Consider the following 121,896-nt stretch of genomic DNA (forward strand, 5'->3'; position numbering starts at 1 on the left):
CAGCGGTCTATCTTTCAAATCGGAATGATTAAGAACATCAAATGCCCACTGGAATAATTCCCCTTTAAACAAAATATAACTTAGTTGGAGTGCCCAGGTTGAAACAGGAGTCGCTTGGAGATCAGGATTGGTCAGGAACCTGGCACATTCAGAGAAAAACTCATTTTCTGTTTCAGAGCTAAGTTCTTCAAATTTTTTAAAGGAACAGGAACCATAATTAACAGTGTCATACTTTCTGGGAATCCCCCCCACAATGGGGATTGGTAATGGGGTTTTCATAATGTAAAGCTTGGTGGTGTATTCTCCACAGTCAGCATGCAACGCATGAGCTGGCGTGGAGGAGGTACACACACTAGCACTAGGAAACAGGCTATCCCTAGTATAGTGGAGGGGAGGACTGACTCCAATAGGAGATTGTGGCGCACAGAGCCGGTGCAGATCTGACAGCCACAAACAATGCTTTCGTATAACGTCTCAGCGCAAAGTAGCGCTGAGCGCACAAACCAGAACTGAGGAGATCAGGACAGGTAGACAGAATGAACGCTTGCTAGCTAGCGGCTACTTAGCGACAGCAAGCGTCCAAAACCAGACAGACTGGAATGAGGCAGCCAATGCGATGCGGCGATGGCGTGCCTCACAAAGACAGGACAGGACAGTCAGAAAACAGCAGGATTAAGATAGATGAACGTAACACAGATAAATATACAATAAGTATGTTTTCCTAGCGTATTACAATTACAGCTATCAATGAAACTATTTGTAACGTCTGACTAACATATGTATATATCGGCAATGAACCGATATATGACATAAGCAGGAACGCTGACTAGGAATGGAGTAACACAGGGAACAGGACTCAGAAGGATTCGCTATCTCTTCGCAGAGATGAACGCAATCCACAAACGGTAACAGAACAGGATTCAGAAGGATTCGTTATCTCTTCGCAGAGATGAACGCAATCCACAAACGGTAACAGAACAGGATTCAGAAGGATTCGTTATCTCTTCGCAGAGATGAACGCAATCCACAAACGGTAACAGAACAGGATTCAGAAGGATTCGTTATCTCTTCGCAGAGATGAACGCAATCCACAAACAGAACCAGGAGCAGGGTAACTACCTCAGCACGGGTGGTCACGGTACGCGCAACCTACCAAAACGTGCTGGAAAGCTGACTAACTGCACACAGGATATAAACAGTTTGTGTACGTATACATCAGCGACACTGATGTATTAACGTAACACAAATACAAGGAAAATAATAAACGTGCTGGTATGCATATATATTGGCAATGAACCAATATATGATGCAAAGACCAGCAAAGTATCTTTAACAAGAAACACGATCGGGGGCTAAAGCGACAGCAAGGCAGGCTTAAGCTGAAGCTATGAAAACCCAAGGAAACCCTGCAGGAAGCAGATCTTTATACTGAGGTCATCCAATGGGAGCAGACATGCAGATTCCCACACAGGTGAATGATAATCAGTCACAAGCTGACAGCAGGGAAAGACAGACAAAGCTATGCAACTTGCATGGAAATAGATCAGAACTGCCTGAGCTGCAGCACTAATACTTCCAGTAATAGCTGCTGCAGCAGCGATCATTACACGATTGTTCTTGATTATTTCAGATGAAAGTTTAATAATCTCTGTACATACACACTGCTGGGCTGTCCTATGAGTAGATTTGGGATTGATTCACTAAAGCGTGCTAACACAGTTAGCACGCCTAAAAGCTTTGCACGTGCAAATTAGGGTGCTAAGTAGTTTGCATGGGCAAAGCTGTTACTGATCGCGCGCTATTTGGTGCACGCAAAACGTCACACCGGTGCATGCGAAAATATTGCACCGTCCGCGTGCAAAGTAAGGTTATCAGGCTATTTTGCACGCAGACAGTGCGACATTTTGCATGCACCGGTGCGACAATTCGCGCGCACCGTGCAGCGCTACACTTTGCGCACGGAAACTTTGCACGTGCTAAGTGGCTTTTCACTGGCGTGCTAACACTTAGCATGCTTTAGTGAATCAAGCCCTGTCTCTGAAGAGGAAACTATCTAATGAGCAAAATGTCTGGAGATGAAAAGGGTGTACATTGCTGTACCAAAATGAATGGAGTTATACATGTACATTACATAATTGTATAATATTACTTGTATAGTTTATTGTGTTTATTTTTTTAGTGTATAATATTACTTCTACTGTGAGGTCAATTACCATGACAAGTTATTTTGTAAGTAAGTACTTATAACTAAATGTGCTTAAAATACCTTCAGATATGGCCTGATCCATAATGCAAAATACAAACAAAATACAAACAAAATCAGTAATATACATATATATGGCATTGTTGATCAGAGCTTCATTTTATATTATTTTAAGCATACTTAGCTATAAGCACATGTACACACATTATATAAATGTTTTCCAAAACAGGCAATAACAGCTGCTTTGACAACTGCTCATTTGCCTATCTAGTGTGTGTGCAGCATACGCCTGTGTTTGCTCAAGGATCTAACATGTTGGATCTCTAACAACTCCTGTTGCCCGAGCATACCCAATTGCAGTGTTATTTTTTCTACCCCTGCGTGCTCTGTAATTTGCCAATCGCGATCTCTCTGCTACATCCCTCTGCCATAGCTACAGAATGCATCACTTAAGGCTAGCAATGCGTCTGTACAGCACAGGTCCCAGATTTGTTGTTCGAGGGATCATTTCCTGATTTCTGATGGGTGACAATCATTGCATCTGTGTACTTAGCTTTACACTTGAATTGTTTATTTTCTATTTGGTACAGGCTACAGTTGGCTGGTTAGTAATGGTATTATGTACCATTGCATGCACACAAAGTTAGTGCAATCTCCCTGTAGTATGCAAGATTGTTTTATCTTGTAACCCAGTAGATTGTGTGTGTGTGTGTGTGTGTGTGTGTGTGTGTGTGTGTGTGTGTGTGTATGTGTTTGTGTCTTTAATGGTAGCTACATAGCAAATGAGTTACTGTAGTTAGATGTGACAATGTGGTAATCAAGGTACCTACAAGCTGGTGTTTGGAACTGCTACTATCCTAACAGTGCTACCAAGTAAGTAGTAAGTCACTATTGGTATGTGTATTTGTGTTGTTTGTGTGTGACTCTAACCCATTAAAATGGTCATAATCAAGGGAATGTAGGAAGGGAGAAAATTATTTTGAAAGGTATTGGGTGTTTGCTGGAAAACGAGCTAGACTGGATAATTCTTAATTAAATAAACTTCATAGTGAAGGAGTCATGTGGTCTTACTATGTTTTATGAAATTACATTTACTATACAGAGACATAATCATAAATGAATTAACAGTTCCAACTTCCAAGAGCCATCTCATACAGACAGATCTGTCTCCTAGTTTATGTAGTAGGGTTTATGACTGTGCTAGTAGTGGTAGCTGGAAATACACCTTTGGTGAAGGCACAAAGCTCACTGTTCTCCCTCGTAAGTGGTATTTCATTTTTAAAACACCTTCTCCATTTTGTACATACTTATCTACATACTTACATACACTATTGGCATTGTGTATACTATAAAAGGGTTCACTGAAATAGCATACCCTGTAGGACTCAATTCACTTTAATGTAACAAAATCTTTACACAATTTTTGAACAAGTAAAGTATATTCATAATATGATTCTTTGTAATAATACTATTCATAAAATGTTTTTGTTATTGACAGTTCAGGCTTTGTTTCTATAGTTCTTATAGGAATCTAGTGTTTGTCTATACATGGATGCACATGGATAAAACATTAATATATGGTTAGTGGTACTTATCTGTACTTATAAGTTTAGCTCTGAAGGTTTTTGATATGAGGTGACACACAGTGTGAATGGAAACAACTTCAATGTTGTGTTTGGAAGTGGAACTCAATTAACAGTGATTACCAGTAAGTGTCCCGCATTCAGATTTTACAGGAACTGCACTTTACAATAGTATAGCTACTACATTTGGGAATCTAAGTAGTTAGTGTAAAGCCATGTGCCTGAGTGCAAATAGTGGAGGCAGTTATGGGAAACTATTGTTTGGACAGGGGACAAAGTTAAATGTTAATCCAAGTAAGTTTTTGCAACTTAATTTTACCAAACTCTCTAAATTTAACCAACATTTATACAAATAAGTATTTTATATGAATAGCATCCATGCAAAAGAGCACCGTTTATGTTTTTCATTTGTTATTTTTGGAGAAAATAAATAACAAATCACAAATAAAATACGTAGATTTTATACAATTTATTTATGGTGTAAAACTCAGCATAGGAAATATAAAACATAATCAATGTAAGTCCTGTATATGATGTGATGAAATGTCAGCTTTTCATTCCAAAAAAAAACTGAATTTGCAGGGCTGAAATGAAACTTTACAGGGGCCTAATCAGATTCAGGGACAGTTGATAAATTAACTTGGTCAGCTTGGTTATCTAATTAAGTTGTCAGTTAAGTCATCATCAAAATCTGATTAGCTCAAAGAAAAGTTTCAATTTCACCCTTAAAATTCTGATTTTTGTTAAACCATGAACAGTGCAATTTCCTGATCGTCTATTTGATAAAATAATCCCAGAATTGCGGCCACAGAGTGGCTCTCCGGGGAGCGCCTAACACAGGACTGTGACAGCTCGCAATGCGCGAGATTTGCAGGGAATGAGCGCTCCCTCTGCGCCCATTCCCTGCAGGGGTAGAGAGGCTGCTAGCCCACGATTGTGGATAGCAGACTGTTAACAAACAAAAAATACATTTATTTATATGTACAGTGCTGTGATCTACTGCAGCGCTGGACGGAGGACAGCTGTCCCCGGGAGAGCCGTGGAAACAGATCCCTCTCATAGGCTGATGCCTATGAGCGGTGATCTCTATGGTTGGATGTCGGGGGGGGGGAGGGAGGAAGGGGGAGACATACATTTAAATAAAATAGACATTTTTATTAAAAAAGACAAATTAATAAAAAAGTCACAGCAAACAGATGCCACCAACAGAAAGCTCTGTTGGTGGCAAGAAAAGGGGGGGGGGTCATTTGTGTGCCAAGTTGTATGGCTCTACAGCGAGCTTTTACAACTGCAGAGTACTGAATTGTGAAAAATGGCCTGGTCACTTCCATCACTTTCAATCAATGTATAGTTTATATGACATTTTGATATGTTTTCGTTAGATACGTGATTCAATGTGTACTAATAAGTTGTACCATGTACTCAATGAATGGGTGATAATTTAAAAAAAGTTGTAACATCAACTGATCTTACTATATCTCAGATATAGAAAGCTGAGGCTTGCACATCATGGAGATGGATATGCAGAAGGATAATATTTCCAGGGATTTCCTGGGATTGTTAAATGATGTGTTGTTTGCTAAACGATTAGCTATTTTTTCATGCATATGACCTTCTATTATTATTAAAGTTGCATGTTAGCTGCCACTATATGGCACAATGCCTCAATTTTCAGAGCTGAAATCTATGTAACATTTGCATTTGCAGATTGTTGTTGGTTGATGGCTGCCTTATACAGTATGTAATTTGCTCATGGCTATGGATTTTATTCTGGCATGTGCTTGAGAGCAATGTCATCTATTGACTAACCTTGGAGATATAACAGAGTTTAAAAATAGATAGTGAATATTCTGTATATGAATAGTATGAGCATGATAATGACAGCTCATTACAATATGCAAATATTTAGTCTTACCACACACGTGAGATTGTGATAGAGTGTTAATATAGCTGCAATCAGGGATTCAGAAAGTTTTATCATCACAAATGCTTAGGTAAACAAAGCCTTTGTGTTTATATCTTTGTGGAGGAAAAATGTACCTCTTGATTTGAACAATCATTTTTTGTAAATATTTTCTAACGCCCTGATTGCTCAATACCCAAATAATGGTAATTTGATGGCCGTCTGTTTTACCCATACAGAAGATGACCATTGGAATAATCATCTCATATCTGTAGGTATCCTAAAAAGTTGCTTCTGTCAGAAAGAGGTGCAAGGTCTGAATGCACGCATAATACCTGTAAGCTCTGACTCATTGGCATAATTGGGTTTTCTGTAAAGGGAGAACGTGATGTGTGAATAGTGGTTCTGGCTGGGGAAAGTTAATCTTTGGATCTGGAACACAAATGAATGTCATTCCAAGTAAGTCATTATGCTTCTCATGTGACCTACAAATATGTCTATTACATAACATCCCCTCTAATTCTGAAGCCTAACTTTTTTGCTAAATTAATTTAATTACATAATAAAGATTGACATTTTTTTTCCAGAGGACTTTGAGGAAGATTAATATGAGAACAGGGTGATCAGTTTTTACACACTGTGAAGTTTGGGGGCAGAATTTATGCATTAGATATGGCCATTTATTTATTCAGCAGCCTCTCGATGAAACTCACCTACATCAGCTTTGCTGACCCAAAATCTAATAACAAAAAGATCATGAATGAGAAGTGTGCCAGCACTTAAAACACATCACAGTGGTATACAGATGTTTTATGCTTTAGTATGAATATGCTTGTTAGAGTCTAGAGATGCCTATAGGCCAGTGGCATTGAATCCTCTGGAACACAGTGGCCTCAATTCACTAAGCTTTATCAAACACTTTATCAAACGTTTGATAATTTACCTCATGGGTAAAAACTAATTTTGAATTCACTAAGGTGTTATATTATGTTATATATTTATTGAACATTATCAATAAAATATTTAATACATATTTAACACTTTAGTGAATTCAAAATTAGATTTTACGCATGAGGTAAATTATCAAAAGTTTGATAAAGTGTTTGAAAAATCTTAGTGAATTGAGGCCAGTGTGTCTTGCACCTTGACTAACAAACAGATGTGACATATGTGTGGCCAAGTATCTTCATTTCCATTTTAAAAGAGAAACGTGAATAAACATCGTGCAGGAAATATTTCTGTGTTTGCTATGAATGGAAGTGTTTGCTTAGCTGTGCCTAGGGCTGTCCTGTTCAGCTCAATCCTTGCCTGGTCAGTCCATCCTATTTTCAATTCAGGTTCTCTATGGGAATTCAATAGTGGCCATGTGTAATAGTAATTTGCTAATAAGATTATTTACTGCTCAAGGAGACAATGCTTAAAATTCTGTAGATTTTTGGTGGTTTAGATCACAATGAAATGTCATAAACTAAATGAAACAGTATTGATGATGATGACATGCTTAGCTTGAAAATATGTTGTCATTATACAATAAAACATGGACACATATGTACCTATCATTTTGCATTGTATCCCTGGCTGGATACATGTTAACTAAAAATACAAAACCTTTATGAACCGACAGTAGACTGAATGGTGACCATGTTTGTGCAGGTGTGCCTAAACACAATTATTCCTCGCAAACATTTAGTGAGTCAGTTTACATTACGATTAAGAAATATTAAAATAATGAAAAACAGGCAAAAGGGGGCAGGTCAGAGCAGAATACTGTGACTGCCAAAAACAAATATGGCTTTTATGTTCATCCTATAGCTTCTAATAATTAATTACAGTTACTGACCCAAAATATATATGAGGCCTGAAAAACCTTGCAAGCTTGCTATAGGTCACAGAGTCTGATATTGTTAAAGGTGCACTGAGGTGAGCTTGTATTCACTAAATAAACATTTTACAAATGTCCTGGTTTTTAATCCTCTGTACATGATTGGGAGTTTGATGTATAAAACTTAACTATATGGGAAGGCAAAGATTAAAACTTTGTACACACTCAATGGTTTGTGGACAGTTGGGTCTTTCTCTACTTGGAATCTAGCATGCTTGCATTGCCTAAAGATCCAGAGTGTCTCAGCTGAGCTCTGTCAGGGTCCGTTGTTCCTCTAATCACCCTGTCCTCTTGTTACTTCATTGGGTTTCACTCCATCATCCATTTCCCACTCTCCAAAAAAATGCATCACAAGCCTTTAGTCTATCTGCACATTGTACAGCTCTCTGCCCCAAACTGTCACCTGAGGGTTAGTGTCCCAACACCTGTGAGCAACAGTAATTGTGCATGTGCACCAATGAGAATTAGGAGCCTCCTAAAATCTGCAAATATAAAAAAAGATCTTGCCAATTCAGGTCAATTTTAACTTCCTGTTAAATGACCATAAATGGAGCCTCTCATTTCTCACACTGAACATAACTATTATTCATTATATATTGTTGTTATGTTTTTTTATCCCTGTATTGGGAGAGCCTAGTACTTTGAAGTGCTAGGAATGTACTAGCACAAGACACTGATGTTATTGTAAACAGGTATAGCACTGTGTGGTACTGGCATGAAAGTCATCTTTGGAAGTGGAACAAAACTAGTAATTAAACCAAGTGAGTATTTTACTTTAAACAAATTTATTCCGGTTCTGATTGAAGTTACCTTTGCTTTATTTTTATTCTTATATTGAAGGAAATTTGATTCTGGATTCAGAGGACAACAATGCAGTTTTGATGAAATAAATATTACAGAAAGCACTTGTTTTGCTTCATTTTAGTCAGCAACATCTTTAACCACTTGAGGACCTAGGGCTTTACCCCCCTTAAGGACCGGCCACTTTTTTTCCATTCAGACCACTGCAGCTTTCACGGTTTATTGCTCGCTCATACAACCTACCACCTAAATGAATTTTGGCTCCTTTTCTTGTCACTAATAAAGCTTTCTTTTGATGCTATTTGATTGCTCCTGCGATTTTTACTTTTTATTATATTCATCAAAAAAGACATGAATTTTGGCAAAAAAATGATTTTTTTAACTTTCTGTGCTGACAGTTTTCAAATAAAGTAAAATTTCTGTATACATGCAGCGCGAAAAATGTGGACAAACATGTTTTTGATAAAAAAAAAACCATTCAGTGTATATTTATTGGTTTGGGTAAAAGTTATAGCGTTTACAAACTATGGTGCCAAAAGTGAATTTTCCCATTTTCAAGCATCTCTGACTTTTCTGACCCCCTGTCATGTTTCATGAGGGGCTAGAATTCCAGGATAGTATAAATACCCCCCAAATGACCCCATTTTGGAAAGAAGACATCCCAAAGTATTCACTGAGAGGCATAGTGAGTTCATAGAAGATATTATTTTTTGTCACAAGTAAGCGGAAAATGACACTTTGTGAGGAAAAAAAAAAAAAAAAAGTTTCCATTTCTTCTAACTTGCGACAAAAAAAAATGAAATCTGCCACGGACTCACCATGCCCCTCTCTGAATACCTTGAAGGGTCTACTTTCCAAAATGGGATCATTTGTGGGGTGTGTTTACTGTCCTGACATTTTGGGGGGTGCTAAATTGTAAGCACCCCTGTAAAGCCTAAAGGTGCTCATTGGACTTTGGACCCCTTAGCGCAGTTAGGCTGCAAAAAAGTGCCACACATGTGGTATTGCCGTACTCAGGAGAAGTAGTATAATGTGTTTTGGGGTGTATTTTTACACATACCCATGCTGGGTGGGAGAAATATCTCTGTAAATGACAATTTGTTAATTTTTTTTACACACAATTGTCCATTTACAGAGATATTTCTCCCACTCAGCATGGGTATGTGTAAAAATACACCACAAAACACATTATACTACTTCTCCTGAGTACGGCGATACCACATGTGTGGCACTTTTTTGCACCCTAACTGCGCTAAAGGGCCCAAAGTCCAATGAGTACCTTTAGGATTTCACAGGTCATTTTGAGAAATTTCGTTTCAAGACTACTCCTCACGGTTTAGGGCCCCTAAAATGCCAGGGCAGTATAGGAACCCCACAAATGACCCCATTTTAGAAAGAAGACACCCCAAGGTATTCCGTTAGTAGTATGGCGAGTTCATAGAAGATTTTATTTTTTGTCACAAGTTAGCGGAAAATGACACTTTGTGAAAAAACACAATTAAAATCAATTTCCGCTAACTTTTGACAAAAAATAAAATCTTCTATGAACTCACCATACTCCTAACGGAATACCTTGGGGTGTCTTCTTTCTAAAATGGGGTCATTTGTGGGGTTCCTATACTGCCCTGGCATTTTAGGGGCCCTAAACCGTGAGGAGTAGTCTTGAAACCAAATGTCGCAAAATGACCTGTGAAATCCTAAAGGTACTCATTGGACTTTGGGCCCTTTAGCGCAGTTAGGGTGCAAAAAAGTGCCACACATGTGGTATCGCCATACTCGGGAGAAGTAGTACAATGTGTTTTGGGGTGTATTTTTACACATACCCATGCTGGGTGGGAGAAATACCTCTGTAAATGGACAATTGTGTGTAAAAAAATCAAAAGATTGTCATTTACAGAGGTATTTCTCCCACCCAGCATGGGTATGTGTAAAAATACACCCCAAAACACATTGTACTACTTCTCCCGAGTACGGCGATACCACATGTGTGGCACTTTTTTGCACCCTAACTGCACTAAGGGGCCCAAAGTCCAATGAGTACCTTTAGGATTTCACAGGTCATTTTTGTTTCAAGACTACTCCTCACGGTTTAGGGCCCCTAAAATGCCAGGGCAGTATAGGAACCCCACTAATGACCCCATTTTAGAAAGAAGACACCCCAAGGTATTCCGTTAGGAGTATGGTGAGTTCATAGAAGTTTTTATTTTTTTGTCACAAGTTAGCGGAAATTGATTTTAATAGTTTTTTTTCACAAAGTGTCATTTTCCGCTAACTTGTGACAAAAAATAAAAACTTCTATGAACTCACCATACTCCTAACGGAATACCTTGGGGTGTCTTCTTTCTAAAATGGGGTCATTTGTGGGGTTCCTATACTGCCCTGGCATTTTAGGGGCCCTAAACCGTGAGGAGTAGTCTTGAAACCAAATGTCGCAAAATGACCTGTGAAATCCTAAAGGTACTCATTGGACTTTGGGCCCCTTAGCGTACTTAGGGTGTAAAAAAGTGCCACACATGTGGTACCGCTGTACTCAGGAGAAGTAGTATAATGCGTTTTGGGGTGTATTTTTACACATACCCATGCTAAGTGGGAGAAATATCTCTGTAAATGACAATTGTTTGATTTTTTTACACACAATTGTCCATTTACATAGAAATTTCTCCCACCCAGCATGGGTATGTGTAAAAATACACCCCAAAACACATTATACTACTTTTCCTGAGTACGGCGGTACCACATGTGTGACACTTTTTTGCAGCCTAGGTGCGCTAAGGGGCCCAACGTCCTATTCACAGGTCATTTTGAAGCATTTGTTTTCTAGACTACTCCTCGCGGTTTAGGGCCCCTAAAATGCCAGGGCAGTATAGGAACCCCACAAGTGACCCCATTTTAGAAAGAAGACACCCCAAGGTATTCCGTTAGGTGTATGGCGAGTTCATAGAAGATTTTATTTTTTGTCACAAGTTAGTGAAAAATGACACTTTGTGAAAAAAAACCAATAAAAATTAATTTCCGCTAACTTTTGACAAAAAATTAAATCTTCTATGAACTCGTCATACACCTAACATAATACCTTGGGGTGTCTTTTTTTTTCTAAAATGGGGTCACTTGTGGGGTTCCTATACCGCCCTGGCATTTTACAGGCCCAAAACCGTGAGTAGTCTGGAAACCAAATGTCTCAAAATGACTGTTCAGGGGTATAAGCATCTGCAAATTTTGATGACAGGTGGTCTATGAGGGGGCGAATTTTGTGGAACCGGTCATAAGCAGGGTGGCCTTTTAGATGACAGGTTGTATTGGGCCTGATCTGATGGATAGGAGTGCTAGGGGGGTGACAGGAGGTGATTGATGGGTGTCTCAGGGGGTGGTTAGAGGGGAAAATAGATGCAATCCATGCACTGGGGAGGTGATCGGAAGGGGGTCTGAGGGTTTGGCCGAGTGATCAGGAGCCCACACGGGGCAAATTGGGGCCTGATCTGATGGGTAGGTGTGCTAGGGGGTGACAGGAGGTGATTGATGGGTGTCTCAAGGTGTGATTAGAGGGGGGAATGGATGCAAGCAATGCACTGGCGAGGTGATCAGGGCTGGGGTCTGAGGGCATTCTGAGGGTGTGGGCGGGTGATTGAGTGCCCTAGGGGCAGATAGGGGTCTAATCTGATAGGTAGCAGTGACAGGGGGTGATTGATGGGTAATTAGTGGGTGTTTAGGGTAGAGAATAGATGGAAACACTGCGCTTGGGTGGTGATCTGATGTCGGATCTGCGGGCGATCTATTGGTGTGGGTGGGTGATCAGTTTGCCCGCAAGGGGCAGGTTAGGGGCTGATTGATGGGTGGCAGTGACAGCGGGTGATTGATGGGTGGCAGTGACAGGGGGTGATTGATGGGTGGCAGTGACAGGGGGTGATTGATGGGTGATTGATAGGTGATTGACAGGTAATCAGTGGGTTATTACAGGGGAGAACAGATGTAAATATTGCACTGGCGAATTGATAAGGGGGGGTCTGAGGGCAATCTGAGCGTGTAGGCGGGCGATTGGGTGCCCGCAAGGGGCAGATTAGGGTCTGATCTGATAGGTAACAGTGACAGGTGGTGATAGGGAGTGATTGATGGGTGATTGATGGGTAATTAGTGGGTGTTTAGAGGAGAGAATAGATGGAAACACTGCGCTTGGGTGGTGATCTGATGTCGGATCTGCGGGCGATCTATTGGTGTGGGTGGGTGATCAGATTGCCCGCAAGGGGCAGGTTAGGGGCTGATTGTTGGGTGGCAGTGACAGGGGGTGATTGATGGGTGATAGGTGATTGGCAGGTGATTGACAGGTGATCAGTGGGTTATTACAGGGAAGGACAGATGTAATTAATGCACTGGCGAATTGATAAGGGAGGGGGGGGGGTCTGAGGGCAATCTGAGCGTGTGGGCGGGTGATTGGGTGCCCGCAAGGGGCAGATTAGGGTCTGATCTGATAGGTAACAGTGACAGGTGGTGATAGGGGGTGATTGATGGGTAATTAGTGGGTGTTTAGAGAAGATAACAGATGTAAACGATACATTTGGGAGGTAATCTGACGGCGGGTTTGCGGGCGATCTAATGGTGTGGGTGGGTGATCAGATTGCCCGCAAGGGGCAGGTTAGGGGCTGATTGATGGGTGGCAGTGACAGGGGGTGACAGGGGGTGATTGATGGGTGATAGGTGATTGGCAGGTGATTGACAGGTGATCAGTGGGTTATTACAGGGAAGAACAGATGTAATTAATGCACTGGTGAATTGATAAGGGGGGGTCAGAGGGCAATCTGAGCGTGTGGGCGGGTGATTGGGTGCCCGCAAGGGGCAGATTAGGGTCTGATCTGATAGGTAACAGTGACAGGTGGTGATAGGGGGTGATTGATGGGTAATTAGTGGGTGTTTAGAGAAGATAACAGATGTAAACGATACATTTGGGAGGTAATCTGACGGCGGGTTTGCGGGCGATCTAATGGTGTGGGTGGGTGATCAGATTGCCCGCAAGGGGCAGGTTAGGGGCTGATTGATGGGTGGCAGTGACAGGGGGTGATTGATGGGTGATAGGTGATTGGCAGGTGATTGACAGGTGATCAGTGGGTTATTACAGGGAAGAACAGATGTAATTAATGCACTGGTGAATTGATAAGGGGGGGTCAGAGGGCAATCTGAGCGTGTGGGCGGGTGATTGGGTGCCCGCAAGGGGCAGATTAGGGTCTGATCTGATAGGTAAAAGTGACAAGTGGTGATAGGGGGTGATTGATGGGTGATTGATGGGTAATTAGTGGGTGTTTAGAGGAGAGAATAGATGTAAACAATTGATTTGGGTGGTGATCTGATGTCGGATCTGTGGGCGATCTATTGGTGTGGGGGGGTGATCAGATTGCCCGCAAGGGGCAGGTTAGGGGCTGATTGATGGGTGGCAGTGACAGGGGGTGATTGACGGGTGATTGATGGGTGATTGACGGGTGATTGACAGGTGATTGACAGGTGATTGACAGGTGATCAGGGGGATAGATGCATACAGTAAACAGGGGGGGGTGGTCTGGGGGGGGGGTCTGGGGAGAATCTGAGGGGTGGGGGGTGATCAGGAGGGGGCAGGGAGCAGGGGGGGGGATAAAAAAAAAATAGCGTTGACAGATAGTGACAGGGAGTGATTGATGGGTGATTAGGGGGGTGATTGGGTGCAAACAGGGGTCTGGGGGGTGGGCAGGGGGGGGTCTGATGGGTGCTGTGGGCGATCTGGGGCAGGGGGGGGAGAAATCAGTGTGCTTGGGTGCAGACTAGGGTGGCTGCAGCCTGCCCTGGTGGTCCCTCGGACACTGGGACCACCAGGGCAGGAGGCAGCATGTATAATACACTTTGTAAACATTACAAAGTGTATTATACACTTTGTATGCGGCGATCGCGGGGTTAACATCCCGCCGGCGCTTCCGTATAGCCGGCGGGATGTTGCGGCGAGCGAGCGGTGACAGGCGCCGGCGGAGGATCGCGTCACGGATGACGCGATCGCTCCGCCCATGCCCTTAAATGGACCGCCGCCTCTGTGGGTGAGGCCGTCCTGCAGGGCTCCACTTCCCCGCCGCCCCTGTGTAGTGGGCGGTCGGGAAGTGGTTAAACTAACATCTTAATATCATTATTGAAATATTCTACAGTTCTGCAGAGTAAAATGTCATTTCTAATCTAGTAGTTTTCAAAATGAACGAACAAAATACAGCCAATCATGCTTCCATTAAAAAACACACACAAAAAAACCCAAATGTTTCCGAGTGTAACAAACTGCAACAAGTATGATATAATTTGTGTTTTTTTTTTTTTTTTTGTAGACTGGAGAATAGTTAGGCTCATTAAAAGACAACTGAAGCAAAAGGGATATGGAGGCTGCCATATTTATTTCCTTTTAAGCAATATCAGTTGCCTGGCTATCCTGCTGATCCTCTGCCTCTAATACTTTTAGCTTTAGACCCTGCACAAGCATGCAGCAGATCAGGTGTTTCTGACATTATTGTCAAATCTGACAAGATTCGCTGCATGCTTGTTTCTGGTGTTATTCAGACACTACTGCAGCCAAGTAGTTCAGCAGGGCAGCAAGCCAACTGGTATTGTCTAAAAGGAAATAAATATAGCAGCCTACATATTTCTCTCACTACAGTTGTACTTTAATTTCCAAACCAGTTATTATTGTTGTCCTTGTCTCTTGTATCACCAGTCTTTATATTAAAGCAAAATTGCTCTATTGAGAAAATGAGAGAAAATCTTTCCAATGAGCATACAGGCAGCAATAAAAAAAAGCAAAACTTTCCATCCCTTTTTCACACAATCCAAAAAACAAACAAACCAGAATTGAATTTTTATATACTCTAATAATTTTGCTTGGATTGAAGAGTGTGTGAGATATTAAATTGGGGGATTATATAGCAAATGTATACATTGTATTGTATTATCTTAGTGGGCTCAGTTAGGAAGTGCAGTATTTGCCATGCGGTGGATCACTGTGTGATGGTAGTGGAGCCAGGAAGCTAATCTTTGGACAAGGAACAGTGCTTACTGTTAATGCCAGTAAGTATGTTTTATGGTACAGCAAGTCCATTAAAGATATTGCTATAATAAATGCTACCGTTATTTCATTATCAAATCTTCTAATTATGGATAATGTATTATGCTAGGTACACATGATGATTGATGAGATATTCTGGCAGATTTCCTGCCAGATCGATTATTTCCAGCATGTCCAATCTGTTTTCCGATTTTCTGATTTTCCATATAAGTGATCGAAAAATCGACCGTAAATCCGATCGGACATGCTGGAAATAATCAATCTGGCAGGAAATCTGCCAGAAAATATCATTGTGTATATCTAGCATTAGACACTAGGTTTTGTGCAGTATTTGGTATGTGGTGTATCACTGTGTGATTATAGTACTAGTGCAAATAGGCTTATCTTTGGAAAAGGGACAGTGTTGACTATAAGTTCTAGTAAGTATGTCACCTATTATGACCCATACTTCAATAATAAGCATGTGTATTATGAATATTCTATTGCCCCCTTAGATTCATTTAGATAAAGATCAGTGGCACTGATGCACTAAGCTCTTGTAAAGTTGCTGTATGCGCATCACCATAGCAATGCACACGTTACTGCAGTAATGCACTTGGCACTAACGGGTTACCGGCCTGTGCTGCCCCTGTGCAAGTAACAGTAACATTTCTGTGCGCTTCCTGCACATGGCAGCTTTACTGGAGTTTAGTGCATCGAGCCCAGTATTTGCTATGGCATGATTCATTGTGTGATTATAGTAGTGGAGCTGATAAACTTATCTTTGGTCAAGGGACACTGATGACTGTCAGTCCCAGTAAGTATGTCTTATTTTCTGACACAAAGAAGTGAACAAATTACAAATAAAAAAAATATTACATTATTTCTGCTAGTTCAGCAACAATTGTTATTATTATTGTATTGGACCATTAGATTTAGTTAGGAAGTATGGTATTTACGTGGTATTTCACGTGGCTACATGGTTGATCACTGTGTGATTATGGTAGTGGAGGGCATACGCTAACCTATGGACTGCATACAGTGCTGACTTTCAGTCCTAGATAGTCTGTCTTTCATGACACAAAGTAGAGGATAAATTACAAAAACAGCGCAATAAATGATCACTACTTTCGTGTTTATTTTGGATCTTGCATATCCCAATGGATTTAGTAAGGAAATATAGGTATTTGCTATGTGGTTGATCACAGTGTGATTATAGTAGTGGTGGAGGATATAAGCTTATATTTGGACAAGGGACAATGCTAGCTGTCAATCTCAGTAAGTATGTCTTATTGTATTACACAAAGTAAAATCCAAATAATATTCAACAAGTGATTAGTAGTCTTTTGTGAATAAGTGTATATATTAGAAATATATTTTCCAATTTGATTTAGTCACAGTGCTGTATATGCTATTTAGTGGTTCACTATGGTCAGTCCCAGTAAGTATAACATTTTACATAGAATGAAACAGCATTGGTTCTGAACTAATTTGCTGTGTCTTAAATAGATTATGGGCCAAAGATTATGGACATATTAGTTTGGTCACAGTGAAAAAAATATGTCTCTGCTTGTTATTGTTCCATTTCGTATCTAGTAATCTAGTAATGAGTGAGCAATGTCTGGCTGCGTCTGCATGTACACCTATATTATCTAAATTTCAGTCTGGATTGTGAGCAATGTAGATTCATATACAATGTCACAGAGATGCAGATTATACTGTTATGCTAAAATAGAATTTTAATAAAATATGATTAACTGCCATCTTTGGAAGAGCACTGAGTCACCTTTATGTGTCATGTATTGACCCTGCTATTCCCTTAATATAGCTTAATATATATTTGTCAAATAATACTGAAAACAGCTTTGAGGTTAACCGGTTCCAAGACTTAACATTACTGTCTATTATTAGAAGAAGAGCTAATGTAACAGGTTATTGTAGTGAGATATGTTGTTGTGCTAATGCGGGTGGTGACAGGAGACTGATATTTGGCCAAGGCACAAAGCTTGCAGTTTATCAAAGTAAGTAGTGTTTTTCATAAAATCCAATATAACATTAGTACAATACATTTACTGCTTGATAGAGGCACCCATAATAAATATAGCTTTTAAAAACAAATTAATATGAATGGTAATGGTTGGCTTACCTCTCAACAGATTCAGCCAATTTATCACCACAACAAACACTGTACTGTTTGTAGAGCCAATAGTAAATAATAAAAAAAAAAAGTATACAAATTGTACTTCAAATTTATCAACATTATTGCAGTTTTCGATTAAAGGCATAAAAGTTCAGAGTAGTAAATAAAGGGCCATCAATTAGTCTCTTGTGGATTTAAATGATTTAAACTCTCTAAGGGAACCTGAAGTAAGAGGAATATAGTGGCTGACAAATGTATTTAATGTTAAGCATTGCCATTGCCTGGCTGTCCTGCTCATCCTCTGCCTCTATTACTTGTGCCAAAGACTCTGAATAAGCAAGCATAATAATTGTTCCTGACAGAAACTGACAAGATTATCCACATGCTTGTTTCAGGTGAGTGAGTCAGACACTATTGCTGCCAGTACGATCAGCAAAACTGCCAGGCAACTGGTATCATTTAAAAGGAAATAAATATGGCAGCCTCCATATCGCTCTCACTTCATGTTCCCTTTAAATACGGCTTCAGATTGTATGATAATTTTATTTAGTATAATATAGAGCATTACTGAGAATACCCAATAAAGAGGTGGCAGTCACTAATTTTCATATAAGGAACAATCTAACAAATGTTACCGGCAGCTACAAGTATTAAATGACTAATTAACTATGGTATAAACATTTTTTAATAAAAAAAATAGTTTTTCAGCTCAGGCAAAGCAGCATTCCTTTAAACATAATGGGCTTGATTTACTAAACCATGATAACTCATATCACGGCCGTTTTCACACGCATTTTCGCATTTGCACGCAATCACAAATTTGCACGCGCAATCGGGAATTATCACACGCAATCGCGAATTATCGTGCAAAGAAGATATTGGTTTCGCGTGATAATTCACGATTGTGCGTGCAAATTCATGTTTGCCCACGCAATTTCACGATCGCCCGCAAACACAAAAATGCGCAAGAAAACAGCCGTGATATGAGTTATCACGGTTTAGTGAATCAAGCCCAATGAGTTCTTAAATATTAGATGATTACCAGAGTTGAGTTGAGTGGAGTTAAATGAACACAAGGCTGGTTTATGTACTGGCATTTGGGACTGTGCATATACTGGGAACAGCTTAAAGCTGATATTTGGAGGGGGAACTCAATTGATAGTAAAGCCAAGTAAGTATCATCATTTAAATGTTCTGAGTGCACAAAGATATACATATGAGAATATGATTATTGATGTGAAATATTTGTCTTTATCATGACATTATTCAGAATGACATTGAAGTCTACAAATAGAATGCTGACAGCATGTGAAAGCCAAGGCACATTTTTTAGAGGGGAAATTAATTGCTCATCCACCTTTACTTTCCCTGCACTTTCACTTCTTCTTGCTTAGCTTATTCAATGAATTTATTAACTCGTGGAACTTTAGTGGTTGTTTTAAGAGATTTGTGCAAATCCCATTTGTGCTGTGTGGTGCTACAGTAAGATGCAGATTCGGGACTTGGCTGGCCACATTTAGTGATGTTGCATTTAGTCCTGGCTAAAGTCTGGAAAAAAAGTTAGTTTTTTGTGTATTGGCCGCATCAGCTGGCCATTTCCTATATTGGCCTGTCACAACCCCAAAGTGGCCAAACTTCGGGTTTTCGGTGGCCACACTGGCAATCACAAATGCAGAATCTATAAATGGACGTGGCCACCATTATTTTACAAGCAATATATGGTTTGCTAAGACACGAAATTAAAGAGAGCATTAATTAATATTTAACCCCCCTCCCCCCATAAAAGTAAAGTAAGGAGTGTTTGGAGTGGTTTACATACTGGTGTGTGTCACTGTGCTTATAGTAGGAACGATTATAAACTAATTTTTGGCAGTGGAACAAAGCTAATAATTCTGCCAAGTAAGTAAGAGAAGTATTTTCCCTGAACGTCCATGAATGTTTATATTAATGGGATGTATGCCAGAAAAGAAGCCTTTTCAATAAAAATGTAACTTTTTACAGGAGTGCCTCTTACTAGGTTTATTGTTATGATCATTAACCACCTGAGCGGTCTGGACGAGCTCAGCTCGTCCAACACCGCCGGAGGTCGCCGCTCAGGCCCTGCTGGGCCGATTTTTATCAAATAAAGTGCAGCACACGCAGCCGGAACTTTGCCAGCCGCGTGTGCTGCCTGATCGCCGCCGCTCTGCGGCGATTCGCCGCGAGCAGCGGCGAAAGAGGGCCCCCCTAGCCGCCTGAGCCCTGCGCAGCCGGAACAAAAAGTTCCGGCCAGCGCTAAGGGCTGGATCGGAGGCGGCTGACGTCAGGACGTCGGCTGACGTCGATGACGTCACTCCGCTCGTCGCTATGGCGACGATATAAGCAAAACAAGGAAGGCCGCTCATTGCGGCCTTCCTTGTTTATTATGGGCGCCGGAGGCGATCGGAAGATCGCCTCCGGAGCGCCCTCTAGTGGGCTTTCATGCAGCCAACTTTCAGTTGGCTGCATGAAATAGTTTTTTTTTTATTTAAAAAAAACCCTCCCGCAGCCACCCTGGCGATTTAATCAGAACGCCAGGGTGGTTAAATCTAATGGTCAATGTTTAAGGGGTTACTATTGCAAAAAAAAATGTTAACTTTAAAATGCATGTGTATGCATACTTATAAAATACACATTAAAGTTATTTTTTCCTATGTTGCTGTTACAATAGATTGTAAAATTCTGACAGAACTGACAGGTTTTGAACTATTCCATCTCCTCATAGGGGATTCTCAGGGGTTTCTTTTATTCTAAAAGCACTTTCTGAATGGCAGTTGCCCAGTTCCATTGTCAAAATAGAGTGCAATCGAGAATGGAGGCTGGTATGTATTTTTGTATAGCTTTTTTTTTTTTCCAGGAAGTGCTTTAGTAAAGAATAAAGGGAATACTGAGAATCCCCCATGAGGAGATGGACTAGTCCAAAATCTAGATGTCAGATTTTAAATGCTTACTGTAAGTAACAGCACATAGGAGAAAAGTTGTTTATAGTGCATTTTACTCTGAGAGAACTGCACTTCTTATACATGTGTATTTTACATTGTACTATTTTGGTGGTCCTTGTGCTTTGACTGTTAATAGAGCTGCACATGGCTTTGCAGTTGTTATCATTATCATAAATAGCACCACATAGTAACATTCCCAACTAATGCATACAATCCAAGAGATGGTATAATACGTGTAGAAAAGACATTGGAGATGGCAACAGTAAGGGTCCTTTTACACTTAATCAGTTGCTCTCAGTTAAAACGGAAAGAAAACTGATTTTCAAAGTAAGTCCCATGTTTTCCTATGGCACCTTTCACACTTAACGCGTTTTAACTGAAATCTTCTTCCCAATACACTGCTATGGAAAAAACGCGTACCAACACACACTAACGCGTACTAACGCACACCAACTGATTAAGTGTAAAAGGGCCCTTAGAGTTGATAGGAACAGATGAGTGATAATAGAATAAGACAGATAAACATGTAAAAGCTATTAAGAAGTAGTTTTAACCACCCTGGCGTTCTGATTAAATCGCCAGGGTGGCTGCGGGAGGGTTTTTTTAAAATAAAAAAAAAACTATTTCATGCAGCCAACTGAAAGTTGGCTGCATGAAAGCCCACTAGAGGGCGCTCCGGAGGCGTTCTTCCGATCGCCTCCGGCACCCAGAATAAACAATGAAGGCCGCAATGAGCGGCCTTCCTTGTTTTGCTTACATCGTCGCCATAGCGACGAGCGGAGTGACGTCATCGACGTCAGCCGACGTCCTGACGTCAGCCGCCTCCGATCCAGCCCTTAGCGCTGGCCGGAACTTTTTGTTCCGGCTACGCTGGGCTCAGGCGGCTGGGGGGACCCTCTTTCGCCGCTGCTCGCGGCGAATCGCCGCAGAGCGGCGGCGATCAGGCAGCACACGCGGCTGGCAAAGTGCCGGCTGCGTGTGCTGCTTTTTATTTCACGAAAATCGAGCGGCAGCCTCTGGCGGTGTTGGACGAGCTGAGCTCGTCCAGACCGCTCAGCAGGTTAACTTGCCAAAAATGAGTGCAAAGAACATTAGAAGGTGAGAACAAAACAGCATCTTAACTTTCCTCATGTGCAAAACTGCAGAATATGCATATATCCTTGTAAACAAAATGTGGATATATTTCATAAGGGAATATGCTTAGTAATAAATCTGCAAAATAATATGACTTGTAATATATGTAAAGCTGATCATTTTCAAGTTGCCACCAGCAAATTCATTTTACAGAACCCATCAGAAACAGCTGTGGTTTATGTAATGAGATACTTAACTGTGCTAATGCTGGCGGGACCTGGAAATTATTGTTTGGCAAAGGGACCAAATTGACAGTTTTATGTAGTAAGTAAACTATTCTCTGACAACCTTGTGAGTATTGACAACATATTGGCCCTTATTCATTTAACTTTTTCTCCTAGGAGATATTTTTTCCTCTCCTGCGCTTTGCAATGGAAAAAGTACCAAAAGGCATATATAAAAGTACTATCAAAATTATTTTGAGTATCTGCTTGCTTGCTTGTTAGTTAAAAGGCATATCAGTGACAAGGTGTGAAAATATCCCCTAGGCCAAAAAGTTAATTGCATATGGGGCATAGATTCCATTTTGTGTTTTTGAAGATAAACAGCTTTTTTATTTTGTATCAATGTTAATATTACATTATGTTGCAGGAGCAGTGCAGCAATATTCAATGCAAGGGGGTAAGAGGTAGTACAGAGCAGTGATCTCTGCTTAATGCTGCTTTAGCGTGAACAGGTCCGAAGAACCTGTCCACACTCATGTGTTTAAAAAAAATGGCATTAAAATGCATAGACAGAAACCCAAACAAAAATGTATGCTTTTAAGTTGTTTTATATTAGTATCAGTATTTATATAGCACCAACATCTTCTGCAGTGCTGTACAGAGTATATTGTCTTGTCACTTAACTGTCAGTCTGCCTCAGAGGGGCTCACAATCTAATCCCTACCATAGTTATATGTCTATGTATGTATAGTGTAGTGTATGTATCAGAGCTTAGGGACAATTTGGTGGTAGCAAATTAACCTATCTGTATGTTTTTGGGATGTGGGAGGAAACCCGAGTGCCCAGAATAAACCCACTCAGACACAGGGAGAGCATACAAACTCCATGCAAATAGTGTCCCAGCTGGGATTCCAACCACGGACCCAGCACTGAAGGGCGAGAGCACTATGCCACCATGCTGACCAAGCATTTTAAGTTGTGTTTGTTCCAATACCTGGGAGAGAAGTCTAGTGCATTGTGGGAGAAAAAAACTTTTGGTGCATTGCTTGCAATGCATTAATTGACTCTCATTGACAAAAAATTCACACTTCAATGCGTGATTTAAACTCAGTGTTACTCAAACTCAGGTTACTTTAAAATCAAAGTTTACAAGATAAAGCAAAAGTAAATAATAAGGAAACACATAATTTTGCTTTAGCCCTAAATATGTGCTGGTATAAAGATATATTTTTGGGATTTAGCACATATTGTATAGGCTTGTATCACTGTGATACTGGAAATTACAACAAACTCAACTTTGGACATGGGACAAAACTGGTTGTTAGACCTGGTAAGGGGTTCCATAGCTAAACTATTAAATATGGGAATATTTCAATCTATTGTGACATAAATATCAGATAAGAGCTAACTATACTCATTTAGCACACAATTGCAATATGGTTGCTGAAATGACTTATTTTGCAATATGATGCTCTAATCAATCAGCTATACCATTGAGTATGTAGCCATGAAATTGAAATCTACTTTTGTAACAGAGCATCAGAACTCTTTTGCTTTTGTTTGGTGCCCATAGAAACCTTTAGTATAAAGGCATTGATCACTGTGCACATACTGATGGGTGGAAGATGATTTTTGGAGTAGGGACTAACTTACATGTCAAACCTAGTAAGTCGATTTGTAAAATGTTATACCTTTATCTACAGTACATTCCTGATTTGGAGAAATGTTTGCAGCTGGATCAACTGAACTTCCAGCCTAATATACCCTAGGCTGATGATTGTAGCCTTAGTCAGTATTAGAAAATAGAGCCACAACAGTGAATGCATATTTATTTTCTCAAAATTCACCACAAGTTTTAATTAAAGTACTGAAAAACTTTTTTCCCCAAAAGTTATATGTTATTAGAATGTGACATTTATATAGAGTATTTATATATATATGTGCCCTGGTTACAACCTCAGATTTTAAGCCCATTAGAAATGACCTATTTTTGCATAGCTGTAAATCACTGTGATACTTGGGGATCTGGGAACAAACTTATTTTTGGAACTGGAACACGACTATCAATGAAAAGTAAGAAAATAATTCTCCATGAGGCAAGAGCATGCTTTTAGTGTGATTTTTAGTCAAAGATCACATACATAGGGAGGATTATGTATCCCAGTAATGCCTTGGAATATTCCCAAGTAATATGAACACCTTACATTCTCAACAAGCTATTTACTACAGTGCTAGTAATTATAACAAGCTTATATTTGGTCATGGAACAAAAGTATTGGTACTATCTGGTGAGTCTTCCTTTGAGCTAAAATAGACTGTAAACGTTATTTTTCACACCACACCAGCACTGGTGTTTGCATTTGACTGCCTATCGTATAAACATACTTAGTCAACTCATGAAATATATATGTGTGTGTGTGTGTGTGTACGTGTGTGTGTACGTGTGTGTGTACGTGTGTGTGTGTGTACGTGTGTGTGTGTGTGTGCGTGTGCGTGTTTGTGTGTGTGTGTGTGTGTGTGTGTGTGTGTGGTGTGTGTGTGCGTGTGTGTGTGTGTTTGTGTGTGTGTGTGTGTGTGTGTGTGTGTGGTGTGTGTGTGCGTGTGCGTGTTTGTGTGTGTGTGTGTGTGTGTGTGTGTGTGTGTGTGTGTGTGTTTGTGTGTGTGTGTGTGTGTGTGTGTGTGTGTGGTGTGTGTGTGCGTGTGCGTGTGTGTGTGTGTGTGTGTGTGTGTGTGATTGCTTGCCTGTGGTAACTGTTTAATATCTAGAGACTGTACTGCCCATGTTTATAAAAGTAACTAGTAAGTAACTTCAGTTGGCAGAATTTCTAATGAGATTATCTTCCTATGAGAGTTTATAAACAATCACTGTAATTACTGTATGAGTGTACAGCACTGTGTGCTTATGGAAGTTCTGACAAACTCATTTTTGGTTCAGGGACAAGCATGAGGGTAAAACCTGGTATGTATTTAACGTTGCTTGGTTGTTTCTGTGTGGGTTGAAGCAATTTATCAATATATTTCCAAACTCAGCCCTCTTCATTTTTCTAGGGATTGCACTATTTCCCAAGGAAAACAGTCATATATAACAAATTATACAAAATCATAGAAGACACAGTGGCAACTTGTGGTTGATATGTCTTATTTTTTTTTTTGAGATTAATGTTTTTTAATGAATACAGCATCTTTCAGTTGATTAATTAAATCTAGCACAGTCTGCAAACAATAATCCAAATACCATGTATCTACAAATATAATAATACTCTTTAGCATACATAATTTGCAAGTGTGTATGCTTTAGTATTATGTAATTGTTATATTTAAAAAGAGTAGAAAAAAAGTTCATGTGTGATAGATTTATACCGCCTAAACAGTAACAAGCATGACATCAAACTGAAAGAGTACTTCTGGCCACCAAAGCATGTCCAATATCAATTAGATGACATCCAGTTTTATGCTAACTTCTGCTTTTAAAAATGACTTAAATAAAGATAACTATACAGTAGAAAAGGCTTAAGGTGGCCACTAACAGTCCAATTGTTAGCGAAAAATCGTTTGAGCAATCAGAAATTCTGATCCGAAAGTGAAATATTGTAATACATCATTCACTACACCATCAACGAACCAATCTTTGCTTCCTATCTATCACAACCAACAAGAAAATCCAAATTTTGGTTTGGCGAAAATTCATTCGGGCCACATTTTTTATCACTCATTCATAATCGATTGTGTCCACCAATGGAGATTATTTACAACCAATCCAATCAGAATTTCTGATCGCTCGAATGATTTTTCGCTAGAAATTGGACCGTTAGTGGCCACCTTTACTCACTAAATGCTGTACAGCTTTGTAGATAATTCGTTATTTATTGTACCACTGCACTGATAACTTCAAACAAAATAATTTGATTTAAATCCTTTATTCTTATTCACAGAAACCACACAGGACATCACTTCTGTATATAAACTGGAGTCTTCAAAGGAAGTTGAAAACATCCCAAACTCTGTGTGTCTTATCACAGATTTCCCAAGTCCTAACAAAACTCTGAAAGTAGACGGAAAAGACAAGGATATTACTGGCACTGCTGTGCTGGACAAGTCTGAGGATGGGAAGTGGAGATACAGCACAATTGTATTGGGTAATAAAGGCCAATCTGATGATCTTCGCTGCAAAGTGAAATATAATGACAAAGATGTAGAACCAGAAACTGGCACAGGTAAATCCTTTTCTTTTTCTTAACTCCTTCCAAATTAGAATTCATGTAATTAAACTATTTACTGTTTTTAGAATCCATGGAAATTATTAACTGCTGATGGCTTTCTTTGCAAACACACAAATCATTTTAAAGGCTCTCATTCCATAAGTCCCCACCATCACCATGTCTTTATAAACTGTGTTTTTTTTAAATCATGTACCTCTAAGAAAACCATTAAAAAAACGATTTTCAAGCTCCATGAATGTACTGTTTTGGCTGAGATTAAGACTTGGCACTGTTATGCAGCAAGAAGTACTAGCCCCTTACCCAACATATTAAATTTGATAGAACCATAAAGATTTTTTCACGAACCTAAATCACAAATGAGTCCTAGACCCTGATTCACCAAACAGTGGCAAGATTGCCATTTGCAGGAAGTTTATGGCAATAACACCGGGGAACACCACCATTAACCTACTTACCGGGATAACGTGCTTTGCTATGCATATGGCATTTATAGGTTAATAGATGGTGCTCCCCGGACAGTGGTAGCAGTAAAATTGCAAGAAATCTTAGTGAAGACTGGTGAATCAGGGCCTGAAAATCATAATCTTTATTCATGTTCACAATTTAAAAACACATAATTAAAATTACTCCATCCAACATCAAATATTAATAATTGTTCATGCCAAAAACATTATCTTAGAAAAGGTAATAATGATTAGCTTCATTCTAATAATGCATTGTAACTTTACTGAGGTTACAAATTATATACACACCTAACAGTCTGTATCACAGTTTCTTAACTGTGGTTGTTAATAAAACCGTTATTTCAAAGCAAATGATAAATTCATCAAATTAAATCCTATCCACTTCTTAAAATCCCATTTTTTTCTACTGGAGTTTATATATATACATAGCTGTAATTACACATACAGTATATAGCCTGTCATTACTTGGTTATCTAACTACTGTTTGTTTTTTCCTTCCAGTTGAAACTGCTGAGACTTGTGATTCAACCTCCAGCCATCAAAATTTCCAAACAAGTAAGTTTAATTTTTTACCATTCTGTGTTTCTTATAATTATGTTGTATGTGATGTTTTATATTTGTGCAATGCATACATTTTTTTTAAATCAAATCAAGTAAATTTTTGCAACCAAGGCAACGCTTTGTTGTTATTTAAATATTATTTAGGCTAACTGTAATTACAAATATAAGTAAGGTCATCCACCTGTCCCTGTAGTGCTGGCTAATGATAAGTGGGGCATTTAACTTTGACGAAGCAATATCTAGTGGTAAGCAGGGCCGGTCCTGGACTTTCTGCTGCCTGAGGCAAAGATCGTAAAGGCGCCTCCCCCCCCCCCCCCCAATATTTCTACATAACATTACATCCCCCACACAACCGACCGTGTCCGTGAAGGAAAGCCTGAGTGACGCAGCAAAGTGAGTGACTGACTCACCAGGGATTGGGTCTCCCTCTGGGTCTGGCGGCGGCGAAGGGCGGGCATCCGCATCCAGCATGCATCCTGCACTGGCAAGGGACAGACGGCTGCGGTCTGCGGCGGGCATGCTCCATCTCGGATCTGAGGGATCTCGCGCTGGGCCAGTGAACGGCGGCAGCCAGCCAACCTCATCATCATCATCATCATCGTTACGGTCACGTCGGCGGTGCTCGCTGCTCAGTGACTGACCATGACAATCAGCCGCAGCCAGGGCAGCAGAGCGGGCGGCAGCCGCCGCCATCAAATCAGCAGGCTTAGGCACTAGGCAGCGTCACCAGCGTGCAGCCTTGGAGGAGACAGGAGAGGCTGCAGAGCTCGGAGTCGTCGGACTCGGAGGCCGGCGGCAACAGTGCAGTTTCTAGGCTAAAATGCACCCAGGGCGAGGGTGTAAAAATTGCGCCCCCTTCCCCCCCCCCCCCCCGGTATAGGTAGCAGGCTATAGGTCCCCCCCGAGTATAGGTGGCCAGGCATGGGTGAGCCAGTAAAGTTGCCCCCAGTATAGGTTAGCCAGGTAGTTGCCTCCAGTATAGGTAGCCAGTATAGTTGCCCCCAGTATATGTTAGATAGGCAGGCACCCCCCCCGCCCCGGTATAAGTTAGATAAGTAGGTGCCCCCAGTACCGGTTAGCTAGGTAGGTGCCTCCAATATAGGTAGCCAGTAGAGTTGCCCCCAGCATAGGTTAGATAGGTAGGTACCCCCAGTATAGGTTAGTTAGGTAGGTGCCCCCAGTATAGGTAGCCAGTATAGTTGCCACCTGTATAGGCTAGCTAGGTAGGTAGGTGCCCCCAATACAGGTTAGATAGGTGCCCCCAGTATAGGTTAGATAGGTAGCTTCCCCTCAGTATAGGTTAGATTAGGTCACTGCCCTTCAGTATAGGTTAGATTAGGTAGGTGCCCCAGTACAGGTTAGATTAGGTAGGTGCCCCCAGCATAGGTTAGACAGGTAGCTACCCCCTAGTATAGGTTAGATAGGTAGCTGACCCCCAGTATAGGTTAGATAGGTAGCTGCCCCCCAGTACAGGTTAGATTAGGTAGGTGCCCCCCAGTACAGGTTAGATAGGTAGCTGCCCCCAGTACAGGTTAGATTAGGTAGGTGCCCCCCAGTATAGGTTAGATAGGTAGCTGCCCCCAGTATAGGTTAGATAGGTAGCTGCCCCCCAGTATAGGTTAGATAGGTAGCTGCCCCCCAGTATAGGTTAGATAGGTAGCTGCCCCCCAGTATAGGTTAGATAGGTAGCTGCCCCCCAGTATAGGTTAGATAGGTAGCTGCCCCCCAGTATAGGTTAGATAGGTAGCTGGCCCCCAGTACAGGTTAGATTAGGTAGGTGCCCGCCAGTATAGGATAGATAGGTAGCTGCCCCCAGTACAGGTTAGATAGGTAGCTGCCCCCCAGTATAGGTTAGATAGGTAGCTGCCCCCCAGTAGCGCTTTGAGTCCGCAAGGAGAAAAGCGCAATATAAATGTTGTTTGTCTTGTCTTGTCTTATAGGTAGCTGCCCCCCAGTATAGGATAGATAGGTAGCTGGCCCCCAGCATAGGTTAGATTAGGTAGGTGCCCCCCAGTATAGGATAGATGGGTACCTGCCCCCAGTACAGGTTAGATTAGGTAGGTGCCCCCCAGTATAGGATAGATAGGTAGGTGCCCCCTCATAATGGCGGAGGGGGGGAGCCGGAGCCGCGGTGAGGGCAGCCCTCCCTCTCCCTCCCTCTCCCCGGGCCGCTCTCCATGCTCCCCCCTCGGACTTTAGGCAGCAGAGTTAGCGTGCAGGGAAGCGCTGCTGTACACAGCTGTTACTCACCTCCCTGGATCCGATCGCCGCTTCCGCCCTGCTGGTCTCCTCTCTGCAATGTAGCAGCTGCTGATACACACGCTGCTTCCTGTTTACACAGGAAGCAGCCGCGTGTGTATCAGCCGGCTAGGCAGAGAGGAGACCAGCAGGGCGGGAGCGGCGATCGGATCCAGGGAGGTGAGTAACAGCTGTGTACAGCAGCGCTTCCCTGCACGCTAACTCTGCTGCCTACAGACCGAGGGGGGAGCATGGAGAGCGGCCCGGGGAGAGGGAGGGAGAGGTCGGGCTGCCCTCACCACGGCTCTGGCTCCCCCCCCGCTATCACAGCCACGTCATCTGGTGCCGCCCCTCCACTTCCTGCCGCCTGAGGAACCCGCCTCACCCCGCCTCATGGGCGGGCCGGCCCTGGTGGTAAGGCCCAGTCTCAAAAGGGCATATGTCATTTATGAAGAAATGGCAATCCCACTCTCAAATTCTATGCAAGATTGGGGGGGGGGGAGGGCACATCACATCAGCTTACTTTTTTAGTACCAAAAAATATAACACAGCTGTGGTAATATGAAAACAAACTCAGCATTGCTTAGTCTACATCTACCTGATGATGTTGATCATATTTAATGCCTTCTAAAGAAATAGAGACTTATTTTATGTGAAAACTTAAGTTTCTAAACTTTGACCAGACCAGGGATGGGTTAGAAATCTCTCATAGATACAAGACTATTTCTATGTATGACCCCATATGGGAAACGTGAAATAAAATCTTCAACTGGGATCTATGTCGGCATCAGATAACACATTGTAGTTTCTAACTCTGTCTTACTATGCTAAAAATGTTTTACTGCTATCTGTGTTCCATTTTAGATGTTGCTTCACTTACTTTTGCCTGTAATGCAACAAGAACTAAGGGAACATCCTCACACAAGGCTGGGGCATGCACCATTTTAAAAAAAAAAAACAAGAGCAACCTTCAAATAATTTACTGCTCATTAATATACTAAGCTAAAAAGCATGGTCAGTCTGCTACAAGGTGATTTTTTCAGTTATGAGTGGAATCTGAAGGAAGGATCACCAGCTAGTTTCTTTTGTCAGATGGGTGCTTGGGGACATCTTGCTTAGCCAATGCTAAACGCTTCTCTGCAAATGAGCAGAGAAGCATTTGGCATTGGTTTCCATCATTAAGTCATTGTTTTTTTAGTCCCATAGCAGGATATGGAAGTGCTGAATGTAGCCAATCCATGGGATGAAGCACAGTGTTTATGCAAATGACTGGAAAAGCCGTCTTTGAATGGACAGTGCTTAAGCAACGAACACCCAAACTGCCACAAGCAATGGGGCAATTGCCAGTGTGAACATGGCCTTAAGCTCACATTACCCTTGTTAAAATAATGTGTAAACCAGGAAGCTCAAGTACTGAAATAATGCCACCAAGTTCCCTTAGAGCTATAAGCAGATATCATGTGTTTTTAACTGTCTAGCTTCTATTAAAACCTGAAAGATATGGGTGAAATTACTGTTTAAAACTGAAGTATAAAGAACAGGGTAGAACAGTGAATCATTATGATTTCCCCCTTTCTTACAGATCCAGCCATCAACACACTGTCCCAAAAAGCACTTGGTTTAAGGATTCTCACAGCCAAATTCATTGTATTTAATGTAATAGCAACACTGCGACTTTGGTCATCTTAAGGTGAGTGGCACTGTAACTACTTTATTACTAATATTATTTTACTTCCAATAATGGTCCCAAGCCAAGCACATCCTCCTCTAGGTGCTCTGCAAGGCAAACTGTGTTTGTAAAGAAGCCTACAAACCCCAAGTATGCACAGGTAGTAGGACACAAATGAAAATGCAGAAGTCCTGGTGCAGAAAATAAGTAATATTGGAAGAATATCTGCATGGCACAAGGAGCTTCAGATATGCAGAGACCAGTATTAAAATACTGTAGTAATGTACATTTGTGTCTTATACATGTACATTTGTTAACGACACTGATAACCTTGTACCGAGTCTTGACTAGTTCAAGAGAGTTGAGTTGCTAGCACAACCTTGAAATCTTTATTTTTAATACTTCCCTTTGACCTACCATACCCTGCCCTGACCCATGCCACCTACCTCTCAGCCAAAATCTTTACACTACTCTAAAATAATAACAATAACTATAAACTATTCCTTCCTGCTATTTCCCAACAGTGCTATATTTCCTATAATCCCCAATGTTATCCCTTTGTCTCCAAATATCTTAATATATCCTACCCATTAACCAAGCTTAAACCTAAACTATGCCCTCTGAACAATAGGCTATGTATCTATGCTCCCTGCTATTGTCTGTTTTCCAATCTGTACAGCAATATTGTAGATTCTGTTGCTCAGATTTTAAAAAAAATAGTAATACCTGACTTTCACTTACATCCCAGTCTTGTGTAATTTTATTCATACCCAAAACTTTCCACTAACTTTATCCATTAATTATGGACTAACCCAGACCTAACCCTAACTTAAGCTAGAACATAATGCTATAATCATTTATTAGTTTTGTAGGACCATGTCAAGTGGGTTACTGAATCACTGGTTACTAGTAGGTATTAGATTGTCTCTCTGAGGGACAGTTACTGACAAAACTATATACTTTGTAAAGTACTGCAAAAGATGTCAGCACTATGTAAATACTAATATATTAATAATAATAACAATGCATAATACTGAAATCTTGTTAGAGCTATGTCTGCAATAGTTGCTTGTGCGACATGACAATAATTCCCTGATGCTAAGAATATTTAGGGCAGTGAACAGACCTGTGTATGTGTTTGTTGTTGTTTTTTTGGGGGGTGTCCTGCTTTTTATTACAGTTGAAGAGTTTAGCCATCAAGTTGTTATTTTATCCTGCTACAAAGTTGCTGGAGTTTTTGGATATTTCCTCCACTACTCACAGTTAACACAGGACATAAACTCTAAACAACTTTTATACAGATGGCTGTAAAAATCTTCATTTTTGTAACTCATAGTTACTGCCACATATGTCCTTGCTTGTTGTTAAGAAATCTCAAGGGAAATAAATATGGAGGCAACCATACTTATTTTTTTAAATACCTCTTGCCTGGCTGTCATACTAATCTTCTGACTTCAGTAATCACTACAAGCATTCAGCAAGTGGAATTGGGACACCTGATCTGCATACTGGGCCAGGGACACAGGAGATATTAGGCAGGGGACACACACACAGTGCTCATTTTCTGCACAGAAAAACTGATTTAAACTGAAAACTCATGTTACTGAATGGGCTAGCTCAAACTGCTTTTTTTCACGCACAGCAAAAAAAAAAACTTGAAATCCTACAGGATAATACTACACATTTTGTCAGTTTTCTTTATCAATTACTTTAACTGTTGTGAAAAAAATGTGCGCTATTTTCTGCATACAAACACACATGGGGCTTGATTCACTAAACCTGTGATAACTGAAATATCACACCTTATGAAAAGATATCACACCTTATGAAAAGATATCACATCTTACCAAAGTTAACATGCCTTATCAGAGTAGCATAGCGAGCACTACAAACTTATGCCTGCTTTGGGAAATGGCACTCGCCCTGCCCTGAGCCCATGCGGGTTCGTAGCGCTTGCTATGCTACTCTTATAAGGCATGTTACACCTGATAAGGTGTGATATCTTTGATAAGTTGTGATAGCATTGATAAGGTGTGATATTTGAGTTATCAGGGTTTAGTGAATCAAGCCCCTGGTGTAAGAAAAAATGAATGCAGGAAAACGCGCACAGAAAACTGAAAGTCAAGTGTGTCCCCAGCCTTACAGACTTACTGATCAGTACCACAGCTAGGCAACTATTTTTTTTTTTTTTTAAGTAAAAAATAAAGTCTCCATTAGGAGATCTATTGATCTATCTTTTTGCATTATATTAAGCACTAGTGACCTTAGTCCATTTAAAAACAGGCTAGGTCTGTCTCCACGCGCCTGCCACGCACATGCGCGCACCCGCCACACACCCGGCCGCCCGCTCACATGCCCGCCTGGCTCCCTGGCCCCGTCTCTGTCCTCCTGTCTGTGTGAGGCTGGGTCCCTGCTTCACACATGCGCAGTAGCAAAAAGCACGGACTCAGCTACACAGAGACAACTGTCCCTGCTGTACGCAGGTACAGTTCCCTATTATTGTATAGGATATTTTGATTTGTTTGACTGATAATTAATTCATAGGAAATCTGATTCTTAGCAAATTGTATCATTTGTATTTAGTAATCTTTAGTGTCCATTCATTCTTTTCAACTATTATTGTAATGACAGCAGTACCATTTGTGTATTTGTGTATTTGTGTATGGTACCATTGTTATAATCATATGTTTTTCTTTACTAACAGGAGTTTATCTTCTGGAAAATAACTATATTACATATAAGTGGACCTTCAGCTCTACTGTTCTCTGAACACAGCATTGATCCTATATCCGCTTTAAATGCAAGAACTACAAGATGTCTATACAAACCTTCAGTTCCTGCAAGACCATCTGCTGTACACACTTACAATTTTTTTTCTAAATAGAGACTTTACTTTCACTATATCGCAGTTTGATTCTTCACATGACTTTTATGAATGTTTTGTATATATTTGTACTATTATATGTGTTAAATTTCTAGAATTTAACCACAAATGTCAGTGGTTTATGAAAATGTGCTTATGTAAAATATAAATAATAAATGTTTTATTCTAAAGACAAGTTTTTATCTTTGTGTGTTATTGATTTTAATCTTATTATATTATCAAATGACTATAGAATTGCTATTGAATGACATTAACTATAATAACGGAAAATTTCTCTTGTGCTGGACACAGACATGGCAATCTGAATGAGCAATCTCGGTCATGAATACTTACAACTGTGTAGTTGAAACTTGTTGGAAGCAATTGGATATGTTGTTAAGTAGCACTATACAGGTGTATGTAGTATATTTACCCAAATATTGATTGCTTGGCTGTGTGGGAATGTCTGTGGCTAGCACACTAAGAAGTACAATTTCAACTTTGACAGTAATTTGAATATTGCAAATGCATCCCAAACTTGTGTTACAGTGACTGCTGACACTTATTGGACTATACTTCCCTTTTTTACCATGCTGTCAGGACAAATAGGAATGTAAGAGGAAAATTAGGTAAAATTTTCCAAATGGGTCAACAGTAAAAAAGCCAATAGATTTTGTTAGTCTTCTTTGCGCTCACCAAAACTTCACCTTTGCCATTACCATGACTTAATTAACATAAATACAGGTAGTGGATCTGAATTCTGTAATTCTGTGTTTGCACACCTTAGTTCAGGCCTCAGTGCACCATAAATGGAACAGGATTACCTGAAAAAAAGACTATGTGCTCTGCTGGATGGCTTTGGCCTATATATATATATATATATATATATATATATATATATATATATATATATATATATATATATATATATATATATATACCTGCTCTGTTTCATGTCCTTAAACTTTCTAAATTGAGTCCTAGTGAGTCCTAGTCTAGTACACCTTCAGACTTTTCATATACATACTCCATATACTTTCACAAGTTGTGTGCTGATTCTAAGTATGTGAATATAAATGTCTAACATAATGCACACATATTTAATGAAAGCATACATGTGTTAAGCACCTGCATGACCAATTGTGGCAAATGCTGCAGTCTGAACTCCAGTCCTTTTAACAAAAAGTTTCACAAAGCACTATTAGAGTTTTGAAACCAACATTTATATGCATTGACAAAGGTGGATGAATACACAAAAGTGCATTGATAAAAGCTCAGGACTCTATATATAGTTGGAGGAATATGTATTTCTTAAATAATTAGAAACCTTAAGGGCCTGTTTCCACTGGAGCGGAAACTGCTCCGAATACACAGAGTTTCCCCACAGGCAAATCGCGTTGGGAAACTCTGCCATAGGAACCTATGGCGCCTCCGGACGAATCGCTTGCACTAGCGATTGGGACGAAACTGGCCACAGATTTTGTGCGGGAGGCTGCAAATCCCATAGCCGTGCATGGCTCGGCTTCTGGGATTCACCTGCGATCCCGCACACCTGGAAGTGCCGCCGCGCGTCTCAATGACGTGTGCGTCGGCTAGTGGAAACAAGCCTTAATGGAGGCAACACATAGTCAGATTTGGTTTGTCAGATAAGCAAAAGTCAACAGCTATGTAGTTTAGGATCTGTCTAACAATCTGTTTAAATTACAGATTAAATTATTATGAAATTGTATTGAACTGTATCAAACTGTGGTCTAACCTATATGTGTTGGTAGTATCCCTTTGGTGATCTGCCTGGTCAGATTGCTGTCTCTGATGCCTATTATTTCTGATGGGAACAACAACAAAAAGTTCCTGCATCATGTGGTCAGTTGTATATCTCCTCCATTTCTCCTTCTCTCTTTATTGACCAGTAATCATGCAGCGTGTTTGTGCAGTGAGCAAAGTGATTCCAGAAACTGATGGCTTGGTATGGCCCTTTCACAATTCAATACAAGTTAGAATATTTTCCCATTGCAGACCAGGTAGTAAATAACAGTTGAAGATTATCTCTATTTTCCTTTGTCTTATCAAATGAAAACATCTATTACACTTGATCACTAGTGATGGTGATGTTTGTTTTCCTCATTTAGATTCCATATGCTGAACGGATATAAAGTTATAGAGCTGAAGAAGGTAGAAGCTAACTGGCTTTTAAATTATGGCTTTACATTATTTCACACAGGATTTCAGTCATCTGAGATACAACTTTCTTTAATCTCTCTCTCTCTTTTTTTTGTTACTGGTTTACTGTAATGATCAGAATGTACTCTTTAATTCAGACAAATCATTACTTGGCATAGATTTCCGTAAACCAATAGCTATTGCAATCTGTAAACTGTAATCACTTATTTCTGCAGCTTATATATTTTTGTGCTTATGATTCTTTTAGCTTGCAGCAAATGGGCAAATGAGTTCTTGTAATGAGATGTAACAGTGTGCTGATGCTACCGACAAGCTGGTATTTGGAGCTGGTACAATGCTAACTGTTCAGCCAAGTAAGTACATATTTTATATGCATCTAATAATATGTATGTTTTTCTCCAAACCTGCCTTAACTTCTTTTCAGTGAGACATACACATTAATGGTTTGCTTCGTAAAACACTTATTCACTAAACTTGTATTCACAGCTAGTACCAAGTAGTGATAAGTGAAAATGCCAATATTCTTTTCGCATTAATTTTCAATTTTTGAGCAAAAATGCCATTGAAAATTAGTTTTGTTATTCTCCAGGGTTTTTTCACTTTCCACAAATTATCATGGTAAATTATAGATTTTTTTAAGGTTTTTTTTTAAAAAGAAAACTTGAAAATACAAAAATATAAGCTAGTTTTGTGAAAATTGTCTTGAAATAGAACATAGCATTTTTGATGCGAAAATTACTTTGGCAAAAATTTAAAAGGAAGACTGGTATCAAGCTATAATTATATGAAAAAAATAGCAGATCCTTGATATAAGGTAAAAAAAATACTTAAAAGTAACAATAATCATAATATCTGATGATAAGAATTTGTACACAAACATAAACATAACTGAATGATCAACTCCAGCAGCCCGTTTAGTAATGTTATGCTGACTGGTTTATGTAGGGGGGTTTCTGTCTGTGGTAATAGTGGTAACGTGAAATATGTCTTTGGTGAAGGTACAAAGCTCACCGTTCTATCTAGTAAGTGCCTGTTTATTTTTACATGTTATAACTGCATATATTATAGACTGCTATATAAAGAATATAGATGGCATAACATACAGAGATTAATTTACCTAAAACGTTTTTTTAAAAAAGAAACAGCAACAAAATGACAAACTGCCAAAGCACAGATTCTCAGGAACTACACACATATAATGCTTATCTCATTCTTTTTATTTCTAATTTTACCATCACCATTTACTTATGCTGAGTGCTAATGCTTAAATGTGTTAAACATGTTCATAGATTTCACTCTGGCATTCTTTATTCATGCATATCTACTTATGCACATCAGCTACCATAGACACAGCTGAGACCCATACTTTGTACACAGTTTAGACTTAAGATGTGCTATATAGAGGAAAATTGCTAACAGCATTCACTGTATTTCCTTTATGCCTCTGTACACTGTACGATCAGCTGTGAAAGTTTTTGCTGTGAGGTTACACAGTGTGTGAATAGAAACAACTACAATCTTGAGTTTGGCAGTGGAACACGCTTAACAGTGACACCTAGTAAGTACTTTCATTGTAGATAACGTGTAAACTGCATGTTACATCCCTAATGCTACAATGTTATGCAATACAGACCTATACAGCTGTGGTATTGTGAGAGTACTTAAGAGTACATGCATATTAATAGAGTACATAGGAGCACATACATATTAATAGAGACAGCTAGTAAAGCAACAAAGCATTACAGAGTGTGCACTGTATATCATGTAAAATATGGTACTGGGTTAGTGTAAAGCCATGAGTTACAGTGCAAATACGGGATCCGGATTAAGTAAACTAATCTTTGGACAGGGGACAAAACTAAACGTTATTCCAGGTAACTTTGTCTATGTTTATCTTATAGTTCTTACTATATACCATGCTATAATGAGTAGCTTATGTGCAAATTGACTTTTTCAAACTAAAACAAGTGAATACCAAAAACTTAAAAAATATGCCAATACAATAATACAGCGTCATGCTGATTATAGTAAATCTTAATCTGTATCTTAATCTGTAAAAGCAAACCTTTCATTTGTCTCTGCAAAAAATTAAAAGTAGAAAAGGAAGGCTGTACCATGCACCAATAGAGTGTGCAGTGGTCACAAAATATATACCACCATATGAGTAAAATAATGACAAAAGATAGCACCATTCTATAGAAAATACTTCATTCATCACAACTGAATGAAACTGCACAAATAATGAATCTGAACAAGTATGTGATTGATTCAGGCCTCACACATTTTAGGACTATGAAAGCATGACAAAATAATCCGTTTCATTAACACATTAATCACATCTGGACAAAATAAAACAGTATTTTCAGTTAAGTGTGATTATTATATCAGATGGCAGAAAAGGACATTTTAATTCGATCAAATCAAATTGATTGTTGTCAAAGCAACTGAGAAATTGTTTTTTTTTCCTCCAATGATTCTTAAATAAATAGGCTAAGGCTGGTTTACTCAACATTTCCCAAATTATCACATCTGTTTTTTTTATGTAGCTTGGTTACTGGGGACCAGACCATCCAAAACTCATGCTACAGTCCGAGGTGGCTGCGTTTTAACTGACACAAAGCTGATTTTAATATCACTAAACTGATTTTAATATTATCACCAGAAATTCCAGCTTTAGTTCACTATGTGCATAGTCTCACTCCATCTGCTGCTAAAAATCTGCAAGCATTAAACAATATTGTCTGAAATGAGCCCATGACAATGTCTCCTTTATGAAATAAATGTTGAAAATATATTTTATATTACACTCAATGTAATTAGCCTACAATGTCAACTTGCACTGTACATTTACTGTGCTGTTGCTGTGACAAGCCTGAATTTCTTATGAAGGGCCATATAAAAGGTATACACCAGTGAGGGCAGTTTTTGTAATGCACTCCAACACTGTGATAATGTTGGAGCCACCAAGCTTATATTTGGGAAGGGGACAAAGCTTGATGTAAAACCAAGTAAGTGAAAGTGTTTCTAACAATCTTTACATTGTTAAATAATAAAAACAATGTCATAAGTGTGTACATAGTGTATAGGGTTCATGAAGCAGTTGCTCAGTGTATGAAACACACTGAGTAGGTCCTGGATTTTGTAGTTATCATGTACAGCATCAGTTCATCTCCAATGTGATTCACTAAGCTTTGCTTTGGTGTGGATGAGGATGATGTTAAAGAGGGAGAATGGAGTTGATTTGCTAAGGGTGGGCAACAGTGGAGAACACAGGAAAGCACAGATTATCCAACTAAACTAATCCTTCTATTAGGTGCCATGAGTTTACAACTCATGGCTGGGTCATATCTGAATAGAGTGCTGCAATGTCAGTGAATAAGTATTGTGATATTGCAGTTGCATGCACATATCCACAACATACACATACATACATTGTATCATATGTTTGCAATTCTAGGATGTGTTTGCAACCATACAATCAATACTTTATTAACCTATCACCAATTAATCTATTTTCAGACAGATCCCAGGTGAGGACTGCATGTTTTTTCCATACAATAGTAAACATTTTTTTTTAGAAAAGGATTCAGTCCTGATTTGCAGGATCATATATATTCTTCAGTACATTGTACATTATTACGCCATTAGTATATCAGCTGCATTATTTTCAGTTATTATGAACTGTTTTAGGTTATGCTGAGGAAAAAAACCCTGCCTTTACTGTACAGAGAATTGTGCTATTATAAATCCGATGCCTATCTGTACAGGTTTTGCTTAAGTTCATGGCTTACTTAATTCAAAGATGCATGCTTACAGATAATAACAACAAATGTTTTGGCAGCTTATCTGGATTTAATAGAGTTAGGCTGTTTAAATACTAGTAATGTGTTTTTATACTGAGGGGTCAGGATATAATTCATACATAGTCCTTGGAAAATCTGTCCTAGTTCTGTGTGTTTTTATGTAAAGGGTGCAGTTGATGTGTAAATAGTGGCTCTAACTGGGGAAAGTTTATATTTGGTCCTGGAACTCAACTGAATGTGATACCAAGTAAGTCATTATAAGGTTTTTGTGACCTGCAGACATATTAATAAACAAGTTTTCTTCTTAAAAATATTCTTTTGTAATTATGGTTGTCTGTAGCCAGACTGCATTTCATCCCACAGGCAGCTATGTTCAAACTGTCTAACACGGTCCTAAGTCTTTATGAATAATAAATGTAGGACAACTGGCTACATATGTGTCAATGATTTTTTTGCCTTTGAGGTTTGGTGAATTTTGTGGGCTTCTCTTACTTATAGAGCTTATACTAGGTCATTTACTATTTCAATAAACTCTCAGTTAAATAGGTATAGCTGGTTTGCAGACCACGTATAACAGTATGACTCAAATCTCATAACTGAGAACCTTGACCAGTACAGTCATATTTAAACATATGACATCATTATGTAGATCGTATGTGACTGTCTATGTGTACATTTACAAAGTTTGAGGATAGCTTTATATGGGCCAGTGTGTCAACAGTGATAGCCAGAGAGACATCTACCTGTCCTTTAAAGCTTTGGAATATAGTGCATTGTAGGGCTACCCTGAATATTCCATTGGAGTGTCAATACTAGGTAATGGCATGATACAGTGAGTTAGCTTATAAATTGTAAACGCTGAATATTTGGTGTTGAGAGTATTACAATTACAATAGAAGGCTTTCAATACACATTGTTTAATGAAAATGTGTTTAGTAAGCATGTATGCTGTGATTGTATGATAAACAGTGGACACATTCACTGCTAACTATTGCTACCTTTGTTTTGTTTTTTGTTTTTACAATGTAGCTAATACCATGGCAGCCAGGTTCTGCTTAAAATAAGCCCAAGGTGAAAAAAAAAATGAATGAGATAAACAATTGTATATCTTCCCCTTCTCTTAAAAATGGCATTTTCTTTTAGCTATCCCATGGTTTTATTACAGTTACAATGTAGATTTAATGTTTTATTGTCTCTGCTCAATGGCAGTCTATTAAGCTTCCCAGAGCTAAAATACATGAACTATTAACCTTTTTTATCTATTGCCATCTCTCAGAAGTTATATTCTGCCAGGAAAAGCTTATGGCTGTAATTCCTTATCATGGAGTGTTGCTATAATCTGACAAGGGTCCGACAAGAGAGAAGCTGACACATGCACACCTGAAGATTGACTCTTTCAGGCAGTAAAAGAAAACAAAAAACACAGCCTGGTTATTATTAATATTTTTGCACTGTGCATACACATCACATCATATTACATGTTGCCTCAGGTACACATGCTCATGATTTACTACTCCACTACTACTTCCACTAAGTAATCTCACTTTGGTGTTACATAGCAGCTTCATAAAAAAAAGTTAGAATTTGGTTCTCCCATACACCCAATCAATAATTCCCTTTACATCCACCGTGTTAAAAATCACAACAAGGTCCTTGTCTTATATTTTGTTTTTCTAAAGAGCACTGTTAACACTTTATTCCTGTGTTAAGCTGTGGAAGATATATACAGCTCAGAGTAGAATGGATTGAGTAGAAATCACAAAGCACTGGAGTTATTGTACACATGTGTAGCACTGTGTACTACTGGCTTTAAGTTCTTCTTTGGAAGTGGAACAAAGTTAGTGGTTAAACCAAGTGAGTACCTTATTTCCAGTAATGATATATCTTTTCAAAGATAACTGTGATGACTTTATTTTGCCCTTTTTACATTTACAAGACACTCAGCTTCTGGTGTCAGAGAACAGCAATGCAATGATGAGTCAAACAAAAACAGCAGATAGAACTGAAGCACAAGAAATTAAAATGTTTACTGTACGATTACCTATGACACAATGCACTCAATCAATATTCATGGTATAGCCTTAAAAATATTGTAATGGGATTTATTTTTGGCCTTCACCATTACAACTACACAGATTTAAAAAACATATTTCCAGTATAATGACTTTGAGACTGTAAGTCAAGTTCTTACATATATATTTTTTAAACTAAGACAATAAAATTGATTCTAAACCACAAGATTATTTATAGAACATTACTTAAACCCCCAGATAATTCTGCTTGCAGTGCATGTTTGAGTGAGAGCTTTTGAGTCAAAAAGAAAAAAAATGCTAAATAATTTGCATTTAATGAATTAAATTACATTATCCTACTGCATTCATTTAGGAAGTGACGTATTTGCTATGCGATGACTCACTGTGTGCTTATGGTAGTGGAGTTAACAAACTTATCTTTGGACAAGGGACAGTGTTGAAAATCAGTCCCAGTAAGTATGTCTTAAATTATAGCAAAGAGAACAAAATACATTTGTAGCAAAAAAAAATAAAAATCAGGTGTCATTTATAAGTTTGCATATGATATATCCTTATTATCACTTTTGTGTTCAGTTAGGTTGTATTGTATTTGATATATTCAGATCACTATGTGATTATACTGGTGCAGGAAATAAGCTTATCTTTGAGACAAAGGACACTGCTGACTGTCAGTCCCGATTAGTATGCTTTATTGTATGGCAAATAACACTAAATATATTATTAATAATAGGAAATAAAGTCTTATTGTCTTTTTATGAGTACTTATGCTATGCTATTCTGCTGAGTTGAGCTATAGCGCAGTATTTGCTATGCACTGGCTCACTGTGCTTATGGCAGTGCAGCTAACAAACTTGTCTTTGGACGGGGAACTGTGTTGAGTGTCAATCCCAGTGAGTATGTTTTATTTTACACAATAAAAGCATAAACTAATGTTTTTGTTTCTAAATGAACTAATGGGTTATACTAAAGCTGTGTTTACTGGAGGATGTTTAATTGTTTGAGGGATAACAGTGAAAAATGTGCCTCTAAATTGTTTGATAATTTATATAAGGACTTTAGAGTTACCCAGTATATACCTATGTTTTTATTTTTAATTGATATAGGTAGCGGAAAGCTATCACTAATTACAGTCAGCCAATGTCCACATATCAGGCAGTGACTACTATGTGGGGGGACTGCTACACACATTTCTCCATATCAGCTAAATGTATGGCTGGCTGGATGTTTAGCAGCACTAATGCTCTTGCAAAGGTATGGGGAAAAATATTTATTTAATACACATATGTATTGTCAATATTGCATTACACCACTGGGCTCAGTTAGAAAATTCAGAATTTGCTATGTGATCATTCACTGTGTGATTATGGTAGTGGAACATATAAGCTTAACTTTGGACAAGGGACAATGCTGACTGTCAATCCCAGTAAGTATGCATTTAATTATAATATAGAGCGGTGAACAAATTCAAAAATAATGGAACAAATTGTTTTTTGAGTTTAATTATAGGAGCACTATGATGAGAGCTGTATTATTTAAGACACATATGCACATACGTAGAAGATGTGCGTTTGTCCAAAAGTGAAATGTGTCGTAAATAAATTATTTCCTGTGTTGTTGTCAATTAAAGCAGGTATTATTCATTTGACAACTCTGAACATCTTACCAAAAAGTTTTACACTAGTCCATCTCCTCATGGGTGATTCTGAATGTTCAAAGTACTCCATGGCAAGGATTTATACAAAGATGACAGCCAGCCTGCCTTCTTGCATGCCACTGTTCTAGCAGCTCTGTATGTGCTGTTGAAAAGAAAAGAAAAACCAGGAATCCTCCATGAGGAAATGTATTAGTCTGAATTAGTCTGAATGAAGCCATAGCCAGTAGATTATTAAGACCTACAATAAGTGATAGCTATATAGGAAAAAAAGTGATCTGCAGTGCATTTTAATCTGAAACAAATGTACAATTTATAAGTATGTGTACATATGCATTTTAAATTGTGCAACTTTTCATAATATTGCCCCTTTGATACAGAAGCTTATGATGAATATTGGATTTGGTTAGGAAGTGCAGTATTTGCTATTCGGGGGTTCACTGTGGGATTATAATAGTGCAAGAAGTAAGCTAATCTTTAGCCAGGGTACACTGCTGACTATCAATCCCAGTAAGTATGTCTTGTGTAATGGCACGAAGAAATAAATCAATTATCAACCTCATTATAAAGTATTGCACCATTCTGCTAGATTTCAATAGAGTGTTCAGAGTTTGCAATGTGATGATTCATAGCTTGATTCAGAAGTGGCAAACTTAAGCTCATCTTTGATTAAGGCATGGTGCTGATGGACTACCCTAGTAAGTACAACTTATGTTATAAAACAGCGGAGTGCATAAGTTAATAATCATTTCTACTGATACTTTACTTATAACTTGTTATACGTATTTCCCTATGCCATTGGATGTAGTTGGCTAGTATTTAGTATGAGGTTGATCACAGTGTGATTATGGTGCTGGAGGATATAAGATAGCATTTGGACAAGGGACAGTGCTGACTGTCAGTCCCAGTAAGTATATCTTATGTAATAATGTGGGAAATTAACATCTTATTAAAAATATTATGATGACGTTTGGTTCAATAATAGATACTTGTTGTATTATGAATATTGCACATTACCCCTCGTTTCATGTTGGAAGTGTAGTATTTGCTATGTGGTTGCACACTGTGTGATTATGGTGTAGGAAATAGACTAATCTTTGGACAAGGAACTAAGCTGGCTGTCAGTCCCAGTAAGTACATTACTGTTCCTAACAAAATCAAATTGTGCTATATCATAACAGATATTTATGATATTGATAATGGCTTTTACTTTGTTTTCTGGTTTAACTCAATGGACGTATGTCTTTTTTTCAACCCAAATTACTATGTAGATGCTGACTGGGTGGCGGTCTAGAATTCATGCTGGTTGTAAAAATGTAAAATAACTGATCACATTCTCTTACTGCCATACAAGAAAATGAACCAATGCCCTCATGTCAGCCAATGACTACTGTGTGGGGTCAATGGCTGGACAAACATATCTACACGAGTTACATGTTTGGCATGATGGTAAGCAGCAGTGACTCTCCCCAAATGGTGTAGAGACACAGGCTGCAGTCCTAGCATGGTCCATGACCCCTGTGGAGGGTAAAATTGACATTAAGCTTTGTAACAGAATCTGAATCCAACAAATGTATTATTATGGGGTCTTTTTTGGATGGGCTTTTTTTGCCTCAGTCATGTATTATACTGTGTGGAGTATTTATAAGTATGTTCAATTACAGATCAAAAGATATTTTGTGGGGATGCATATCATGCATTGCATTAGAACACCATGCATGGCATCTGCAATACCGAAATGCATAACATTTAGTTCTCTCCGGCCCTGTGGTATTTTTCATTATCATATTGGGTTTTGACGGCCAATCAGTATTTATGATATGAATTACTCAGAAGGCACCTATGTCATTGGTATAATGTATTTCTTAAATATGATGATGATGATGATTATTATTATTAGTTGGGTTAGTAAAGTAGCTAACTTGAAAAAAAAAGTTGTTAAAGGTTTTCACTGTACGCCCATTTTACAAAAATTTCCATAACAAAGAGCATGGTTATAATAATAATAATAATAATAATAATAGTTATTGTAATGACAAATGCCAGTGACAGGTTAATGTTTGAGAAAAGGACAAAGTTGACTGTTAACCAATGTAAGTATTGGCCAGCCTGGAATTTTTAGAGCTTATAAGTTAGGGGTCAATGGCTAGTGTCTGCTAAAACAGAATGTTTTCTAATATTTAAAAGATTATTGACTTGACTTAGATTATGCAGTTGGCCTATTTAGCATATACTACTATAGCATTATGCACATCTAATAATGGAGAGGTACTATTGTTATCATTGTCATTAGAAGAAATTCAAGATACACTCTCACACATTTGATGCTGCTAGAGCAACCTAATCTACATTTTACAGTAAACATGCTTACACAAATTGTAAGTATATATATATATATATATATATATATATATATATATATATATATACATACACACATACAGTGGGTTGCAAAAGTATTCGGCCCCCTTGAAGTTTTCCACATTTTGTCATATTACTGCCACAAACATGAATCAATTTTATTGGAATTCCATATGAAAGACCAACACAAAGTGGTGTACACATGAGAAGTGGAACGAAAATCATACATGATTCCAAACATTTTTTACAGATCAATAACTGCAAAGTGGTGTGTGCATAATTATTCGGCCCCCTTTGATCTGAGTGCAGTCAGTTGCCTATAGACATTGCCTGATAAGTGCTAATGACTAAATAGAGCGCACCTGTGTGTAATCTAATGTCGGTACAAATACAGCTGCTCTGTGAGGGCCTCAGAGGTTGTCTAAGAGAATATTGGGAGCAACAACACCGTGAAGTCCAAAGAACACACAAGACAGGTCAGGGATCAAGTTATTGAGAAATTTAAAGCAGGCTTAGGCTACAAAAAGATTTCCAAAGCCTTGAACATCCCACGGAGCACTGTTCAAGCAATCATTCAGAAATGGAAGGAGTATGGCACAACTGTAAACCTACCAAGACAAGGCCATCCACCTAAACTCACAGGCCAAACAAGGAGAGCGCTGATCAGAAATGCAGTCAAGAGGCCCATGGTGACTCTGGACGAGCTGCAGAGATCTACAGCTCAGGTGGGAGACTCTGTCCATAGGACAACTATTAGTCATGCACTGTCCAAAGTTGGCCTTTATGGAAGAGTGGCAAGAAGAAAGGCATTGTTAACAGAAAGCATAAGAAGTCCCGTTTGCAGTTGGCCACAAGCCATGTGGGGGACACAGCAACCATGCGGAAGAAGGTGCTCTGGTCAGATGAGACCAAAATATAATATTTTTTGGCCAAAATGCAAAACGCTATCTGTGGCGGAAAACTAACACTGCACATCACTCTGAACACACCATCCCCACTGTCAAATATGGTGGTGGCAGCATCGTGCTTGGGGGGTGCATCTCTTCAGCAGGGACAGGGAAGCTGGTCAGAGTTGATGGGAAGATGGATGGAGCCAAATACAGGGCAAACTTGGAAGAAAACCTCTTGGAGACTGCAAAAGACTTGAGACTGGGGCGGAGGTTCACCTTCCAGCAGGACAATGACCCTAAACATAAAGCCAGGGCAACAATGGAATGGTTTAAAACAAAACATATCTATGTGTTAGAATGGCCCAGTCAAAGTCCAGATCTAAATCCAATCGAGAATCTGTGGCAAGATCTGAAAAGTGCTGTTCACAAACGCTGTCCATCTAATCTGACTGAGCTGGAGCTGTTTTGCAAAGAAGAATGGGCAAGGATTTCAGTCTCTAGATGTGCAAAGCTGGTAGAGAGACATACCCTAAAAGACTGGCAGCTGTAATTGCAGCAAAAGGTGGTTCTACAAAGTGTTGACTCAGGGGGCCGAATAATTATGCACACCCCACTTTGCAGTTATTGATTTGTAAAAAATGTTTGGAATGATGTATGACTTTCGATCCACTTCTCACGTGTACACCACTTTGTATTGGTCTTTCACGTGGAATTCCAATAAAATTGATGCATGTTTGTGGCAGTAATGTGACAAAATGTGGAAAACTTCAAGGGGGCCGAATACTTTTGCAACCCACTGTATATGTGTATGTATATATATATATATATATATATATATATATATATATATATATATATATATATATATATATATATATATATATATATATATATATACATGTATATGGCAAAGAGGCATGTAGAGGCAAAGATGCCTTAGTTAAAGGATTTATAGATTTTATTTAGAAAATAGACAACATAAACAGTCTAGATATAGTTGCATGCATATAAGACATGTTTGTGTAGTAGCATGTATTACTGTGCTTATAGTGGGACTGGATGGAAGTTGCTATTTGGCGGGGGAACTCAGTTGACTGTGATGCCAAGTAAGACCCATTGTTAAAATTTTACAAATATACTTCTGAAAATGTATATGTATGGCTATAGCTTCTGAAGTTAACTACTAGTCTTGGTAATGAGAGTAATTACACATATTGAAGTGGCAAATATTTTTTCTCATATTAGACATAATCTAATTAGCATGTAAAATATATCCCCGTCAATAGAAATGTTAGCATTGTTATTTTTTTAGCACAAATATTGTGCTGATTTCAATGCCTTGCATATGGAAACTTTACCAATGTTCTCTTTAATAAATAGTAATTTCAAATTCAGTAGCTGAATTTAAAAGGGAAATTATAATTTTATTACTTTGAAGGGCATACAGAATCTTCAAAAGCTGTACTTCATGGTTAAGTCTTTTTTTCAACTAGTTAGCCTTGTAACATGTTAAACCAAATATCTTATAAAATATCATTGCTCATATTGTCAGCTTTAGAACTGGTGGTTTAGTGGATAACATGGTAGTGTAGTGGATATTACGTTTAACATTTAGCCCTAAGGTCCTTAATTGAAAACTGTGACAATATACGATCTGCATGGAGTTTGTATATTCTCAGCACTCCGGTTTCCTCCCACATCACAAAACCATACAGGTACATTAATTGGTGCCCCTGAAGATTGGCCTTAGTCTATGATAGGGGCATAGGACTATGGTAGTGATAAGATTCTGAGCTCCTCAGATAGTTAGTGGGTCTCTAAAGGAGGAAGATGCCAGTGCTGTATAAATAAATATTAATGTTATATATATATATATATATATATATATATATATATATATATATATATATATATATGTGTGTGTACTGTGAGCTACTATGGTCTCTGAATACAATTTTACTGAAGTTAAACTTTTAAATGCATTTCAATTTAGCATCATTATCATTTAATAATAATTCCCATGGCAAAAAAAGAGTCAGTGTCAGCATGTTATTGTAGTGACATATTTTGCTGTGCTAATGTTGGTGGCAGAAAGCTGATCTTTGGCCAAGGCACAAAGTTGACTATTTATAAGAGTAAGTAATACCCTGTTTTCAATATGACACGGGAACAGTTAAATAAACACTGATTCTAGAAAAAAAAGAAAATGTATAAATATTTAATTATAGAAGTGCTGTTCTAATAATGTGTCCTCTTTGGTAGAAGGCATGCAGCGATAGAAAAAAATAGACTAATAATTATCACATTTTTAAACATTTTTACAGACTGTTAGGGCTAGTTCACAGTGCTCACTGCTTAGTTGTGTTGTAGAATAATTTTGCATGTCAACTCCCTGTCCATACAATTCTATGTACTGCCCATACAATTCACAGTACTGCGCTGTAACTGATTGTGCTATACTAACTCGTTGCATGCAGGCTTTGTATTCAAGTCTATGTCCTCTCTCCATTGCAATTTACACTTATTGTAACGAATGCATTTTGCAACAGACCACTGTGAATCCAGTCTCAAACCGAATTTTACTTTTCTATATTATAGAGTTACATAACTCTGAGAACATCTAGTAAGTGGAAGTAGAAGGTCACTATTTCTTTATACTTACAATGCTGATCATTTTAAGGCTAACTATAAATACTTACTGTACATCTTTAATGAAACTATTACCGTATATATATAATATACTATTTCGGTGCTGTAAAATAGCTTATTTTACAATTTCTTTTTATATTTCTAGAATAATATTTGAACAATAGCGCTGGGAAAAAAAAACAAAGCACTGCACAGCAGCACTTATTAAAAACATATTTATGTCCTCGAAACAGACAACTAACAAATCTGAAGCACTTATTTGTAAAAGAGATATGATAAACAGGGGATAAGTCACCCGCACTTAGGGCTGGTTTATGTATAGGCATTTGTGACTGTGTTTATACTGGAAACAACTGGAAGCTAACATTTGGTGGGGGGACAAAGCTAACAGTGGGGCCAAGTAAGTGCTGCTGTTTATATTTTCTGAGTGCAGACAAAATTGGTATGGAAATTAAACATTTGTCCTGGTCATGATCTGAATAACTTGTTCTAATCTACAAATATATTTTTCATACCGATTTATCATAAAGAAAATGAGCTTTTTGGGAGCTCCTTTATCTTACACTTACACAATGTTTTCTCTTTTATTAGGCCCCATCATTAAATTTTGAACTCATAAGATTTTGTTAAACAACAGCGAATTTACCAAATTAGAGCTAGCTCAATCTATTTTTTAGGACCAAGCCTGTACTCGTAATTACATTTTTATGACTGCCAGGATTTTATTTTTTTTTAGGGCAAATTCACAGTGCTCAGTTGCATTGCAGAATAATTCTGCAGGTCAACTCACTGCCCATACAGTTCTATGGGCCTCTTCCCAGTACTGCATTGTAACTGATCTCGTTATCCTAACCTGCTGCATGCATGAAGGAAAGTCTGTGTCCAGTCTCCATTGCAGTTCACACTCATCAGAACACATTGAAATGCATGCGTCACACAACTGACCACTGTGAACCTAGCCTCAGGGTATTGATAAAAGGTTTGAACAGTAGTAAAATGTACTGTGTGGTCATTAAGTACCCCCCCCAAAAAAAAAATGTAATTGTTTATATGAATAAATATAAACTAGGATGCTTTACTATATATAAAACAATCTCTAGTGCTGTAATTATGGAGTTGCAAAGGAAACATACTGGCATGTACCAGAATCCTTTGTAACAATTATAATAAATGATTGGCATTACAAACAACTATTTATACCACTAATTATTACATTGTACGTAATGTGATCAATTAACAGATACAGTGGGTAATAAAACAACTTACTCTATAATTCCCCATTAACTAGACATCTTTCTAGATGTACTCACTTAATATGCTGACTATGATGTAAAGATTAATTGTACAAAAAAATTTGCTTAGCGATAAAAGGAGTAATAGTAATCATTCAACTGTTATGGGTGTTAAGTAAAACCAGAAGGAACAGAGATCAGCTGGAAGAGTTTATGTACTGGTGTGTGTGACTGTGCTTATACTGGGGGCAACTATAAACTGATATTTGGTAGTGGGACAAAGCTGGCTGTCCTGACAAGTAAGTAAAATACTGTTTTATTCACAATTTCATTTTTCCTATAAATGTTCATTACAGTTTACATTGAGGTGTTTTGCTTTCGGTTCTCTGTAATAAACAGAGCATGTTGTTTGAATTTTACTTTTGGTGATTTCCAATTTTTGCTTGTGAAGGGCAAGCACCCGATTTGGGAGACAGAGATGGATAAATGAAAATGTCTATTTAATAAATGTATCCTGTCTTGCTTTAAAATAACTTCATAGAAAGTACCCTCTGCATTTTACTACTGCTTTTCTTAGCCTGATAATTCCATTTAACAATCAAAGTTTATGTTCTATATCTCTCCGGCTTAAATAGAATATAATAAACAAAAGAGGATGGTTATTAATTGCCATACATGTAATACTATGAAATCCTTGCAAATTAATTGCCCCTTAAAAATGTAATTTAGCTTTAAATTTGCTGACAGAATAAAATAGCCAGTAAAAGTAAAGATGATCATTTGGTAGTTGAGAACAGTAAATGCAGCTACAAATAAACTCATAAACAGATCTGGTTTATGTAAAGATATGGCTGACTGTGATAATACAGGCGGTAGCTGGAAACTGATTTTTGGCACAGGGACCAAACTGATGGTTTTGCATAGTAAGTGTGTTTTTTAAAACCTGTTTTGTCATAATGTTGTAAGATTCTTAAACACAAAAGCATTACATTTCCAAATGAGGATAAATAATTTGGAATTTTTTTTAAAATTTGATATTATAATGCTGTACACAATAATGACAAATGCAACTTAAAGTAATGCCAGTTAAACTCAAATACAATGCCAGTGTCTGTATAAAATGTATTTTGATCCCATGGAGAAAGAAATGTCAGAGCGGTTATTGATGAATTGCAATACACTTGTAAGTGCCGACATCCTGATTATAATTCCTCTACCTAGTGTTGTAGACTGATGTAGTATAAGCATGGAACTCAGACACAGGCCCAGATTTCACTGGCAGCCAACTTGTTCCAAGTTAGTACCTACTATTTAGGTAAGCAAGGACAAAGAAAACAGGCCTGGAGCTTTTATACTTACAAAACAAATTAGCAATAGTATCTGTCATCCGTAATGTGACCCTGTACTGAGAGGCATGTTAAGAATGCTAGGTTATTTTATGTTAAACAATGCTAGTGTCCTGGCTGTCTTGTTTATCTGCCTAGCCTCAGTGGTGTCTGAATCACACACAAACATGCTTAATGCTAGGAACACACCATACAATTTTGTGTTAGATAGATGGTTCGATAGATAATTTCCGTCATGTCAGCTCTTATTTTCGATCATTTTTCTAGTTGATTTCTCACAGAAGTGAATGGAAATTGATAAGAAAAGATAAGAGAATTGAGTGAGAAATCAAATGGAAAAACGAATTGAAAATTGATCAAACGGAAAATCAACCAAAGAAACGCATTGTGTTTTCCTAGCATAGCCCACTCTGCATACTCAATCTGGGTCTGTGGCTTTAAAAAAGTAGACACAATAGATTAGCTGGACAGACAGTTTATTAAAATTATTTAAATAAACATGAATGCCTCTATATCCCTCTCTCTGCAATTTAAAGGATAACTTTACATGTTTTAAGTTAGCCTAGATTATTTTAATGGATGCAGTAAAATAAGTCTGTGTCTGTTCTGGGAGGTAGGGGGGTTATTTAAAATAATCCTGTCAATAACATATGTACATCCGTTTCTGGACCTAGTAAAAAAAATGTAGCTTCCAGAACAGTCTTTTGGTATCCCTGACCCAGGATATTTACTAAATAGTCATAAAGTATACAAATAAAATATACTAATGTAACTGTATTCAACTTCTGGCTTTAGCACATATTGTACAAGCATGTATCACTGTGCTTCTGGAAGTTATACCAAACTCACCTTTGGATCTGGAACAAATCTAGTGGTTAGACCTGGTAAGTTTGTTTTCATAAGGAAACTAAAAAATAATAAGTTAATATGGACAGGTAAATGATCTATTTACATTTCAATACTGAATGAAACTTAACTTTATTCATTCGGTATAAGCTTTCATAATGATCCATTGATTCAGTTATTTCCATGTTTCCATAGAAACATATTCTCTTTGCTTGCATTGATTATTTTTTTATCTTACTACTGATGTGTAATGTTTGTGTCATATAAATTCTTTTCAGAGTGGAAAACAAGTAGTTCATTGACTGTCAGAAATAACTGGATTGTGTTAGTGATCATTGGACAGCTGACCCATATGACAGTGAACAAAAGTCCGAGGTTATCCATACACGCACTATCTGAAGCAAAGTTTTAGTTAATAGCATCATCATAAAAAAGTTTTTGATTATTCAATGGCTGGTCTATTTTGCATTGTTAGAGCAGTCACTGTAACATCTATATCATTTAAAAAAACATTAAGTTTTAATAAATTCCAGATTTGGCAGGTACATAGTGATGAATGGAGATGTGTATTGAGAATATTTTCTTTTCTCATTTTATCAATCTGAGAGATTATTGGGAGAGCAGAATAATCATATACATTAGTAAAACCTAGTTGGCCACACTTGAAATGCATGCAAAAATGATTTGCTTAGAACAATAGACAGTTATATATTTATTGTGATCACATCTATGACCACAAACAATGTCACAGTTTTCCAACTATTTTTGTGGATAGCATTGACTGTAACATTGTAAATGGCTAAAGTGAAAATTTGAGTCTGAGTTTATGAACTTTCATCCAAGAAAGCACTTACTCAATCAGATGCAGGCACTTCAAGGGTAACTACCCTTAATATCACCAAAGTTGCTGCTCCAAGATACTTGTGGGAGAAAAGCATAACTGCCAGGAATAAAGGTGAAAGATGGAGTGCTCTATGGCGCATTAAACATTTTAATAGGAATCACAATAGTTAAAAATTGCTCTTACAAGATAGAAGTGGAATACAAGAATATAGCACAAATGTGCAGCGTCCCAATCTCCCCAGATATTTATAGTAATTTGCTCCTCTCCACTGTTGCAAGCACTGTAGGTTGCTGTTCCTGCATCGAAATCTATATTGCTGGCCACAGTGGAGAGGAAAGAATTGCTGTATCCATCCAAGAGAGATCAGGACATTGTACATTTCTGAGATATGCTTGTATTACATTTCTATCTTGTAAGTGCAATTTTTAACTTTTGTGATTTCTGTTAAAATGATTAAAGCACTGTTATGAACTATTATGTTTGACTGTATTTGCATACACAGCTTAAATAGAATACACTACAAGGAAGCATAGCTACTAAAGTTAAAGGAATACTATCGATTGAAACGACTTTTTTTTAATACTCTATATTAGTGTACACATTACCACTAGTGCTAGGGGCACTTTATTTATTCACCCAGGTCTCTCCCCCTCTATCCCTGCTTAAAAATTCATTTCTCACACAGCTCACAAATATATTTCACTGTGTCACTAATAGCATGCAGGAGACATGAGGAGAAATAGGCTGATCTGAGGTGGTAACAGGTAACTAAATGAGCTGTAATATTGCTGGAATATAACTAGCTATAACACTAGTCTGTGTTTACACTCAGACTGGCTGCCTGCTTGTGATGATTCACTCCAGGCTGCATCCACTTTACAAGCTGCTGATAGGGGCAGACCACTGTTTACAATTAGCATTATTAGTATCTTTATCAGTCAAGAGAAGCAAAGATAATAAACACACATTGCTAGAATCTTTAACCCCTTACCATATATCAATACGATTCTTTCAGCAAGGTGATAATTAAACTATAAACTGAGGAGTTGATAGCAACTCCCCTGTGCAGAGACATGGTCTAGCCCTCTGGGAGCCATCAGTATTTAGATACATTTTGTACCCAACACTGACACCAAAACTGACGGAGGATTTTACAGCTGAGAGGAACAGCTGTGTGAGGAATCAAATTGCTCCCAGTACTTTTCCTAATGTGTGCTACAACATACAGCATTTAAAAATAAATGCATACATCGATAGTATTCCTTTAAATATCCTATGGGAGAAAAGCGCTATAGAAATGTTATTGTTATTGTTGTTGTCATGGTCATAACAATTTGAAAGTATTGTGCGAATACAAAAATATTTTTCTACAGACTGTGTGAGAGCGCATGTTCACAGAACAGGAATAAGCTTCCAGTGTACAATGTTTGACTGTATAAAGAATAAAATAAAAATAGTCTCGCCATAATTATATGCTATGACATATGCCCATGAAATAGGCCTAGCCTCTGTGAGAGCAGAGATTAACATATACAGTGAATTCTCAGTTTTGTCATTAATGATGCTCTGACTGCGATATTATGGCTTGAAAATACAATAATGAAAATACATTAAAGGGTGGAAAAATATCTAGGATGTTTGAAACAATAGAATGGGAAGTATTGTGTGTAGGGTTTGTGTAGTGGTGTTTGTGACTGTGCTTATACTGGAAGCACTTATAAACTGATCTTTGGTAGTGGGACAAGACTGTCTGTCCTGCCAAGTAAGTGAAGTAAAATAGTATTCAGTATTATAAATTAGAATGTCATGTGGTCAAAATGTATAGTATCCTACATATTGACTTTACAAATGTGGATTCCTAAATTTGTAATCCAGTCTAAGAGTCCTGGTACATGAATGCTTCTTTATGCTGGTCTACATAGAATTTAGTATACTTAAAGATAGATACTGATAATTAAGAGGTATATATGTGTACATGTGTGCACAAATATATCCTTTGTAAAATGTATATTGCATAAAATATGAAAATGATAATTTTCAAGTTGCCAGCAGTAAATCCAGTTAAAGGTATCCTCATAACCAGGTCATGTTTATGTAATGGGATGCCTGACTGTGCTACTACTAGTGGTGGCTGGAAACTGACATTTGGCACAGGGACCAAACTGACTGTTTTGCCTAGTAAGTAAAATGCTTTTTTTCTATAACTTTATAAGAGTATCAACTGATTACATTTCAGGTTGGGAATATTTTATATGATATTATGTGCTATTTTATTATAAGAACATTTTGCACCTTGCTTTCCACGGTCATGAAAGGGATGAAAGTTTTTTGTTTTTTTTACTGACCCCAAAGTTAATTGGTTATCTAAGTAAGTTATAGTAAATTTACTCTAATAAGTAAGCCTTATACATAATTTAATGGGAGGATGCATCCACATTTTACATTTCAAATACAAATATAATATCTGTAAGTGTTAGTATAAGATTTAAAGTAAAGTGATTTACAGTGTAACTGTAAATAAAGAAATATGAGAGCTGCTATCACTGAATTGATTTGTACAAGCCCTAAAGATATGATCATGATCCAAGTTTATTTATATAGTATTAATTGTCCTGGAACAAGCATGCAAGGATTGTGGCTAGAATGCTTTGAAGAGTTCAGAGTTTTTAAAACTTTCTAACCTGATACTTATTCCAGATCAGTGACCAGTGACCACCAGCTAGTGAAGCCAGGATCATGTTAACAGCCCTGGAGTGTATATGTTGAATGTTTATCTTGTCAGATTAACATATTGTATAAGCATGTATCATTGTGCTACTACAAGTTATGATAAACTAATCTTTGGGTCTGGAACAAAACTGGTGGTTACACCTGGTAAGTTTCTCCATAAGAAAATCATACATATTAAGCTAAAATAAGTATCCATTTCACTCAAATCAATATAGATATGAAATAAAAGTAATTATAATCAGATAGTTAATCACAGGAGATCCACATATACTGTATATATACTATAGAATATTGTGCAAATGTCCATTTATTTCTGTAACTCGACTTAAAAGTTGAATCCAATACATGAAATAGAAACCCTCTGCAGGTGTTTTGGCTTAATTAGCTGATTAGAGTCTGACACTTTGAGCCTAGAATGTTGAACATTTTCCCAATATTCTAATGGTCTGAGATTTTGATTTTGGGGTTAACTGTAAATCATAATCACCAATATTATAGCAAATAAAGGATTTAATTATCTCGCTTTGCATGAAATTAGTCTATTTCATATCTAATATGAAAACTAATTTTCACCTTCTAAGTTGAACTACTTAAATAAATGGAATTTTGCACAATATTCTAATTGTTAGAGTTTTTTATATATATATATATATATATATATATATATATATATATATATATATATATATATATATATATATATATATATATATATGTATATATATGTATATATATATATATATATATATATATATATATATATATATATATATATATATAAAAAAATTTTCTTTTTTCTTTAGAATTACATGTTATAATATTATAATAAAAAATAAGCTGGTGGCATCATAAGGGTCATTTCCGCATGTCAACTCACTGCCCATCTATGGGACTGTTGACTGTACTGCATTATAATGGATCAAGTTATTCTAACTCACTGCATGCAGGCTTTGTATTAAAATGTATGTCCAGTCTCCATTGCAGTTCACACTCACTATAACACGTGCATTATGCATCTGACCACTATGAAACTAGCCTAAGGCTGTATTCACAGTGGTCAGTTGCATAACGCATGAGTTAAAATGAGTGTGAACTGCAATGGAGACTGGGCATAGACTTTAATGCAAAGCCTGCATGCAGCAAGTTAGAATACCGCGATCCTTCACTGTGAACAAGCCCATAAAATAGTATGGGCAGCAAGTTGACATGCAGAATTTTTCTGCAACGCAACTGAGCACTGTGAACCTAGCCTGAGCCTGGATTCACAGTGATCAGTTGCATAACGCATGAGTTATAATGCATTTAAATGTGTGTGGACTGCAATGGAGACTGGACATAGACTTTAATGCAAAGCCTGCGTGCAGCGAGTTTGAATAACGCAATCAGTTACATCACAAAGATATGAACAGCCCCATAGAGTTGTATGGACAGTGAGTTGACAAACAGAATTATTCTGCAGTGCAACTGACCACTGTGAACCTAGCCTTAGACATACAACATAAGTTAAACATAAAAATGTATTCATTATCATAGAGGTTTGGAAAAACAATACGGAGAGTCAGAAGGTTCAATGGTTTTTGTATTGGTGTGTCTGACTGTGCTTATACTGGAGGCTATAAATTGTTATTTGGAAGTGGGACAAAGCTGACTGTTCTGCCAAGTAAGTAAAATGTAATTTCATTCAGAAGAGCATTATCAATTATCAACACAAATGTTCATAGTCAAGTGATAGATTTTTCAATAAAGCATGATGTTGGACTCTTACCTATGAAAACTATAGAAGCATTGTATGGGAAATACTTCTGATTGAGAAGGCTTATATAATTGTAGGAATTTTTTTTCCTGAAAAGTATCATTTACCTGCGGCCAGTAAGTTAATTTCTTTTTAAATGTCTCATGAAGCAGATTAGTTAATGGGAAATAACTTCTCCTAGGTGAGAGGAAAAGGGATCTTTAAAGTAAAATAGCCTATGACATAAATAAGCTGATTGATTGTGTATTCCTTGTGATAAATTCACTAGCATTTTACTGACAACACTTAGAAAACTCCACCCCAATTATTTATGAGTGGCTCTTAAAAGCACTCTTTCAGTGAATAGTTAGAATTAGGGCCATTGTCTTAATGAAAAAAAAAGAAATCCTCAGCTCTTTTAAGAAAAGCTTGCTGAACTAAATAAATGTGTTCTTAAGAAAAGGAGATTGGGAGGTGTGTGTGGCTGTGTGTATATAATCTTATTGAATAACCATGTAACTGGCCACACATGACATCTAATGTAAAGTCTTTGACATTAGAGCAAAGAGAGAGCTGTAAAACTGAATACCCTTCAATTAAAACTGGCTCCAGCAATGATGTTTTAGAAGCTTTACAGGGCTATGTACAGGTCCAATAATAAAGATTAGAAAGTTGATTTTGTAACTGTATCCAATTTCAAGTTGAGTTCCTTATAAGGAAAACTGGTTGATGATTTTCAATGCTTTGGCTTTCCTTTGGATTAGCTGGAGTTCCAAAGGATGCATGATGGTATTTTTAATGTAATACTAGCTTAATTTAATGGACACAGTTTTATAATCTAGTCCAGGCTTTTTGGATTCCTTCTGATGTGGCCACAGATGATGACTTGGGTTCCCTAGAGATGCCTTAGTAAATCATGCTTAGCATGTGATAAGACGGGTAGCTTATCAAGCAAATCATCCCAGACCACGTATGTTATAAATCATAGTGTAAATGTGCCTTAAGTATGCTCATACAAACTATATAAATCTGTGACTGTTCATGGGGAATTTTTATGGATAATCTGCCATTAAAGCATTAATTATCTCAATCTGGCTTCCTGACTACATTTGCAATAAGATAAACATATTCAACTTCTGGATGTACCACATATTGCATAAGCATGTATCACAGTGCTACTGGAAGTTATGGGAAACTCATATTTGGATCTGGGAAAAAATTGGTGGTTGGCATTGGTAAGTTTTTTCATATGAAACAAAATAATGAGCTAACTAATGATTACTAATAAGTTGATATCTATTTTCCCTGAGAAAAATACTTAATTTATGGGCACTACTTATCATTATTTCTGATCACTAGTAAAAACTGTAAATTTAAAATGTGCCAAGCATTACCATATTATAATATGGTAGTACTTTATTTAAAAAAAATGATAATTCATTGTAATAATTATTACCAAAATTAGCTCATTATTTTGGATTAACAAACTGTATGAATATGTAGTTCACTGCTTGCCTGGACTAATTGTGTGCTCACAAAGAAAACAATATTCCACACTAGTTTTGAATAATGTATGCACTGGCAAAGCTCATTTATTCTTTAATAGTTTCAAGGAAACCTACTAAGACATACTGTACATATTAAATATTATTGTAATATACCATAAGACCATTGGCTTTTTGAGAAAAGAAAAAAACAAATAGCAAAGATGTGTTGGTAAATATTTAGATCATATTTATATCCTATATACATTAAATTATAATTAAGTTAGTCAAGTTTGGAGTTGTTGTGAAGTGATGTCATTATAGGGGGTTTCTGCCATTATCCATGCATGCATTTAATCAAAGGACAGTTCAAAATTGTTTCCACGAATGAATAGCTTTAGTATTGCGATGTCAAACTATTGGAGGGAGCTGAGTTTTCCAAGCTTGCACTTCCTCTTTAGTTTATTTAGCTACAAGAAGAAAGATTTATTTTGTTTCTCAAGTTGAAAATACATGGAACTCACAATATGTATTGAGTAACAAATATTAATCCTGATATAACTTTCTGTCTGAGACAGAGATACTGGCTGGATGGTGTAATGGTTAAGGGCTCTGCCTCTGACACAGGCGACCTGGGTTTGAATCTCGGCTCTGCCTGTTCAGTAAGCCAGCACCTATTCAGTAGGAGACCTTGGGCAAGACTCCCTAACACTGCTACTGCCTATAGAGCGCGTCCTAGTGGCTGCAGCTATGGCGCTTTGAGTCCGCCAGGAAAAAAAGCGCAATATAAATGTTCTGTGTGTTTGTTTTACTCAACTCTTTCATACTGAGGTTCTTCTTAGCCACTGAGCCTCTATTTCAAATTGTTGTACTAATACTAATTATAATTAGAATCTCTTTAAACCAAACATAAGACTCATGTGATCTGAAAAAGACCCCCTCTATGTTAGGACATTGTAGCCTGCAATCATTGTGCATTTAAAGCAAAGGAACAATCAGAGTATTCGTTAGAGTACATATCACTGTGTGCAAATTATGCTGGTGGCAAACTAACATTTGGAGTGGGGACCAGGCTGACTATAATGGCCAGTAAGTATTATGATATATATTTTACATAGAGTGAAAGAAAGCATTCTGAAGCAGAGTGGTATTCCTATTTGTTATAGTTGTAGACATACGCTATGTTTGCATTGATAACTGTACCTCCAAGAAACAACAGCAGATATATCTGTTGCTAAGCAGAGAGATAAACATTAGCTGGACTTAGTTATACATACATACACACACACACACACATATATATATATATATATATATATGTGTGTATTTCACTCACATTCATTAAAAATTCAGTAAAAATATTAAATGCATTAAAATGTAAAACTAAATATTTAGAGGAAATGGATGTAGATTATATCTCATGATACAATAAATGTGTATCCATAATAGCCATATCTCCTTTTGGAAGAGAACTTTCCAACCCTCTTCTCATATCAAATGTGTGTGTCTTTAGTGTAATACGTTTTATCACTGTGCAAATACTGGTGGATACAAGGTGGTGTTTGGATCAGGGACCAGCCTGCAGGTCAAGCCTAGTAAGTTATTACATATATAGTATATTGTATTTTAGTAACTTTTTGGATTAATTGAACATTTGCATAATAAGAAAACACATGTTCAAGATATTCACATAGAGTAATAAAAAACAATATATGGCAAATCATGCCTTACTATTTCAATATATGCCTACCTACACCTTATTGAGCAGGGCCTCAATAGTAATTTACCTAGATGAAAACATATTTTGTGAGCATTATTAATAGACATTTACACCACAAAGTGCAGCCATGTTTTTACTATTTTTAGAAAAGACATGAAATGCATTATCAATGCAAATTGAATCCGTTGTTATGGTACTCATCTGCAGTATCAAGCTGTGATGCATTATGCCAGAAAAAAATCTATCTCCTCCAATCTAATGTGTTGTTGTGCATCTATTGAAAAGTACTGGCAACACAGGGCACATCACATGCTAAGCATGCCCAAGTGCCGCAGGTTGCAATTGCAGTCCTAATTTAATACACTTGATTTAGAGCCACAAGTCAAAAAGATTTTTGTGGTTATTTAAATGCATTAAAACAGATAAATATTATTTGACCTGATTTTAAGGCCACTGTATAGACCCTATTTTTGCACTGGTGTGTAGCACTGTGATGATTGGGGAGCAGGGAGCAAACTTATTTTTGGAACTGGAATGCAACTATTGGTGACAACAAGTAAGACCTTTAGAGCATAACATATTACAGTGCTGTACATTCATGAGTCCATGTTCATTAGAATATGGAATATAGGTTATTTTTGCTGCCCCTTTGATCACTATTAAAGGGACTCCGAGCAGTGCAGAAACTATGGAAAGATGCATATCATTTTAAAGCTCTCTTTCTCCTCTTTCCAATGATATATAAAGCGCCGCCCTACGCCTTTTAGTTTTCGCTATTTTCACGATTGAAATTGCCGCGGCCGCGAATTCAGTCGCGAAAATAGAGAAAACTAAAAGGTGTAGGGTGACAATTTAGGTGTCGCCAGAAAGAGGAGAAAGAGAGCTTTAAAATGATATCCATATTTCCATAGTTACATTGTATTACACAGGACGACACTTTCCCCAGTGTCAGCAGCTCCATTCAGCAGAATGGAGCTGCTGACTTTAGGAAAAAGTCGCCCTGTGTAATACAATGTAACTATGGAAAGATGGGTATCATTTTAAAGCTCTCTTTCTCCTCTTTCTGGCAACACCTAAATCGTCGCCCTACGCCTTTTAGTTTTCTCTATTTTCGCGATTGAAATCGCGGCCGCGGCAATTTCAATCGCGAAAATAGCGAAAACTAAAAGGCGTAGGGAGGCGGTTTACATATCATTGGAAAGAGGAGAAAGAGAGCTTTAAAATGATATGCATCTTTCCATAGTTTCTGCACTGCTCGGAGTCCCTTTAAAGTTACAGTTTGGAGCATTACAAGTAAAAAACAAATTAAAGAAAATAGTAAATGCATTGCATTTCTAAAGTTTACAGTGTTAAATTATGCTTAATATATAGGTAATACATGCTTTTTATATCAGTGGTTCAGAGTTAAAATGATGTTAAATATGGTGCAGACTTGTAGAGTATGTGTCTTTCAGTTCACAAGTCCATGTAAATGGTTATTTTCACCTACAGTTAGAAAGTGTAAGTGGTTACCAGGGGTTATGACTGAAACAAAGCTTTCTGTACAGTGTAACTATGCTTGAGTTCCACTACGATGTACAGAGTTCAACCATTGGTCAGAATCTCAAAATAAGGGCATTGTTACTTCATATAGACAGAAACTTGTTGATAATGTTTTGGCAGATATGCAGATGTGTGTGCTGCACAGTCCCTGCTGCAGTTTCCCTAAGCATATCCAATTGGGACAATGCCATATGGTAGACTTTTAACATGTTAGAAATTATTTGGTACCTTTTAGAAAGGCCACATACTGTATCTTTGGCTAGTAAAAGGGATGTATGTGATGATTATCCAACAATACACTCAGTTTTAAAAAATATTAAAAAGTGAGCGGGAAGATCCACAATATATGTTAATGGACTATACAATGCTTGAAAAGCCCAAAATATTAATATTTTTGGCCACCTTGCATCCTTTGGTTAAGGCCTGGTGAGGTATACCATATACAAACGTAAAATACCAAGGAATTGTTCAGCTCACAATAATCAAAATCTTTGTGGGAATTTGTAGATTTAAAAATTGTATAGCATAACAAAAACCAAAGCACTGTTTTTGAACACAGAGGCTCTTGGAGTTATAGGTGGACTTGAGTGAGAGTTGTTATTGCTAAGCACTAAATTACTGTGATACCTTCAATGACAAACTTATATTTGGAAAGGGAACCAAACTGGCCATTCAATCTGGTAAGCTACCACCACATTATAGATAGTTGCCTATATATATATATATATACACGCACACACACACACACAATCACGGGACCAAGTGGCATGTTAAGCTTGGTCTATAATGCCCTATACAGATCATTTTAATTACTGAAATTATTTACAGCTAACACAAACACACACTGCAAAAACACTTTGATGAAAGATTCCCTTTTGGCTATACACTAAATGTAGTGTCATTCTGACCTTGCTCTATGTAATTTTTCCAAGAGCCATTAGCTAGGTCTTGAGGTTACCACACATTAATTAGTTCTCTTTCAGGCTTACCGGCAAACTCTGTAAAAGCAAGACTGCCATTTTCTCTGTAAATGGGAGGGATATGGGAGGGAAAGTGAAAAACTATAGCAATCACCAGAAAATTCCAGTGCAGATGTCTGCTATTCTTCCCAGTGGGAGCAGTTGGAATGGGTTAGTAAAAGCTGTACAGACATTGGACTAGTCTTGTACAGTCAAACACAAATAATTTAATGGGATTATGGCTTGTCTGTATAATCTATATTAATAAAATGAATGCAGATTAATACCTACTTTCTTGTTAGTCAAGAGGCAAGGACCATGTTATGAAGAGTGCACACTACCAGACAAAAGTCAGTATCAGTTCTTGCAAAGTTACATAGTTACATAGTTACATAGTTACTTTGGTTGAAAAAAGACATACGTCCATCGAGTTCAACCAGTACAAAGTACAACTCCACCCTGCTCCCTCACATATCCCTGTTGATCCAGAGGAAGGCGAAAAAACCCTTACAAGGTAAAAATTCCTTCCCGACTCCAGATGGCAATCAGATAAAATCCCTGGATCAACATCATTGGCATTACCTAGTAATTGTAGCCATGGATGTCATTCAACGCAAGGAAAGCATCTAAGCCCCCTTTAAATGCAGGTATAGAGTTTGCCATAACGACTTCCTGTGGCAATGCATTCCACATCTTAATCACTCTTACTGTAAAGAACCCTTTCCTAAATAAATGGCTAAAACGTTTTTCCTCCATGCGCAGATCATGTCCTCTAGTCCTTTGAGAAGGCCTAGGGACAAAAAGCTCATCCGCCAAGCTATTATATTGCCCTCTGATGTATTTATACATGTTAATTAGATCTCCTCTAAGGCGTCTTTTCTCTAGACTAAATAAACCCAGTTTATCTAACCTTTCTTGGTAAGTGAGACCTTCCATCCCACGTATCAATTTTGTTGCTCGTCTCTGCACCTGCTCTAAAACTGCAATATCTTTTTTGTAATGTGGTGCCCAGAACTGAATTCCATATTCCAGATGTGGCCTTACTAGAGAGTTAAACAGGGGCAATATTATGCTAGCATCTCGAGTTTTTATTTCCCTTTTAATGCATCCCAAAATTTTGTTAGCTTTAGCTGCAGCGGCTTGGCATTGAGTACGATTATTTAACTTGTTGTCGATGAGTACTCCTAAGTCCTTCTCCAAGTTTGATGTCCCCAACTGTATCCCATTTATTTTGTATGGTGTTAGACCATTGGTACGACCAAAATGCATGACTTTACATTTGTCAACATTGAATTTCATCTGCCATGTATGTGCCCATATAGCCATCCTATCCAGATCCTGTTGCAATATAACACTATCTTCCTTAGAGTTGATGATTCTGCACAATTTTGTATCATCTGCAAAAATAGCAACATTGCTCACTACTGTATCCACTAGGTCATTAATAAATAAATTGAAGAGCACTGGACCCAGTACAGACCCCTGTGGGACCCCACTGCTAACAGTCTCCCATTTTGAGTATGATCCATTGACCACAACTCTTTGTTTTCTGTCCATTAGCCAGTTCCCTATCCAAGCACACAGACTCTTCCCCAGTCCTTGCATCCTCATCTTTTGCACCAGACTTTTGTGGGGAACAGTGTCGAATGCCTTAGCAAAGTCTAAGTATATCACATCTACAGCATTCCCAATATCCATATTAGCATTCACTACCTCATAAAAGCTGAGCATGTTAGTCAAACAGGACCTGTCTTTAGTAAACCCATGTTGATGCTGAGAAATAAGATTATTTTCTACTATGAAGTCATGTATAGTATCTCTTAGTAACCCCTCAAATAGTTTGCATACAACTGATGTTAAGCTTACAGGTCTATAATTTCCTGGATCTGATTTTTTGCCCTTCTTAAATAATGGGAAAACGTGGGCTGTACGCCAATCCACTGGGACTCTGCCAGTCGCAAGAGAGTCACAAAAGATAAGATAAAGGGGTTTATCTATAACTGAACTTAATTCCCTTAGGACCCGAGGATGCATGCCATCCGGGCCAGGTGCCTTGTCTATTTTTAATTTATTTAGTCTTGCCTTTACTTCTTCCTGCGTTAAGTATTTAATATTACAGTTAGAAGATTGAGACTCATCCGCCTCTGTAATTTGCAACAGTGCTGTTTCCTTTGTAAAGACAGAAGCAAAGAAAGCATTTAATAACTCTGCCTTACCTTGGTCATCCACCATTAAGTTTCCACCTTCATCCTTTAGGAGTCCTATACAGTCAACCTTTCTTTTTTTAGAGTTGATGTACTTGTAAAACTTTTTTGGGTTAGATTTGATATCCCTAGCGATTTGATTTTCAGCTTCGATCTTTGCTAGCCTAATTTCTTTTTTACAATTTTTATTGCACTCCTTGTAATTGCTGAGTGCAGCCTCGGACCCCTCCTGTTTTAGGACCTTATAGGCATTCTTTTTCCTCTTCATTTTATCTATAACCTTTCTATTCATCCATAGAGGCCTTTTTTTATTCCTAGACATTTTGTTTCCATATGGGATATACATACTACAATATTGATTGAGAATACGTTTAAAAGCTTGCCATTTCCCTTCAGTGTCCTCCCCTTGTAGTACATTATCCCAGTTCACCAAACTTAGTGCCTGCCTAATTTGATTGAACTTTGCTTTTCTAAAATTCATAGTTTTAGTGGTCCCGCTGCCCCGTGGCCTATCAGTCACCAGATCAAACGTTATCATGTTGTGATCACTATTTCCCAAATGTTCTTGAACCTGCACATTTGATACATTATCTGGTCTATTCGAAATGATCAGATCCAGTAACGCATTCCCCCTAGTTGGTTCCGTTACCATTTGAGTCAAGTAATTGTCCTGTAGTGCTGCCAGAAATCTGCTGCTTTTACCAGAATGGGTAGCCTCAATACCCCAGTCAATGTCTGGAAAGTTGAAGTCGCCCATAACTATGACCTCATTTTTACTTGCCGCTTTTTCAATTTGCTGTAGTAATTGCAGTTCTGCAGCTTCATTAATATGAGGTGGTCTGTAGCATACCCCAATAAGCAATTGGCAACTTTTATTTCCACCATGAATATTTACCCAAACGGACTCCACATCTTCGCAATCTTCCTCCATCTCATCGTTGAGGACAGCTGTAAAAGAATTCTTAACAAAGAGACAAACCCCTCCACCTTTTTTCCCTGTTCTATCCCTCCTGAACACATTGTATCCTTTTAAATTGGCTATCCAGTCATGACTTTCATCCATCCATGTCTCGGTTATTCCCACAATGTCATAGCCTTTGTCATTCAGAATGAACTCTAGTTCATCTATTTTATTTGCAAGGCTCCGAGCATTGGTTATCATGCACTTTATATTTTTACCACCACATTTACCAATTTTGTTTACCTGAAATGGGCTACTTGAAGTTTTACCAACCTCCTTAATCTTTACACTGTCCCCACCCCCCTCTCCACCCCCCATAATGTTAGGCTCCCACTGTCTTTTTACCTTATCTTGTCTATATGTTGAGACTTTATCCTCCCGCCTCCCCCCAGATCCTAGTTTAAAATCTCCTCCAACCGTTTAGCCATCTTCTCCCCCAATGCAGCTGCACCCTCCCCATTAAGGTGCAGCCCGTCCCTGCTGTAGAACCTGTAGCCGACTGCAAAGTCTGCCCAGTTCTCCAGGAACCCAAACCCTTCCTTCCTACACCAATTTCTCAGCCACTTATTTAACTCCCTAAGCTCCCTCTGTCTCTCAGATGTAGCACGTGGCACTGGCAGTATTTCAGAGAACACCACCTTGGAGGTCCTTGCTTTAAGTTTATCTCCAAGTACCTGAAAATCATTTTTGAGGACCTTCCATCTCCCACTAACTTTGTCATTGGTGCCAATGTGTACCATGACAGCCGGGTCTTCCCCAGCCCCACCCAATAATCTGTCAATTCTTTCCGCTATATGCCGAACCCGAGCACCCGGGAGGCAACAGACTGTACGGCATTCACGGTTTCTTCGACAGATTACCCTGTCTGTGCGCCTAATAATTGAATCCCCTACCACCAGTACCTGTCTAGCCTTAGCTGCACTCCTATTCCCTTTCTCGTTACAGCAGTCTGCCCCTTGGTTTTATCACAGTGCAAATAACTATAACAAAGTTATATTTGGACATGGAACAAAGCTTGTGGTAATACCTGGTGAGTTTACCATTAGACCAAACTAGATAATGGTCTGACGTTATTACACATATTATCATTTACAGAATGCAAATCTAGAATTCAATGGGATTTCTCTATGCAATTAGCATGATTTACCAGTGCAGTGAAGTGAATCTGTGGTTACATCAATCCTCCGAACATGCAGAGTAGTTACTTATTTTGTATTTTTTGTATTTTTGATTTCTCAATGGTTGAAGTAAAAATAGGAAAACTTTTTAGCTTTTCACATTGCAGTCCTCTCAGACAATTTCTTCTGCCCCATACTATCATTTATCAGATGGTTATGTTATATATTCATATTTACTACATGCTGATACTGTTAACAGTAGTTAACTCCCTGTGCTTTTCAATCAAACCCCCACCCACCCAAAAAAAAAAAAAAAAAAAAAAAAAAAATATATATATATATATATATATATATATATATATATATATATATATATATATATATATAATTTTTTGCATATGGTATATAAAATATATTAAACACCAAAAAAGACTAATTGTTGCATGCCCATCCCCTAATACTGTGGGATATCAGTGTTAATAAAGGAAATATAAATATAGCTTTCACTTTTCACAATGGTACAATCAGCATTAACAGTTGCATAGGCATCTGATCATTCTTTCAAGTGGATCTAGAGGAAGGATAGTGCATTACAGTCCAGGGAAAGAAGCCATCCTCAATTTCTGCAGATATTCTGTAGTAGGGAATGTCATTCTGAAACAACCCTGAGAGCTGGAAGGAAGTAACTGGAGTAGTCACATGAATGCCATGCCACTAGTGATTGTAAACTAAGATAGATGAACTTGATTAATCGCGTACTCAAAGCAGACAGATGTGTTGGTGTTAGGTGCCTAAAATAAAAATGCTTTTGCTTGCTGTGCTCTGAAAAAGTTATTAAAAACATAAGGTGAGAAAACAGTAAGAAGCAGTGACACTTAGGAAAAGTTTTAGGGGCTCAGGGCTCAGGTCCTAGCAGGCTGCTAGCTGTTACTTTTGCAGGCTTTTAGTTTGTAGTGCAGGTTTATTAATTATTAAGCATTTAGTAGGGCATAGATTGCTTCACTAGGAAATCTGTGAAAATGTCCTCTTCATCCTTGGAGCCATTGAACATTAGCGACTTATTTGCAGCAGCTACATTACATGTCTAAGCTACCACTGATATATGGGCATGTGATTTTAGTGTAAGGGTGTAGCACTGTGTGCTTATAGCAGTAATAGCAAACTCATTTTTGGTTCTGGAACAAAAGTGATAGTAGAACCTGGTATGTATTTAACTTGGATATTGCCTGTCTACATGTGCAATGAAGAAACCAAACAGTTATTTACAATAATATGCATTTTTGCTATGTGCTAGGTTAAACAATCAATGTAATATATTATTAAACATAATAGGTAGACAACATTGGAATAATGTACCTAGCTTCTCTTGCATTTATCCCAAAAATAGTCATAAAATGATTAGATATGTATAATAATACATTGTCTGCATAGCGTATGGAAGGTATAAGAAATGAATAACGTAAGGAAGCATAACACTGTGAGCATGAGGGTGTAAGGAAACTAATATTTGCAAAAGGAACATCTCTAGCTATTGCTCCGAGTAAGTCTTGAAGTAATTGTGTTTTTATTTTATATATCAAAGTTCTTTATTGAATACTGACATTTTCATGTGAGCATTACATGAAATAGACACAAAGTATATTTACAGCTTATCATTTGAGTCCATGCATGACATAATGCCATACATAATCAAAACATAAGAGTGACTTATGCTCCATTCATCAAACAAATAATACAAATTATTACTAATAATCAAAATAATTACTAGTTATACATTACTTTCCATTTCCCAGACTTTGATACAAAATTATTCTGGGGGGATTTAAACAACGATAATCAAGCTTCTAGCTTTCAGTTTATGTTATAGTGATAAGCACTGTGGTTATTACTGGGACAAGTGAACTGACATTTGGCCATGCTAACACTGCTAAGTAGGTAGTATAAACACATATTGTATGCTATGTGTATCTAAATAATAAATTACAAGTTAAATAACGGAATTACAGCAGCATAAACGTATAATGAATTGAAACACATTGAACCAGACTGAACAATTTCTAAACAATCTTATCATGTGCAATTTTATTTGGTGTTTTTGACTTTAAAGCTTAATGTTGAGTGTTAAATATGTTTAGTAGATAGAAAGGAACATAATCACAAATGAAAAGACTGATTTTTTCTTAGTTTAGTAGTTACCAGAGACCTACAGTATATTGAGCTGGTCCTAAATCTCTTGTTGTACAGCACTACAGAATAAAATGGTGCTTTATACATATATCAATCATAATTACAATATATACATACTGATAATATAATCTTGGTTGTACTATTTTGTCAAGTCTTGTCCAGTTTTACCATTTCCAAGTAGTATGAGAGCTTACTTATACAGTTTGCTCAAATAATGTCAATCTGCTGACATTTATACTATATAGAAGTGGTTACATTTTACAAAATTGTAGAGTCATGGTTTTGTACTATATGACCAGCTTTACACAGATGTACTGATTGAATGCCTTCCGTCTTTTTATTTGCAGAAACAACACGAGAGGTCCCATCTGTATACAAACTGACGTCTAAGCAAACTAAAGAAGGCCTGCCAAACTCTGTGTGTCTTATCACTGATGTCCCAAGCCCTGACAAACGTTTCAAAGTAGATAAAATAGACAAGAATAACACTGCTGTGCTGGACAAGTCTGATGGAAATACTTGGAGATACAGTACTGTGACATGGAATAATACAAACCCCTCTAATGACCCCGAGTGTGATGTGGAATATGATGGAAACCAAGTATTACTAAAATCTGACACGGGTAAGCGCATACAATTTTACTGTTTGCAAATATGAACTTGTGACATATTTATTATTGATGGAATTTAAATAAACTATAGAATTTGTATTAACAGTCAGGGCGAAACTAGTAACAGTTGAGATTTCAGTTATTTACAGCAACAACATTTTATAATTTTATGGTAATGATGAAGTAATTGAAATGCTTACATCATGTGCTTGTGTGAGGATGTTTGCCAAGCAGCAACATGTCCGTCTATCCATACTCACACTATAAACAGAATGGAGCTCTTTCTTCTTGCCAGATTAGCTCATGGCACAGTAACTGGAACACGCACATTTTTAATCCCGTCTACTGTCTTAGGATAAAAATATATCTACTACCAGTCCACTCTCATTTCTATGGACTCCATAACTAATATTTAAAGAAAAAAATCATAAGGGCCTCTGCTTTAGCATGAAATAATTTGCACCTGCTCCAGCAGTTTATTAAATCAATTGGCTACTTAATGTCTTAATGTTGCCAATCCTGTAATGTAATCCCATGAGAAAATTACCAGCAAAGTTGGATACATTTTAAAAATTTACTATTGTGTCCCTGCAGAAGCTGATCTCCTGCTCCTCTCCCACCTCACCTCCCCTTTTCATAGATTCTACATGTAGGCCTAGCTTACTTGGAATCACTGGCAAATAATAGTTGAGGCAATGCTCTACATGGCAGATTTTTATCGGAGGTCTTGTCTGCTCATACTATGGCCAATCAAAATCAAACATCAGCAGTGCCACTCCTATCTTAAGGTTAAGGGAAATAACGGCTATTGACCTGGAAGGATCCACTCATAAACTATGTCTGACCTGCAGCAAAAATGACTAATCTTGGTAGTTAACAAATCTGATAATAATAGGTGTACAGTGCAGAGGACAACATAAATACATCTCGGAGCGTAAAATCCATGTGTTATCATAGGCCACATCTGACTGTGTCTCCCATACTATCCAGCCTTATTATAACACTTTAAAGAGGAAGGACTACCATACCTGTAAACTTTTGAATATATGAGTTATATTAACCACAGGAGCATAATTGTGGAATTTCGCTATCATCTGATTACTGTCGTTTTTATCTTTCAGCTGATACTGATGAGACTTGCAAGTCACTATCTATTGATGAAAATTTCCACACAAGTAAGTTACATTTTCTTAAAAAGCTTATTGTATATCTGTTACTATAATTTAGCCACTCGTGCTAATATCATTTTTTTTATTTGGAATCAAATAAACTGCTTCTTTGCAAGGTCAAGTTTAGCAAGTGTGTACATTTTTGATGGTATAATGAATTAGTGAATGATTTAGTGAACTGGTAACTGTTTTAATTACCTGAATATAAGCATACAGGTTTGTGTATCTTCCTGCTGAGAATTACACAATTCCTAGGGCATGACTACCTACATTTCTGAATTGTGTGATTCACTGTACACAGAAAAATATGCATGAAACCTATCAATCACTGGTTCCCTAGATATGATACTTCGGCAAATTATTTTAATTTACTAAACGTGTGTTCATGTGACTTTGCATGTGGATAGCATTTTATTTGCATTTGAATACCATTTGGTCTCAACCACTCATTAAATTCAATAGCGAGCACAATCAAGATTAATACTGCTCTGTTATAATATGCATCGGCCTGGTACACACCATGCAATTTCCCATCAGATCAGTGGGTCAAATCGATAATTTCTGACAGGTCCAATCAGCTCCCGATTGATAACGGGATCAATTTTCTAATCACTACTGCACAGAACTGATCCTGTTATCTATCAGAAGCTGATCGGATCAGTCTAAAATTATTGATTCAATCTGTTGATCTGAGGGGAAATTGCATGGTGTGTGCCAGGCCTTACAAATAAACATCAGATCCAGAACAATCTTGAATTGAGACCCTTAAAGCCATGTCTTTATATATTTCTTAATGTACACCCCTCCATCCATAGAACTTCACTTTTTATTGGCAGGAAGTGGAAGAAAACCTCCACATCTGGGAAGCAGATAACCTACTAACCAGATTAGTGCTCTAACTTTTCATTGTTCCTTTTAAAATGCAATTCAAATTGCTTGAGATACAGCTTAAATGCTTTTACTGCAAGAAAAAAATGAGTTAGTGATGGATTCTTACATCTTAGATCTAGAGTAATATGCCCTTATTCAATTCACCTGTTTACCTACATTTTCTCCTAGGTGGTATTTTAAGACTTTACCAGTAAAATGTCTTTTAGGCCACCAGCAGGCAAGAAATTACTTTAAATATTTTGACAGTACTTTTCCACCTACTTTATGGTACTTTTTAAATTCCAGAGTGCTAAAAAGTTACTTTAAACAGAATATAAAAAATTATCAAATAGAAGAAAACTTAGGAGAAAAAGTAAATTGGATAAGGACCATAGTGTCTGGATGTGCTCCTGTCCTGGAGTATTCCTGTAATATCTCACCCCTCTTGCTTGCCCTTCCATAGATTAAAACAAACAACAGTGATGTTGGTACATTTTTGTCATATCTGTTAGAAGACATGCAGCCCTGGAAACTCACCCTCAGGTCTCATATAACCAGATTCCAATGAGATTTAAGAAACCAATTTTAACTTTTATAGCTTTTACCAACTAATGAAATATACATCCACCTCAGCAAGATGGGTGGAGGTGAATCCAGGTATATGTAGCATAATTAAATGTCTAGCAAATTATGTTGAAACAAATTGCTTATAGAGGCAGTTTTAGGACATTGCTGTAGATCTGTGATGTTCATAGTTTTCAACAAGTTGATTAATGTCAGACTCTGACATAAGTTTAGTAGTTGTATCTCATTAAGCAAACATATGCAGTGACAGGTGCTGGGCAAGTACATATGACATACATAGTTCCATTAATTTCTGTCTGTAATGCCTTATGGTGGTGCGTGGATTTCTTATTTAAATATTCTTAAAATATGTTTAATACAAAGATGTATAGTAAATCATTATTTCCTTTCTTTTTTACAGATCCAACTTTGAACATTCTGTCCCTACATATGCATGGTTGGAGGCTTCTTACAGCCAAAGCAGTTGTATTCAATGTAATCATCACTCTGCGACTTTGGTCGTCTTAAGGTCAGTAAGTAGCCCAGAAGGTTCTTTATTACTCATACGATACCATAATTTATATGAGTATAGCTGTAAGAGGGAGAAAACATGAAAATATGTTGAAATTAAAATGTAAAAATAAAGTTAAAACATTTTACATTGGGGAGAATTTAGGGTTAGGCATGGGGATGGACATTAGGGGAAGTGGTTTACGTTAGGAAGGAGGTTACAGTTAGGAATAAGGAGGAGTAAGACATTGTTTATGAACAACTGCTAAATAGGTAATAGCACTACTGCTATGTTACACAGCTTAAGATTAAAATACCAGCAACAGTCCTTTACCAATATACTAATTACTGGCCTCATCCATACATGATGAATGCTGTGCCAGGTTGTTGTGCCAAAGAAATGTATGAAATATACCTAATTACATTTAGATAGAGATGTAGAAAAACATGTATGGAGAAATGCTTGGAGAGTGAACTTAAAGTGAGCCATTATCTGTTTATAAAGTGAGCTATAGGTCTAAATTACAAATTGTGTCTGTTCCTTCCGCCGTCAATAAGTTGCCCCACTGGCTAACTGTTGCTATTTCTAGTCACGTGATGTTGCTGTCAGGATTAGCGGACATCAGTCTAGTGACAGGTGGTTAATGTGAGAAGCTTAATAAAGGAGAAATTAGCAAGCAAAATTTATGACTAAAGCCTGAGTCTCACTCTGTAAATAATTGGATACATGTTCACAGTAACACAAAAATGGAATTACACTAAAAATTAAAGATCTGTGTACTCAAATAAGTGCAAAGATCTCCTCTTACAACTATAACTTCCTTCACTTAAAATATCAGAATTGATTACCTTCTTTACATGGACTGCATGGAAATATTTTTAGTATTAGAGATAGAGAGGGAAAAAATGCAATAATCATCAAATGCATTATAGATAGTACGTTTCCCTGTCACTCTTATTTTCGGACCACACTCCTAAACTTTAAAGTGAACCCGAGGTGAGAGTGATATGAAGACTGCCATATTTTTTTCCTTTTAAACAATATCAGTTGCCTGGCAGCCCTGGTGATCTATTTGGCTACAGCAGTGTCTGAAGTAGACCAGAAACAAGCATGCCACTAATCTCTTCAGTTCTGACAGTTCTGACAATATTGTCAGAAACACCTGATCTGCTGCATGCTTGTTCAAGGTCTATGGCTGAAAGTATTAGAGGCAGAGGATCAGCATGACAGCCAGGCAACTGGTATTGCTTAAAAAGAAATAAATATGGCAGCCTCCATATCACTCTCACCTTGGGTTCACTTCAAATAGCTGTTGACAGATTATCAAGAAACCAAGGCAAAAGGAAATTTTGATGTATTGTTAATGTTGACTCAGGTGACATGTGTAACATATTATTGATGGCTGCAGACAGGATTTATCATTTGATAAAGCACACCTGAAGTGAGATCGATATGGAGGCTGACATGTTTATTTATTTTTAAACAATGCCTGGCTGCCCTGTTGATCCTATTCCTCTAATACTTTTAGCCATGGATCCTGAACAATCACGCAGATCAGTCTGGCTGGATTAGCCACATGCATGTTTCAGGTGTGTGCATCAGACACTTGTGTTGCCAAAGAGATCAGCAGGACAGCCAGGGAACTGGTGTTGTTTAAAAGGAATCAATAAGGCAGCCTCCATATACCACTCACTTCAGGTGTCCTTTAATGACATTGAGCACAGCAAGGGGACTGGGAGGAAGCTGGAGAAATGGCAAAGCAGCAGTAACTATCATGGTAAAAATATGGTGCAGGTGATGTCTGGAGAGGATCAGAGATGGTTATTGCCGCTTGAGCAGTAGGTAGATTTCTTCAGCCTCCTTCAGCATTAGAGATGGGCCGAACGGTTCGCCGGCGAACGGTTCCACGCGAACTTCGGTGGTTCGCGTTCGCGTCCCGCTGGCGAACCTTTGTGGAAGTTCGGTTCGCCCCATAATGCACCTTGAGGGTCAACTTTGACCCTCTACATCACAGTCAGCAGGCCCAGTGTAGCCAACTAGGCTACACTAGCCCCTGGAGCCCCACCCCCCCTTATATAAGGCAGGCAGCGGCGGCCATTACGGTCACTCGTGTGCTGCCTGCGTTAGTGAGAGTAGGGCGAGCTGCTGCAGACTGTCTCTCAGGGAAAGATTAGTTAGGCTTAACTTGTTCCTGGCTGGCTGCATACCTGTTCTGTGAACCCACCACTGCATACCTGTACTGTGAACCCACCACTGCATACCTGTTCAGTGAACCTGCCACTGCATACCTGTTCTGTGAACCCATCACTGCATACCTGTTCAGTGAACCTGCCACTGCATACCTGTGCTGTGAACCCACCACTGCATACCTGTTCTGTGAACCCATCACTGCATACCTGTGCTGTGAACCCATCACTGCATACCTGTTCAGTGAACCTGCCACTGCATACCTGTGCTGTGAACCCATCACTGCATACCTGTTCAGTGAACCTGCCACTGCATACCTGTGCTGTGAACCCACCACTGCATACCTGTTCTGTGAACCCACCACTGCATACCTGTGCTGTGAACCCACCACTGCATACCTGTACTGTGAACCCACCACTGCATACCTGTTCTGTGAACCCACCACTGCATACCTGTTCAGTGAACCCGCCACTGCATACCTGTTGTGTTCAGTGAACCTGCCACTGCATACCTGTTCTGTGAACCCGCCACTGTATACCTGTTCTGTTCAGTGAACCCGCCACTGTATACCTGTTCAGTGAACCCGCCACTGCATACCTGTTGTGTTCAGTGAACCCGCCACTGTATACCTGTACTGTTCAGTGAACCCGCCACTGCATACCTGTTCAGTGAACCCGCCACTGCATACCTGTTGTGTTCAGTGAACCCGCCACTGCATACCTGTTGTGTTCAGTGAACCCGCCACTGCATACCTGTTGTGTTCAGTGAACCTGCCACTGTATACCTGTACTGTTCAGTGAACCCGTCACTGCATACCTGTTCTGTTCAGTGAACCTGCCACTGTATACCTGTACTGTTCAGTGAACCCGCCACTGCATACCTGTTGTGTTCAGTGTACCCACCACTGCATACCTGTTCAGTGAACCCACCACTGCATACCTGTTGTGTTCAGTGAACCCGCCACTGCATACCTGTTCTGTTCCGTGGACCCGCCACTGTATACCTGTTCAGTGAACCTGCCACTGCATACCTGTTCTGTGAACCCGCCACTGTATACCTGTTCTGTTCAGTGAACCCGCCACTGTATACCTGTTCAGTGAACCCGGCACTGCATACCTGTTGTGTTCAGTGAACCGCCACTGTATACCTGTACTGTTCAGTGAACCCGCCACTGCATACCTGTTCTGTTCATCAGCCAGGCGACCATATGGGCTGTAAAGCCACCAAAACCTGCACTCTCGCCATGGTGCGCACCAGTCCAGCACGGCCATCACTACACAAACAGCTGTTTGCGGTGCGTTACACGGTGAGTTTGGTGTGTCAGTGTGAAGCAGTACCTTAATTACACTACCTGATTGATGTATACACATGCAAGATGTTTTAAAGCACTTTAGGCCTGTCATTTAGCATTCAATGTGATTTCTGCCCTTAAAACGCTGCTTTGCGTCAAATCCAGATTTTTCCTCGAGACTTTTGGCATGTATCCCACTCCGCCATGCCCCCCTCCAGGTGTTAGACCCCTTGAAACATCTTTTCCATCAGTTTTGTGGCCAGCATAATTATTTTTTTTTTTCAAAGTTCGCATCCCCATTGAAGTCTATTGCAGTTCGCGAACTTTAACGCGAACCGAATGTTACGCGAAAGTTCGCGAACCCGGTTCGCGAACCTAAAATCGGAGGTTCGGCCCATCTCTATTCAGGATTTGCTGAGCACGTTTTTAATTTTCACTAGTTTATCTATAACGCAAAACTATATTTTAGCAAATTGCAGTTTGACTTTACTAATCTTTTCAATTATTAGTGTAACAAGCCAGTTTTCTCTATCACACTACTATTATAATAATAATATTTTACTTTTCTTTAACAGGAACTGGTCTGCAGGAGAATAGCTATAGATGATTACACATGGACAATCAGCAATCATCAGTTCTATTTCTGTCTTCCTTGACATGCATAAAATACAAAAGACTCCAACACAATCCTTCCAATTCCTTCCAAAGCCTCTCCTCCATATACTGTATCTTGGGCTGCCTAGAATCCGGACATTACATCAAGATTTCCTTTTTAATATGTAGTAAACTGTTGTAAAACCCTCCGACAATCCTGTGAAACCAAAACTATCAAAATATATTGATCATGGTTCAAAAAAACAGAATCATGATTTGTTAATAATCTGTATGTCATTTTTATTTTCACTTGGATATTATAAATAGTTTGTATGCTTGTTTATACTAATGTTGTACATTTCATAAGTTGTATTTTCCCTGTATGGCAAGTATGGTGTAACCTGCTTGCCATTTAATGGTTTGCTTGTTCTAGACTCCTAGTTTAATGCCTCACTTGACTTATATGAATGTTATATGTATATTTGTACTATTATATATGTTACATTTGTACAATCGGAGAATAGTTAGCAGTTTTTAATGAGACTATGTTATTGTACGAAATAATAAATGATTTATTTTAAAAACAACTATAGGTCTCTGTGTATTACTGCTTTTCATCAACATGTATTAACTGACAAGTATTTATAAAGTGTTCCTGCAATATTGGTCATATTTGTGACACTTTGGATGAGCATGCTCTAGGCCAGTGATCTGCAAACTTGGCTCTCCAAGTCCCACAATGCATTTGCCTTTATGAATCATGACTGTGGCTGTCAGGCTCCTGCAATGCATTGTGGGACTTGTAATTCCTTAACAGCTGGAGAGCCAAGTTTGCAGATCACTGCTCTAGGCAATGCTACATACAGCTGTGTGTATGTGGCTGAAACATACTGAATGTAACTGAACAGATTTCCTAAGAAGCTAACCATACTGGATAAACATATAATGTTGCTCACTTTTTAGACACGGGGTAGCCATATATACATGAAAAAATGGAGAAGAAACAGACACCAGTATAAACAAAACAGAGGTTCTGTCTTTTCTTCCCAAAACCAAAAAGACTTGCTTTGATTTCCACTTAATATCAACCAGGTTGGCACAAAAACATGTTCTCTTTGATGATTTGCTGGTCCACCATTGGCTCTGATTTACAGTACTATATTTAGTTGATAACAATTAAATTACTAGTCTGGTATAATAGTGAAAAATCTCCTTAACTATACATATTTCTAAATGACTCACTGAGAGTTAAGAGGACCTGTCACATACTATTAGAAATGCAACTATAATTGTCTTACGCTAAGCACAGATGATTGATGCAAAGATGCACTGTACACGTATTGTGGTACATGTTGCCTGTGACAGCATGTTTAATGGTTGCTACTGATGAGCCAATATTTTTCATCCAATTTTTCCAAATCTATGTAGTAGACGGGTAAATTGAGTGAATATTTTGAATGGATAATTGAAGCAGTCCCTTATATTAAATAGAGATGGTAAGATTGGATGATAAAGATTGGATCATTAGTGGCCACCATAATGTAATTGGCATGCCACTTCACAGCACATCATACTTCAGTGGTCACCTGCTTCTGCTGAGCTGACAAAGCCTGCCAGATGAATCAGCCAGTGTGTGACCAGCATTACACAGGTCACCAAATAGAATACAAGATGAAGCATGTGCTGCGCTTTCCCTACACAATTACAGCAAAGTTAATTTATGAAGATAGTGGTCAGACACAGTCAGATTTGACTGATCAAATAAAAATGACATATGAGTATGTTATAACAAAGTCTTTTCAAAACAATCCACTGAAATGATATGCATTCACACTGTATATATTACCTAAAAATTGTAGTAAAAATAAGTGACTAGCTAACTTCCTTATTGTTATGCTTACCTATGATTTACGAATTGCAAATGTTTTCCAACTAGTTGCATATTTTGTTGCAATGTGTATGCAGCTTGAAATGGCTGCTGACTGGGACTAATTCCAGTTTGCATAAAAAGTGCAACACAATTTGCATAAGAGTTAAAAAAAATAGCATCTTACTGATCATCCCTGGTTCTGCTTAATCCTACCTAGAAATAACTAGAAAAAAGGTATTTGTGGCTAACTCTTTATTACTTGGTTGATTCATGTGGATTTCTGTGTGTTTGTGTTTTCTGCTATTCAATGCATATTACAGGATCTCCCTATTAAAGCCTCCGGGGAAGAAATGGAAGTTCTGGTTCCAACCAACCAGATGACAATCTCTGTGTATCTCAGTTTACTAAAGCAATCATTTAAGTTCCATACATGGGGAGATTATTAAATAGTAATGTAAAACACTGGTAAGCTGTTTTTTTTCTGTAGTCTAACATGGCTGAAGGTCACTGACTTTGGGAACATTATGCTTGGTGGGATTTTTATCATACTGAGATGCCACCTTCTTGAACTTGCTATTTATTACAAATGGCTTGGAACTGACTGTCTAGCTCCAATAAGGAGTCTGCACACTTTTACTCAGACAATTCACTGTTCTATATAGCTGTATACACAACATAAGCTTTTACATATGAGTACATTTGGTTGTGTATGTTGCTTAGATCATGCATAGTTCCATTAACTGTTAGCTACACACAAATAGGTTATTGCACTGGGGTATAATAGTGTTTTTAAGACGTTTCCTACAAGCTGGTATTCCGAAACTTTGTCACCCCAATTATTGAGATGCCCTTGGTGCATCTAGTAATGCATATGATTGTGAAATTATAGCATTTGTATGAAGATGTAGACGTGAGTAAACAGCTCCAGGAGACCCCTCTACAGAAAGACCTGCCTCCTAGTTTATGTAGAGGGGTTTCTCATTGTGCTGATACCGGCAACTGGAAATACCTCTTTGGTGAAGGCACAAGGCTCACTGTGCTGTCTAGTAAGTAGGGGCTTTTTTTTTGTTTGAAATATATTTTTAATTTTACGTATTATAATTTTATATAGTATTAAGTGTGTATACGAAGTATGTAAATGGGTTCAAATACAGATACAAATTTTCCTGCAGTACAACCAAAGCTGACTAAAGCCCAATTATTATTCTTTGAGGTTAAGGTTTTTATAAAGTGTGTGTTTCTTTAGGTAATTGCTATTAAAAGTAATCTTTCTGCACAAAGTGTGCTGTACTATTTGGGCAAGATCAATATGCCTATAGTAAATTCAGCAGTGGGGATTTGTACTAGTGTTCTAAAGAACTGAGAGAGATTTACTGTGTTAAGTGCAGTCTGAAAACTGCTCAGAGGTATCACTAAAGCCTCCAGGCAGTGCTCCTGCTCTGCAGTATGACTCTCAAAGTAAACATTCTCCTAAATATGCAAATTTCCAATTGAAATAGGAAGGAAATGCAATCAAAGCTTTTAATGTCTGGTTAATGAATTAGCCGCCAGATAACTGGACAGCAGCTTTAGGCATTGAATGCTTCAGGTTTCTTGAAATGCCAATGGAAATTAGCATGCCTGGAGAATTTAGGATGTGATGACCCCAAGTTGAAGCAAGTGGATCGCAATTATCTGGGTTTATAATTCTGTAGCGACACCAGTTACACATATTCATTACAGGTTGTGTCAGTAAGTACATCTTTCTGTGACATGACTATGCTTGAGTGCCTGTAGGGCATACAGGTATACAGCTTTGAATATTCTGATGTGACATGCTGTGTGACTAGAAATAACTACACTATTGTGTTGCAATGGAAGACAATGAATACAAATTGCTGGTGAGCGTGCTACATTTAGAGATTGTATGTGGTAGTTGAGTGTTAATTAATACTAGACCTCCAGCATAGGGAGATCATAGAATAGGAGACCTAAAGCTCTACATAGTATTTTGCGAGTTAACTAGAAAAAAAGAACAAGAGTCTGCACTATGCACTGCCTATTATGAAAATGTGGTGATGAGTTAGTGTAAAGAGAAAAATCAGAGTGCAGATACAGGAGGTACATATGGAAAACTGATTTTTGGACAAGGTACAAAACTAGATGTCAAACCAGGTAAGCCTTAGTTATATATGCTGTACTAACAATTCATACCGTAGTACTAATTTATCATGATTGTTGAATGAGGCTCCAATTTAATTAACTTTTCTCCTGAGTTTCCTTTAAAGAGATATTTTCACACCTTACCTTATTGATTAAATATCTTTTAAGCACCCAACAAGCGAGGAAGTACTCAAAATTAGCTTGATACTACTTTTTTACATACTTTTTAGTATTGTTTTGAGTTTGTAGGTGCTGAAAGAGTAATTGATAGATGAGGTAAAAAAAAAAATATTTGCTAGGACAAACCATGAAAATTTAGAGGGCCTTTGTGAGGAACCATGCATAAAATAAGCTGTATACAGCCATGCGTTAATGAGTTTAATCTGAACCAATTAACTATAAAATAAAATAAATATGTAAAAATAAGCCTTATGTTTTGTGTTGAACATAAAATTAAAGCATCATGACTTGGGGACTCAATTTAATAGGCTTTCCAAACCAGCAAATCTATGAACTCTTTAAAAATCTAACTGTATTATAGGGTCATCCCATCCAGAACTAATACTTCAGTTAAGTTGGATGCTGGTCTACTGAATTATTATTGACTAAACAATAAACTGGTAAGGCTTATAATCACCAGTATCCCCAATTTAGGGGATGAGCCAATATACTAAAGGCACAAACAAGTTAGGCAGTTTTTGCAATGCCCTCCATCACTGTGATAATACTGGTCTCAACAAGCTTATATTCGGGATGGGGACCAGGCTTGCGGTAATACCAAGTAAGTCTGAAAAAGTTATCATTACAGATATCACAATATGAAATTGTAAATATAATACAATTTCTGCACAATCTCTATACATAAGTGATACACTTAATGGATTGCATTGGTGCTGAAGTATGAATTAATCCATGATCACATTAATTAATCTCCCACATGCAGCAGTAACCTCTGGTTTGCAGATTACATGGATGGTCATGCAGCAGTACAATGTTTCCTGCTACTATGAACAAATTGATGAGTGAATGCTCAGTAAAAATTACTCAAAGTTAAATAACAACAAAGCTGAAATCAAAGTGAAACAACAAAAGCTGCTTACCTTTTGCAGACGATTGTGCTACTATCTGTAGAATGTTAAAAGTTTTAATAAACACAATAACATAATTATTTAATATGTTTCTTGGGATTTCATAAGGTTTCAAAGAGTTTTATACACCTATTATATAAAAATGCATATATTCACTCCTTAGGCATTGCTTTTAAAGGGACCCTGAGCAGTGCCTAGAATTTAAAATCTGCACTTACCTGGGGCTTCCTCCAGCCCCCTGTAGACTATGAGGTCCCTCAGTGTCCTATGGGTCCCCTCTATGGTTCCGCTGGTGACTCTGTTAAACTAGTGGCTTCGGCTGAAGTCATGAGCTACTGCATCTGTGTGACCTGTCCACGCACCCGACACTATCACATGTTCATCACTGTAAGCCTCCTGAGCATGTGCGTTTCCCAAAAGACTGAACCCTGCATGTGCACGAAGCTCACGGAACTGGGTGCTTGATAGTGTCGGGTGCGCGGACGGGTTGCACAGGCACAGTAGCTCATGGCTTCAGCCAAAGTCGCCAGCTTAATGGAGTTGCCAGCGGGACTATGGAGGGGATCCAGAGAATGCCAAGGCAGCTTGTCAGGTACAGGGGAGCTGAAGGAAGCTCCAGGTAAGTGCTCCCTTTATGTCAACAGGCTAAAGAAATGTATTTTTTTCCAAATCCATTGAAGTCAGTGGGAAGAAAAAAGCAAGGTCTAATTTAAAAAGGTTTAAGGAAGAAAGGGTCTTAGGTCCAAAAGGTATCTTGCAAATCCCATTATATTTTGAGTCATGGAATATGTAACATTGAAAGTAGAAAATGTAACATTTAATGAGAAAAAGACTCTGGTGGAAATTCATAAAACTGTAATTGCATAATGAAAATATGATACTTTCACTGCTAAGTATTGAAAACTTTTATTTTATAATATTTATAATACCATACCATGTTCATCTTAATCCACTGCTTAGCTACAGCCAACATGCACCTAGTGAAACCTAAATGTATTTTATAACATTTTCTTGAATATTATATTTCTCTTGAAATGAATTTTATTGTGCATTGTTTTCACTAAGTAATCTCACTAAGTAGTGAATACAAAGGGGGTAAAATAACAGCCAGTATCAACGGAGCCTCATAAAAAAAAGTTAGCAATTACGTCTTCCATTTTTGATCTGCTATGGTCATCCTCTCATATTTTTTTCATTAACTGCCCCATACTGATGAGTACTGAAGAGTTCCATTCTAACTGTATTCCCATATTAAGCTGTGAGAGATATACACAGCTTAAAGTAGAATGAATTGTGTACAGGCTCAGATGTTACTGTAGACAGGTATATCACTGTGTACTACTGGCTTTAAGCTCTTCTTTGGAACGGGAACAAAATTAGTAGTTGAAACCAGTAAGTAGCTTATTTCCAACAATTTTATACCTGATCACAGATAACTGTGTCTGCTTTATTTTCGCCTTTCCACATATACAAACCATAGTCAACAAGGTTCCCCATCTTTGGATGGGGAACCTTGTTTACTATGAATCCTAGTGAGTATGTTTCTTTTTAAGAGACGAGTAAACTGAAAGTTCAGTTTCTAAATTAAACAATGGGTTATGCTGAAATCGTACTAGAGGTTGTGTACTTGTTTTCAGAGTAACAGTGAAAAATATGTTTCATGGTTGTTTGATAATTTATAGAACGATTTTTAAGTTATATTTTATTTTTTTTATTTTATTATTTGACATGGGTATAGGAAAGCTCTCACTGATTACATTATGTTACTGTCTTACAACCTAGGCTTTCAATGGGGTAGATTCACTAAACCGTGCTAACTCATAGCACGGCCATGCTAGCATTTTGCGTGCATTATAACGCACGTAATGATTTTCGCACGCAAATGCGAATTTGGGTTATGCCGCATTTGCGCACAAAAACTGTTACGCGCATTATAACAGGCGCAAAACACTAGCAAAGCCGTGCTATGAGTTGGCACAGTTTTGTGAATCAACCACAATCTGTGATATGCGTAACCCAGGGATACTTCTGATTGGTCCAGGGGCTACTCAGACTTGATATAGTTAATTAAGTAGTAGCAAATTTAGAGTTTTTTGAATATGATAAATCAAATAAAGCATATATAAACAACAACACCAAATTAGTATTTTAGCTATTTAATTGCAAAGTTCCAATAGTAAATGCTTGGGAATTGTTTAAAAACAGTTACCATGTAAAATATCTCTCAAGGGGTACTTGAGATAATCTTAACCATGCAGTGGGAGCAGTAGAGTATTGTACAGTTTTAGCCACCAGTAAAAGCAAGCAGTTTTAAAACAGGATGATACCATCTACAATAAATGCTATCATCCTGATTCAAAACTTCTTGCTTTTGGTAAGAGCGGTCTTTCAAAAGGGGTACCTACATATAAAATGTTGAGAAACACTGTCTTACAAGACAGTAAGCCAAGGTTCACATATCATTTATTGACCTCTATTGGGGTGACTGGCTGCACTTCAGTTAAAAGTTTGGCAGGATGGTGAGCAGCACTAATGTTCTTCAAACAGAATGTAGACTAAGTAAAAAAAAAATTTAAACAAAATGTATTTAATATATGTATATAGAATGAGTATTGTATTATAACATGATGCTCAGTTAATAAATGTAGTATTTGCTAAGTGATGCTTCATTGTGATTATGGTACTGGAACATATATGCTTATCTTTGGACAAAGGACAATGCTGACTGTCAATCCTAGTAAGTATGTCTTATATTCTGACACAGAGGGGCAAATGAATTAAAAAATAATGAAAGAAATTTTTATGGGGCTTTAATATTAAACAAACTTAGCAGGACTATTGATTTGGTTAGGAAGTGCAGTATTTGCTATGTGTTGGTTCACTGTGTGATTGGAGCACAGGCGATAAACTCATCTTTGGACAGGGGACACTGCTGACTGTCAGTCCTAGTAAGTATGTCTTATGGCACAGAGAAATTCAGTTTTAAATATATTATATAAAAAAAATCGAATAAAGTATTGCGCTATTCTGCTAGGTCCAAATGGGAAGATCGGTGTTTGCAATGTGGTGGTTCATGGTGTGATTATAGTAGTGGAGTACATAAGCTTATGTTATGACAAGGAATGGTGCTGAGTATCAATGCCAGTATGTGTATCTTGTATTATGGAAAAGGGACATGACTAAATTACTTATAATGCAATAATTTGCTATTGATACTTCACTAATGTATTATGAATATTTAATCGGCCCATTGGATGTAGTTAGCAAGTTTGTATTTACTAAGTGGTGGTTAATAATGTGATTATGGTAGTGTATTTACTATATGGTGGCTTACAATGTGATATATGGTAGTGGAGGGTTGGTGATGACTATCAGTACTAATAAGTACAGGTAGTCCCTGACTTACGAACGCCCGACTTACGAACGACTCGCACAGACAAATAAACCACCTAGTTAAAAATGTTGTCATAATGTTTTGTTGAGAAATAAATGCTTGCATTGAGCTTATTGCATAGTGCCACTAGTTTCACATAGGAGAGGTAGTATTTGCTATGTGGTGGCTCACTGTGTTATTATGATGTAGCAAATAAACTATTCTTTGGTCAAGGGACTACGCTGACTGTCAGTCCCAGTAAGTATATGGCAATTTGCATAACTGAAGAGTGAAACTACATTACTGTTTTTAACTTAACCAAACTGTATTACTTTATAACCGATAATTAAGATCCTGTGGCTGATATCCTATTAACTTTTCTCCTGAGTTCTATCCAAAGAGATATTTTTAAATGTTACCAGTAAAATACATTCAAAGCTCCCGCCATGTAAGAAAATATTTAAAATAAGTTTGATATCACTTTGTACCTACTTTTTAGCACTTTTTTCAATTGCTAAGTGGTGAAAAGTTGGCCCATATGCAATTCCATTTTTCACCTGTGTTTTCTCCTAGGTGATATTTTGTAACTTGTTGAGAAAATGACTTTTAAACCATCAGCAAGCAAGAAAATGCTAAAAAATAGTTTTGATTGTACTTTTTACCTACCGTTTGATACTTTTTCCATTGCAAAGTGGTAAAATATTATTTTAAATCGAAAACGAATTTTTTTCTCGTAGGAGAAAACTCAGGTGAAAAAGTGAATTGCATATGGCCCGTTATATTTTAGATAAGATGAAAAGTTTTCTCCTGGGAGAAAATTCAGGGAAAAACATTAATTGGATAAATGCCAGTATACGCTACATAGGTCACACTGGAGAATACACCTTGCTGTTTGGTTGTAATATATATGACATTTATAATTGGATGCATAGTTCTGTCATGGTACTGGAGCAGAAAAGCTCAGACTAACAACATTCTCTTACTGCCAACAATCAAATGACCTCCTTCCCCATGTTAGCCTCTAGTTATTGTGTGGGGTTGTTGGCTGCCCATATATATACATGTGAGATATGTGTTTAATTTGATGGTAAGCAGAAGTTACACTTAAGCAATGACTTAGGAACATAGGCTTCAATCTCTGCTTAACACATGGCCCATGTGGACGTAAAAATTAAAACAGGCCTATGCAAGATCAACGCAAGCATTATTATGATGTGTTTATTGGATAGGCTTTTCATGTGCAGTGATAATGTAGTCATTGTAATGACATGTTTGGTATGCTAATATCACAGGTGACTAGTTAATCTTTAGCCAAGGGACATCGGTGAGCCTTGGAATTTTTTTTACTAGAAATCATCTGGTCCTTAAGGGGCCAGAGGCTTCAGGTACTTAAGTGGTTAAGGAATGAAAAATCATAAACAAGTTCATAAGATGACTTTAATGCTAATAGGAACCAATGCCTTAGATCACAAGTGTCGAAGTCCATCCTCGAGGGCCATAACCATGCCTGTGTTTAGGATGGGTGAGAAATGTATAAATGTGTTCTACTTGATGAACCACGCCTTTTCTGATTCAGTCCCATCAATTAATTTGAGCTGTGCCAAAAATGTGTGGGAACCTTGGCCCTTCAGGACTGGAGTTCAACATCCCTGCCATCCCATGATTGATAGATTTTATGCATTAGTTTAGAAAAAAAGATAAACTAAATAGTGTAAACTAACCACATGCACACAAGTCAGGTTTATGTACTAGCATTTATTACTGTGCTTATACTGGGACTGGTAGGAAGCTGATATTTGGAGGGGGAAGTCAGCTGACCGTGAAGCTAAGTAAGTGTCATTGTTAATATTTTATAAGTGCATTTAGGTAAATGTACAAGTATGCATAACATTATATACAGTCTTGATCAGTTTGCCTTGGTTGGAAATTTAAATAGAATATTAACCCCATTTCAACTTACCAAAGTGGAAAATAGTTTTGTTTTAGCTGGGATGCAATCTAGTTAACTCGCAAAACTATATTCAATGTGAACATAAATGTCAGCATCTCCAATTGTTATTTCAGGGACAGAGCTGAAGTCAGCAAGAAAATGTTTGCACATGGAAGGTTTACTTATATTTTCTGTAATAGCTGATCTACCTATTTCCTTTACATAAAACATATTTGAAGAAGAATGTTTAAAAAGATTTTACCCTAAGCATTATTTTTTCATGGTGAGTGTAAGCTAAATAGAGGGGTTGTAAACATGTTATTGTAGTGGAATATTTTGGTGTGCTAATGTTGGTAACAGAAAGCTGATTTTTGGCCAAGGCACAAAGCTGACTATTTATCAAAGTGAGTAATATCCTGCTTTAAATATAACACGGAGCTAGCTAAATAGTTCTACTACTCCTAGGCCAAAGACAATATTAGAAAAATATTAAATATCAGTAAAACTGTTATAATTTTTCAATACCTAAAGCAATGTGATTAGCATTTTAATGGATTGGAAATGTTAATCTCTCAAGCAGTATTTGATTTGTGTATTCAGTTTTTTTTAATTATTATTATAGAGTAACATAACTACTAAGCTATATTCATTACAGAATTAAGTTTAATGCATGGCAATCGGTTTAAAGTTTGTCAGAGTAGCTAAGTATTGTTGCTTTCAACTGCCAATGAGGTTAATTTTTGTATTTCTCCATAATAATACACTAATGTCCTAATAAATAACTGTGTACACCACTAAAAATGAAATTGAGATGCAATATGATTATTTATCAGATAAAATGGGTATCATAACAATATACTGTATATTGTATATATTGTGAGTATCAATATTATCATAAAAGTATATTTTTATGCATGTGTTTAGTCATATACTGATCATAATGCACATATTCAACATACAAAATATGTTAGGCGATAACAGGGTAAAAGATCATTCAACTATTATGGATGTTTACCAAAACTAGAAGAAAGGGACATGAGCTGGAATGGTTTACGTACTGGTGCGTCTGACTGTGCTTATACTGGAAACTATAAACTAGTGTTTGGTAGTGGAACAAAAGTAACTGTCCTACCAAGTAAGTAAGATATTATTGTATTTAATATTTCGTTTTTCCATGGATGCCCAAGTCTAAATTCCATGTTTAGATACATAAATAATCAATAAAATTTTATTTATTTGGTATATTAAGGCTGTTATCATGATAACAGCCCTGAGATTTTGATATTTATTAACAAATTTAGCAATGTTGGATTCTTAAAGTAATACTTTAATTGAAGGTATATTAAGGCAGCCATGTTTATTTCCTTTTGAAAAATACCAGTGGCCTGGCTGTCCTGCTTAACTGCCTGGCTTCACTAATGCCTGAATCACACACATGAATCAGGTATGCATTTAATAAGATCACCTGATCTGCATAATTATTCTGGGTCTGTTGATTGCAAATTAGATGCATAACATAAGCAGAACAGCCAGGATATTAGAATTGTTAAAAAATAAATAAATATGAAACCCTCTATATCCCCCTCTGTGTTTTAAGATTCACTTAAAGTAAACACACATGTAAAGTATATATCAGTTAGCTTGTCAATGCCTTTAACCTAGAGCAGAAATCATAACTGGCAGTAAAACATGTTTAAAGTCATGTGGTAGGAGCTCTATAAGTGCAGAAATATTTGTACAAATATTTCTGCATCCTTTTGGCTTCCCTGACCAAGGAAATACACTAGTACAGATGGTGGGTAGTGTACTGGTTCAGTACACCACCTCTGACATAGGGGACCAGGGTCTGAATCTTGGCTGTTCCTCTTCAGTAAGCCAGACACTTGTTAGTAAGGAGTCCGTGGGCAAGACTCCCTAACACTGCAGGGCGGCCTATTGAGCGTGTCCTTAGTGCTTTTAATCGAACAGGAGTAAAGTGCTATACAAATTTTCTTGTTTTTTTACGAGCTCAGTGGATGTTTCAGAAAGCAGCTTACATATGCAGAATTAGGTTAAGAAAACAAGCTTAGGTATCACAGTCTGAAAAATTAAGCACAGCAAATAATTATAAAATATACAATTCTATACATGTACCAGATACAGTGTCTTATACTCCTGGGTTTAGTACATATTGCATCAGCATGTATCACTGTGCTACTGGAGGTTATGATAAACTCACCTTTGGATCTGGAACAAATCTGGTGGTTAGACCTGGTAAGTTTTGCAGAAAACAAAAAATAATGAGCTAATATGATGAGTTAAATCAATCAAATTCAGTAAGGATGTAAATTAAAACTAAAAATAATACTTACACATAAACATTCATTATGATCTATTGTAGACTATTCATTCAATTGTTTCCATTTTTCAATACAAAAATACTCTCTTTGTAGACATTGGCTATCTTACTACTAATGCCTAATGTCATTCTAGTACTTTTGAAAGTGGTTAACTGAAATAATCAGATTGTTGCTTGTCAGGATCAACTAGGTTATCAGTAATCATCAGACATCTGACCCATGATGACAGGCTAGATAGGTCCCAGGCAGTACATTCCCGCTATCTCTAATTATTCTTTCCAAAGACCACCTTATGTAATACTAATCTAACAAATACAGTATTATCACCATGAAATACAAAAAAGTTAATGCAGTGTAGAGATTATTTTGCAAGGGTGAGTACAAAGTGATCATTTACTGAAACATATATGTAGTTTCTGATATTTTTTTTCTTAACAGACTAAGTTTTAATAAATGTTAAAATGGCTGGTGATTGAAAAAGAAAGACCGAAACATGTGCAATGACTGCATGTTAAGTGCAATGACTGACTGTCTTTGCCCCATCACCAAATTTATACTTATTTTATCTGCGATTTAAACCTATATTCCATCATATTCACAGTGGTGCGTGTACACATTCATGTGGGGTTATTTATTTTATCATTTATTATAAGGAGAGCAGACTGGTCATATCATATAAATGTAGTAATACATAATGGCCAAAGTTTGAATGCAGCCCATGCACAAGGTGATCTTTAAAAATAATAATTTAATTATCCGCTTTTCTGATCCAATGTTACTGCTACTACAGGGTCTGCAATAGCCACTGCGAACCTAGCCTGACAGCTTGAAAGCTGTGTGCAAATATGAAAATATTTTTCTACAGACCTTTTGTGAGGGAGAATGTTCACAAAAAAGGAATAAGCTTGCTAATGCATAATGTATTGCTGCATAATGACCAAAAAAGCCTATTAATAGTGTCAATGTTTATTAAACAAAATGTGCAATAGGCACAAACTCTGTGTGAGCTCAAGATTCCCATATGGGGCTTTATTCACTAAACGGTGATAAGACAAATATCACACCTTATCAAAGTTATCACACATTATCAAAGTTATCAAACGTTATCACACATTATCAAAGTTAACACGCCTTATCAGCGTAGCATAGCAAGCGCTACTAACTTATTCCTGCTAATTGGCAATGGCACTCGTCCTGTCCTGAGCCCCTGCAGGTTCGTAACGCTCGCTATGCTACTCTGATAAGGCGTGCTAACTTTGATAGCGTGTGATAACTTTGGATAACGTCTGATAACATTTGATAACGTGTGATAACTTTGATAATGTGTGATATTTGTCTTATCACAGTTTAGTGAATCAAGCCACTTATGAAAAGATATCACACCTTTTGAAAATATATTACACCTTGGGGTTGATTCACAAAAGCGTGATAACTGCTATCACAGCAGTTCTCACGCAATCTGCCGCGCGCGACGCTTTGCATGCGCAAAGCATTACTCTGCGTAATAAATGAACATTTGCACGTGTTTCACGTGCATGATCGCGTGATAACTGCTGTGATAGGAGTTATCACGCTTCACGCTTTTGTGAATCGAGCCCTTACAGTGAACTCTCTGATCAACAGTAGTCCTTAATATTTATCTTGACTTTGTTATTATTACTTAAATATCAAATATATGTATAGTACAAATGCCTATTACAACCATTTACTGAGCCCTTTAATACAACATGTAAGAGAACCATGAACTATCATAGATGTTTTAAAAAAAAAATAGAATGGGATGTCTTGAATGTGTGGTTTGCGTACTGGTGTGCGTGACTGTGCTTATATTGGAAATGCCAATAAACTGATCTTTGGCAGTGGGACAAAGGTGGCAGTCCTACCAAGTAAGTAAGATATAATTTTGTTAATTATGTAGTCAATCCACAAGGCTGGCACCACCAGATGTGTAAAATGACTTTAAGTCAGTTAAAAATAGCAAATATATCCAAGGCGACAGCCCGCTGTTTCAAGCTTGATGCCCTTTATCAAGGCATGTAGCCTGGCTATTTTTCACTGACTTAATGTCATTTTAATGATGTTTTAATAAAAGAGCATTGTTTTACATATCTGGTGGTGCCAACCTCATGGATCGATTGCTATTTGGCCACATGGTACTGAGACCTTGGGCTTGGGCACGCTGAAGTCTTCTTGCATGGGTACTCCTGTGACGATTGTGCTCATTACGTAGCTAATTTACATGTATGCAACAGCAAAAATATATTACATGGTCTAAAGTCACTTGATCAAGATTAACTGTAACATACAAACTGACCGAGTAAATGAGGATGAATGAAATGTTCTATTCTATTTAATTTTCTCTTTAAACTGATAGAATATTTGAAATTCGCTTTTGCTGGATAAAATGACTTTTACAGCAATGCTGCCCTAAAGCTTAAAAATAGCAGATTTAGCTTATTTAAATTTTACCTGCAATGCTTACAAGACTCTTTGCCAACCCAATAGGTATGAGCTCATGTTATTGACTTTCCTAAAATTACAATCCCATCTAAGAGTCATAGTCAATGAGTGATCCTTAATGTTGGCATAAGTAGGACATAGTATGAGATTGAGCTGAATGATTAACTAAAATGTAATATATTGCACCCACATATCCTTTGTAGAATATAAACGAATATGGCATAAAGTGTATATGTATCATTAGCTCACCAACAACAATTAATGCCAGTATTTAGAAAATAATAATTTTCAAGTTGTCAGGAGTAACTCTAGTTGCAGGTATCACCATAAACAGATCTACTTTATGTAATAGGATATCTTATTGTGCTACTAGTGGTGGTGGCTGGAAACTGATTTTCGGCACAGGAACCAAGTTGACAGTTTTGCCTAGTAAGTAATGTTTTTCAAAATCTCCTGAGAGTATCAACTGCACATTGATTGCATTTCTTATTTAGAAGTTAAAAAATAGGGAAAATTTAATATGACACTATCTGCTATTATAGAAGCTTTCCCACCCCCCTTTCCATACTCATCCAATACCCGAATACATTAATGGAAATTACTCCAGACTCAATTGGGTATCTTGTAATGTAATGTAACCTACAGTGAATGTGTAAATAAAGCAATATGAGATCTACCATTGCTAAATTGCTTTAGGCAAGCCCTGAAGATGTAGTTCCATTTAGGCTTAATTATATTTTATTCACTGTCTTAGAACAAGTATGCAAGCACTAGTTCAAACTTTCCAACAGTTTCTAACTGCATACTTCTCCAGGTAAATGATCACTAGATAATGAATCCAGGATAATTTCAACAGCTTTGGAGCTTGTATGTTTAGAGTAATGATGAACGGTGGAGAATTCTATGTTTTGTTAGATTTCAGAATGGTCATATGCACTGTGAAATACATTTCTCTCAGCTAATGGAGAATGAACTTAAAACAAACCTATAATTAGGCACATACTAATGTTTTTATTTCTGATCCCAACTAGTGTTGATCGAACACCTAGATATTCGGGTTCGGATCGGCTCGGCTGAACATGGTCCAGATGTTTGGGATATTCGGCCGAACACGGAGCCTAATTGAAGTCAATGGTGACCCGAGCATGGGGTATGCTCGGGTCCCCATTGACTTTAATTAGGCTCAGTGTTCGGCTGAATATCCCAAACATCTGGACCATGTTCGGCCGAGCCGATCCGAACCCGAATATCTAGGTGTTCGATCAACACTAATCCCAACCTGTCATGCATATCTTTGGATTTACTAACCCAGAAAGTATTAATGGGTCAGGAGTCTGAGTGTCACCACCTGATAGGAAGACCTGTTGCAGGATCATTATCCACTAATGCTAGCTGCATATGATGAAATTTTAGTAGGATCTAATAATAATTTACTCTATAATCACTGAAAATTTCTTTTTCTGAAAAGTAATGCAAATTAGACTTTGAATGATACAATATTCTATTAGATCCTATCTAAGATTTAAAATAAATATCTTAACTGATGCAGATTTTAAACAATCAATTTTACAGAGAACCCGATCCTTTCTGCCCAGGGGGAATTAACTCTATATATTTATTGCCAATGGCATTATTTCAGATAAAAATATGATTTGTTAAAAATATCTCCATGTTTAGGAAGATCAGACAATTTGCATTTGCCAGATGGGTTCCCAGTATACCCATTTAAGTTGTGAACAACCAGTAGAATTTTAACTCTTTATTTTTAATTGATGTATAAACTATTCAGTATACACAATTAGGTAATTGTAAAAAGTAAGAAAATATATTTCAGTTTAACTTTGGATTAGGGTGAAATTATAAAAATGTTGGTCTAGCCCATATTGTATGAGCATGTATCATTGTGCTACTACAAATTATGGGAAACTCATCTTTGGGTCTGGAACAAAACTGATAGTTAGACCTGGTAAGTGTATCCTTAAAGGAGTCATCAGGCAATAATATATACCCCCATTTACTTACCTGGGGCTTCCTCCAGCCCCTTGCATCTGACATGTCCCACACTGACAGCTCCATTCACAGTCACCGGCCCGGGGTCCCTGCATGCTGGAGAGGCCGACCTCCTCTACTGTGCCTGCACCAGCGCCGCTGTCAGTAAAGTCCACATTGCCCGCAGGGTTCTGGTCAGCCTCTGCACTGTGCAGGGACCCCAGGCCAGCGGCTGGGAGCAGAGCTGCGGCGTGGGACATGTCAGCTGCAAGGGGCTGGAAGAAGCCCCAGGTAAGTAAATGGGGAGTATATATTATAGCTTGATGACTCTTTAAGAAACCAATTCCTTTGATCTATTTCAATGTAAGTATGAAATGAAAAAGCAAATATAATTGATAAGCAAATCACAGAAAAGCCACATATAGCCACATATTAAACAAACAAACTGAGATGTATAATTATCCTTTAGAATTATATCTGTATGACAAGCAGCAAGTTTCAGGACCAGAACATTTAATAGCTAATTTTAAAAGATTTACAGAGTAAGCTCTCAGTCTTCCAGTAGAACTTTTCCAGAATCTATATCCGTTGACAGCTTGTCAAGACTTGGCGCCCAATCCAATTCACTTTTCTCCTAAGTTTCCTCCTATGAGATGATTTGTCATCTTCTGTTTAATTTACTTTTCAGCACTCTGCAAAAGTAAAAAAGTACCAAAAAGTAAGCAAAAATGTACTGTCAAAATTCTTCTGAGTATTTTCTTGCCCACTGAAGGCATTTTATTGATAAGGTGTGAAAATCCACCTAGGAGGAAAAATGAATTGGATCAAGCCCTTAGTGAATGAACTGATGGGTAATATGGTACAATATTTTGCTGCTACTGCATTGTCATTATTATAATGGTATGATAATATTAAACAAATGGCGTAATAAGAGGGTGGTTTATACTTTTAATCATTTTACATTTGTAATAATAATATTAATATTAGTTATAATAATAAGAATCATGAAATGTACATATTATAAGACCGGAGCAGATGCAATGGGAGTAATAACAATATATTGCCTCATACAGTGTATATTGTTTAACTTTTTTTGAATACACTTATTCCTTGTTCTAACTGGATATGCTATGGCCTAAACATACAGTATATGATATGTTAAGACTAATAAATGAAAAAGAGATCATTCATCATCATGGATGTTTGCAAAAACAAAAGTGAAGGTCCACAGTGGTTTATGCACTGGTGTGAATGACTGTGCTTATAGTGGAGGCACAGATAAATTGATATTTGGTAGTGGGACAAAGTTGAATGTCCGGCCAAGTAAGTAAGATATAATTTTATTCAGCACTGCATTATTAACACAAATGTTCATATTCAATTGAATGACTTTGTATTGCATGTATTAAATTCAGCATAATGTTGGACCTTTACTGTTTGAAAACTTCACACATTTAGTTTGTGAGATACAGGCATCTGATTTCTGGTACTCTGACTCAGAAAATGAGCCCCTCTGTGTTATGATATTGCAGCCTGCAAGCATTGTGTGTTCAAAGGAAAGTGCAATTAGGGTATTTGTCAGGATACATATTGGTATTGGCAAATATTGGTATTGGCAAACTAACATTTGGAGTGGGGACCAGGCTGACTATACTCCCCAGTAAGTATAAAATTATATATTACCCTAAACGTAAACAAGCAATGGGGTACTTGTTGAGAGCAGTAAAGTATTGTACTGTGTTAGCCATCAGTAAAAGCAAGAAGTTTTGAATCAGGTGATACCATCTACAACAAATGGTATCACCCTGATTCAAAACATCTTGCTATTGGCGAGAGCAGGCTTTCAAAAGGGGTACATACCAATAAAATGTTGAGAAACACTGTCTTACAATACAGTAAACCAAGGTTCACATATCATTTATTAAACTCTATTGGGATGACTGGCTGCACTTCAGTTAAATGTTTGGCAGGATGGTGAGCAGCACTCATGGTTTTCTAATACAGTATTGTAGAGTATTGTATTATACCATGATGCTCAGTTAATAAATGTAGTATTTGCTAAGTGATGCTTCATTGTGATTATGGTACTGGAACATATATGCTTATCCTTGGACAAGGGACAATGCTGACTGTCAATCCTAGTAGGTATGTCTTATATTCTGACGCAGAGGGGCAAATTAATTAAAACATATTGAAATAAATTGCTATTGAGCTTTAATATTAAACAAACTTAGCAAGAATGGTGATTTGGTTAGGAAGTGCAGTATTTGCTATGTGTTGGTTCACTGTGTGATTATGGTAGCACAGGATATAAACTCATCTTTGGACAGGGGACACTGCTGACTATCAGTCCTAGTAAGTATGTCTTATGGCACAGAGAAATTCAGTTTTAAATAAATTATAAAAAAAATCTAATAAAGTATTGTGCTATTCTGCTAGGTCCAAATAGGAAGATAAGTGTTTGCATTGTGGTGATTCATGGTGTGATTATAGTAGTGGAGTACATAAGCTTATGTTTGGACAAGGAATGTTGCTGAGCATCAATGCCAGTATGTGTATCTTGTATTATGAAAAAGGGGCATGACTAAATTACTTATAATGCAATAATGTGCTATTGATGCTTCACTAATGTATTATGAATATTTAATTGGCCCAATGGATGCAGTTAGCAAGTTTATATTTACTATGTGGTGGTTAATTATGTGATTATGGTAGTGTATTTACTATATGGTAGTGATGCTCAGATACCCCCAATCACAAATTCGAGTAAATCCGGCAACTGCAGAATCAAAATCTGAATATGCCATGATCGTGATCCAGATTTGAATTGGAGCTCCGGATTCGACTTTTAGCTGTGATTACATGTAGAATCCGCGGTCATGGCCGTGATCACGGATGTGACTTTAAAATTAATAGCAAAGCCCCCATACTTGCTGCAATCATCAAAATTGCATGGATTATAAAGGTGATCGGTGACTACAACTTAAAACATTTTTTTTTAAAAAGACCTAATCGTTTTTAAGAAAATCGATTTTAAAGTTTCAAATTAAAAAAGTATTTGTGATTAAAAATCACCAAAACCCACTGACTAGCGGTTAATAGCAAAGCCCCCTTACATGGTAGAAACACCAAATTTGCCAGATATGTTAAGAAGAATAGTGGGAACAAGAGGAAAAAAAAATTCCAAAAGACCTTATAGTTTTTGAGTAAATTGATTTTAAAGTTTCAAAGAAAATTTCAAAGGAAAAAAGTATACAGAATACTTGGAATAACGGCTGAATTCATGATTGACTTCCGTGATCGATTCCCGATCACAGATTCTGATCACAATGTTGGATAGAGAAAAATGCCGTAATCATGGATTGTATCCGAGCAACATTGCTAAATGGTGGTTTACAATGTGATATACAGTATGGTAGAGGAGGATATAGGCTTATCTTTAAATGAGGGATGGTGATGACTGTCAGTACCAGTAAATATGTCTCATTTAATGGTACAGACAAATAAACAGCCTAGTTAAAATGTTGTCATAAAGTTTTGTTGAGAAATAGGTGCTTGCATTGAGCTTATTGCACAGTCCCACTAGTTTCACGTAGGTGAGGTAGTATTTGCTATGTGGTGGCACACTGTGTGATTATGGTGTAGCAAATAAACTATTCTTTGGACAAGGGACTATGCTGACTGTCAGTCCCAGTAAGTATATGGCAATTTGCATAACTGAAGAGTGAAACTACATTACTGTTTTTAACTTAACCAAACTGTATTACTTTATAACCGATAATTAAGATGATTAAGATCCTGTGGCTGATATCCTATTACCTTTTCTCCTGAGTTCTATCCAAACAGATATTTTTAAATGTTACCAGTAAAATACATTCAAAGCTCCTACCATGTAAGAAAATTCTCAAAATAAGTAATATAAAATATATTAGAATGGCTACAATTCTATACGTGTACCATATAGTTTATTATACTCCTGGGTTTAGTACATATTGCATCAGCATGTATCACTGTGCTACTGGAGGTTATGATAAACTCACCTTTAGATCTGGAACAACTCTGGTGGTTAGACCTGGTAAGTTTTGCAGGAAACAAAAAATAATGAGCTAATATGATGAGTTAATCAATCCAATTCAGTAAGGATGTAATTTAAAATGAAAAATAATACTTACGTATAAACATTCATTATGATCTATTGAATACTATTAATTTGATTGTTTTAATTTTTCCATAGAAAAATACTCTCTTTCTAGCCATTGGCTATCTTACTACTCATGCCTAATGTCATTCTAGTACTTTTAAAAGTGGTTAACTGAAATAATCAGATAGGTTGTTGCTTGTCAGGATGAACTGGGTTATCAGTAATCATCAGACATCTGACCCATGATGACAGGCTAGATAGGTCCCAGGCAGTACATTCCAGCTATCTCTAATTATTCTTTCCAAAGACCACCTTATGTAATACTAATCTAACAAATACAGTATTATCACCATGAAATACAAAAAAGTTAATTCAGTGTAGAGATTCTTTTGCAAGGGTGAGTACAAAGTGATCATTCACTGAAACATATATGTAGTTTCTGATTTCTTAACAGATTAAGTTTTAATAAATGTTCAAATGGCTGGTGGTTGAAAAGGAAAGGCCAAAACATGTGCAATGACTGCATGTTAAGTGCAATGACTGACTGACTGTCTTTGCCCCATCACCAACGTTATTATTATTTTATCTGTGTTTTAAAACTCCATTCCATCACATTCACAGTGGTGTGTGTACACATTCATGTGGGGTTATTTATTTTATCATTTACTATCAGGAGAGCAGACTGGTCATATCATATAAATGTAGTAATACATAATGGCCCAAATTTGAATGCAGCCCATGCACTAGGTGATCTTTAAAAATAATAATTTAACTATCTGGTTGGAGGAAGTTATATTATGATCATTGTACGTGTAACCACAGACTTAGTGATCATTCTATGAAAGTCACCAACTCCAACTGTAGGGAAAGGACTTGTTAGGATAAAATACGTTTTTGCTGAGAGAAAATTTGCATTTAGGTCTATAACTAAATTGATATTCTCATTACAATATTGGAGTGGATGGTTTTACATTAGACAGCTCACAGTCAAAATTAATGCAAGGAGTTGGGGATACTAAACATAAATAATAGTCTTGATCATAAGGCTAATTCACAGTGGTGTGTTGTGGTGTGGCATGATGGCTGCTTTGTAATGTGGCTTGTAGCACTGCAATGCACCACCTATGCAATGTTCGCAGTGTGGCAAGAATGTTATGGTATAATGGTGTGCATCGTGGTAGCACACTGCATTACTGCAAAATGGGCACGTTACCAGGGACACTAAAGCATATTTTCCTTTGACTGTATGCTTCACTGTACTTCACATACACAGATAACATGTGGCGCCGCTTTCCTGATCCGATGTTACTGCTACTACAGGGAATGCAACAGCCACTGTGAACCTAGCCTGACAGCTTGAAAACTGTGTACAAATATGAAAATATTTTTCTATAGACCCTTTGTGAGGGACAAGGTTCACAAAAGAGGAATAAGCTTGCCAATGCATAATGTTCATAATGCATAGTGACCAAAATTGCTTATTAATAGTGTCAATGTTTATTAAACAAAATGTGCAACAGGCACAACCTCTGGGTGAGCTCAAGATTTACATATAAAGTACACTAGTACTTAATCTTTATCTTAACTTTGCTATTATTGCTTAAATATCAAATAGATGTATAGTACAAATGCCTATTACAACCATATACTGACCCATTTAATACAACATATAACAGAACTATGAACTATCATAGATGTTTAAAAAAAAGTAGAATGGGATGTCTTGAATGTGTGGTTTGCGTACTGGTGTGCGTGACTGTGCTTATACTGGAAATGCCAATAAACTGATCTTTGGCAGTGGGACAAAGGTGGCAGTCCTACCAAGTAAGTAAGATATAATTTTGTTCATTATGTAGTCAATCCACAAGGCTGGCACCACCAGATGTGTAAAACATGACCGGCCGAAGCCCGGGCGACACTCGGCCGAGTGTCGGGCTGCTCCTTCCGCGTATGACGCATGCGCAGTACTGCCAAGCCGGCCGCCGTGATGACGCGAGGCGGCCAGCGCGTGACGTCAGCCGCGTCATACGCGGAAGGAGCAGCCCGACACTCGGCCGAGTGTCGCCCGGGCTTCGGCCGGTCAGCCATTCCGGAGCGGGGACATGGAGAGGAGCCAGGACGCCTTCGTGGGACTTCCCGACCAGCACTGGGCTGGAGAAAGCCCCAGGTGAGTACAACTTTCATTTTTTGGCTGAGTTCAGAGTCCCTTTAAGAATAGCAGATTCAGCTTATTTAAATGTTACCTACAATGCTTAAAAGACTCTTCGTCAACCCTAGTGGCTGGATGGTGTACTGGTTAAGGGCTCTGCCTCTGACATGGGAGACCAGGGTTCGAATCTTGGCTCTGCCTGTTCAGTAAGCCAGTAATTCAGTAAGGAGTTCATTGGGCAAGACTCCCTAACACTGCTACTGCCTACTGAGTGCGCTCTAGTGGCTGCCTCGCAAGCACTTTGAGTCCGACAGGAGAAAGGCGCTATACAAATACTGCCATTATTACCCTTACACTATGAGCCCATTTTATTGATTTTCCTAACATTACAATGCCATCTAAGAGTCATAGTCAATGAGTGATCCTTAATGTTGGCAAAAGTAGGACATAGTATGAGATTGAGCTGAATGATTAACTAAAATGTCAAATATTGCACCCATATATGCCTTGTAGAATAGAAATATATATGGCATAAAGTGTATACACGTAATTAGCTCACAAACAATAATTAATGCTGAGTTGTCAGGAATAAATCTAGTTGCAGGTATCACCATAAACAGAGCTACTTTATGTAATAGGTTATCTTACTGTGCTGCTAGTAGTGGTGGCTGGAAACTGATTTTCGGCACAGGAACCAAGTTGACAGTTTTGCCTAGTAAGTAATGTTTTTCAAAATCTGCTGAGAGTATCAACTGCATATTGATTTCATTTCTTATTTAGAAGTTAAAGAATAGGGAATGGTTAATATGACACTATCTGCTATTATAGAAGCTTTCCCACCCCCCTTTCCATACTCATCCAATACCCAAAAACATTAATGGAAATTACTCCAGACTCAATTGGGTATATTCTAATGTAAAGTAACCTACAGTGAATTTGTGAATAAAGCAATATGATATCTACCATTGCTGAATTGCTTTAGGCAAGCCCTGAGGATGTAGTTCCATTTAGGCTTAATTACATTGTATTCACTTTGAACAAGTATGCAAGACACTAGTTTAGACGTTCCAACAATTTCTATATGCATACTTCTCCAGGTCAATGACCACTAGATAATGAATCCAGGATAATTTCAACAGCTATGGAGCTTGTATGTTTAGAATAATGATGAACGGTGGAGAATTCTATGTTTTGTTAGATTTCAGAATGGTCATATGCACCGTGAAATATGCACCTATAATTAGGAACATACCAATGTTCTTGTTTCTGATCTCAACCTGTCATTCATATCCTTTGGATTTACTGACCCAGAAAGTATTAATGGGTAAGGAGTCTGAGTTTTACCACCTGATAGGAAGACCTGTTGCAGGATCATTATCCACTAATGCTAGCTGCATATGATGAAATTTTAGTAGGATCTAATAAGCGATTTACACTATAATTTTTAAAAAATAGTTTTTCTGAAAAGTAATGCAAATTAGACTTTGAAGATAAAATATTCTATTAGATCCTCTTTAATATTTAAAATAAGTATCTTAACTGATGCAGATTTTAAACAATCAATTTTACAGCCAAACCGATCCTTTCTGCCCAGGGGGAATTAACTCTCTATATTTTTTGCAACTGGCCTTATTTCAGATCAAAATATGATTTGTTAAAAATATCTCCTTGTGTAGGAAGATCAGACAATTTGCATTTGCCAGATGGGTTCCTAGTATACCCAATTAAGTTGTGAGCAACCAGTAGAATTTTAACTCTTTATTTTTAATTGATTTGTAAACTATTCAGTATACACAATTAGGTAATTCTAAAAAGTAAGAAAATAATTCAGTTTAACTTTCCTTTGGACTAGGGTGAAATTATATAAATTTTAGTCTAGCCCATATTGTATGAGCATGTATCATTGTGCTACTACAAGCTATGGGAAACTCATCTTTGGGTCTGGAACAAAACTGATGGTTAGACCTGGTAAGTTTCTTCTTAAAGGAGCCATCAGGCGATAATATATACCCCCATTTACTTACCTGGGGCTTCCTCCAGCCTCTTGCATTTGACATGTCCCACACTGACAGCTCTGTTTGCAGCCACCGGCTGGGGTCCCCGCTGACCTCCTCTACTGCACCTCTGCGAGCGCCGCTGTCAATTAAATCCACGTTGTCCGCAGTGTACTGGTTGGCCTCTGCACCCCAGGCCGGCGACTGGGAGCGGAGCTGTGGCATGGGACATGTCAGCTGCAAGGGGCTGGAGGAAGCCCCAGGTAAGTAAATGGGGGTATATATTATTGCCTGATGACTCATTTAAGAAAGCAATTCCTTTGATCTATTTCAAAAATTCTTCTGAGTATTTTCTTGCCCACTGAAGGCATTTTATTGATAAGGTGTGAAAATCCACCTAGGAGAAAAAATGAATTGGATCGAGCTCTTAGTGAATAAACTGATGAGTAATATGGTACAATATTTTGCTGCTACTGCATTGTCATTATAATAATGTTAATGATCATATTAAACAAATGTCGTAATAAGAGGGTGGCTTATACTTCAAATCATTATACATTATTAATAATAATATTAGTTATAATAACAATAATTACATATACATATAATAAGACTGGAGCAGATGCAATGGGAGTGATAACAATATATTTCCTCACACAGTGTATATTGTTTTACTTTTTTTTGAATACACTTATTCTTTGTTCTAACTGAATATGCTATGGCCTAAAAATACAGCATTTGATACGTTCAGACTAATAAATGAAAAAGAGATCATTCATCATCATGGATGTTTGCAAAAACAAAAGTGAAGTTCCACAGTGGTTTATGCACCAGAGTGAATGACTGTGCTTATCGTGGAAGCACAGATAAATTGATATTTGGTAGTGGTACAAAGTTGGATGTCCTGCCAAGTAAGTAAGATATAATTTTATTCAGCACTGCATTATTAACACAAATGTTCATATTCAATTGAATGACTTTGTATTGTATATATTAAATTCAGCATAATGTTGGACCTTTTCTGTTTGAAAACTTCACACATTTAGTTTGTAAAATACAGGCATCTGATTTTTGGTACTCTGACTCATAAAATGAGCCCCTCTGTGTTACGATATTGCAGCCTGCAAGCATTGTGTGTTCAAAGGAAAGGTGGAATTAGGGTATTTGTCAGGATACATGTCACTGTGTGCAAATATTGGTATTGGCAAATTAACATTTGGAGCGGGGACCAGGCTGACTATAATCCCCAGTAATTATATATTATTTATTACCCTAAACTTCACAACCAAGGTCATAGTTAATGATCAGGTGAATATATATATATATATATATATATATATATATATATATATATATATATATATATATATATATATTCATCTACTGTATATCCCTTCAACTTAATTAGTTGGACCTAGCTATGAGCTGTCTATAGATATTTGTATGTCAACCCATACAGAAAAATAGCAAATGTATGTAAATATGGAACAAAGTAACTGAATTAAATATAAATTATAATTATTATAAAATGTAGATTATAGCTCATGATACAATTATATGTGTATCTACTTTTGCAAGACGCCCTATCAACTCTTGCTTGTCTCTAATGGCTGTACCTTTATCTTTACTGTAATAAGATTTATCACTGTGCTTCTGGATCCAAATTGGTGTTTGGATCAGGGACCAAACTATATGTCCAACCGAGTAAGTCATTACATATATTGTATGTTTATTACACTCCTGATTCTGGGAGATATTTATAGCTATTTTGATTAACATAGCAAATGCAAAAAGAGTACACCACATAAATGTTGTTATAGAAATATACTGTATACAAACATACACAAAATATTGATACAGAGAAATAATACACATATACATGAAATATATAGCAAATAACAACATATGCCTATGGTTATGGCCTATATTGAATAGTAATTTACTTAGACCAAAACATATTTTGTGGGCATTATTAATGGAACATTCACGCCACACCGTGTGGCCCTTCATTTATTTGTTTTATAAAATAATTGAAATGGGCACAATAATAAATCTGTTGTTATGGTTGTATGTATTTAACAATTTATATATTGGTCCTGATCCCAACCTTAGAATTTAGGGTCACTCTGTAGGTCCTATTTTTGCACTGGTTTATAACACTGTGATGGTTGGGGATCAGGGGACAAGCTCATCTTTGGAACAGGTACCCGACTACTGGTGACAACAAGTAAGAACTTTAAAGAGTGATTTACTATAATTTATTTTTGAGTCCAAGTTCACTAGACTAATGAAAAAGAGGTATGGTTAGTCATGGAGCAAATCTGCAGACATCCTATTTCTCAAACTAATAAACATTTCATTAGGTAATTTTAATGGCATAGCTTTCTTGCAAGTGGTTCTGATCCAGTTGTGTAACATGCTTCTAGAAGAGACTTATTTCAAAAGCTTCCTACAGCTCATATCAGTGGTTCTGACTCAAAGCGTTTGAACCAGATAATGTAAAAGGTGATATCCACCTATGGCTAGGCAGTAAAATTGGAAACCAGTGCTAGTGACTAGGTTTCTATAGAATATAGCTATATTTGAGAACCACAACAATGTACAGATTTCAACCAACCTATAGCATTCATTAGATAATTCTAGTGCCTGCTATTCTTCCCAGCAGGATTAGCTGAAGTGGCCTGGGAAGAGCTGTACAGACATTAGACTGTAGCCCAGTCTGACCACAAATGCCTGGGTGGAATAATGCCCTATCTGCATAATCTTTATTATTAAAGTCAATGTAGGTTAGTAGGTATGTTCGTACCTATATTATTGTAAATCAAGAGGCATGGAACAAATTATTAAGAGTTCAAATCTTACCAGATAGTAGTCTATGCCAATTTTGTTAAGCTCTTTATCACAGTGCAAATAATTATGACAAAGTTACATTTGGACATGGAACAAAGCTTTTGGTGATACCTGGTGAGTCTATTTCCACGAAGCCCGAATATGGGCCGAATCTGCAGTGTTTCCCTGCATGCAAGCTGCACAATGAAACGCTGCCTATCTACTACATGGCCTGCTGTCCAGATCACACTTTGCTGCAAATCTGGACAGCATGTTCCATAAATCTGAAACATTATAGCCGTACATGGCACGCAGCAGAACGGGAGCCGAGGCCGAATTGGATATGGCCGCGGCTGACAGTGGAAATAATCCCTTAACCTTTAGAACAAACAAGATAATAGATTGACATTATTTTATATTTTGCCAATTTAAGAATGCAATTCATGACATTTGCAGGATTTCTACATGCAACTATTGAGATTTCTCAAAGTGCAGTAAAATTAATCTGTGGTCACATCAAAGATCCAAACATGCTGAGAAGTCCCTATCCCTATTTTGGGGTTCTCTGGCACTGTTGCATGGTTAAAGTAAAAACAGGCTCATTCCTCTACATTTCACTTTACAACCCCTCCAGTAAACCCCTTCCACTCCATACTTTAATCTGTTTCATTAGTTGAATGTTTATGTTATATATTTACAGTATACTGTATCTGGTATGTGTTGATACTGTTAACAGTGAGAATCATCATGTGGTTTCCAATCCAACTGATAAATAATGGGTGCATATTTTGAATAATTTTGTATACAAACTCTGATAATAGTGTGACAAGCATTACTGCCAAATACCAATACTGTTATACTGGGATGATTAAAAAGAAACATAGCATTCCATGTTTCCAAGTGGTACAATTAGAATTGACATTTACTTGGGCATTTGCACATCTCCAATATGGATCTAAAAGAAGGGTTAGGCAAAACATTGTAGTGAAGAAGGCCTTCACTAATCTCTGCAGATATAGCAGGCAATGGTGTTCTGGATCTCTGAATCAGCCCTGAGAGCTGGAAGGGAGTAGCTGGGGTGGTTGCATGAATGCCGCCTCTGACTGTAAAATAAGATAGATGGATTTCTTTTATCAGATAATAATATCAGACATTTGCAGGGGTAGACACTGGGTACATTAATAGAAAACAATGTCTATTGTACTTTTCTGTGATTTCTATGCTCTGAAAAAAGCATTATAAGGGTGAGATGAGCAACATAGTGAGAAGTGGTAGTGAGTGGGACAATGTATGGTGCATCAGGGCCCAGGACCTCTTCAGCTGTTACTTTTACATACTTTTTTGTAAGATGCTATTTAGGTGCATCAATTAGTAACCTTTTAATGAGTTTGCAGTGATTGCTTCCCTTATAAATCTGTGAAATGGGGGGACACATGTGCTCTAGTTCCTTGGAGCTAATGAACACCAGCCCTGAACACCAGCCCACCACCTAGTATCAGATGGCATGTTTTAGTGTGTGTTTGTAGTACTGTGTGATTATAGTAATACTGGTAAACTAATTTTTGGTTCTGGGACAAGAGCGATAGTAAAGCCTGGTATGTATTTATCTTGGATATTGGCTGTTTTCATGTGCAATGAAGTACCCTAACAATTTATTTGCCATATTCTCCACTTATTTTTGCTGTTTGCTATGTTGAACAATCAGCGTAATTTGTCACATGTGTAATATATTACGTATTATTATTATTATGCAGTCACAGAAATAGAAATGGGGTACATTTCTAACATCATACAGAAAAAAAGGTAACTTGCCAGTTAGGAATAAAAGTGGATATTATGTCGCACAGAGACAATGTCAACATCTGAGTCCTTATAAACTTACTACTCCATATTCAGCAATTATGGCAAGAAAATAGTAAGGAAATGATTAACTATGTATCACTCATACCTTGTCTGCATTTTGTAAGGAAGCATAACACTGTGAGCATGAGGGTGTAAGAAAACTAATATTTGCAAAAGGAACTACTCTGTCTATTACTCTGAGTAAGTTTTGCAGTTGTTGCATTTTCCTCTGTACCTCTCGGTGTTACAAGCCCTACTCCATAGAGCCAAATTAATCCATGCCATGCACTGATGAGGATCAAACAATCCGAAACAGTCTGTATGCATGTTGGATTATTATGGCTTTGGACAAATTAACAAAATTACACATCATTGCATTCCAGCGGTTCTGGAGGTGTGTTTAGCTTCTAAGGGCAACAATGGTTAATTTGCATATATTCAGCAGTGATGCACTGGGAGACATCTCAAGCTCGCTCCAACCTGAATTATCGCAAAAGTCTTTCTGTTTTAAGAAAGCAAACTCTTGTTTTCTTTTAGCAGTCAATGTATCTTCGAGTGCTTTGTCTTTTCCTTTGTGCATTACACCAATTAGATATTAATTATATATATATATATATACATATATATTAATATATATTTATATATATATATATATATATATATATATATATATATATATATATATATCATAACATGCAAATCCCTACAAGATGTGATGCTCCATGCAAAGCAAAAAAAAATATTTGGCAATTGTCCAACAAATAACAATGAAATAATTTTGCATGGATTTATCACAATTGTGTATCCCCTAGACTTTTCATACAAAATGATTCTGAGATTTGAATATCTATCCGGCTCCAGGCCTACAGTTTATACTATATTGAAAAGCACTGTGAATTGTCACTAGGGCAAGTAAACTGACATTTAGCAAAGGGTACTGCACAACCAACATTGATAAGTATGCAGTAATAAAATATATATTTATTCAGTGCATATTTAATTACAAGTTATAAATTACATAGCAGGATTACCACCACATACCCGTATACTAAATTGTAGATCACTGTGGCACACTTAAAAATATGATGGTAACCTTATGCTTCTTTATATGGTGATGTTGACATTTATGCCTCATGTTGAGTGTGGAATAAATAAAAGAGAAGAAAATAATACAGTATTAAAAGGACTATAATTTGCTTAGTTTGGTTATTAAGCAGATATATGTAGTATAAGCTGGTCATATATCACCAATTACAGCATTTTGGAATACGATGATTCTCCAGAAATATATAAATAGTAATAATACAATCTTGATATAATTCCTTGTCCAGTATTACCATTAGCATGTAGTATGAGTATGTAGTACTTATTGACGTTACTCAAAATAATCTCAATTTGTGGATATTTATATTACATAGCAGTCATAACATTTTACAAGATTGTAGAGTCATGGTTGTGTACTGTATGACAAGCTTTACACAGATGCACTGACAACGTTGAACAGAATGGTGAGATTGAATGTTTTCTCTTGTTTTATTTGCAGAAACAACACGAGAGGTGCCATTTGTATACAAACTGAAGTCTAAGCAAACTGAAGAAGGCCTGCCAAACTCTGTGTGTCTTATCACTGATGTCCCAAGCCCTGACAAACTTTCAAAAGTAGATAAAATAGACAAGAATAACACTGCTGTGCTGGACAAGTCTGATGGAAATACTTGGAGATACAGTACAGTCACATGGAATAATGCAAACCCCTCTAATGACCCCGAGTGTAATGTGGAATATAATGGAAAACGAGTATTACCAGAATCTGACACAGGTAAATGCATAACATTTTTCTGTTTCCAAATAAGAGTTCATGAAATATTTGTTTTTGAATTATAGAATTTGTATTAATAGTTCACTAGAATCAGAATCAGATTTTTTTTCCAAGTGCAAAGGGTTTCTATCTGAAAATGTTCTTGGCACAGACAAGTTCAGTGATGCAAATTGACAGACAGTAATAAGATAAAGTCCAGCACTCGAGAGTAACTGTACATAGGGTGCATACATACATACACACACAAATATGGATGGGAGGGCTATGAAGGATAGCCTGGATTGAGACGTTGGACTGCTTGGGGGAAGAAAGAGTTCCTGCTTCTGGAGGTACTGGGGAAATGCACCTGTGGTGGTGGCCCGATGGAAGTAGGTTTAGGTAGTGGTTGCCAGTGTGTGAGGGGTCTTTCGCTATCTTGGTTGCCCTGGATCACAGTCTGGAGGAACGGAGGCGATTGAGAGATGGGAGAAGGGTGCCAATAAACCTCTCAGTCAGTTGTTTAGTGTTTCCATAACAATTTGTGGAACAATCCTCTGAGTTACTGGAGTAATTAAAAAAAATGATTGGAAAAGTCCACAGTTACCATTCTTAAAAAGAGCTAGTAAAAAAAAGCTAATGACCTAGAAGGATCCAATCATAAACAGTGACTGACCTGTAGCAAAATTGTTCATTTATGATTGTGGAACATGATGATAATTGTAGCTGTACACCACAGAGGACAACAGAAATGGCTCCTGCATGTGTTATTGTGCTCCACATCTAACTGTCTTCACAACTTTATGGACATATTATAACAGTTTAGTAGTGAGAAGCTGCCTGTAAACCCTTAAATATATGAGTTATATTAACAACAATTGTGGAATTAGCTATCATTTGTTGTTTTTATCTTTCAGGTGATACTGATGAGAGTTGCAAGTCACTGTCTATTGATGAAAATTTCCACACAAGTAAGTTACGTTTTCATAAATGTGTCTCTGTTATCATAATGCTTCCCACTCATCTAATTCGAGTATACTTCAGCCCAAGGTCAAGCTTAGCATGTTTATATGTTTTTGATGTTACGAGGAATCATTGAATAAATCAGTAAACTGAGAAATGTCAAACAAATCCAGTGATGGGTGTTGTGTACATATTTCCACCCACTTTCGCCAAAGCTGCTAAATGTTGGTGGGTGTATTTCCTCTTTAAATAATGGTGAAGTGTATTCAATACAAAATTGTATAGTGAGTCATTATATTCTTACTTTTTTACAGATCCAAGTTTGAACACACTGTCCCTGCATATGCATGGTTGGAGGCTTCTTACAGCCAAAGCTATTATATTCAATGTAATCATTACTCTACGACTTTGGTCATCTTAAGGTCAGTAACTAGTCAAGGAGGATCTTCCTTACTAAAACATATTTTACATGAATATAGATGCTGAAATGTAACTATAAAGATTAAAGGGCACCTGAAGTTAGAGAGATATGGAGGCTACCACATTTATTTCATTTTCCCCTTGATCTCTTTGACTGCAGTAGTGTGTCAGTTGCTTGATTTTTGTGCTGGGCTTTGGTTATTATTACCTAGCCAAATGTCAGCACCCAATTTAGAAGTTAGAAGTTAGGGTTAGTCAATAGAAGATAGTGTTTAGAGATGTTATATATATTAATTAGAGCTAGAAGGTTAAAATTAGCCATAAGACTGTACACTGTACCTTTTAATTTTGTATGAAGAAACTAGTGATGGGGGGGGGGGCGGTCAGGGAAGAACTTAATATTAGGGGAAGGGGTTTACATGGTGGGGTGGGGGGTTAGGGTTAGGTATTAGGAAGAAGAAAGGTGTTGCTTATCAATACCTTAACCACTTCAGTACCAGCAGCCTCTGCCCCCTTAAAGAGAACCAGAGATGAAGCACCCTCATGTATTTTATTACATTTATCAGTGGGAACATGACAGTAAACACCTACCCTGCTTTTAGTTTCATTGTTATCTGCTTAATTAGTCTATTAGCAACTGTGATAAGAATCCACCGACTATTCAGTCGAGGTTTGACCTGGAATCATTATAGCTGAGTCACTCTTCTGTGGAGTCCTTTCAAGCCCAAGCCTTCCCCCTCCTGGCTTAGATCTTCTGCTTTGCATACTGAGAGCTGTTATGACTGGGAGGGGCTGCTGCTCCTGAGAGAGAAGCTCTGTGGCTGTAATATGATCCCTGTGTGCTCTGTGTGCACTAGATTCTCATAGGAATGAAACTGCAGTTATTATCAGTGACACTTCCTACAGGCAGATCATACCAAAATGAAAGCACATAGATGAAAGGCTGCATTTAGCCTAGATAGCAGCATAGTCTCATATAGCCAAGACAGCACATCCAGAACAACTCATATAACCCGGAAGGAGAAGAGATATGAGCCGGCGGCCATATTTGATTTTTCCTGGAGCAATAATGTATAAAAAAAAAAACTAAAAAAGGCACACCAGAGCGGCAAAATTATCAGGTAGAGCATTTATTCTTTACAAGCTATCAACTGATATGTTTATTTTGTGTGAAACGTTCATCTCTGGTTCCCTTTAAGGACCAGAGGCTGCTGGTACGCTAAAACGCGCATACCAACGAATCGCCACAATAATCTGTTGCTCCCGCTGGTCACGCCACTCTGTCCCCGCCGCAGGCTGCTCTCTCTGCCGTCTCTATGACGACAGAGCGCTGTACGCCGGTCAGGAGACGCTTTCATTGGCTCCTGACCCTGTCACTCAATGTAAGCCAATGGGATTGGCTTATAGTAATGGCAGGGCCAGGAGCCAATTAAAACAGCTCCTGCCCAACTCACAGTGCTCTGCCATCATAGAGACGGCCGGGCAGCACATTGCGGTGGGTAGAAAGCGGCAAGAGCGGCGGGAACAGTCGGGGGCGCACGGTGAATGGGACGTAGAGTTTACGTCCGGTCAGAACCGCAGCACCACCCGCCAGACGTAGATTTAAACTGCGTCGGTCCGAAAGGAGTTAAAATGGAAAAGCACCAAAAACCCAGATATAAGTTGTTCTTCACAAACATGATGGTGTTATTCTGACATTACTGTAGCCAAATAGATCAGCGGGGTTGCCAGGCAACTGGTATTGTTTAAAAGGAATATGGAAGACTCCATATTCTTCTAACTACAGTTGTCCTTTAAATTGAACTGTATGCATTTTTTAGGAGTACATAGGGAGGGAAGAGCAAAATGAGCGTGTTTCTGAACGTTCTGCTATATTGTAAATATTTCCTCAGGTGAGGCATTTCCACATGCACATTACAGTGCATTGAAGCACTGACATAATTGGCCGTATCACAATAAAATGTGGTGGGAAACGGTGTGCTTTGTGCGATACAATGTTTCAAGCTGCTTTACATCACAATGCGTGGGAGCACATAGCTGTACTGTGAATGGTAACATGAAATTCTATGGACAATGCAGATTGCACACTATGGGCTTGATTCACTAAGACAAATAGCATGCCTTATCTGAGTTAATACGCCTTATCAGAGATGACACTCCTTATCAGAGATAACATGCCTTATCAAAGTTAACATGCCTTATCAGAGTAGCATTGCGAGCGCTATGAACTTATGCTTGCTAATTGGCAATGACGAGAGTTCCACTCGTCCTGCCCTGAGCCCCTGCGTGTTCGCAGCGCTTGCTATGCTACTCTGATAAGGCATGTTAACTTTGATAAGGAATGTTATCTCTGATAAGAAGTGTTATCTCTGAAAAGGCGTGTTAACTCGGATAAGGCATGCTATTTGTCAAGCCCTATGTGTGGTGCATCATGGCTGACAGCAGTGCACATAATGTGAATAAGCCTTTATTATAATTTGTATTTTTTGGGGGGCTTTGAGCATGCCATAAAAATGGTCTGCTGCAGAGCTGAGGAAATCTACCTGCTTGCAATGAACAGTGACCATCACAGCAAAAAGCTGCTGCAGGTTATGCCTCAGGAACATCAGAGTTGGTTACTACCACATGGCCAGCATGTGAATTACTTCAGCTCCCTACTAGTGTTGGGCGAACATCTAGATGTTCGGGTTCGGGCCGAACAGGCCGAACATGGCCGCGATGTTCGGGTGTTCGACCCGAACTCCGAACATAATGGAAGTCAATGGGGACCCGAACTTTTGTGGTTTGTAAAGCCTCCTTACATGCCACATACCCCAAATTTACAGGGTATGTGCACCTTGGGAGTGGGTACAAGAGGAAAAAAAAATTAGCAAAAAGAGCTTATAGTTTTTGAGAAAATCGATTTTAAAGTTTCAAAGGGAAAACTGTCTTTTAAATGCGGGAAATGTCTGTTTTCTTTGCACAGGTAACATGTTTTTTGTCGGCATGCAGTCATAAATGTAATACATATAAGAGGTTCCAGGAAAAGGGACCGGTAACGCTAACCCAGCAGCAGCACACGTGATGGAACAGGAGGAGGGTGGCGCAGGAGGAGAAGAAGGCCACGCTTTGTGAGACACAACAACCCCGGCCTTGCATGAGGGCAAGAAGCGTGCGGATAGCAGGCTTTGTACCGCCATGCAGTCATAAATGTAATAAAGATAAGTGGTTCAATAAACAGGGACCACGCGGCAACGCTAACCCAGCAGCAGCAGACGTGATGGAACAGGAGGAGGCGCAGGAGGAGAAGGCCACGCTTTGTGAGACACAACAACCCAGGCCTTGCATGAGGGCAAGAAGCGTGCGGATAGCATGCTTTGTACCGCCATGCAGTCATAAATGTAATAAAGATAAGTGGTTCAATAAACAGGGACCACGCGGCAACGCTAACCCAGCAGCAGCACACGTGATGGAACAGGAGGAGGGTGGCGCAGGAGGAGAAGAAGGCCACGCTTTGTGAGACACAACAACCCCGGCCTTGCATGAGGGCAAGAAGCGTGCGGATAGCAGGCTTTGTACCGCCATGCAGTCATAAATGTAATAAAGATAAGTGGTTCAATAAACAGGGACCACGCGGCAACGCTAACCCAGCAGCAGCAGACGTGATGGAACAGGAGGAGGCGCAGGAGGAGAAGGCCACGCTTTGTGAGACACAACAACCCAGGCCTTGCATGAGGGCAAGAAGCGTGCGGATAGCATGCTTTGTACCGCCATGCAGTCATAAATGTAATAAAGATAAGTGGTTCAATAAACAGGGACCACGCGGCAACGCTAACCCAGCAGCAGCAGACGTGATGGAACAGGAGCAGGCGCAGGAGGAGAAGGCCACGCTTTGTGAGACACAACAACCCAGGCCTTGCATGAGGGCAAGAAGCGTGCGGATAGCATGCTTTGTACCGCCATGCAGTCATAAATGTAATAAAGATAAGTGGTTCAATAAACAGGGACCACGCGGCAACGCTAACCCAGCAGCAGCAGACGTGATGGAACAGGAGCAGGCGCAGGAGGAGAAGGCCACGCTTTGTGAGACACAACAACCCAGGCCTTGCATGTGGACAAAAAGCGTGCGGATATAGCAGCAATGCTTTTTGCCGCCATGCAGTCATAAATGTAATACAGATGAGAGGTTCAATAAACAGGGCCCGGAAACGCAACACCATCCCAGATGTTCATTGGTCATGTTACTTGGTTGGGGTCCTGGAGTGTTGCGTAGTCATTTCCAATCCAGGATTGATTCATTTTAATTTGAGTCAGACGGTCTGCATTTTCTGTAGAGAGGCGGATACGCCGATCTGTGACGATGCCTCCGGCAGCACTGAAACAGCGTTCCGACATAACGCTGGCTGCCGGGCAAGCCAGCACCTCTATTGCGTACATTGCCAGTTCGTGCCAGGTGTCTAGCTTCGATACCCAATAGTTGAAGGGTGCAGATGGATGGTTCGACACAGCTACGCCATCTGACATGTAGTCCTTGACCATCTTCTCCAGGCGATCGGTGTTGGAGGTGGATCTGCACGCTTGCTGTTCAGTGGGCTGCGGCTGCATGGGTGTCAGAAAATTTTCCCACTCCAAGGACACTGCCGATACCATTCCCTTTTGGGTACTAGCTGCGGCTTGCGTTGTTTGCTGCCCTCCTGGTCGTCCTGGGTTTGCGGAAGTCAGTCTGTCTGCGTACAACTGGCTAGAGGAGGGGGAGGATGTCAATCTCCTCTCTAAAGTCTCCACAAGGGCCTGCTGGTATTCTTCCATTTTGACCTGTCTGACTCTTTCTTCAAGCAGTTTTGGAACATTGTGTTTGTACCGTGGATCCAGAAGGGTATAAACCCAGTAATTGGTGTTGTCCAGAATGCGCACAATGCGTGGGTCACGTTCAATGCAGTCTAGCATGAATTGAGCCATGTGTGCCAGAGTCCTACCAGAATCCTCATCATCCTCTTGTGAGCGTTGTGATAGTTGTTGTGATGCATCATAGTCGTCACCTTCCTCCTGGTCTGCTTCTGCTGACCATTCGCGTTGAATTGTGGAAGTCCAACGTGCACCGCTCTGGCCCTCGTCAGTGGTGGCATGAAATTCCTGCTCCAACTCCAGCTGTTCCTCCTCCTCTTCTTCGTCATAGCTGCTGGGGCCAGCGTTCCCTGAGGCGGATGGCCTGATGTTGGTACCATCACGCTGATCGTTTTCTCCTTCAGATTCCCCCAGTTGCATCATGACAGCTGTTTCCTTGATTTTTAACATCGACCTCTTCAGTAAACACAGCAGTGGTATGGTAATGCTGACTGAAGAGTTGTCACTGCTCACAAGCAACGTGGATTGCTCAAAATTTTGGAGGACTTGGCAGAGGTCCAACATGTTGGCCCAATCGGATCCACAGAAGCTTGGCAGCTGGCCGGATGCGCCTCGGTACTGCGCCGTCATGTACTGGACCACTGCACTCTTCTGCTCGCAAAAGCGGGCTAGCATGTGCAGCGTAGAATTCCAGCGCGTAGGGACATCACACAGCAAGCGATGGTGGGGGAGATTGAAGCGCTCCTGCATCTTGGCGAGTGCCCCCGAAGCAGTACTGGAATTTCTACAATGTTTGGACACTCGACGCACCTTCAACAGCAGATCGGGCACGCCTGGGTATGTCCTCAGGAACCGCTGAACTACTAGGTTCATCACGTGCGCCAGGCAAGGGATGTGTGTCAGCTTAGCCAACCTTAAAGCGCGAATGAGATTACTCCCATTATCACACACAACCATGCCCGGTTTCAGGTCCAGCGGTGCCAGCCACAAATCCGTCTGTTCCTTTATTCCCCTCCAAATTTCCTCCCCTGTGTGCTGCTTATCCCCAAGGCAGATTAGCTTCAGCAACGCTTGCTGACGCATGCCAACAGCTGTGCTGCACTGCTTCCACGATCCTACTGCTGCTGGGTTAGCGTTTCCGGATGAGGTACAGCTTTGAGATGCGTTGGAGGAGAAGGAGTCAGAGAGGTAGGTGCTGCTGTTGTTATCCAGTGGGAGGGACGGCGGTGCAGCTGTTTGTGGCGTGGGCAACACCCGTGCCGTAGCAGGTGAGGAATCGCTGCCAGGCTCCACAAGGTTCACCCAGTGCGCGGTAAGGGAGATGTATCGACCCTGGCCGAACGCACTCGTCCAGGTGTCAGTGGTGAGGTGAACCTTGCAGGCAACGGCATTCTTCAAGCTTCGGGTTATTTTGCTGACCACGTGCTCATGCAACTCAGGCACTGCAGAGCGTGCAAAGTGGTAGCGGCTGGGAACCACGTAACGTGGGATGGCCACTGACATCATGCCCTTGAAGCTGTTTGTCTCCACCAATCGATATGGCAGCATTTCGCAGGCCAGAAGCTTGGCTATGCTGGCTGTTACTGCCACGGCCCGGGGGTCATTTGCTGGCAATTTCCTCTTGCGCTCAAACATCTCCGACACAGACAACTGAACCGTAGCGCTGCACACGGAAGGGCTGTTGGTTGTTGTGTTTGATGAACACTGGGAGACCTCAAGAGCACTACTCCGGAAAGTGACAGTGTCAGCGTCGTCTGATGTTTGTGAATGTTGTGAACCACGCAATGGCTGGGCTACTGCTGCTGCTGAGGCGGGTCTGGTGAACCCAAGGGAGGCAGTGTTGTTTCTGGTACCCTGTCCTGACGCGTTTGCCCAAAGAGTGGGATGTTTGGATAGCATGTGACGGCTCATGCTGGTGGTGGAGAGGTTGTTAATATTTTTCCCCCTGCTCAGGCGGGTCTTGCACACCTTGCAAATCGCCATGGTAACATCCTCAGTGCAGTCTTCAAAGAAAGCCCAGACTTTGGAGCACCTGCCTCCTTGCTGGCGATTTCTGTTTGCTCCTCTTTTGCCTCTCACTTGAACTTCCACGCTTGTGGTGCCTGAAATTGCGCGCCGCCTACCTTGTGGCACAAGGCGAACTCGTGCAGCAGTGTGTTCTTCAACAGACTCATCTGTGCTGCTGCTACGACGGCGATGTTCTCGTTCACAAACAAAATCTGGGTCTCTGTCCACATTGTCCATACCCTCCTCTTCCATCTCCTCAAACTCGTCATATGTCATTGTGGGCCACCGCCGTGGAGTAGAGCTCCCCACAACAACCTCTGCGCAGCACACTCCAACGTCGTCTTCCAGATCTTGTCGGCCGACCTCCTGCAATTGCAACCCCTCCTGCCCAAATTGCTCTGGGATTTGGGTTTCCGAGTCCTCTTCGGACTCGCCTTGTATTTCAGTGCGCGGTGCATTTCCCACAGTTAACGGTTGTGAATCCAGGCACAACATTTCTGGCTGTTCCTCCATTGACCTTTGAAAGGTGGAAGTTTGTTGGGCTGGGAATAGCTCCTGCGAATACCCCATTGTGTCCTGAGGTAATTCATCGGACTGGTTATCTGGCAGTTGTGTGCGTGGTGTCGCTGCCGGTTGTGTCAGCTTTGTGCCCACTGGCTCCTTGTAACTGGCTGAGGACTCGGACCTCGTGCGTGATGTGCTGGTGCTGCTTAACCCACTGCTGGACGCTTGAGAGGTCATCCAAGTAATTATCTGGTCCTGTTCTTTTGGATTTGTGAGGGTTGTTGTCCTGGACAACATGGGCGGTATTGAGTGGGTTTTCTTGGGTGCTCCCCTGTGGCCTGTACGTGAACCGTCAGGGGAAACACCTCTTCCCTTGCCCCTCCCTCTTTCACCGGATTTCTTCCTCATTTCACTTATCCTTACAGTACACGCTGACTGGCAGCAGTACAGTGGCAGTACAGAAATGCTATACAGTACCACTATTCCCAGCAGCGACACAGAGCACAATGCTATACAGTGACGGGTGAGCGGTGTACCACTATTCCCAGCAGACACAGAACAGTACACAGAATGCTATATAGTGTGGCTGAACGAGCGGTGTACCACTATTCCCAGCAGACACAGAACAGTACACAGAATGCTATATAGTGTGGCTGAACGAGCGGTGTACTACTGTTCCCAGCAGACACAGAACAGTACACAGAATGCTATATAGTGTGGCTGAACGAGCGGTGTACCACTGTTCCCAGCAGACACAGAACAGTACACAGAATGCTATATAGTGTGGCTGAACGAGCGGTGTATTACTGTTCCCAGCAGACACAGAACAGTACACAGAATGCTATATAGTGTGGCTGAACGAGCGGTGTACTACTGTTCCCAGCAGACACAGAACAGTACACAGAATGCTATATAGTGTGGCTGAACGAGCGGTGTACTACTGTTCCCAGCAGACACAGAACAGTACACAGAATGCTATATAGTGTGGCTGAACGAGCGGTGTACTACTGTTCCCAGCAGAATCAGAGTGGCAGTAAACAATGGTATATAGTCTGGCTGAGCGGTGTACACAGAGTGTCAGTAAACAATGGTATATAGTCTGGCTGAGCGGTGTACACACAATGCTATATAGTCTGCTATATAGTGTCAGTAAACAATGGTATATAGTCTGGCTGAACGAGCGGTGTACTACTGTTCCCAGCAGACACAGAACAGTACACAGAATGCTATATAGTGTGGCTGAACGAGCGGTGTACCACTGTTCCCAGCAGACACAGAACAGTACACAGAATGCTATATAGTGTGGCTGAACGAGCGGTGTACCACTGTTCCCAGCAGACACAGAACAGTACACAGAATGCTATATAGTGTGGCTGAACGAGCGGTGTACTACTGTTCCCAGCAGACACAGAACAGTACACAGAATGCTATATAGTGTGGCTGAACGAGCGGTGTACTACTGTTCCCAGCAGACACAGAACAGTACACAGAATGCTATATAGTGTGGCTGAACGAGCGGTGTACTACTGTTCCCAGCAGACACAGAACAGTACACAGAATGCTATATAGTGTGGCTGAACGAGCGGTGTACTACTGTTCCCAGCAGACACAGAACAGTACACAGAATGCTATATAGTGTGGCTGAACGAGCGGTGTACTACTGTTCCCAGCAGACACAGAACAGTACACAGAATGCTATATAGTGTGGCTGAACGAGCGGTGTACTACTGTTCCCAGCAGACACAGAACAGTACACAGAATGCTATATAGTGTGGCTGAACGAGCGGTGTACTACTGTTCCCAGCAGCGACACACAATGACTGGGGGGGACCCTGGCTAGCGTGGCTGGAGCGCGAACTACCCTGCCTGCCTACCCAAAGCTAAACCCACAGACAAATGGCGGAGATATGACGTGGTTCGGGTATTTATTTACCCGAACCACGTGACAGTTCGGCCAATCAGAGCGCGTTCGGGTCCGAACCACGTGACCCGTTCGGCCAATCACAGCGCTAGCCGAACGTTCGGGGAACGTTCGGCCATGCGCTCTTAGTTCGGCCATATGGCCGAACGGTTTGGCCGAGCACCGTCAGGTGTTCGGCCGAACTCGAACATCACCCGAACAGGGTGATGTTCTGCAGAACCCGAACAGTGGCGAACACTGTTCGCCCAACACTACTCCCTACCAGCCTACTTCAACCCTCACTTACCACATATTTTTACTTTAAGTGTAACCAGTCATCTTTCTGCATTATTTAAATAATATATCTCTTTTCATTAACAGGAAGTGATGTGTAGGAGAAGGAGAATAGCTATACATGCTTACATGTGGACCATCAGCGCTTATCAGTCTCAGCATACCACTTACACTGTGTTCTCTTTAAGTGCATAAAAAGTGAATAAAAATAAAATGCTGAAGCACAAACCTTCCCTTCCTGCCAAAGAGGTTTCACTTCACACATGTTGTGCTGCCTGCAATTAGGACTGTACATCAAGAATTACTTTTGATATGTACTAAACTATTTGTTAAAAAAATTCTCTAAAAAAATCTTGTGACACAACATATTTGAAAATATTTTCATCTATTTGGAATTTTTTTTTTCATTTGTATGTTTTTCTTATATTTACTCATTCAAGATATGCTAGTTTATACTATACTAATGTTATACATTTCATACAACTATTACATTTTAAATTATGATGTATCAGTTTAAAAAGTATTTTTACCTATACGGACAGTATGATGTAACCTGCTAGTTTTATAATTTGCTTGACTTAAATGAATGTTATATGTATATTTGTGCTATTATATATGTTACATTTGTACAATCTGAACATAGTTTTTGAAGAATAAATGATAATACAAGGAAAAATGAATAAATGTTATATTTTAAAAATGACCATACATGTTTATTATTACTTTTTGTCTAATTCTATTTAAATGCAGCAAACAAAAATGATGATAGCCGACAAGTATTCATAAAGCATTTCCCATTATGTTGACCATATATGTGACTATATGACTGGGGAGTCTCTGGACAATCTTTCCAACAGCTGGGTGGTATAAGGCTGTCAGTTCAAGGCAAATACACAGCTCATATCCCAAACATACCAAGATGGTGCTGAACAAGGCAGGATTTATACTTTCTGTG

At 38.3% G+C, this 121,896-nt stretch overlaps 1 protein-coding gene and 2 gene segments (V, D, J or C); all 3 read left to right on the forward strand.

The window, feature by feature from the left end:
• The first annotated feature begins 8,282 nt into the window (after nucleotides 1-8,282).
• LOC137521917 (T cell receptor alpha chain MC.7.G5-like) lies at nucleotides 8,283-33,965 on the forward strand. Its single transcript, XM_068241799.1, has 5 exons — nucleotides 8,283-8,332; nucleotides 25,736-26,017; nucleotides 26,989-27,042; nucleotides 30,869-30,976; nucleotides 33,660-33,965. The coding sequence occupies exons 1-4, from the start codon at nucleotides 8,287-8,289 to the stop codon at nucleotides 30,973-30,975; spliced, it is 489 nt and encodes a 162-aa protein (XP_068097900.1). The 5' UTR covers nucleotides 8,283-8,286; the 3' UTR covers nucleotide 30,976; nucleotides 33,660-33,965.
• Nucleotides 33,966-43,213: 9,248 nt separating this feature from the next.
• Nucleotides 43,214-78,627, forward strand: LOC137521921 (T cell receptor alpha chain constant-like). The segment is given in 5 exon segments: nucleotides 43,214-43,258; nucleotides 70,639-70,914; nucleotides 72,024-72,077; nucleotides 73,927-74,034; nucleotides 78,070-78,627. Coding segments are annotated over 4 exon segments (456 nt in total).
• Nucleotides 78,628-82,825: 4,198 nt separating this feature from the next.
• LOC137521920 (T cell receptor alpha chain constant-like) lies at nucleotides 82,826-121,452 on the forward strand. The segment is given in 5 exon segments: nucleotides 82,826-82,881; nucleotides 109,778-110,053; nucleotides 110,947-111,000; nucleotides 111,307-111,414; nucleotides 121,029-121,452. Coding segments are annotated over 4 exon segments (465 nt in total).
• Nucleotides 121,453-121,896: the final 444 nt, after the last annotated feature.

Source organism: Hyperolius riggenbachi, chromosome 1 (assembly GCF_040937935.1).
Source record: "Hyperolius riggenbachi isolate aHypRig1 chromosome 1, aHypRig1.pri, whole genome shotgun sequence".
NCBI classification, from domain to species: domain Eukaryota; kingdom Metazoa; phylum Chordata; class Amphibia; order Anura; family Hyperoliidae; genus Hyperolius; species Hyperolius riggenbachi.

What these genes read in the sequence shown, in the direction of transcription:
- LOC137521917 (XM_068241799.1), top strand. Translation starts at nt 8,287, where the DNA reads ATGAAAGTCATCTTTGGAAGTGGAACAAAACTAGTAATTAAACCAA. An exon ending in AAAACTAGTAATTAAACCAA is followed by an intron (nt 8,333 to 25,735) that starts GTGAGTATTTTA and finishes TCTTATTCACAG; the next exon opens with AAACCACACAGGACATCACT. An exon ending in CCATCAAAATTTCCAAACAA is followed by an intron (nt 27,043 to 30,868) that starts GTAAGTTTAATT and finishes CCTTTCTTACAG; the next exon opens with ATCCAGCCATCAACACACTG.